Source organism: Typopeltis vanoorti, chromosome 9 (assembly GCF_054136105.1).
Source record: "Typopeltis vanoorti isolate ZY-2024b chromosome 9, IOZ_Tvanoo_1.0, whole genome shotgun sequence".
Classification (NCBI taxonomy): Eukaryota; Metazoa; Arthropoda; class Arachnida; order Uropygi; family Thelyphonidae; genus Typopeltis; species Typopeltis vanoorti.
Window position 1 is genome coordinate 129,412,400 of NC_143557.1, and position 144,179 is coordinate 129,556,578.

Consider the following 144,179-nt stretch of genomic DNA (forward strand, 5'->3'; position numbering starts at 1 on the left):
ACATAAAAGAGCTTGGAAACAAGAACCTTCGGAAAATCGATGACAAAATCTAAAGGAGAGATTGACTGATTGATTCAACTAGAGAGAAGCTTTGCAGTAAAGTTGTCTACAAATGCTAAGAGAAAATCATGAAATGTTATTTGTCTTATATTGAAGCATTAAAACGACAATGATCATAAAAATATATATTCATATCTCAGTTTTGTTAGCCACTCGGCTAACAGCACAGCGCGGACATGTTTGAAAAATGTTTGACAAAATTACCAAAATGTTTGGTAATTGTATAAGCAATAACTCCAGTATGGATGGATAGAATTTATTAATATATAAGTGATTAATATATTAGCGATTCTAAAATACATGATATATATTTTAGAATCACTAAAATGTGCCCAATCAAGTTGTGCTAATCGCGAAATTTGGTAAGCCTAATTAAATATCCATACCACATAAAATAAAGATAAAAATAGCCCAAGGCTCTATTATTTAGTTAGGAATGACGTCAATGTACTAGTGTGTGATTACAAAATGCATATTTTCATGATCGTCTGCAATCATTTTTTTGCTTGTTAAAGTAACGTCATTATTATCCTTTCTTGTTATTCTGAAGGCAAACAGAAAATGAAGACATTTGTAACGGAGGAAAGTTCGTTAAATTCAAGGTGTATTTGAAACACGGTTAACATTTCCTACGTGATTACACTGCCAATGAAATGAGTGAATGATTGGACGTATTTACTGAGCCTTCCAGTCGAAGACTGACTCGAAAAATTTCTTTTTATTGCAGTAGTTTATCACGAACCGGTTTGAACAAAATGATGCACTTCCGATATTTAAATCTAAGTATAAATGATATATATATATATATATATATAAAAGCAGATATCTCGACAGTATAACTTTATTCTAATGCTTTCGTTATAGTAAATATTTATCATGATTTTATTTATAATTATATTTATTAATTTTGTTCGTCTTAATATTCATTTAAACATTAAAAATAATCTGTTTTTATTTTACTGTCTCATTTCGTAACTGTGTAGTAAGACGATTCAGCTAGATGGCATTGAAATCACTTTCAGTAGGTTTATGCGCTTGCGCGAAAGGTACATGTTTGTAATTAGTCCCAATACCAAAAGAATGTGATTGACCAATGAGAGGCCTGTTGATTCTCCAATACCAAAACTATTTGCTAGTTTAGAGTTCGATTCATTGTTATGATGGCTTACATATTTCGTGTGTGCTACTGTCAGTGATATAAAAAAATGAATAGAGTAATCAGTAATTTTATTTACATTTTATTCCATTTATATAAGCAATAAAACTCATTTGGGAGCAGTAGGTTGAGTTGGATAATATTGAGAATAAGGGGGTGGAGGTGACAAAGTCATATTCGGATGAGTTTCATAGCCTGTCCCCCATGTTTGAGATGGTGGAAAGTTAGGGTTATGTCCTTGGGGATGTCCTTCTGAGAGAGTTAGCACAGGATGAGGTTGCGGATATGCCTGGCTGTACACTGCACTAGGTAATGTGGGCTGCGGTTGTTGTTGTTGGCTGATCACCGCTCCTGGCTGGGTACGGTTGGCGCAACATCCAAAGAAAACTCTGCCAATTATGAAACAGCAACCTGACACAATAAGAATGCTTACGATCGCTATCCCAGCAATGGCACCTGGAGACAACTTGGAACTACTCCGTCGTATATATGATGATGAGAAGTTGGCATCACTGTTTTCTTCTTCCTCGTCATCATCATCATTATCATCATCATCTGAAAATCAAAGAAACTACAGTGAATAAAACTTTTAACATTTATTTTTATATCTTTTTTAATAAAATACTGACCATCAACAGTATTTTTGAAGGAACTGTATTCTTAATTCTCTTTTTGTAGGAGAAAATTTTAGTCCAAAACATAGAAATCATCCTCATCCTCATTATTATTATTATTAGAACAAATTGATTTTTTTTGTACCCGTCCATTAAATCTTGGAAGGTTAGATGATAATAATAATAATAATTTTAAAACAATGTTTTATCATTATGATAATAATAATAATAATAATAATAATTACCAGAAATAACCAAGTTTTTGACTTTGGAGGTATCTCAGATAAAATATCGTGTGAGTTCAAGTTTCGGATCACTGGCCTTTACACCATTCTTTCTTAAAGTGTGTTGCGAAGCCCCCTAGTGAGCCATGTTGTTTTCTTGGCGGGTTACGAGAGAATTTAATTAGTAAATCAGTATTTTTTCTAAATCCTAGTTTGAAATTTTTCACTTTGGAACAGAATATATTGCAAATATTTAATTAAAAAGTTATTTTAATTAAAATTCTACACGGACTATAGCATGTGTTTATCAATTTACTACTTTTGGCTTCACGTACAGTCAGAGTATCTTGGACTCTATAATGTATCGATGAAGCAATTATTGCCATTCTCCTGAACTTATAAGTGCAAAATTGAGTTTACAATACATTTTTGTGTGAAAAGTATGTCTGCTTAATGTGAAGCCAGATATGAAGCTGAAACTATAGCGTAGAAACTGACATAGATTTACTGGTGTCTGAAAGGAAGTAGTGTCATCATACTTCGCATTAATATATTTAATATACACTACTCAAAACAAATAGAGGATATTTTAGTTTCTGTCGGATAATTATAAATTTCTGCAAATAATTATAACTATTGGGTACTTTATATATGAATAACTATTTCTTATTTATCGTCACGGTGTAATTGATGAGATATTAATAAATAATCGATATTTATTACAAATTTAACAAATTATACATTTCAGCGTGATATAATGTTAACAAGAATAGCCAAAATCGCTTTTATTAAATTTTAATAGCCATTATTAATCCATTAACAGCCAAAACAGTGGTGCATCTTGATTGCATGGGGCGGATAAGATGATCAAATAGTTCTTATGGGATATTTCCCCACTCTTCTGTGAGAGCAATTTCGAGCTCTTGAAGCAATCGTGGTGGCAGCAGTCGAGCAAAGACTCACCTACCTAAAGCATCCCTGGCATCTTCGATTGGATTACAATCCGGTGAACTAGCAATCCATTCGTTCAATTCCTTCTTCTTCCTCTTGTGCCAAATTTGCACAGTATAGACGAGCATTGTCATCCATAAAAATGAATTCTTGGACAATTGCAGCAGCATATGGACGAACTATAGGTTCCAAAATCCCATCGCGATACCTTTAGGCTGTTAAGGAACCATTTCTGATCAAAAAGAGATCAGTATGGCCACCTATACTTATTCCGGCCCCATACCATAAAAATCCAACCTTGATGTTGGGGTCTTTCATGAACAAACTGTGGATTACTTCTTGTTCCACTTTCACTCCATATCAAGAAACGTCGGTTATCTGGTTGCAGGCTGAACTTGGAACTCGTCACTAAAACGTACACGAGCACAATCCTCATTTGTCCTATTGCAGTGTTCCTGTGCCCAAATTCTTCGGGCTCTTTTGTGATTTGCAGTAAGTGGAATGCAAACTATTGGTCTTCGAGCATATAAACTTATGTCATGAAGACGATGTCGAACGTTTCCCGTCTCCAGAAAGCGATTCCAAAGTCGCGAGATACACGACACGCTTGAGCGACAACTTGATGCGTTTGTCCAGCTTCTAATCAACCAATGGCTCTCCAAGCCATGGATTCCGGGATATCATGTTGCTCTGCCATTTTTAACAAAATAATGGGAGGTAGGTGACACAAGTTTACAATTGAAGTGATAATTATGCACTGTGGAAGTGAGCGCAACAAGCCACGCTTTTATACCCCCTCCACATGTTAATACTACGACTAAGACACGTTTCGACAAGACTTAGCATGATTTTGTACGCAGTTGCGTGTTCTACACTGCTGTTATGTATATTAAGAATATTTTAAAATAAATGTGTTATGTTAGATTTGTAAATTATTTTTATAACTTTATAATTTACAATAAAACCAAAATACCCCGTAATTGTTTTGAGCAGTATACTTTGCACTTTTTTTTTTACAAGCTTAATTCCTTGAATGTTTGAGCTTAATTGTTTAGTATTAATTTTCTATAACATACGAAGAATCATCTGATATAATGACTTTAAGGACTCCTGTTTAAGGACTATTGAATCTAAACCAATTGCAACGATGATACTCATAGGATTATCTAATATATTTAATTTATGCTTATTTAAATAAGGTGTTAGAATAATTTTACAATATTTTTAAAAAATTTAAGTTTTTAAACTTAAAACATTTAGAAAGAATCGTTATTTATATATTCTTAAATAAAATTTATTTTCTTTTATAAACAGAGATTAAAACAATGACTAGTCAGAGTCATAATTTATTGTTTATATTTTTTACCATTTATCAAGCTGATCTGACTTCCCTGTGTTCTTAATTTGCTCGCAACCAAAAGGTTTCAATTCCCACCTTGGGGAAACAAAAAAAAAGTATATCTTACCATATTTTATGTTTATTTTTATGACTATATTACAATAAACAGTATAGAAACTATGGTAATGTGTGCTACAAAAACGTCCATATTTATGTAGAACATATTCAAAAGCAAAAGCCAAGTTTAAATAATAATTGATGCACTTAGAAGATCAAAATGGAAGTTTTGATAGTATATTCCCAAGTACTGACCAGGCTGATCGCTGCTTAACTTCGGTGATCATACGAGAACCGGTGGGTTCAGCGCAATCTGGCCTCTAGCTATTTGATTATGTTTGTTAAAATACTATATATATGCATATGACGAAGTATTACACCTTAATTTTTCTGTAATTGTATATGATATTTACATAAAATAAACGTAAATGAGCAAATTCTAAACAAGCAGTGTGATATAAATTCTCTGTCGCTGTTTATATACACACTATTTTCTCTTTCAGCAAATACGATTCAAGACTGCGCAGAAGCGAATGCGCAATGTGAATAGCTAGGCTAAAACAGAACTGTTCTTAAAATATCAACAATAGGATTTTAAAGGCAACTCCATTTGACTTCATAATAACATTCTAATCACACTTTTCTTTATCTACCTCTTAGTATTTGTATGTAGTGAATGTTCGGTGACTTGAAATGACAGACGGATTTTCCTATTTGTGATATATTTTGCCAAGTTTGCTAAATATTCCTGAGCTACCTTGTAAGGTAGCTTATAAATATTTAATAAGAGAAAAACACTTCTAAATGTATATCACACCATCCTTTCCGAGACAAAAATAGAGAGATTAACCTTTGCTGCGTTTTGCCCGAGTTTGTACTAGGACCACTTGCATTAGCTCACGCTAGTAATCGCCGATACTTTTATAGTTTACTATAATCGGCAAGAAACTCTCTGATTCCAATCTTTGAGTTTCTTATTCGGTTTTAAAACAATGTGGGATTTAATATCCCATTAATTTAAATAAGAGAGATTTTAATAATTCAAATTGGGAAAGATGCAAATACAAATACATATGCAGTTATTTCTCCCCCCCCCCCCACTAATCTTTTAAGAAGGTATTTAGTTTACGGAAATAACAAATTCTCTGGTATATTTTGCCAGAAATGTTTACTGTAACATTGATGTAAATTAAATTTTACGTCAATATAAATGTTTCTAATTACATTTTCAAAATAATATTCTCAGTTATGACATGTATATTGTAACAACATAATTAAATAGAATGGATCGGTGACAACCCCTGTTACCAATCCGTTATCAACCTACTTACGTCCCCTGTTTAAATACTGACATCGCAGTACTTTATCAAACACCTTCTCAAAATCAAGAAATATTAGAGTACAATCTACACCTATAAAATGTAATAGATTTACTAAAATCAATTATTTTTAGTAATTTGATTACATTTTATATATTTGGGTAGCAATTTGATTACAAATTACTACCCAAGGGATTCCTTATTTCACAATCCAGTCTTGTATTCTGATTTAACCAATTCCTTCAAAACCTTCATTATCACTTAATCTGAGAGCTTAGTAAAATTTTTCATAATTTTATTTCAAAATATATCTTAATGAAAGTTTCTGTAAATTACAACGCAGCAAATTTAACTCTCTCAAGGCGCAGATACCATAAGATAGAAACGGGATGGACTAAGGAAATGGTACAGTTTATTCATGAATATTGATATCATCTTCCCATTCTGTAATTATTTGGTGTAATTCTCTTTGCAGACGCATGTCAATGATGTGTGTGATAGAAAAGTGAAAGGCGAATCAGTGATTTGTACACTTTTAGGTAGCTCTTAGTCCGTTGTTGATTATCCCTAGTAAGTATAATATAATATTTCACCTTGGTCTAAGAGTTTTCGAACTCAGATGGATGCAGTCAGTTAAACAAATAGGCAGTTTTCCTTTTCGGTAACATGCCAGTTCACGCGTAAAACTAATCAATTCGTGAACACGATGTTCAATTGGATATTAGAGGTGAAAAAGTAAAGGATTGCTCATCATAAGCCTAGAGTAGTTAGTATGGGGATGCAAGAGAGCGTGATAGTATTAGGAGAAAAAAATACAGATAGATAGCATGAGAGAGAGAGAGAGAGAAAAGGCCTCAGCTCTTTTATATCGTCATATAGCCAAAGGCCATCAGTTTTCCTTTTTCACCAATCTCATATAGATGAACAACCAAAAGACCAATTGAAACTAAAGCGCAAAGATGACTAATACCCAGGTGGTTATCCCCGTCTGGGTTAACTACCTGGATTTTTGTAGTGTTTTTGAAAGGAGTCAAGGACGTCTTTAGTGGTAGACATGCCTTCTCCATCAACACAAATTTGAGTTATAGTCCTTTGTTTGCGAAATTTTGTAAATTGTCTATTGAAGAATGCAGCTGAAAGGCTGTCTGCTAAGTGCTGTTGTATTCTTATCTTAAAATTTATTTCTTCTACTTATTTCTGTCTTTCCAGTTCTATCTCTTTGTTAATGTTTCTAATGAAGTTGATACATTCTATACCATTGCGTTGTTTTGTTACAAACCAGCTTCTCTCTTTATACAGGTCTTATTCAATGTGTAATTTCATTATTACCATGAATTCAACACCTTAGGACTGGCTTAAAGGAGCGAAGCAAAGCAAAAATGCTTTTCATCTTCCCCGTTATCTGTAGAGGAGAGTGTAGGGATAAGGTGTTATTGAGCTATTAAAGCTCAGATCATGGCAGGAGGATAACAGCACTAGCCGAGCCTCAGTTAGAACTTCATTGGCTACAGCAGTGGTCGCCAAAGTGGTTGATATCGATCCCCCAGGGGTCGATATAACATTGTTAGGGGTCGATTCGGGTTCAGGGATCGATAGAAAAATATAAGACATCATTGTACAGGTAATATTTAATTTGGTTAACTTGGATTACTTCCATCCTGAATGACAACGCAATTAAGAGTGAATCGTGGGAACAGTGACATGAATAGAACCTGTAAGATGGAGCAAGGTCATGAAAATAGTTAGAGGCCAATCGAGTAGGCCAAAATGACGTATTTACCAATAAACGGATGTTGTGGTTCCTGCCCGGCCGGCACGGCGGGAGCGAGATTGCAACACGTGCATGGTTCTTATTTACTTAAAAGCATTCAATCCCAGTCTCATTTTTGCGCATCGACATACAAGTGAGCGTTAATGTTCTAAAATTCATCAACATACATATTATAATTCAATCGTTATTCATTCACGAACTAAACTTCTCTATGTTGAAGAGGTGAGCAGGACTGGTACTAATACCAGAGATATTAATACCAGTAGTTTATTAATATCACTAGTAATACCAGTGATAGTAATAGTAGTAATAGTAATATAATAATATATACTATATTATACATACAATAAACACTGTAACTATAAAATAAACAATCTAAAAAACTCACATAAGCGTCTTTTTTTGCTTATCCTATTATAATTATGTAATAGTAAAATAGAGGGGTCGATAATAAGTCAAGAAACTCTTGAAGGGGTCGACAGTCAAACAAGTTTGGCGACCCCTGGGCTACAGCATTGCAATCCATTACCCTCCTAGGGTTTCATCCATCAACCTTCCCAGAACCATTTCGAATTCAACACCTTATAAGGACTGGCTTAAAGGGGCGAAGCAAGAATGCTTTTCATCTTCCCAGTTGTCTGTAGAGGACAGTGTAAGGATGAGGTGTTACTGAGCTATAAAGTTCTGATCATGGCAAGAGGGTAACAGCATTAGCCGAGCCTCAGTTAGAACTTCACTGGCTACAGCATTGTCATCCATTACACTTCCTGGGTACCCATTTTAGTCGCCTCGTACGACATGCATTAGCTACATTGGTTCTATTCTTATCCCGGCAACCACACGGAGAATTCAACACCAAAGCAACGGTTGCATTTTTCATAAGTCAACTCCTGGTAGGCGTATTATAATAATTATCAAAAAGAATAGCTCTTCTGATTATTTAAATTAAGGGGGATATTAAATACCACATAGTTTTAAAATCGATGTGGGATTTAATATCCCCTTAATTTAAATAATGTTTTCATTGCCGAAATGAAGCTTATTAGCTCTTCATACTTAAGCTCTTCTGATTATTTTATCAAAATAAATTAAGCAAAGAGGGAATATTAAAAATACAATCTAATTTCATATCTAATTACATATAAAATCTTTGAAAATATGGAAAAACTTCAGTTTTTAAAGATTGATGTATATGTAAAAATTGAACGTTTCTCTGACAGGATTGCTTTGATATTAAGTAAGGATTTTTACCCTTACTTAATATCCCCTTACTTAATACCCTTACTTTTAGGACCCTTTGTTTCTGACTATCAGTCTATTTAAACCTTTATCAAAAAGCACTAATGAAAGTACAGACGTCTGTCAGAGTTCGTGTCTTTTAATTAGTGTAAGTTAAGGCAATTCCGAGGCGAGGATTATATTCTCATAAGCCCTCTGGTCAAATTTTCGAAACTTACAAAGTTTATACAAATATTTGTTGAATAAGATTAGATCTTTAATATCTCCTATTCTTATTTAATTCACATCGCCTAAATGAAATCGCATGACTTCTGCTTTGATAATTGTCGTCATATATTTCTCAGATTTCAAGTAATCTGTGATATGCTAAGACATCCAGCGATCTTGGTCAATGCAAGAGTCGTCTCGGATAAATTTGTTGAGAGAAATATAAGAAACCAAAGGACACTACGTAGCTCATTTGGTAGTGATTATAACCTTTGGTATGTTAAAGTTTTTACCTAAAGAATTCTGAAGTTTGTCGTCTTGCAAAACAGGCAGCCCATACAGGACTTAATGCTCTGGCTTCATACGCTTAGCTGGTAGTAATTTCAACCAATAGAAATAAAAAAATAAAAATAGAGTAAAAATATTAACATTCACTGGATGCAAAATTAAAACTTCGAAGCAGAAGTGCTACTTAAGAATGTAATCGATTGAGTTGATTGTCAGAGGCGCAACATGAATCCAATAACGCAATCGCAGGATGACTTTATAAGACATGGAAGAATCTATCGAACGGAGAACGGCCAAAGAGAGAAATGAAGAGTCTCCAAATGAAGGAAATGCTCGCGGCATTCAAGGTCATAAGAACCGAAGATGAGGCAGCAATTCTCGTATGGTCGCTGTTTATAGGGAGGAAGGAAATAAAAACTGAGAGCCTTATCCTGTAACCGAGATAGGAAGACCAAAATAACTCAACCATTTGTCCTGAACTTAAAAATGATGACGAAATATCATAAAACAGACAATTTGGAAAGCGAATACCATTATGAGCTCAAACCAAGCGGATAAAACATCGGCAGATAGTTCTACTCGACTTGTACCAAATTGTTTTGTTTTGGTACAGTGTAATATCTGTTCATCAATGAATGGCTTCTAATGAGAAGGGCGTCTATTGCACCACCACTCTACAGATCAGAGCAACAAAAGAAGCCACAGACTTCCACGTGGGTGGAACGTTAGGACCCCGGTCGAGGCCGCTTCCTCTACTGATCAGAGAGCCTTTTGATTGAAAAACGCATGGAAAAATTTAGGACCCGGATCGAGCCTGCTTCCTCTACTGGACGGGAAAACGATTGGGGGGGGGGAATGTGTCATGAGGATTGAGTTGGTGTCCGCAAAGTTGTGTTTTGCTATAGATATAGTGTAGTATCTGTTCCTGAACGAATGAAGTTCCTAGTTGGTCTTCGATGAGAAGACCAACATGCGTTGAATCGAAGAACACACCGTCATCCGAACGAAACTATTTTTGCATAAGAATGAATGACAAAAATGAGTTTTTCTAGACAGCAAACAGCCATTATTATAACCAAAAATTGTTATTTATTTTATGGTTTTGCCATTTTAACTTTGTTAATACCGAATGGCCATTTCTTGGTTCTACCTCTCAAATCTCCTAGCAATGCCATCCCTAATAGCCATATCAAGTGGCTATTCTGCTAGAATTTGCCGATAAGCAATGCATATTGAGGTGATATATTCTTTATGATGCAGTACATTCTTTTGAGAAACCGGGAAATTTCGTACGTATAACAAATTTGGGATGTTCACTTGTTTATGTTCTACTGCTTATTTATCTACTGCTCCCCCCATTCCCGGAGGGGGAGCAGTAGATTAATACTCTTCATACTGTCTTCCTTGGATATAACTGACTAAAATTGGTATTCACGCTCTCTGTGGAAGAACTTGGAAGTCTCATACACATTCAGTCGAAATATTATGACCACCATCCTAATCGTTCGTATACCCCTTCTCCTCCCGTCTAGCTGCAATTGCAACAATGTGACTTGGTAGGAACTCTATAAGAGCGTTGAATGTTGCAGGAGATATGCCTTAAACCATTGTTAGGATTGCTTCTTGTAGATCTGCAAGTATTTGCGGTACATGATTCCAATGCCGAATCTCTCGATATAAGCTTAGAGATGTTCTATGGGATTCAGAGAGAGCGAATTCGGCTACCATTATAACACCTGGAAGTCTCTGCTATCTCTTCCGGAAACCACGTTGAACTGCAGGTCAGCCCGGCGGAATATCCTGTGTCATCCTGGAAGATAGTTACTAAGAAGATGCGTACCTGATCAGCAACACTTTATTGCCTTCATGGTTTGGCCTACGAGTGTCAGGATTCCAAGAAAAGTATAAGAAAACATCCATCATATCATACCCCTATCTCCTCCTACTTGCTTTTGCTGGATTATGATATCTGAGTCATTCCTCTCGCTAGGTTTTCTCCGAACCCTCTTTCGACCATGCGCACGGCATAGCTGGAGACAAGATTCTTAATTCCTGCCAAAAGGGCACTTTTTTGCAGTCTTCAGCCGTGCGATGACGTCTCTTAGATGCAAACCATAGGCATATGATTATGCGTAAAAATGGATACCTTAACTCAGTGGTTCTTAACGTTTTCTTTGCCTGGCGTCCCCTTTCAACCATTTGTATAGCCTGGTGTTCCCTGCCCAATTTTACACTAGGTTAATGACTCAATAAGATAATTAAAATATATTATTAGGCAAACCTGAATTACTATAAACATATTTGAACTGATAGTTAATTTAAAATTAATGACTTACCCCCAAAAACGTAAACTTACTGTATTTAATAAGGCAATCATTAATGGCTACCCTGAGCCTGATGAGATCCTCCTATTTGTGCAATATCAGGAATCAATGTTCGACAAACGAAGTCTCAAGTCTCCTCTTTCATTTATTTGCAATCTATTTCGCTGCTTAGCTAACAACTGCAACACCACGCTGAATCCTTTCTCGACCAAATATGAAAAGCAACTGAAAAGCAGTAATTTTATTTCTTGCCAAGGCTGAGGATGCTTGAACTGCATGTTTGCCCAGAATCTTTCATACCCACGCTGTTGAAATTGTACTTGAGCTTCAAAATAATTTTTTAAGTCAATAAATTGTTTACACAAATTAGGATGCACAGAAATGGCATGAAAATGAAATGGATTTATGATCCAATCGAGTGTTTTAAGCTCATCAAAGTCTTTGAATTCCCTTTCAGTGTCAGAAGATGAGAACAATAACAATCGAAATCTGTATCTAATATTAAATCATCTATTATTTGAAACCGCAGAAATCTCGTCTTGCAACGCCCTGCTTGTAGAATGTTAATTTGCTGAACAATTCATTTATAATTCCCTTTGCTTTAATAAGACTCATGCTGCTTACCTGAAAATTTAATTTTAACCTCATTGAATTTGGTGAAAATATCGGAAAGATAGGCGATGTCAACATTTTCCTTTTTTAGAACATTGCACTGTTCTCATCACGTGAATTATGAAATTCCAAAACAGTATCGTAGAGATCATTAAAGTGTCGCAGACATTTCCATTTGAGAACCATCTAACTTCAGTGAGAAGCAAAAGACGCTCAAATTCTTCATGGCAAAATTCCCGAAAAATACTGGTATTCAATGACTGGGCTTTTATTTTATTAACTGCTTTAATAACATCATCCAAAGTCTTATGTAGTCTCCCGCTAAGATGTTTGGCAGCTAACTGCTGTCTTTGAAGAATGCAGTGAATTGTAAAGATATTTAAAACTGCTTCTTTTAAATGTGCTATAAATCTACGGTGACGATCAATCATAGCTACTGCTCCATCAGTTGCACACGCAATAATATTTGTAAGAGGAATGTTTTTTGCATTAAAAAAGTCTTTAACAACCTTAAAACTGCAGAACCTTTTGTGTCAATTTTCAGTTGTTCAGCAAACAAAAACTCTTCAATAATTTCTTCATTAAAGTTGTCTCATCAAATTGCAAGGAAAATTCTATGATTTTTAAATCATCACAAAGTTTTTTTCAATGTCCTTTGCCATTTCATCAATTCTTGTTGATACTGAACTATTGCTGAGAGGAACTGACGACGTCGTATTACTTTTTTCCTGGGGCAATCATCGCATCTAAAACTTCATTTATAGCCGGAAAGATGAGTTTCGCTAACAGTATGTGGTTTTCCACATTTGGCAATTAATTTTGAAAGTTTGTCATATAGGCGTTAGGAAAAGTATCAGATGAAGCGGATAAAAGTAGCGGATTCTACTAAAAATAGCCGAAATTAATTTTTTTCAATGTAGATAATTCAGACCAAGAAGTAGCCCAATTACTTAACTTACAATACAAAAATTCTAAAAAAATAAGTAGCCAATAAATTTCAACAGTATTGTCAAACATACAATATGAATAGGGATGCTAGATTAAATACGGAAGTTTTTGCTTTTATTATATTAGTAATATTATAATGCTTACCGCCCCCCAGCGCCCTCCCCAGGTAGAGGGCAACCGCCCAGGTAAAAACCACCACTGCCTTAACTGAATACCTATTTTAAAGGTCCATAACGAGCAGGACAGGTTGCATTGTGGTCAGGAAAATATTTCCATTGTTCGCGGTCAAACTTCATGGTCAGCCGTTCCAGAGTTTTTCGTTTGTTTGTCTGTTACCAATATCGATTCGTTAGTCTCAAGTGAATCTCACATCTCAAGTATTGTGAAGTAATTATTCTCGAAATTAATTTTCAAATTAATTTCAAGTTTATGCGAATTTCATTATCAGTACGAATGGTGTCAAATGTCTAACTTTAATTAAACTGTATTAACTTTTATTAGGATTATTTTCACATTTGTCAAGATTAAAATATTTTTATGAAATTTTTCTGAATAATTTATTTTGTTAATAGACTATACTAATAATGTGCTACCAATAATAATTGTTTTTAAATAATATTGATATGCTTATATAAAACTAATCATCTTTAAAAATAATTAGATGATAAAATAAGCAAGTTAACTATTTCAAAATTTTTAAGTAAAACTGTAAAATTTTATAAATTTCTATCTTTTTTTCTTTATACACCTCTAACAGTTAAAAATAGGTTTATTTAATAATATCGTCAGCAGAACCACAACTCCGTCGGGTTTCAGGAACATCTATCGAGGAATACCTTGGAGGGTAATGGATGGCAATGCTGTAGCCAATGAAGTTCTAACTGAGGCTTGGCTATTGCTGTTACCCCCCCTCCCATGATCAGAGCTTTAATAGCTCAATTTAATAGCTCAATAACACCTTATCCCTACACTGTCCTCTACAGATAACGGGGAAGATGAAAAGCATTCTTGCTTCGCCCCTTTAAGCCAGTCCTTATAAGAACAACTCTGTCATGAACGAATCAATCGACCGTGAGATGCGGTGATTCATTCATTCAATCTAATACCCTTGGAGGGTAATGGATGGCAATGCTGTAGCTAATGAAGTTCTAACTGAGGCTCGGATATTGCTTTTACCCTCCTGCCATGATCAGAGCCTTAATAGCTCAATAACACCTTACCCTTACATTGTCCTCTACAGATAACGGGGAATATGAAAAGAATTCTTGCTTCGCCCCTTTAAGCCAGTCCTTATAAGGATAAGGACAACTCAGTCGTGGTAGAGAAATTAAAAAAAAGTCCTTTTTAGGACTTCTAGGGTAATGAATGGCAATGCTGTAGCCAATTAAGTTTTAACTGAGGCTCGGCTATTGTCCGTTACCTAGCCATGACTGGAGCTTTTAGCACAATAAAACTCCATCTACACAGATTCTCTTCATTCAGATGACGGGATAAAGAGTCAAGGCTCAGTCAATCGCCCAGTTCTTATAAGAATAACTCCGTCGTGGGAGGGAATCGACCATGAGATGTGGTGATTAATCACCCTTGGAGGGTAATGCTGTAGCCAATGCAGTTCTAACTGAGGATAGCCTATTGCTGTTACCCTCTGCCATGATTAGAGCTTTAATAGCTCAATAACACCTTATTATACCTACACTGTTCTCTACAGATAACGGGGAAGAAGAAAAGCATTCTTGCTTCGCCCCTTTAAGCCAGTCCTTATAAGGATAAGGACAACTCCGTCGTGGGAGGGAATCGACGGTGAGATGCGGTGATTAATACCCTTGGAGGGAAATGGATGGCAATGTAGCCAATGAAGTTCTAATTGAGGCTCGGCTATTGCTGTTACACTCTTGCCATTATTAGAGCTTTAATAGCTCAATAACACCTTATCCCTACATTGTCCTCCACAGATAACGGGGAAGATGGAAAGCATTCTTGCTTCGCCTCTTTAAGCCAGTCCTTATAAGGACGACTCCAAACCTGATTCCGGAATCGACCGTGAGATGCGGTGATTAATACCTTTGGAGGGTAATGGATGGCAATGCTGTAGCCAATGAAGTTCTAACTGAGGCTTTGTTATTGCTGGTACCCTCCTGCCATGATCAGAGCTTTATTATATATCAATAACACCTTATCCCTACACTGTGCTCTACAGATAACGGGAAGATGAAAATCATTCTTGCTTCGTCCCTTTAAGTCAGTCCTTATAAGGACGACTCCAAACCTCAGTAAATAACCTAAACATCCTCCCTAAAGAACAATTTGGTTTTCGGCAACACCATAATACTACCCAGCAAATCCACAGAATTGTGGAATACATCACCACCAGCTATGACTGGCGCCATTGCACAGGAGCTGTTTTCCTAGACCTATCCAAAGCATTTGACAAAATCTGGCATCTCGGACTCCTACACAAACTTATTTCAGCCGGTATCTCACTAAAAATGGTTCATCTAATCCATTCATATCTTCAGACTACATCAATACAAATCAAAATGAACTGTTCTACGTCATCCCAGCGGCATATCTTTGCTGAGGTGTTCAGGGATTCCTACTGGCTCCATTGCTGTTTTCTATATACATGTCGGACATCCCACACAATCCAATGTCTTCCATCTTGGCCCTGTATGCGGACGACACAGTAATACTAACCATATCTCTCCGACTCCACTTCGTTACCAGAAAGGTTCAAGAAACCTTCTAAACCTCGAAATGGAGATTGGAAGTCAATCCCCAAAAAGCTCAGCCATTCTTTTCTCAAAAAGGCCAATGCCTCCTGTAGGAGATGTGTTACTATTCAATACTAAAATTCCCTGACAGACAGACAAATTACCTGGGTGTAATTCTCGACAAAAAGCTATCTTTCAACCAACACATCAAGTTTACGTGTGCAAAGGCATCTAAATCCATCGCTCAGATCTATCCGCTAATTAATAGAAATAGCAAGCTCAGCAACAGAATCAAATTGCAGCTATACCAGTTGACGATTCGTCCTATAATCACCTACGCCTTTACAGCCTGGAGCCACACCTCTAATACTAACATTATCAAAATACAGCGAGTGCAGAATAAGTGCTTGAGAATGATTCTGAACGCCCCGTGGTATGTTAGAAACAATCAACTTCATAGAGATACAAATATTCCGTATATTTTCTCTTTCCTACAATTCTTAGCATCTACGTTCTTCCTAAAGATGTCCATACACCCCAGCGATGCATAATCATCATGCCCAATCAGGGCGAGCAATCTGCTCATAAATTTTACCCTCACCGTAACCGCACTATGTAAAGCGCACATTCTTTCGGTGTATATGACAAGAGCCACTAAATAGGTCGGTTTTGACCTTTATTATGGGCTCCATCCTTGTCATCTCGCATGGGTCTGTAAAAATGTTGTTTTATATCGTTATTTCTATTTGTTATATTAATTAATCTTATTATATCTTATTGTGATCTTATCATAATTTTACTTCTATCCTGTGGCCACAAATAATAAGGCTCATGCGTGCAATACTTCAAGAACAAAGAAAGTGCCTGGTGTTCACTCTATTTTAAATTTTGGAAAATTTGATTGTAAGTCAGCTGCGCACCAAAATTCCAGGACAAGAGAAGTATCTCCCTCCAGAGAATAGAACACACAGTTCCTTCCTCTCCAACTTATCTGTATACAAATTTTATATATATTTCTTACTCTACAGTCGTGGCATTATCAACTTCAATACACATTGGTTCGATTTTATGAGTAGTGCATTGGACTTTGGGATCAGGCAAGTTATTTTGACCAGAAAACAATTTATTCATTACTAAACAACGAATATACAAATCTCAAATATTAATTTCAACTGATTCTAGAATTTACTTTATCAACAACTCAATATAAAGGTATATAGTCCTGTCCCTTAACCATTGAATTTAAGCAAGACCACGTGTCTAGATTTCCGCCCTTTTTTTAACTTTACATATATTCCGATCGTCATCACATAAAGCAGAGGTCTAGAAATTAGCTCTTACAACAACTCATGAAATTTCACTTATTCAAATGAGCTAGGCTTTTCTCCTACACAGAGTAAATCAATTCGATTATTAACTCAAGGGCTAAAGTCCTGTAACACTAAATCTAAATCAATTCCTTTAACTTAATTCACTGCCACAATCTAAATTTTTTCTTATTAGACAATGGAAAGTTCTTACTTTTCATGAAGTCGGATCCTCTTTGGCATACACTTGCGATCGAACAATTGAATTCCTATGTCTTGGAAGGTCGGCATCTGTTTCCTCCTAAAACGGCTTTTATTAGTTGCATCGTTCTCCTGGCCTTTGCTTCTCGAAGGCAGGTCTCTCGTCGGAACTCCAAGTGACCTCGTAACTTCACGCTGACCCAAGAACGGGAACTGCACACCCGATCGACTCGAACTTCAAGAAAGACCTTGATAACGATAACCATAACATAACATCACTTGCCAGAAGGGTGAAACAAGATTCTTTTTTATTCCCCGTTGTCTGATAGGGAGGACGAATTGAAGGAAGCTTTATGAGCTGTAAGCTCGCCCTGGGGTAGGAAGGAGTAGATGTAAGGGATATTTGTGTCTCTATGCAGTTGAACGGTTCTTACAAACCATGGTGCTTGTACGATCATGCGCAAACATTTCTTTTGCACTCTTCGTAACTTGAGGATGTTGGTGTTGGATGTGTGACTTCAAGCTGGTGATGCGTATGTCACTATTGGGCGGATCGTCAGCAGGTAGAGGAGTACTTTGATTCTTGTATTTAACTTGCTTTTTCTGTTTATTAGAGTTGTGCGATGGTTTTAGACGCTTTCGTGCATAAGGCTTTGATGTGTGGGTTGAAAGTTAATCTCTTGTCCAGTGTTACCCCCAAGATATTTTGTTTCTCTTTGCCAGGGGATTTTGGTGTTGAATAGGTAAAGGCCCCCCCTTGGGAGTTGCCAATCTTGTGGTGAAAAGTATCACTGTACTCTTTTTTGGATTCACCTGTAATCTCCATTTGGAGAACCATTGTTCTAGTTTTAGTAGATTTTCTTGCAGTTTTTAGTGACGAGATATGACTGTAGAGATTGGCCTAGTCCTGCTATGTCATCTGGATAGAGTGGTAAGATGGATATCATTGGGTTGTGCGGTATGTCTGCCATATATATATAGACAATAAGATCGGTGCCAGTAGGGAACCTTGGGGAACTTACGCTGAGATCCTTCGCTGATTTGAAACTGTTCCTTTTATTTTGACTTGTGTCTGTCCTGGAGGTAAGATTTAATTAGGTGGACGATTCTTGATGGTATGCCTGCTGAGATGAGTTTGTGTAGTAATCCTAAGTGCCATGTCTTATCAAAAGCTTTTGCTATGTCGAGAAAGACTGCTCTAGTGTGCTGGTGCCAATTGTAGCCGGTTGTGGTGTACTCAATTAGCCTATGAATTTGTTGAATAGTACTGTGATGTTGTTGAAAGCGAAATTGTTACTTTGGAAGGATATTCAAATCATTTACTGAGGCTCGGAGTTTGGGGAGGATGATTTTTTCGGCAATTTTGCCTAAATTTGAGAACAGGCTGATAGCTTTCAGGCAGGTGCGGATCTTTACCTGGTTTATGCAATGGGACCACATCTGCGACTTTCCAGTAGGAGGGGAAATAGTTTAATGTGAACATGGCGTTAATTATTGTGGTGAGATGTACGACTGCTCGTCGGGGCAGCAGTTTAATAATTCTATTTGTGATGCCATCAGGACCAGGGGCTTTTTTATTCTTTAGCTCTTTATGACTTCATAGAATTCCTCCTGGTGAGGTGGTTGCGGGTTTGTTGTTGCAGGTTTCGGGGAGTTTTAGTGCATATCTGACCTGGCGGTGGATTTTGTAGACATGCTTGATGTCCAAGTTATCGTATGCAGGGCTACACTGTTTTTCTAGGTTTTTTGCTATTTCTTCAGCTTTTTCTGCGTCCGTGTGTGCTAGGCCCCTGTCTGACTTCAGTGGGGGGGGATAATTGTTTTTGTTTCTGAGGCTTCTTAATAACTTCCAGATGGAGTGTTCGCCGGGTGATACAGAGGCTAATTTGGCTTCCCATGTTTCGTTCCTATGAGCTTTAAGTGCTTCTCTAACTTCATTGTTTAGTTTGGTGAGAATCCTTTTGTCTTGAGGTGCACAGGTATTATGGTACCTTTTCCTTGCTTTGTTTTTGTCCATAATTAAATCCATTATGTCTTCGGGAAGCCGATTAGGCTTAAAGGTGGTTTTAGTAGAAGTGACAACTTTTATGGCTGTGTTGATTTGCTGAGTCAGAGTTTTGACAACATTATCAATTCCTTTTATGGAGCTGATGTGAGGGACTGGTCCAATGTGTTCCGGTAGAGCTTCCGATAGATTTTTCCATGAGATGAAGGAGTGGGTGGGTGACGGCAGTTGTTCTTGCTTTCCCAGCTGGAGCAGAATTGGGTTGTGATCGGATGTCAGCTCGTTTAAAGAATCTAGTCTATACTGTAGCATAATATTTTGCAGGATAGCAATGTCGAGTATGTCAGCTGTACCGTACGTACTATGATGTGTTGGTTCGGTAGGGTCTGCCACAACTGCGTAGTTTAAACTGGAGTAGCTAAATTTGGGTGATATTATTCCTGAGTGGCCTTTGTTGAGCAGACTACGTCTGCATAGCTCTTCGTCTCCTGCCATTTGTGCTTTGCTCCGTTCAGGGCTTCTGGTTTCGGCAGTTGGTTCTCTATTGTGTTTTGTCGACCTCTGGTGGGTTGAGGAGTTGAGTCTACTGCTACTGGTTTTTGTAGACTAGTAGAGGAGGCAGGTCGTCTGTTTTTTGGGTGTTGCATACATCCTTTATAGTTTTCTGGTTGAGGGCCCTGCAGTTTGCACATTTAGCCGAGGTGGATTTTGGCTTGGTGCAGGTGTTTGTGGGGTGGCTCTCACCACATTTTCAGCACTTATATTCAGCTTTGCATAATTTCTAGGCATAACCATACTTCTGGCACCTGTGGCACTGTCCTGATGAGGTCCTTTTTCTTAGTGGTTCTTGGGCTGATTTTTAGCCCACAAATTGATGTTTGGTCGCATCTGTTTTTATATGAGTGGTGGATATCTACTAAGACGAATGGCATCAGACTTTTGTCTGCTCTGGTCATTCTGCTGACCTTGATGGGTGGTAGGTCTTGGTAGCAGAGATCGGCGGCTATGTCTTTTGTATGTATGTGTTCTGATACTCCACGGAGACTCACCTTCAGGGTCCACTCCGAGTCGAGGGTGAAGGTGTGGTATTGTACACCTTTATTGTCTAGCTCCTTTGTGAGTCTACGATAGTCCATTAGAGTGGCAGGCTGGATTTTGATGCCATCCTCTAAATTCTTTGCTGTTGTGTATGCTATCTGCGGTCATGGTGGCGCTTAGTTCTGTCCATCTGTTCTTTTCTCTTAAGATAATTGGGGGTACTTTCTCTTTAGTGGAGAAGGGGGAGTCAGAGTTGTGTCTGTCTTCCTCCATACCTTCATCCGTGGGTGGTTTTGTCATCTGTGTTTTACGTTTTTTCCACGTATGAGTCTCTCCTTGGTCATGGGGGGGGGGATTGGAGACCATCAAATCCAGTTTTTCCTCTGTGTTAGAGGTATCCTCACTTTCCTCATCGTCCCTCGTTGTAGAGAACAGGTTCTAGGAGCCTGGCCATTCCACTTCAATTTTTTGGAGTAATTTGTTGAGTAGGCTTAGCGCCAGTCCTTTGTCTAATGTTTCTATCAGGGCTTCCGTGATAGAAACACTAGACAAAAGTTTGAAATTAACTATTTCGTTCATTGTTAAGTCAAGTAGGTGTCAATGGGGAGGGGAGTGGTTCAGGACCTGCCTTGTCCCTTTCTTCCATCAAGACAGTTGAAATCTCCTTCGAGAGGCGGAAGACAACTGATGGGCACAGGGAAGGGAATAGGAGAGGGCTTGTGGAACGTGTGTGAAAACGCCAAAAGCTTACCTTTATCTGGGCGAGTACTGGTAGACACATAGGCTGTACGGTATTCCCACTCACTTCACCATCTCGATGGTGACAGTTCTTTTACTAAAGAAAAGCAGATTAATCCAAACTAGAGAAATCAGTTCGTAGCACACGAACAGATGGTGGCATCACACTCCATCACTCGAATTACCTAATCTCTTAATCACTCAGTCAATTTCATAAACACTCTGGTCCATCCTGGCCTCGACAAGCCCCAGCAAACTGCTATTTATACGGTTCCGATGACCTTCGTTTTTTTTATGTCATAGTCCCCTGGGTACTCTGATGTTCTGCACCCGTCACCCTCGTCGATCGCTGCACTTAGTCCGGAAACTCCCGTTAATGTCGACCTTCGCGTTTGCGGGGGCCTCAGGTCATGACTTAATCCTTTAATCTGTCTGGAACCTCTGCTAACTAGAGGTATACTTTGACACAATTTACCTCATATGTATTTTTCTTTGTTCTCATATTAAGCCCTTTGATTTTACAATATTCATTGGATAAAAAAACAAAAACATTATTCGAAATTTAATTTATATCAAATTTTCCATTAACACACAAGTATTTTTAGTTGGATATAGAATACTTGTAAAATCTGCATAAAAGGTATTTTATTATAAAATTCCCTTTATTCACCATTTTACAGGTCTTATGACCATTACATTATTATGGACTTTGTAAAGTAATCAAAATTAATAATAATAATATATTATGATGATGATGATGAATCAACAAGAGATATACATATGTATTTTGTTAACTGCAAAATTCTTTCACTGTACAGCAATCAAAATAAAAAAATAAATTAAATAAATATAAAAAAAACCTCACCATCTGCAGTAACAGCTCGTAAAGTTATGATTAACAGAAGAGCTGATAACAAGTAAAAACGAATATTTGTCATCCCGTTGAGTACCTTTAAAAAAAAAAAAAAGAAGAAGGAAGAAAATCAAAGAAAAGAAAATATGTTGGAATTTCATTCTTCTTAAATGAACAATTTGTGCGCATAAAACAAACAACAATAATTAAAAAAAAATTAAGGAGAACTGTGAATCTATATTAAAAAGATTTGATACAATATAATTCAATCGATTCTTTAAAATAATTAAATTTTCTTTATTTTCTATACTTTATTATAGTTTTGTATGATATCTTATTTATAAAATTAGATTCATATTGGAAAACAATATTATGTTTCCGACACCAAAACTTTCCTTTTATAATTTTTATATGTATAAGAGATAATGTGATAAGATGACGTCTGGGATTATATTATATGGAGATTGGGAGAATCAATCGACCGTGAGATGCGGTGATTGATTCATTCAATCCAATACCCTTGGAGGGTAATGGATGGCAATGCTGTGGCTAATGAATTTCTAACTGAGGCTCGACTATTGCTATTACCCTCCTGCCATGATCAGAGCTTTAATAGCTCAATAACACCTTATCCCTAAACTGTCCACTACAGATAACGGGGAAGATGAAAAGCATTCTTGCTTCTCCCCTTTAAGCCAGTCCTTATCCTTATAAGGACTATAAGGATGTTGTCTAAAATGGCAGATAATCGTCTCAATTCAAGAAAAACTACCACGGACCTTTATGCCGACGACACCACTATTCTAGCTAGATCACTCAGCCCTCGCCTAGCAATCACTAGACTCCAAGGAAATATCAATGAGCTGGCAAATTAGTTCACCAACTGGAGGATTCAAGTGAACACCCTCAAAAGCTCAGCCATGTTGTTTTCAAGAAGAAAGGTCTGCGACAAAGAAGACATCCTGCTCTCTGGTCATAAGATTCCATGGCAATCAGAGACCAAATATCTTGAGGTACTAATGGATAATAAACTTCTTTTTAACAAGCACATCAATCTCATTGGCTCCAAATCTTCCAAAGTAATAGCACAGCTCTACCTATTGATCAACCGCAAGAGCAAATTGAACCTACATAATAAATTGCTTCTTTACCGGATGGTAATACGTCCTGTCATTACCTACACCTCATCAGCCACACTTCAAGATCAAACATTTCGAAATTACAGAGAATTCAAAACAAATGCCTTAGGATGATCCTCGATGCACCGTGGTTCATCAGAAATTCACCGAGAAACTGGCATTCCATACATCTCCTCCCTTCTTCGTGATCTTGCAGAAAAATTCTTCGTGAAGTCAAGTTCACATTCAAACCCACTAATCGTGAGTTTGAATGTGAACAAGCTGTCAATTACAATGAGACTGATTACTACAAACACAAAAGACCGAAGGCTATTCTCTCAACTGATCATAGCTAACACTACTGCCCTCAGAGGGCGAGCTTAACTGCTCGCAAATCTCCCATTCCCAAACAACTCGCTCTCATCACAGATAAAGGGGAATATGAAAAGCACAAGTTCTTCACCCATCCTGTCAGAAATGTTAATGGTTAATGTTGTCTAAACAATAGGAGATGCGGTGATTAATACCCTTGGAGGGTAATGGATGGCAATGCTGTACCAATGAAGTTTAACTGAGATTCGGCTGTTGCTGTTACTCCCTGGGGCGCAGAGAGTCGAGAGTATGAGTTCGCTCTCTTAAGGGGGAAATTTGAGTCTCCGGAGAAAGTGTTATCCGGCACGTCCTTCTGAGGGGCTTTGTCGGTGAATGCTTTTCTTCGGAATATGAGCGGTTCTGCTCGGTGGTGGTGTGTGGGTGGAAGGCCATCACTGAGCGGAGCCAACGCTGAGATGGACGGTCTTTCGCCGACGATTGAGTGGCCTACGGGTCGTCCGAAATTTTAGAGACGGCTTAACCTTTACATATGGCAATGCTGTAGCCAATGAAGTTCTAACTGAGGCTCAGCTATTGTTGTTACCATCCTGCATGAACAGAGCTTTAATAGCTCAATAACACCTTATCTCTGCACTGTCTTCTTCAGATAACGGGAAAGATGAAAATAATTCTTGCTTCGCCCTTTAAGCCAGTCCTTATAAATAAGATGTCTAAAGTGTATGTGTTTAGTATTTTTTCCATAGAGATCTCATAATTTTAATGTAGCTTCATTTCATTGAGTTCAATTTCAGATTATTGTTCATCATATTTTAAGTGACTTCAAAGAGCAGTGGAAAGGAGTCATAACACATTTGAAAGCATCGTTCCACATATGATTACTAAACTAGTAATCCTTAGTGTAATTTGTACTCCGACGGGTTCCCATCTGGGTGTTGCTGACGTCGATTCATCGATGAGCCAAATTTTTAGACAATTTCATGGAGGAATAAGGTGACTAATAACCTCGTCGTAATATCCGTGAAACTAAATCAGCACAGAACTGAGACCGTTATAGATTCGATTCTCGTTAGAGATTAAATGCTGTCTTTCAGTCTTTTTTTACAGACGATTCCTAAATTATTCTTTTACGTTGAATATGCTTAAAATGATACATATATAATATTATGAAGAATAATGATAATATATAAATTCCTAAATTTAAAATGAATAATGTACGCATTTCTAAATGCTTTTTAAAGTTTTCCTGGGTACATAGAAAAGATATCATACTCTTTCACGAAACCTAAATATATTTTATTATGGATTAAACATTGTTTGATATTTGAAAACGTCTTCAGTTTTTATCTGTCAGTTGTATAAAACACTGAGGTTTCTTCAAAAGGTTTGCATCAGGAATTATTTCTTTCACTTTCCTCTCTGTTCTCAAAAATCGTTGGCAATAATAATATTGAGTTTGTTTAGAATATTATTTTCTCATTTAACAACAGATATATATATATATAACAGAATGATCATTGACTCGGTTAACATACATAGTTTTATGAAAAAATTGAATAACTAGAACCGAGATTTAAGTAAAAAGGTTTTAATATAAACACACTACAAGTTTCGGCCTGTAACAGCCTTCTTCATGTGACATTATAAAAGAAAAAACACTAAACATTGAGGGTTAAAATACTATGAACAACGTAGACAGTCTTTATACATAATTAGCATGAAAACGTTGTAGTTGTATTTAAAGCTGTTCTTTCGTTTGTTGCATTGTTGGGAGAGTGCGTGCTTGCTGCATCACGTGAACGCCAGTACATGATTACAGCTGAATGACTATCCGTGAGGTTGTAGCTTAAGTTGTTATTTAGATGAACAGGATTGAAGATGATTTCTCTCGATTCCACAATTTTTCTCTCTATTTCGTCACTGCAACGGAAGATGTTAGTAGATTTTTCCCAGCAGACTTTGTGACTTTGGTTATCATCATTAGGATTTGCCGAGAAATGGATACGACTTGATAATGCACTCGCTCGCTGTCTCTTGTAAGTAATGTCTCTCATGTGTTCTTCCATACGCATTTCGACAGATTTGTCTGTGTGTCCGAAATAAGGAATATCGCAGTCACATAATATTTTATATACACCAGGGTATTTGAGTTGATGATGACAAGGTTTTGGGTGGCTAATTAAGGAACGGATCTTTGGAAGTGGAGTGAACCTTGTCATCATCAACTCAAATACCCTGGTGTATATAAAATATTATGTGACTGCGATATTCCTTATTTCGGGCACACAGACAAATCTGTCGAAATGCGTATGGAAGAACACATGAGAGACATTACTTACAAGAGACAGCGAGCGAGTGCATTATCAAGTCGTATCCATTTCTCGGCAAATCCTAATGATGATAACCAAAGTCACAAAGTCTGCTGGGAAAAATCTACTAACATCTTCCGTTGCAGTGACGAAATAGAGAGAAAAATTGTGGAATCGAGAGAAATCATCTTCAATCCTGTTCATCTAAATAACAACTTAAGCTACAACCTCCCAGATAGTCATTCAGCTGTAATCATGTACTGGCGTTCACGTGATGCAGCAAGCATGCACTCTCCCAACAATACCACTAACGAAAGAAGAGCTTCAAATACAACTACAACGTTTTCATGCTAATTATGTATAAAGACTGTCTATGTTGTTCATATTCTTTTAACCCTCAATGTTTAGTGTTTTTTCTTTTATAATGTCATCTGAAGAAGGCTGTTACAGGCCGAAACTAGTAGTGTGTTTATATTAAAACCTTTTTACTTAAATCTCGGTTCTAGTCATTCAATATATATATATATATATATATATATATATATATATATATATATATATATATATTAAAAAGCTTTAATGACTGTTACCGAGAGATAAAAAGATGACAAGATATATTTAAAAATATACTACTAGTTTATTAGTTTCGTTGAATTGATCAACATCCTCAGGTATCACAATCAAAGAAATATATAAAGAATTACAGAGACTTGAAATTGTAATAACAGAACAAGTACAAAATGACCAAGATACCTGAAGAGGTTGATCAATTCAACGAAACCAGTGTACTAGCAGTATCTTTTCAAATATATCATGTCATCTTTTTATCTCTCGGTATCAGTCATTAAAGCTTTTTCATAATATTCCAACCGAGTAAAAATGAATTCCAAAAAAAAATACATATATATTAAAGATGCTAAACTATTTTAAACCTAGTTTTTACTCCATTTCCGAAGTAAGCAAACAGACAAATAAGTCAAGTTTGCGCCTGCACGTAATGCAAGTCGAAGTGACCCGTAAAGTAGTACAGGTCTAAGCAACTCGTGGTAAAGTTGGAATAAGCTCTGATCACTAATCTTAATATTTACCCTTAATGAAAAGCCCATCTCCTTGAGGAGATGTATGATTCTATGCATTAAAGGCAAGGGGCCACTACTCAGACCGGTTTCGACCTTTATTGAGGTCTCATCAGTGGGAGCCAGGCTAGGAAATACCAAGATTCCTGAGATGTTTATTTAATGTGGTCAAAGCACCTTATGGTAACTTGTTTTGGTAAAATACTTATAAGCTCTGTATTACTTAAAACTTAGTATTTTTCTTAGCCTGGCTCCCACTGATGAGACCTCAATAAAGGTCGAAACCAGTCTGGGTAGTGGCCCCTTGCCTTTAATGCGTAGCAGCATACATCTTCTTCAAGGAGATGGGCTTTGCATTAAGGGTAAATATTAAGAATAGTGATCAGAGCTTATTCCAACTTTACCACGAGTTGCTTAGACCTGTACACACACACACACACACACACACGTCAGATCATGTCCTTGTCAATATCGATTCATCAGTCTCAAGTGAATAATACATCGCACATCTTTAGTATAAGATATGCGATATCACCAGGTCTCACCGATACGAGTTCCACCTGGAGGCGTGAAATGATATATTGTGAAACAGTTATACTGGAAATTAATTTCAAGTTTATGAGAATTTTATTATCAGAACGAAAAGTGTCAAAATGTGTTCTTTTAGTTAAGTTTTATTAAGATCCTTTTCGCATTTGTCAAGATAAAAATATTTTGCAATTATTGTGAGTAATCTATATTGTTAATGGACTATATAATAATGTGCTAACCAATACCAATTGTTTTTAAATAATATTGATATGCTTGGAAAAAAACCTTATTATCTATAAACAAAAAATTTGAAAATGAAATAAGTAATTTATTTAGTTTTAAAATTTCAAATAAATCTGCAAAATTATATAAATTTCTATTTTTTTCTACATACACCTCTAATAGTTGAAAAGTAGTTTGACTTAATAATATCGTCGTCAAAACATGGTGGGGGAAATCAATCGACCGTGAGATAGAATTATTTTTGGCTGGTTAATCGACCGTGAGATGCGGTGATTGATTTTATATGAGATGCCCATACAGGGTGTTCGGGATGTTCGGGATAAATTTGACATATTTATAATTAATTATATTATTCCGTAAGTTACATGTATTAACACGCACTTCTCTTCATTTAAAAGTTTGGACTCTTCTTCATTCATATACAAGATGTCAGAAAGGATGGATAGCTGGAATCCACCTGAATCATGGAAGAGAATAACTTGTATCATGATGATTCGTGCCCGCCATCAAAATAAGGATATTACGACTGCTGCCCAATGCTCCCTAAATACAGTAAAAACAATCAGGCATGAACTAGAGACTTGCAATGGTGACTACGAGGATGTAGCAAGAAGAAAGATCCCTAGCAGACGATCTGATTGCGTTCGTACAGCAGAATTCCTCGCAAATCTGCAGGAACAGGTGTTGAAGAACCCTGGCATTGGAATTCGGGCTTTGTTCGTGGAGTTGCTAACTGTAGTCAAGCCCTGGATAACAAGGGTAGCCAATGGTAGGTCGTATGTATGGCAGCAGGATTCGGCCCCTTGCCACACCTCTGGGAAAAGTCAAAAATGGTTGTCTGAAAATTTCTACGACTTCACCAGTCCAAATGTTTGGCCTCCAAACTCCCCAGACCTTAACCCCATGGATTATTTTGTATGGGGCGCAGTTGAAAAAGACACCAATCGCACTTCCAGTAATACAAAAGCCCAGTTAATGGATAAAATTAAAACAGTTTTTGCGGCCCTTCCCAGGGAGACTGTAGCATCAGCTTGTTCGAGGTTCCGAAGCAGAATTGAAGCTGTGATCGATGCTAATGGTGGTTATTTTGAGTAAATCTTGTTGATAGTATTGTAATTAACTCTGCCTGTAATGTTTTTTTGTCAATTCATTAAATTTAATAGATACAAAGAAGATTTTCTTTTTCCTTACGAAACTGTCAAATTTATCCCGAACACCCTGTATAGGGTAACGGATGGCAATGCTGAACCAATGAAGTTTAACTGAGGTTCGGCTGTTGCTGTTATCCTGGGTTAATGAGTTCGCTCTCTTAAGGTTTTTGCCTTAAGGGAGCACTTTGAGTCTCCGGGGAAAGTGTTCTCCGGCAGGGCCCGCTGAGGGGCTTTGTCGGTGAATTATTTTCCTCGGAATATGAGCGGTTCTGCTCAGTGGTCGGGGAGCCGGTCACTGAGTAGAACCAACGCTGAGATTAGGACGGTCTTTCGCCCATTATGGAGTGGCCTAGAGATCGTCCGTATTTTTGAGATTTCACCTTTACTTACATAGTCGGTGATTAATACCCTTGGAGGGTAATGGATGGCAATGCTGTAGCCAATGAAGTTCTAACTGAGGCTTGGCTATTGCTGTTACTCTCCTGCCATGATCAGAGCTTTAATAATAGCTCAATAACACCTTATCCCTACACTGTCCTCTACAGATAACGGGGAATATGAAAAGCATTCTTGCTTTGCCCCTTTAAGCCAGTCCTTATAAGGATAAGAATGGAATTATTTTTAGTTGTTGCTAGGTGATCTTATTGTTCGAAATTCTCTTTGCTAGGTAATCATTATCTCTAAACAAGTAATTAACTAACGATCAGATCTGAAAATCATACTATTTATAATCAGTTACATGACACACTGTTAATTTCAAATGATTAATGCATGCAAGTAAATTTAGCTATTTTGACGAAGAGTGTTGTTATTTATTATTAAACGAAAAAATATGTCATTCATAAGCAAATGACGAAACCTAATTAGTAGAACAGCTCTAAGCATATCTTCCTTTATCCAATTAATTTCATATCTCAAAAAACAATAAATGTTACAGTTTTTTTCTCTTTTGAAATTAACGTATTCCATATGCGGGTAATTTCATTTTTAAGAGCATTATATGGCAAAGGCTGGATATCGCTCTTTTTCGATAAAATGGTTATCATATGATCTCATTTACACTTAAATATCCATAATCAGCTATTTAATTAAGGCGAAATATGAATATGCGGAATTCTGTGTGTGTATGGGGTGGTCTGACACGTTCTCAACCTAACAACAATGAAAAAATGAATTTATAATTTCAAAATGATTTTTATTCTTCAACATAATCTCTTATCCCATCCCTGTAGTGGTTCTCAGTAAGATCTGCAAAATACCCCTCTACAGCTGAAATCACCTCTTGATTCGAAGAAAAACGGCGACCAGCGAGAAAGAGATTTAGTTTTGGGAAGAGATAGAAGTCAGGGGGAGCCAAATCTGGGGAATAGGGTGAATGTTCCAACAATTCATAGTGCAGATCCCTTAATTTTCCCATAGCCAAAACACCTTTGTGGGCAGGTGCATTGTCCTGATGTAAGATGATTTTTTTCTTCTGCAAACCGGATCTTTCTAACGAATTTTTTCGCCTAGTCTGGTGAAAAGATGGGAATAATATTCCCCGGTTCTTGTTTCACCCTTTTCAAGATATTTAATAAACAAAATGCCTTTAGCATCCCCGATGCTATGGCCTTTCCTGCTGATGGAACCGACTTTGTCTTCTTTGATGCTGAACAGCCAGATTCTTTCCACTGTTTTGACTGCTGTTTTGATTCTGGTGTGTAATGGTAAATCCAAGTCTCATCCATAATAATGAATCAATGCACAAAATCAGTTTTGTTCTTGCTAAAATGCTCCGAGCACTGTTCAGAGATTTTCATGCGAGTGCGCTTTTGATGTGCTGTGAGCACGCGCGGCTCCCATCTTGCGCGAAACTTTTTCATTTACAATTCTTCATGCAAAAGATATCCTACAAGTTTTTTGAAATACATATAGTCTCAGCAATTTCACGCACTTTGACTCGCCGGTCATCCAATACCATATCGTTCACTTGATCAATGAATTTTGGTGTTAAATTAAATTAAGGGGATAAAAATCCCTTATTATTTTACAGCCAGTATGCGAAACTCTGAGATCGAAAACTACGATCTAAGAGTTTCATGCCGAAGAACTATCGGCAAATCCGAGTGTAAGTGAACACCTGGTAGTACAACACCAAGGCAACTCGAAGCAAACTCCCTCACTATCCTTGATATTTTCTCATAATGTAAAACACAACTCCTAGGAGATGTAATACTGCCTTACATTATGAGGAGAGGTCACTACCCAGACCGGTTTCAACATTTTTTGAGGCCTCATCAGTGAGTAGATAGACCTGGATGATATCAAAGCTTAAGTGAAAAGAACTTACATACCTTCACTACGAATGCGAGAAAGGTGTGCCCATATATTATAACTAAAATAAAAAGCCAAACGGCTACTTAAATTTTCCTAGGAGCTGTGTTTTACATTATGAGAAAATATCAAGGATAGTGAGGGAGCTTGCTCCACCTTTGCTTCGAGTTGCCTTGGTGTGGCACTACCAAGTGTTCACTTACGCTTGGATTCGCCGATAGTTCTTCGGCATGAAACTCTTAGATCGTAGTTTTCTATCTCAGAGTTTCGCATACTGGCTGTAAAATAATAAGGGATTTTTATCCCCTTAATTTAATTAACTTCGCCAGAAAAAATAGCCGTTTGGCTTTTAATCAGAATTTTGGTGTTGTTACACTTTTTGAACTTCCTTCACGTGGATCATCTTCAAGGCTGGTGCGGCTACGTTTAAACTCGGCAGCCCATTTCTTAATTGTCGAAAACGAAGGAGAAGAGTGCCCATAAACTTTTATGAACTTCGAATGAATTTCTTTTGGCATTAAACCTTCTTTTACAAAGAATTTTATAACCGCACAATACTCAATTTTAATTCATTTCAAGGGATAGACAACACTTTTGCTTCATACAGCTGTATAAAACAAACTACTCGATAGAATGATTTGCAATTTCATAGGGATGCTTAAGACAGGTGTAGGAACGTAAAAAAATAAATTTTGCCTGTAGTGTTGCCATCTATGGTCGAGGCCGAGAACATTTCAGACCACCCTCGTATATATATACATATATAATTAAATTATGTTTGCATGCTTGAATTTAAGTTAGGCCTTGAGTAAATATCATTTCACATTTACAAAAGAAAAGACAGTTAATAAACCTTTGTAATATATTCGTTCAAGTATATCAAATATTATTATTCTATCTAGCTAAATGTTTTCATACATTACAAAAGTAATTTTTAAATATCCCGTATTGCTTTACCTCTGACACTATTTTAGTGAGATAACTTATATCATGACGAAACATTCAGGTAATTAAGAAAGACAACGAGGGGAGGGGGATTCTTTTTGATTACATGTTTATAAAAGATATTGTAACTGATCCATGGGGGTGTCAGTTAATTAAAATGTTTAAAAATTCAGGGAGTCATCATGATAATTGTGCGACTACACAAGCTCAAGACACCTTATAATTAATATTAATGTCTCTATTCTAAATAGATAGTTAAGTCCTCGAAACTTGTTCCACGTAAACAAATTAATTGCATGGCACTTAGTTCCAATTTGTATGCTAAACTCCAGCAGCATATGACAGGTTTAATTAACCTTAATGCTAAATTAAAATGTATAATTTCAGTTTTTGAAGAAAAACTTACCTTAGGTGGGAGCCGATTGACCTGTATGAAGTACTGCGTTCTCTAGGGGTGCCTTTCGAATTATGAATAACACAAGATAAGAAGTCTACACAGCTTTAAAGCTGCGATAAGATCAGAGTGGTGCTTCTCTCGTTATCTTCGTAATAAAAGGTGCCAGATGTGCGTATGGAAAGATAAACTTACGGGTCTTGTTATAACACAGACACCATTGTGACAGACGTTAATTTTGTTTGCGCTTTATAAATATTATTAGTTCTGTTCAAGTTTCGCCGAATGTTTCTTGTAATAGTATCAAATACGAAAAGTGTAATTCATAATTTAAATTTCGTGTACAATAGTTTCTTTTCGGTGCTATGATCTTCCATCTGGCTGCTCAGTATTTAAATATTCACTCACAAGGTACTTAGTGAAGCAATGACATGACAGTAACGCCATCTGGATCATTCTACTATAAACTGGAATTTATGATTTAAATTGTGGATATGTTAGCATTATGGAGGGGAGGTGATCGAAAAGTTAGTAATCTACAAAGTGCAATGCAGTCATACCTCGCCTTAAATGAATCACCCTATCCTGAAATCACACATCCGGAAAAGCATTCCACTCACTGGGAATTATTTATTTTTTATTTTTTATTTTTTCCCGCACTCACTTACTTCGACAATTCCGAGAGATGGTCTATTTTGTTTTCTTATTTCCTTTTTTTTTTAAAAAAATGTCATGGATATTCTTCTTCTTTTTTTATATGTTGCTCCCATACATGTTTATAAGCTTGCAAGTGTTTATAAACATTTGCAAACTTATAAACGTGTATAAAGATGTAACCCGCGCACCATATATTTGTTATTAATTATAACAAATATATTGTTATAATCAATATAATCAATATATTATATTGTTATACATTTTTAAATTTCACTCATATTCATGCATTCACTTGAATATTGTTATCTGACAATATGCAAGGAGATTAGATTCGAATTTCAGATGTCCCCCCCCCCCCCACACACATATGCTGGGGTACGTGTGCTAGAAATCTTCCGAAGTAGCTGAAAGGCCATAATGTGACGATGTCGTTTGCTCTTCCTGTGGTTTGGAGGGAGCCAAGCAATCATGCAAACGACTGCTACTTCTGCATGGTACCTATTTCGGGAGGCATCAAGAGGAAAAGTAACTGGACAATGCTATTGTTCATTTATTTTAATCAGGATTAGCAGTAGCTGCTAAAACATTCCACAAGTTCAGGTGATTAAGGGCAAGGTGACCTCCCGGTTTGGTCAAAGGCATTTAATAGAATTTCCCACAGCAGGTTATACCAACACGAAGGGATGGATATGCAAAAGAGGCTTGTGTCATGAATTGGAGCGTGGCCATGTGGCAAGTATCAAAGAATGGTGTAATCTGTAGCTGAAACTAAGAGAATGAGAGGAATTAGTCGGGAATCAAACGATTCTGTCCTTAGAACAGTCCTGTTTAACTTGTATATTAATAACAACATTTGGGGGGGGGTTGAAGGGAAAATTTCAATTATATGCTGACGACACAAAGTTGGGTCTGGTGATAAGACACATTTCAGATATGGCATGTTTGCAGGTAAATTTTAAGAAATTAATTCAGTGGGCAGATGTTAGTGATTGCTAGTTTAATACTTTGGATTGTAACTATTGCAAACTAAGAATCGTATTAATAGGAATTTATTGCGAGTTGTTGATGAAGCTATAGACTTAGGATTACCGTAATAATTCAACGAGTTAAAGTTTAGAGACTACATTGCCAAGGTGATTCATATCAAATCATTGCGATGTTGAAAAGAACTAACTTACAGGAATAAGGAAGGTAACCATATTTGGGTTCCATAGAATTTTTTTTTGAAGATAGAAAAGGAAAAAGTGTGGCGAGTTTGTAAGGGAATCTTACGGTATAGCTACAGGGGTAATTTTGCAGCTTATTGCATAACTCTGAGTCACAGCCGGCAGCTTAGTAACGAAGCATATGAAGTCCAGGTTCTTTTCACAGTTTACGATGGAATCGAATAATCTACAAGGAATATTGTGAATTCCTTTTCAGTATGTGCTTTCAATGACAGTAAAGATACACTCATTTTTCTACGAACTGGGTGCAGGTGTCCGCTTATTCCCCATAGGAAGAACAAAAGCAAAAGAAAAATACCAGTAGGGAGATAGATAGAGAGAAAAACTACTAATTGCGGTGAGGGCTCTGGTTGGAAAATACTCCATCATAATTTATTTATAACATTTCATAAAACACAAACTACAAGATATATATTTAAAAGTAAATTATGCAGTGAAGTTTTATTTTCATGTACCACTAACAGGTGGAGCTGATTTTTTTTGGCTAGATGGGTGAAGCAAGAATGCTTTTCATATTCCCCGTTATCTGTAGAAGAAAAGGTACGGATGGGGTGTTATATGCTATGTTATATGAGCTCTGGTCATGGCGAGGCCTCGGTTAAAACTTCATTGGCTACGTCATTGCCGTCCATTACCCACCCTAGATACCCATTTTAGTCAACTCTTACAACATGCATGGGCTACAGAGGCGCTATTCTTATTTCCCGGCAAACACACAAGGTCTCCTTTACGATTTTATGCTACTTGATTATTAACATACATAAATTAATTTTTATACATGGTGTGGGAAAATTATTTAAATTTTAAATTTTATTACCATAATTATTTTTAAAATAGTAAAAACACATCTTCTTGTTTCTTTTATTAGCATATTCATTTTATTTATTTTGTTTAAATATATCTAAAGATGCCATTTCTTTTTAAAAATCTTGTGTGGCCAACTGAACTAGTAAGATCCACTGAATAAAAATTATACTCAGAGTGAATACAAGGAAGAGGAACTGCTACTACTGCTGTATAACTTGAATAATAAATATAATATATATATATGACTACGCATTCGCTGGTGTCATCTGGTGGTCAATCCAGAAATTTTTGATTACTTTATGAAATAAAGACACTGATTCATAATGAATCAGTTTCGTATCTCATCGTAAATGTTAGCAAAACAGGGAATACTAACGAAACACAGAGATAAGCTGTGGAGTATAAGAATTCGAGAGACAACATCGAAAAGAAATAGTGTTTATGGTTGGAAATCTGCTTTGTCTTTAAACGATGTTATAACCTCTCGACAGAATCGATAGTAAGTGGAATTTTGTTATTGAACCAGCTCTTTCTTTATTTTATCGTTACCTATTTTTCTCAATTTTGCTAACATTTAAGTAGTCGTAATTTAATGTAAAGAGAATTTTTTTTTCTTATAAACAATATTGTATTTATTATTTTCGAATTTAATTTATTAAATAATTGGTTAAAGAAATTTTTTCTTGAAGATAATTACATAGACTTTAATAAACCATTATTTTTTTTTCTACTTAATTTTATATATATATATATATATTTCCAATGGCTTCAGTTGAGGGAGGATTCATTCAATCCAATACCCTTGGAAGGTAATGGATAACAATGCTGTAGCCAATGAAGTTCTAACTGAGGCTTGGCTATTGCTGTTACCCTCCTGCCATGACATGATCAGAGCTTTCATTAATAGCTCAATAACACCTTATCCCTACACTGTCCTCTACAGATAACGGGAAAGATGAAAAGCATTCTTGCTTCGCCCCTTTAAGCCAGTCCTTATAAGGACTATAAGGCTTCATTTGAGGGATTTGAATGTTAGTCCTTTTTAGGACTTCCAAGGTAACAAATGGCAATGCTGTAGCCCATGAAGTTTTAACTGAGGCTCGGCTATTGCCGTTACCCAGCCATGACTAGAGCCTCTTAGCTCAATCAATGACACTCCATCCACACAGATTTACTTCATTCAGATGACGGGATAAAGAGTCAAGGACTCAGTCCATCGCCCAGTTCTTATAAGAACTATAAGCTTCATTTGATAGCGTTTCTGTGTGTAAAACACGAAAATAACGTTTTCGTGAAATTTTGCAAAAAGTGAATTACTTCATCTCTAGAGACAATGATATTATAAGTCCTTTTTAGGACTCCCCGGGTAACAAACGACAATGCTGTAGCCAATGAAGTCTTAACTGAGCCTCGGCTATTGCCGTTACCCAGCCATGACTAGAGCTTTTTAGCTCAATAACACTCCATCCACACAGATATTCTTCATTCAGATGACGGGATAAAGAGTCAAGGATTCAGTCCATCGCCCAGTTCTTATAAGAACTTCATCGCAAGAGCGAACAAGCTCTAATCTCACATCAGCTTTAACCTCGTCACTTGCAACAATGCTGCATGAATTCAGCAAAGCAAGCACCTCACCATCCACCAGAAAAAGATTCTACCTAGAAACCCAATCCATATTAAGAGCTCTCTATAATGTTTAAAAAATTTAAACCAAATTCTCTCATGATAACAGCATGGAATGCCAATGGCTTAACAAACAAAATTCTCGAGCTGCAAGAATTTGCAAAAAGATACAATCCAGACATAATCTTGATCGGTGAATCCCACCTCAGACCATCAAACAATCCAAAACTAAGAGGTTATATTTTATACAGGACAGACAGACTTAACTCTAGTGGAGGCGGAACAGCTATTTTTATCAAAAATTATTTAAGCCACAACTCGCTGACCAACCCCCAAACTCTAAACCTTGAGGTGACGGGTGTGGAGGTACACACTAATAACGTTGGCAAACTCAAAATCTACGCAGCGTACAATCCTCCCAGCATTCCACTATTGACAGCAGACTTAGACTCCATCCTCGGCTCCACGGATTCCATAATTATAGCTGGAGACCTGAACTCCAAACATACGGCCTGGTTCAGTTCGTCAATCAACGCCAAAGGCCGTACCCTATACAACTACACATTACTCAACTCATCAATAGTAGCTGGACCCACTGAGCCCACCTACTACAGCCCATCAGGAAGTTCTGATGTATTAGACATAGTTATCCTCAGAAACATCAAATATCAATACCAGCTGGAGACAGTAGAAGAGCTTAACTCAGATCATAATCCCATCCTACTCAGGTTAGGACTTCAAGACCAGCTTTCTCCTCATCATTCTTTCATACCATGGGACAAGCTCTCTAAAGTTCTTCCAATCCACATCGGTCCCCCCACCTATCATTCGTAAAAAAGAAGAAATAGATCAAGCTGTAAACAATTTAACTAGGCAAATCAACACAGCAATAGCATCAGTCACTCAAACCACTGTCATCCACGCTCCTAACTGGATCCCAGATAGGAGCGTGGACCTGATTAGGGCCAAAAACAAGGCCAGAAAGCGATATCACAACACCAGAGCCCCGCAGGACAAAGCAACCTTAAACACTTTGAACAGACAGGTTCGAGAAGCCTTCCAGGTCCACAGAAACTCCAAATGGGAAACCAAACTGAAGGAAATCAACCCAGAAGATAACTCCATCTGGAAGTTTGTAAAATCTCTTCGTACCAAAAGACAACCACTTCCCCCTTTAAAGACCAATCTTGGAGTTGCACACACAGATGAAGAAAAAGTAGAAGCCCTAATTGACAATCTGGAAAAATCAATGCAGCCCATCTTATGCAAACTTAAATATCAATCTTATTTACAAAGTTCATCGTAAAGTTAGAAATGCACTAAGTCAGCCTAAGGATGATTCAGAAACCATCACCCCCACATCTCCAACAGAAATAATAAATATCATTTCCCATCTGAAGAATAAAAAGGCCCCCGGCTCTGACGGCATTACCAATAGAATAATAAAGCTACTCCCACGGAAAGCCATAATTCATCTAGTTAATAATACCAATTCCATTTTAAGATTCCAGTACTTTCCCACAGATTGGAAAATCGCGGACATTATACCTGGTAATGAAAAAAAACCTGGTAATAACCCACAACTTCCCCAAAGCTACAGGCCCATCAGTCTTCTTTCCTGTCTTGGCAAAGTAATAGAAAAGCTCATCCTATCAAGATTACAATCAGCAGTGGACCAACAGAAAATAATCCCAAATGAGCAATTTGGGTTTCGCAAAGCTCACAACACGGTGCAACAAATTCACCGACTAACAGAACATATCACTCATGGCTTTAACTGGCACCTTCATACTGCCGCTATATTTTTGAATATTGCCAAGGCCTTTGATAAGGTCTGGCATCAAGGCCTTATCTTCAAACTAATTGAAAACAATATCCCAATTAAACTAGTGAAACTCATATATTCATATATCAATGAAAGATACATGCAAGTAAAACTCAACGGAATTATTTCTTCAAGGCGCAAAATCCTGGCAGGAGTACCTCATGGTTCTCGTCTGGCTCCAATACTTTTCACAGCTTACATGGCAGATATTCCTCTCAACCCAAAAACAACTACTACGGCTTTTTATGCCGACGACACCGCTATTCTAGCTAGATCACTCAGCCCTCACCTAGCAATCACTAGACTCCAAGGAAGTATCAATGAGCTAGCAAACTGGTTCACGAACTGGAGAATTCAAGTAAACCCCCTCAAAAGCTCAGCCATGATGTTTTCAAGAAGAAAGATCTGCAACAAAGAAGACATCCTGCTCTCTGGTCAAAAGATCCCATGGCATTCAGAGACCAAATATCTTGGGGTATTGATGGATGAGAAACTCCTTTTCAACAAACACATCAATCTCATTTGCTCCAAATCTTCCAAAGTCATAGCTCAGCTCTGTCCATTGATCAACCGTAAGAGCAAACTGAACCTACATAATAAATTGCTTCTTTACCGGATGGTAATACGTCCAGTCATTACCTATGCCTCACCAGCATGGAGTCACACTTCAAGATCAAACATTTCAAAATTACAGAGAATCCAAAACAAATGCCTTAGGATGATCCTGGATGCACCGTGGTTCATCAGAAATTCACAAATTCACCGAGAAACCGGCACTCCATACATCTCCTCCCTTCTTCGTGATCTTGCAGAAAAATTCTTCGTGAAGTCAAGTTCACATTCAAACCCACTAATCGTGCAAGCTGTCAATTACAACGAAACTGCTTACTACAAACACAAAAGACCGAAGGCTATTCTTCTCTCAACCGATCATAGTTAACACTACGGCCCTCAGAGGGCGAGCTTAATTGCTCACAAATCTCCCATTCCCAAATAACTCTCATTACAGATAAAGGGGAATATGAAAAGCACTTGTGCTTCACCCATCCTGTCAGTAATGTCAATGGTCAATCACTTTGTGTGTTGATATGTCTCATCAATCCTTCTATAATATGATGATTCATGAGACTTGTTATGGTTATTGCTATTTTTTCTGATTTTAAATTCTATTAAATTTTTCTCGTATTAAAATAAAATAGTAGGCAGCTTGGATGCAATATACTGTATATATATATAAAGGCAATTCCTCCTATAGACTTTCTATAATGATTAAAAATTACATTTCGGATTTATATTATATAGCGTAACTATCTTTCCATTTACAATGATATAATTTTTGAAATGTCAGGGTGCATGATGCACCTTGCCCATGTTTGTAGCGGGTATAAATTGAAAGAATATGATGCTCCCAAGTCGGTGCAACTGTGTCCGTGAAATGACTGCGAGAAGGGAACTGTATTTAAATTGATAAATTTGCAGTTGAAATTGAAGGAGGTACAAGAAAATGGTGTCTTGTGAAATCATGTGTAAGATAAGGGTGTGCACCGTCTCCACCCTTATTTATCATATATGTGAATCACATTGTGAAAAAAGTGGTATTAAATCTGATATTAGAAACGCAAATATCAAACTTCGCTCTTTGATTTATGCAAATGTTGAAATAATCAAATACTGTAACAAGTCTATACGATTCTCTTAATTGATTGAATAACAAATTTAGTATTAAAATAGCCGGCTTGGTTGGCCTAGCGGTTAGCGCATCCGCTCTCCAGCCGAAACGCTGCGTGTTCGAATACAGCCATGAGCATGGATGTTTGTGATCGTCTGTGGGAATACTAGTGTTGGTGGTGGACAGTAGATGGCGTTGGCGTAGATGATGCGGTTGGTGGATAAGATTGAGTGGTGGAGACGGAGAGCTGTAAAGTAGGTGCTCTCCCTCGATGACCCTTGGACTCCCTGGAGGTGTTAAATAATAATAATAAACAATAAAAAGAGAAAAAAACAGCATTGAAATAGCCAGGTGCTTGAAAAACATCATTTGCAACAGACAACAGAATAAGCAACGCTGGTATGGTAGGAAGTCAGTTGAATAAATTTGTATGGAATAAGAAAGAAATTAGCCAAAACACGAAACCAGCAGTATACAAGACAGTGTTCAAACCAGTTTTAAGTTATGCATCTGCCAGCTTAATTAGAAGTAAAACAGTTGATCAAAGACACACAGATATGAGAATTCCAAGTGAACCTCTGAAATCAATGACAAAATCATATTAAAACGAAGACTTTGGAAATGAATTAGAGATAATTTACATTCGAGACTGCTTGAGCAAGGCTAATCCGAGAGCAATAGTCACTTAACCTTAATGGAAGAGAGGAGATTAGCAAATCAGGCTTGCAAGAAAAACTATGAACTGACTAATGCAGGAAAATTGTTGATAAACAATAATCATGTAAACGTAATTATATGGTGCTGACATATTATCCCGAACATCTTTCGACAGAATATATATCAAGATGTGATGATGTCGATGAGGATAATAACATTCCTCGTGCATGCTCAGAACCTGCAAAATTTCTAATCAATACAAGGTGGGGAGAAGGTCTGGAAAGTTTTGAGAAATATCTAAAACAAAAATGATGTTAAAGCAACTGATATAACCAAAGAAATAACATACGAAGATATAAGAATTTAAGTTACCTTAAAAACTCTGCTACTAGAATGTTCTTTATTGTGGTTATATCAGTTGCTTTAATCATTTTTGTTCTAGGTGTTTACAGGAACTTTCCAGATACCCCTCGTAAGTAGGAGACTTGACGTTTGAGCTTCGAAGGTAATCTTTATTCGTATTTTTATTTCTAGTATTCTTAGTACTTGTCTCAAGAGAATGTATATTTCGGGGGCGAATGCTGGTCTTGAAATTCACGCTTGCTCTTTTTATCATTCAGAGAGTGAGAGGTGTGATTGAAGTCTGATTAGCGGAATAATGAATTACTGACTATTTAAAACTATACATTTAGAAATTTATGTACATTTAATCATACAAATACAACATTTATTTTACAAATGATATTCTATCTTTTTCAATTTAGCTACTTGAATACAAATTCTACCCTACGTTTCTTCTTTATGAACTGGTCAATAACATCGTCATAAAAAGTTGGTTGTAACTTAATTTTCCCAGACAACACGCACACTTGTAAAGGCTGGCTAGAACTACTTTCACTGCGTATGGCCTGTGTTTAAGACGACGTGAAGGGAGCGGAAATGGCTATGCGCGCGCATGAAATCACAGTGCTGCTGCGAGGACCTGGAAGCTCTTACAACCGAGCAAGCCAAGGTAGCTTTGACTAGACGAGCACGCATCGGCCTTCGATACACAACGCAAAACTCAATTTTTGCCGAGCGAGCTTAAGGCATCTTCTGTCTACAAAAATAAAAGCCTAAACGGAATGCTTATAAATGCATGCGTTTATTAACGAATAAATATTACTTCTTTCTCAAGTAATGAGCTTGCCCAGCAAGCATAGCAAGCATGGAGAATTCGCCCCTGGTATATATTTTTTGAAACTTTACACACAATAAAATATATTTATTATTAAATTTTATCTTACTTAGAGAACACTTCCACATCTCAGATTATGTATTATTCTTTATCTTTGACGGAGCAGCCCATCTCGCAGATTGTGTATTTTTTCTGCAATTCAAAACTATTTTAATACAACTATAGTTGACACAACCTCTTTGCTCTGTTCTTATTCCTTAGTAAAGTAACATGAATTCCACAGCAACCATTAGGTTGACGGAAGCAAGCAAAACATTAATACCCTCCCAAAACAGTTCGGTAATTAATCTTTTGGATCCCAGGTATATATTCTCTGGAATATGGTTTGTTTCGATTCTTGAGAAATATCTTCCAAACTCTAGGGAGTTTGGGAGACACATTTAAGTTACATTCTCTAGAAAAAGATCGCTCTGTAAGAGCCAAGTTCACATACCAGCCACTGAATCAGAAACTTTTATTTAAAACAGTGGTTTCCGTATAGACATGCGATTGCCAATAACGATCCTCTTCGATTCTCTGCGTGTTGTTCAGTGACCTATGGATCGGGAACAGCCTTCATTAAATGCTTCCATCAAATGCTGTACACGGGAAGTACAAGTCTTCTCAGACGACGGTGATCTCGTTCCTGACAGACCGTCTTAGGACCACGGTTACGCCTCTTAGACAAGCAAGTGGGTTATTTTTCTACTGATTAACATATCACCTTTTGAGAAACCAGTCAGCTGTGCTATTTTCAAAATCGTCGCTCCAGCCAGACGGGCGCCAATAATAAACCTTTTGTCGAACTCCCAAATATCCTTTTGTTTTTCCCATGGTGATCAACACTATTGATGATTATTGACCAGCATAGAACGCACGTGATCAAGTATTTTGCATATGCGATTCATAAGTGACGCTTACGTACAGCTTCATTTTTTGATTCATTGGCCTGCATTTGTACAAAGGATACTAACTGTATAGGCATAGGGCTAACTGTCTTATCCTAGCATTAAATTACAAACTACTGTTTGTAATTCGTAAAGATATGAAGAGAAATGCAACTCTCATTCCATCAAGAAAACAATAACAACACAACAACAACAGCATAGACTACGGGAATTAGTCTATGTTCTCTGAAGTCAAATTATGTTTTTAATTGATAACAAAGAAACCCCGTGTGTGTGTGTGTGTGTGTGTGTGTGTGTGTGTGTGTGTGTGTGTGTGTGTGTGTGTGTGTGTGTGTGTGTGTGTGTGTGTGTGTGTGTGTGTGTGTGTGTGCGTGCGTGCGTGCGTGTGTGCGTGCGTGCGTGCTGGAAATCAATGTAAAATGTCATGTATGTAATGCCTATAAATAGTCAGTGATAATAAAAATCATATTTAAATATCTCATTATTTATTTATTAGTTAAATACTTCATAGAGGGCGCTCTAAAAACAACATTACTACCAAGAACAGACAATATTGTGTACTGTTTAAAGAAAATGTCACACACGGAGGTGAATACAATCAGTAAACGACAAATGTAATATATGAATATGGGTGCCCGTGTAGCCTCATTTCTTCATTTTTTTTAGCTGCCTGATTATTTACTGCATACATAATTTTGTTTTTCCTAATTTAGACATTAAAATTGTCCAATATAAACGACTCTGTGAATTGCAATAATGATCCTAAGTATTATTTTATTACTTTCTTTAATCCATAGAAACTTGTATTTATTTATTTTTTTAATTCAACACAAAAAGAATAAATGATGACATTGCGTAAACCATCGGACATTATACGTTTTTTTAGGCATATAAAGACGTCCATACAGTTATTGTGAATAACTAGTATTAATGACGTCTTAATATTAAAATTCGGTCTTGCAAAACTCCTAAGTTGGTTCTATAGAGCTTAAGATACCATCTCCAACAATCATACAATGTCTCTTGTATTCTGTAATACATTGGACTACTGCTGTTAAAGGATGAACACTCTCCCTAACTCGAGCTATATAATTTAAGAATAAATACTTATTTGTTTTGTATATTCGAAGAGAATTCATAGTCAAAAATATACTGAAATTATAAGTAAATGTTTTATATTATATGTGATTTTTTTTCATTGTACAGGTCTTCCTTGATCTTTCTTCCTTGTATTTCTTTTTGTTATTGTAGATAAAAAAAAGACAGTTGATAAGCCAGACAGTTCTTTACCTGGCTAAGATTTGACGAAGAGAACTTTGCTGCTCGATATGTTTTTCTAAAATATTAGATACATTTTCATTGGGGTTCAGATCCGAGCATTGTGGTGGTCAGAGAAGGTGGTGGAAGTCGCTGTCGTGCTCTCTGAGCCACTGCCGAACAATTCTTGCGTGATTGACAGTAGAATTGTTCGTGCACGAAACAACCGCCACCTGTTGGATAAAAAGTGAACATTGCAGGACGGACTTGAACGGCAGCAACGTTCAGATATTCCTTGGATGACATCCAAACTTCCAGTAATGTTAGAGGAACTGTTCCGTACCAACAGAACATACCTCCACATCATGACACCACCTCCAGAATATTGAGTTGTGTTTACACGGCAAGCAGCTGGGTTCATTGCTTCATGGCACTCCTGCCGAACTATCTGCCTACGGTCGGTACAAAACTCGATGTTTCTTGACTCGTCGGACCAGATGATTTTTTCAGTATCCAGTAACGGTGTCCCTAACACCGTTGTAGACACAGTGTGACTACAAGTACACAGTGTGTAAGAACCTACAAGGTTTTTTAATAGATTTAAAGATTTATTGAGCCTTCGTAGCTCAGTCGGTATAGACTAAGCCCTTTGGTTAGGAAATACCTGGGTTCGATTCCCGTCTATGACGTGAGGAACCTTTATCTGGTCTCTTTCGAATAAAGGTGAGTTAACCGGTCTCATACGGGGGATTGAGGATTTTTCCCCGGGAAACTCGGGTTTTTCGTCCCTAAGAACAGGCAAACCGGCACCGTGAACACACACACACACACACACACACGGATTACAGTCAAATACGGCAATATGTGGAAGAGATGGGACTCACCACATGTTGTTACGTCCGTAGTTAACCATGAGTCACATCATGGTAGTCAACCTCCTAGATAGGAGACGACACATGAATGGACGGAAAGATTTATTTATCATAATATAGCATATTTAACCGGGAAGCGAAGTGAACAGATTTTATACATAAGTAGCCAGGTCGTAAAAGTAACTTATGCGGAGACTCTCTTTATCTACATTAAAAGGATAAGTTAAGAATACAGTTTTCTATCAAATTTAATTTTATTTCTAAATAATTAGGAAGTTTTGTATATTTCGAATTTACAGTAATTTTATAATTATTAATTAATACACCTTTTTCATTTATGCATAGCAAATATATGAATGATCCCAAATTCTTGGCTCTTTTTATAATATAATAAGGACAAGACAGTCCTTATTCTTATAAGGACTCTCTTGTTATCATATATCATAAGAGCCAAGAGAGTCCTTATAAGTATAAGGATTCTCTTGGCTCTTATGACACATGATATTTTATTCTTTTGATCCCTCCCACACACACCCACACACACATATATATATATATATATATATATATCTTCTCAGCATAGAGTATTTATTTCATCACCAAATAATATCATTAAATATCTTTGACGATATTTTTTACACGTGGAGCTATTTCTGTATTTTTCTGATAACATAGTATTTTTATCATATCCCCTAAAATAATGCTCGAAACAAGCTGCTAGCATATTTTTAAACTTTCAGCATTTTTTCCATATAAAAGACATCGTCCCTTACAACTGTCCCATGGAGGCGTACGCTCACTGAAATATCGAAACAATATATTTATAAAAATGCCTTTACGATCAAATCTGGTTGCCAATGGTAACCAGAGTTTTATATTGTCAAAACTTGGCGTCTTTGAGATTGATGTATAGAAAACCATAAGCTCTGTACAGATTGAAGATATAAGTGGATATTTTAGCTCAAAGAGGTGGTCAAGTGTGAAAGCTGTAATCAGTACTCATCACCCATATAGAATTAATTTTATATTTTAATTCTTTGTAATAAATTCCATTAAAATATTTCTTTTTCCTTTCAAACACATATATAACCCTTTTACAACATTTATTCACAAATTGCCTGGGACGGCAGGGTTGACAAACTGTCCCTCTTCTTCTGTATACGGAGGGGGCGGTATTTTCTCACAGAAGTCGTCATACGTTGAGGGGTCTATTGAAAGTCCTGAATGACTAGGCTCCGGACCATACGGAACGGGTGTTCTTAGCGGGCGTGATATCATCGGATCAAAAGACTCTTTGAATCTCGCTGGTTCCAGTTGAGGTCTTGGAGTAGTAGGGCCTGCGCCGTATGACGGGACTGTTCCAGGAGACGGCGGCATCCTTTCATCGTGAAATCGTTCATATGCTGACCGTCTTGGGTGGGGTGGTGGTGGTGGTGGCGATACTGGACTGCTGGGAGTATCAGGTTCTGGCCTACCGATGGTGACACGAACGTGTGGTGTGTATCTTCTAAGCGTGTCTCGAACATATCCATCGGGTTTTGTCGCCAACCACCTAGAGAACGTTTGGTATCCGAACAGAAGAAGGCCTCCACCTATCGCGCTCCCAATTATGATGGCAAATATTTCTCCCGCCGTCACACATCTGTCACAGCACTGACCTAAAGTTAAAAAAAGAGAGAAAAAGTTGATTTTTTTTATGGTTGTATTTTTCATCTCTTAGTCAATTTATATACAAAAAAAAAAAAAAAAATCGGTTAGCAAATATTTCTACTCCTTAACTGATATTGCAACAACAATAAAAATAATTTACGAAAAAGTTCGTAAATTATTGGTATTTTTTAAATATTATTGATGCTTGTCCGTAATAAAAGTTAAAATAAAAATAAAAGTTAAAAAGGCGACACGTACCTCGAGTTAACATTTCGTTTACTTGCCGCGCGTTGCAAGTTGAATGCGCCCCCCTCCCCCCAAAGGAACTGAAGTTAGTCCTATAACTAAGCAACCCATTAAATCCGTTGGAGCTGCGACCAAACAGTGTTTAAAATCGACAGACTTATTCTATAATAATTGACAAACATCTGTTCGATTATTCCTTTGAATAATAGAACAGATGTCATTTTGTTTTCATCATCATGATCAGTCTGTTCAATATTAGGCCTAACGGCCTGTTACTGTCTCAAGCCATCTGTTGACTGAGCTTTCCTGGCAGTCTTCTTCCTTTACGGATGTATAGAAGAACCAGTCCTATCCTTTTTTTATAAGCAATCCTCTTCTTTAGTTTCTGCTTTTATTATTCTCAACCAATTTGGAGGAGATGTTCTCATTTCTACCTCAAGTGGCAGATCGAGCTTAAGGTGTGCGCATGCGCATAAAAAGGTCATAAAGCGCCCTCTAACCTATTTTCGATAACGTGCATGTCCAGCATTGCAACGTATTCAAATCTTCTCCCTGTAAAAAGTGAGGAATAGACACATATATATCGGAAGCTAGATATCTAATTTCTATGTAAGTATGAATTGTAATTTTGCACACTAATGGCTGTTCTAAGAAACATTTTTTTCATTTTCAAATCAGAAAAAATAATCTTTGTTGACGTACGTTTCCGGTCTCATTGGCAGATTATAAGGTGGTTTTTCCCTCTCACAAAAATAAACTGTCAGCTAATATACGCAGTTGACGCAACAGCCGACCTTGCAGATAAGATTAAGCTCCCTATCATAGCATTAGTTTGGTTTCAATGAAACCAGTTATTTTTCCGTAACAAGCCATTGAGCTTTACAGGCAAGGGGAAATTGAGATGAGATATCATTTTCTTAAATGATATTATTATTATTATTATGTTGGCTTGATGTGTTTCAACTAAAAATTATTGCTTTGAAGGAATATATATATATATATATATATATATATATATTAATAGAGCATAGAATGGACTGGTTAGCCATGAAAAAGCAGTACACTTCTATCCTTAAACGTTTTTTTCGTATTTATTTATTTTGTTTTTAATTATTATTATTTTTTAAATTGGGCAATTATTTAACTTTTAGAAGAGGATCCTCATAAACTATAATCATGTGCTTCCATCTAGTGAGTAAATTTGTTAAACCGTTATACGCATTTGGTCAAATTTAGTTCTATTTTGTGATTGTTTTCATTTTCAATTTCGTAAGTTTTTTGAATTCTTTCGTGAACTTGAGTTTTCGCGACTTCCATATACACATTTCTTATAATAACCACCTCGCTCATGATTTAAAAATATCATCACCGAAAGTATTTTCTATATTTTAAGGTGAAAATAAATATTTTATTTTCACCTTAAAATACTAATATAAATAAAGAGTTTCTGTAAAATTATAAAGAGCATACTAAAAATCCTCAAAATCTAGAATTTATGTAAAATGGTACAAATGTTATTAATTGCTTACTGTATTATAACTTATATTCTATTAGTGGTAGGAAATTTTTAGAATTTTCTAATGGTAAAACTGCTATACTTCGAAAACTATTTTAATTTTTAATATATGTTTATGGGATAATTTGATTGCTTTAAAATAGGTAAAATAAAATAATAGATGCTATATATTAATATATGAACTTATTTTTTATACTTTTCGAAAGTAATAATTACAAACTTTACATATATATATATATATATATATATATATATATATATATATATATATATATATATATATATATTCAGTGAGTATAAAGTAATTATATATTAAAATAATATTAATAATTATAAAAATATTTTTTTAAAAATAAATAATATATGAAACATAACAATATTTTTCTTTTTAATAAATAGCAACAGATATTTATTTACACACCATTTATATTATTAAATAATGTTTAATAATAAATTGTGTAGTCACATATGTCACTGAATCTGATTCTGGAAGAACAACCTAAAGTCCTTTTCAGGACTTCCAGGGTAACAAATGGCAATGCTGTAGCCAATGAAGTTTTAACTGAGGCTTGCCGTTACCCAGCCATGACTATAGCTTTTTAGCACAATAACACCCATCCATACAGGTTTTCTTCATTCAGATGATGGGATAAAGAGTCCATCGCCCAGTTCTTTTAAGAATGTCACTGAATCTGGAACATATTAAGAATTAAGAAGTCTCAGAAACAAAAACAAATCTCTTCCTCCACTCAAGTCAGACATGGGACTAATACACACGGACGCAGAAAAAGCTGAAGAAAGAAATAGCAAAGAACCTAGAAAACCAGTGTAGTCCTACATACGACAACTTGGATGTCAAGCATGTATATATAAAATCCACCTCCATGTAAGACATGCACTGAACGTCACCGATACGTGCAACAACATACCTCCAAACACCTCACTAGCGGAAATCTATGAAGTTCTAAAGAAGCTAAAGAATAAAAACGCCCTGGCTAGATGGCATATCAAATAGAATAATTAAACTGTTGCCCCGAAGAGCTGTTGTACATCTCACCACCATAATCAACGCCATGTTCCGATTTAACTATTTCCCCAGCTATTGGAAAATCGCAGATGTGGTCCCAGTGCATAAACCAGGTAAAGATCCACACCTGCCTGAAAGCTATCGACCCATCAGCTTAATCTCAAACTTAGGAAAAATTGCCGAAAAAAATCATCCTCTCTAAACTCCAAGCCTCAGTAAATGAGTTAAATATCTGGAAGAATTTGGCTTTAGACAACATCACAGTACTACTCAACAAATTCATAGGATAATTGAGTACATCACCACCGGCTACAATTGGCACCAGCACACTGGAGCAGTCTTCCTTGACATAGCGAAAGCTTTTGACAAAATATGGCACTTGGGATTACTACACAAACTCATTTCAGCAGGTATACCATCAAGAATCGTCCACCTAATTAAATCTTACCTCCAGGACAGACACATACAAGTCCAAATAAATGGTACAGTTTCAAGTCAGCGAAGGATCTCAGCTTGAGTTCCCCAAGGTTCCCTACTGGCACCGATCTTATTCTCGATATATATGGCAGACATCCTGCACAACCCAATGTCATCCATCTTAGCGCTCTATGCAGATGACACGGCAGTACTTGCCAGATCTCTACAACCACATCTCGTCACTTAAAAACTGCAAGAAAACCTACTAAAATTAGAATATTGGTTCTCCAAATGGAGATTACAAGTGAATCTCCAAAAGAGTATAGCGATACTTTTCAGCAGAAGATTGGCAACTCCCAAGGGGGATATTTATCTATTCAACGCCAAAATCCACTGGCAAACAGAAACAAAATATCTTAGGGTAACACTTGACAAGAGATTAACTTTCAACCCACACATTAAAGCCTTATGCGCGAAAGCATCTCTAACCATTGCACAACTTTACCCTCTAATAAATAGAGAAAGCAAACTAAATACCAGAATCAAAGTACTTCTCTACCTGCAGACGATCCGCCCCATAGTGACATATGCATCTCCAGCCTGGAGCCACACATCCAGCACCAACATCCTCAGGGTACAGAGGGTGCAAAACAAGTGTTTGCGCATGTTCTTGGATGCACCGTGGTTTGTAAAGAACGTCCAATTGCATAGATGTACAGACATCCCTTACATCTACTCCTTCCTACTAACTACAGCGGAAAAATTCTTCTCAAAGATATCTACACATCCCAACGATCTAGTTAAACAGGCAGCAAACTATGACGAAATTGAACTCTTCAAATACAAGAGACCAAAAGCTGAACATGAATACTTGCAACAATGACTAATCTCCGTGCCCCCCCCCCCCCCAAGGGCGAGCTCACAGCTCATAAATCTTTCTTTCAATTTATCCTCCCTATCAGACAACGGGGAACAAAAGCATCTTGCTTCACCCTTCTGGCCAATGATGTTACGTCACTGAGAGTAATCCTTGAGGCGGTGATTAATACCCTTGGAGGGTAATGGATGGCAATGCTGTAGCCAATGAAGTTCTAACTGAGGCTCGGCTATTGCTGTTACCCTCCTGCCATGATCAGAGCTTTAATAGTAAAGTGATATAGTCCTTATAAGAACTTTGTCACTGAGATAACTAGGCATGTTATCTGTAGATAGAGATAGATAGAGAAAGATGGATATGCCTTATTTCATCTGGGATTGTTTGAATTTTCGAGATGTAAAGGATTTTTAGAAAACTTATTGGAATATTTTAAATAACTGATCCTTGCGCATAAGGGATGTTGCGAAGGAAGTTTTCGATAACACCGTACGCATGATCTCGGAGGCTATTGTTATGATGAAAACTGCTACTATGATGAGCTATTACTCTCATTATGCTTCGAAAGCTTAGTCATTATTTCTAGACATCTGTAAGAAAAAGTCAAAATAATTTGGCACTATTATCGCTCCTCATCATTTTCCTTTAAACCACAATTTTTTTCATTAAAATTCCCTCCCACTCCCTCAAAAATTACATAATAAAAAGGAATAATACTTTCTCCGTAGGAATCAGAAGTGTAAATTCTGGGGTTTCCAATATAAAATTTAAAAAATATATTACATTTTTTGAGAAAAAAAACTACACATATATATATATATATATATATGGTTTTTTTCTTCTTTTATATAAAAACACATGAAGAAGGCTGTAAAAAGCCGAAACTAGTCGTGTGATACTGTTAAACCTTTTCCCTTTTCTCTTGGTTTATGTCATTTAATTATTAAAAAAAAAAAAATATATATATATATATAGATATATATAGGCTCTTGGGTAGGGCTCTAATTAGTAGAATATAACCAGCCTTTTACTTAAGACTGAGGAAGAAAATCAAGCTTTAATGAATATTATATATATAAACTACTAAACTACTCTGGGATTTCAAAATCCAGACTAACAAAAGCTTGGAATGTAATACACTCGATATTTTAGTGATTGAAAAAAGTGAAAACAAGGGTGTTACGTTTATCGAAATATCAGTACCAGGAGATAGTCGGATTGACGAAAAAGAAAATGAAAAAATTACAAAATATCGCGATTTTCAAATCGAAGTTGAACGAATCTGGCAAAAGAAAACGAAAGTTGTTCTCATAATAATAGGTGCTTTAGGCGCCATCCCTAAAACATTGAAAAAACATCTAGAAGCACTCGAGTTAGATGGATTAAAAATTGGTAAATTTTTAATAAGCGGTGACCAAACTTGATTTAAAATCAAACCTTGTTTTTTTTTTTTTGCACTGCGTAGGAATTTTAATCATATTTGCTGCCTATTTGAATTTTCTTGTGAAACAATTCTTATCTATACAGGACATGTTTGTTTTATTCCAAAGTACATCGTGACTGGTACAGGTTGTGTTAAATGCCAATCTCGATGTATGTTCTCTCTTATTTTGTAATTTGTTCGCTGATGCGGATTTCTTCCGATCTCCCCGTCTGGCCAACATAGCAGATGCCACAGCAACAGTGAATATTATAAACTCCTGTTTTTTTCATTGGGCGATGTGGAGGTTTCGGAGGATGAAGAGATTTTGATATTTTTTCAAGGGGCAGGAGAGTCATTTTTATGTTGTATTTGCAGAGAAGTTTGGCTAATTTATCAGTTAAATTCTTGATATAAGGAAGGGTGACTGCGTTCTTGAAATCTTGGTTATTTAAATTTCTTGTAGGTACTGTATTGAGAATTTTCTTAATTAACTTAGTATATTGAAATGATTCAGTTTTAGGATCTGTATTAAGTATTGCATTTCTTCTTTTCGCTTTTCTTCTGTACTGGGGATGCTGTATGCTTTATCCCTTAAGGTTTTTATTAGGCCAATTTTTTGCTTGGGGTGGTGATGTGAAGTAGCGTGTAGAAATCTTCCCGTGTTTAATAAATTTAGTTTAATTCTTTATCTAATTGTAAGCAAACAAAGTTTGCGCCTGAAGTATCTTCAGGATTGAGGTAACTCGTGGTAAAGGTGGACCAAGCTCTTATCATTATTTGTCTTAGTATCTCCCATATTGCAAAGCACATCTCCTTGCGGACATGTATAATGCTATGCATTAAGGGAAGGACCAGCATTACAGAATTATACAGCATTATACATGTCTGCAAGGAGATGTGCTTTGCATTATGAGAGATAATAAGACAAGTAGTGATGAGAGCTTGGTCTTTACCACGAGTTGCCTCAGTCCTGAAGATATTTTCAGGCGCAAACGTTGTTTGCTTACACTTGGTTTTCTATAGATGGAGAACGATAATCTGTTTTTTTCTTTCATTTATTTCTATAAGAATATCTAGGAAAGGAAGTTTTTTTATTTTCTTCTAGTTCCAGAGTGAATTTTATGTTAGGATGTAAGTTATTAAGATAGTCTTGAAATTAAAACTTTTGAAAAAATATCAGAAATCGTATTTTAATTACCGTCCAATAAATCAATGTTTAAGTTTGGAAGAAATGAGAGGATCATGACAGATGACATACTGGATTGAACTTGGAAAGGGTGTTGTTTAGCAGTACAGTGTGGAAACTGATCATCTATGAGACAAAAAAACCTGGAGCGAGAGAGAGAGAGAGAGAGAGAGAGAGAGAGAGAGAAAGCCGGTAAGAGAGCCCTGTTTCCGGCAATTTTTTTATGATGATCTTGAAAATGTTTGAGAGCAGTGCAAGGTTTATGGTTGAGTATGATGATTGGAGAGTGATATCATCAAGAAAACTGTAGATGGAGTTTGAGGTCAATGAGAGAAGATCATTAACTTATGTGAATAATTGGATGGTGAAGTAACAATCTCGAGACGCACTTGCATTAATCGGAATCCACCATCAAACTCAGACAACAACCCGAGAGAAAACTATCAATCCAAGTGCAAAGAGAGGAAGGCAGACCAACAGATGGTAGTTTGCTGAGAAACGTGAAGTACAACCCAGGTTTCTCCATAACCTTTGCATGGCATGTGTCCAGAGGTGGGCGACATAAACGAGGAACGTCCGCTCACTGCTTGTTAGCAATAAACAAATTGATGACTGAATTTATGTTTAATTACTTTCGATTTAACATGATCGCTAGGGACTGCACGAGTTTTTATTTTATTTTTATTCCCATTTCTGAATTATAACGGTGAGATTTCTGAATTAATTCAGAGGACCTGGCATCTTTAGCGGTGGTCATCATTCAGTTGGAAGAGATGCGGCCTCAAATGTGTGGTATTCTGTTCCAGGTCTTAGATGGAGTATTACAGATACATCACAGGCGATTAACTCCAGAGTGTTTAAATGAACGTTTCTTCTCCATAAAATGTTTTAAAATGGAACTGGAGATCAAGTGATTCCCATGACAACAAACTATATTTCCCTTCCCATACGACATTACAATCTTTACTCTAGTCTGTTAATCCTAAATACTTCCGTTAAAATATCTGGAATTTATCGACTACGGCGTGATTCTAACACCCCCTCTACGCATAGAAGGAAAACTTATTGAATAATATATCAAAAAGCATCAGATTCAACAGAAACTTCTGGAGAGAGCTTATCTGAATATAACTTTCAGCCTTAACAGTACGTTGAGACATATATTCGCCTTTTATTAGTGCTTTAGGTGGTTTGATAAATTTTACAAACAGTTGGCTCTCATCAGAGACCAGGTAGAACTGATAAGTGGGTGTAAACCCTCTGCTAGTCCCACTCCAGAAAATTATTAATTCTATTTTTAATATAATTAAAAGGCTAGTAGTATACCAGATGAAGGTTTTGACCAGATGAAGATCAAGATAAGATAAACAATCGTGACGTGATTGTTTATTCTTCTGTGACGTCATTGAGTGTGTGACATCATGAGTTTGGAATGTTTGGAATTTCCCTGGGGGCATGTGTGTCAGTGACGTCAGTTCGTGTGTTTTGGTTCGCGTATGGAATTATGGGTGATGGTAAAGATAAGGATTCGTGTCATGATTGGTGGGGCACTTCTGACCAGATCAAGATCAAGATAAGATAAGAAATCGTGTCGTGGGTGTGTGTGTGTGTTGTTATCGGATGTAGATAAGTGACTTCATTTGTTATTTGTAAATAAGTGACGTTATTGTTTTCAATGGAAAAGGAAGATTATTAGTGAATAAGGATCCGTAGCGTGATTGGTGGGACACTATGAACAAAATAGAGGTAGGGTGAATGGGGGGAAGCGACATCCATGTTTTGTGGATGTGTGTTGTTATGAGCAGTAGATAAGTAAATGGATGGGTTACGAATGGCATTATGGGTGATAAATAATATAAGATAATGTTTGGAATGTTTCGAATTTCGATGCCCCCCCCTTTCTGTCAGGGACATCACGTGGTGTGTTTGGTTTGCGTATGAATTGTGGGTATTTTAGAGATAAGGAATCATGACGTTATGTGTTTGGAAATTTCAGAGGAACATATGTCACTGTGATATCACATGGTGTTTTGGTTTGCCTATGGAATTGTGGATGATGTTTTTGAGATAAAATATCTTAGAATTTTCCCAGGATGACAAACATCCGTCATTGTCATCAGGTTTTGTCTTTGGCTGTCTATAGATGGTTGAACAAATTTTCCAAAACATTTTGAGGTATTTCTTTCCTGTTAAAGAGTGGGAATTATTAGAGTAGAGTAGAGTCAAACTGGCAGAAGCGTTTCAAGTTTTTCAAAGTAATTTGATTATATGCTGGTGTCCCTCAAACACACATTTTTTTTCTCATATACATAATTCATCCGAATATTTTGATTTGTCTACATTTAAGATCTTAAACTTCATTACTTTTCTAATTAATGTTATCTTTTTTACAAAATGTTTGGCTATTGCTATTTTTTTCTTTACAGTCAAGAGAAAAACTAAATAACATTTAAAAAATAAATTAAAATAAACGGACAGTTAAATGGATTACAACACCTTTTTGTATGTAGTCTAGAAATTCTAATGATAATGTAAATTACTTACAGTGTTTCCAGAGTGGCTCTTCTAAATGCAAATATTCCAAAATAGTTTGAAGTTTATATCCACAACACAACACACACTCACACATGATTTGAAAGAACAATATTTCTGTAAATAACCAGAAAATCTAGTTGACTACATCCTTTAGATTTCCATCCATTTGGTTTTGTTCCTTAATTCCTTCGCACGGTTCTCATTCTATGTTTTTCCCAAGCTATCCGTCCCCAATGACATCACCCTGTTGAGCCTACTAGCGACTTCCGGTTTTTGGAATTCTGGTAGATTTGTTATTAAAACTCGTAATTTTGTTTTCTCTATTTTACTTTAAAAATCAGTTAACTACATTTTTCATGCCAGAATAACTGAGCAATAAATAAATAACTGTGCGTGAATCCCCTCACCCGCATACACAGTGCTTATATTTTCATTAGTCTTTCTTGAAGATTACTCATTAATTTCCGGTCTTAGTTTTCTGTCCTCTTTCAGTTCCCATGGTGATTAAGTGATTTTAGCATTCACGTGATTTGAACTATGGTTTTTAATGTCTTTTTCTGACTAAGATCCGACAGTGACCGACAAATTCGCACACGTGTGACATCCTCTGATTAGGTTTGGAATTCTCTCTTAGCATTTTCTTTTTCCACCACAAATAAATAGTTATTTCTTATTATTCCAAATGAATATTAGCTCTGTAATATAGGTTGTTCATTTCTATTACACTACAACACACACACGTTTTTCTTTTCTTTATTTTTAAACCAATACATATAATTCTAATCAATAAATAAAGTGTGTGAATTTCTTCACTGTAGATTTTTCAAATGTGTTATCTTAAACTGTGTCCATTTGCTTGCAAGAGTTGACAGTTTCTTGAAATATGGGAGGGCTTCCATGAACAAATAAGACTTTTAATTGAATAAGTGGATTTTCAAAAAAAGAAAAAAAAAAGAAAACGAAAAAGAAAGTCGCTGTGTAAAATAACAAAACACAAAGATATTGTCTGAAAAGGCAGTCGACTATTTTTCCTTATAATTACTGTACGTTTCGGGTTCTGTCCAAAATGACATCATAGGTGTAAAGTGTAAACGCCGTTTTGTTGACAGTATGGGTTACTTCCTGTTTGGAATTCAGGGTACTGCTAGAGTATGGAATTCTGGTAGATTTGTTATTAAGACTCGTAATTTTTTTTCTCCATTTTACTTTAAAAATTAGTTAACTACATTTTTCTAGCCAGAATAACTGAGCAATAAATAAACAACTGATTGTCCTTCTCTGACTATTAATTTTACCTTCGATTGCTTGTCCTCTTAATCTATTTCTGTAACTGAAATTTATTTTATTTATTTATTTTTCTTTAGCATTAGCAAGTTAAGCAACGGATATTGAGACAAACGAGGTTTTGAACTCACTATTAACGTTTTTCTTTAGAATCCAAAGACATAATTACTTTATTAACTATCTCATTTTTTTTTTCTAAACCAAACTTTTTTTTTTTTTAAGAGTTTGGGAAATCGTGATTGATTTAACTATCTACTTTCTCTCTATAACATAACCAAATTCTAACAGTCGTTCTTTCAATAAGACCGTTTTTTTTTTTTTCTAGTCTGGTGGAGGTATCTACAGATATAGTAACAAATTGTCACTTTTCAGGCGAAATCTTCTCCATTAAAATTTTAGCTATTAATTTAATACTCGATTCGTTTTGCTTGCAAGAGTTGACACAGTTTATTGAAATATTTGAAGGCTTGCATGAACAAATAAGACTTTTAATTCACTGAGTGTATTAAAAAAAGTAAGGATACCAAGTAATTGTATATATATATATATATATATATATATATATATATATATATATATATTACCACGAGTTGCCCTGGTAGTGTAACACCAGGGCAACTCGTGGTAAAGGTGAGTAAAACTCTGATCACTATTCTTAGTATTTCCCATAATGTAAAACACATCTCACTGAGAGATGTATACTGTTATACATTATGGGTGTATGTGTTTGAGGGGGTTCACTACCCAGACCGATTTCAACCTTTTTTTGAGGTCTCCTCAATGAGTAACTAGAGCCTGAAATACCAAGGTTTTTAGTAATACAACTTTATCAACTTTACCTATACAAGTTGCTACAATGCGCTTTTACTTTGAATACGAAATTCTGTATGAGATAAAGATGTGAAAAGTTTTTTACCTTGGGAATAATATATATTAAGGATACCAAGTAATGGCTCTTTATTACTAAAAACCTTGGTAATTCAGGGTCTAGCTACTCACTGAGGAACCCTCAAACAAGGTTGAAACCGGTCTGGGTAGTGACCCGCCCCACCCATGATGTATAACAATATAAATCTCTTAGTCAAATGTGTTTTACATTATGGGATATACTAAGAATAGTGATCAGAGCTTTACCCACCTTTATAAAGAGTTGCTCTGATGTTGCACCACCTTTAGACTTGAACTACGTTCAGGCTCAAACTTAACTGTTTTGCTTACTTAGGAGAAGGAGTAAAAAAAGCAAGTTTATAAAATTACTTGGTATCCTTAATAATATATATTATTCCCAAGGTAAAAACCTTCCTCCCCACATATATATGTATGACGATTTATTGATTTGGTTGAAATACAGGGTGTTCGGGATAAATTTGACAGTTTCGTAAGGAAAAAGAAAATCTTCTTTGTATCTATTAAATTTAATGAATTGACAAAAAATCATTACAGGCAGAGTTAATTACAATACTATCAACAAGATTTACTCAAAATAACCACCATTAGCATCGATCACAGCTTCAATTCTGCTTCGGAACCTCGAACAAGCTGATGCTACAGTCTCCCTGGGAAGGGCCGCAAAAACTGTTTTAATTTTATCCATTAACTGGGCTTTTGTATTACTGGAAGTGCGATTGGTGTCTTTTTCAACTGCGCCCCATACAAAATAATCCATGGGGTTAAGGTCTGGGGAGTTTGGAGGCCAAACATTTGGACTGGTGAAGTCGTAGAAATTTTCAGACAACCATTTTTGACTTTTCCCAGAGGTGTGGCAAGGGGCCGAATCCTGCTGCCATACATACGGTCTACCATTGGCTACCCTTGTTATCCAGGGCTTGACTACAGTTAGCAACTCCACGAACAAAGCCCGAATTCCAATGCCAGGGTTCTTCAACACCTGTTCCTGCAGATTTGCGAGGAATTCTGCTGTACGAACGCAATCAGATCGTCTGCTAGGGATCTTTCTTCTTGCTACATCCTCGTAGTCACCATTGCAAGTCTCTAGTTCATGCCTGATTGTTTTTACTGTATTCAGGGAGCATTGGGCAGCAGTCGTAATATCCTTATTTTGATGGCGGGCACGAATCATCATGATACAAGTTATTCTCTTCCATGATTCAGGTGGGTTCCAGCTATCCATCCTTTCTGACATCTTGTATATGAATGAAGAAGGGTCCAAACTTTTAAATGAAGAGAAGTGTGTGTTAATACATGTAACTTACGGAAAAATATAATTAATTATAAATATGTCAAATTTATCCCGAACACCCTGTACATATTGTAAAATGAGTTGAATGACTTAAACCGAGAGTTAGGTAAAAAAAAAAGGGGGGGGGTTTAATAGTAACACACGACTGGTTTCAGCTTATAACAGCCTTAATTAGGTGACATTATAAAAGAAAAAACACTAAACACTGAAGGTTAAAAAAAAACATAGAGAGTCTTTATTAGCATGAAAACGTTGCAGTCGTATTTAAAGCTGCTCTTTCGTTTGTTGGATGGTTGGGAGAGTGCGTGCTTGTAGCATTACATGAACGCCAGTACATGGTTACAGCTGAATGACTATCTGGGAGATTGTAGCTCAAGTTATTATTTAGATGTTCAGGGTTGAGGATGATTTCCTTAGATTCTACGATTTTTCTCTCCAATTCATAATGGCAACGAAAGATGTTAGTAGATCTGTCCCAGCGGACTGTATGACTTGGGCTTTCATCATTAGGATCAGCCAAGAAAAGGATATGGCTTGATCAGAATTCAAGGAGAACTCGCCTACTAGACCGGAACTCAAGGGGTTGGGTGCCATAGGCACCAGGGGGGAGAAGAACCCCCTTTTGAGTCTTCAAAATTCTATGCTCCCCAGGAACTCGGGGGGGGGGTTGGCGGCCATAGGCGTCAGGTGGGCAGAGTCCCCTAATGTATGTGTATATATATATATATATATATATATATATGGTCTTACTTAAAATTGCATAACACATCAACGACACCCTTTTGTTCATTTCAATTTACTTCATAAAATATTATTTACAATTGTATTTACTGAATCTAACATACAGAAAATAAATAAAGTGAAAAATACAATCTTATTTTTTGGTCCTTGATCTGCTTATTGTTAAATTTGCGCTGTTGTTCAAAGGTTCTTCCCATGGTTGAGGAATTGCCATCATGTGGTTTCGACAATGTGACTATCATCTGAAAGTTTCTTCATTTTTGATCGTTGGGAATTTATTACTGTAGTAAAATTAAAGGTCACATTTTTGTTTTTTTGAAACCAATACATAAATTTTTGAGCATTATTAAAAGCACAGAATCTTTCGTTATGCTTCCAAAAGCATTTAAAAGTACACGTTATGTTTTCACGTTTTGGGCATCCAATTTCAGTTAAATCAAGAACAGGTCTCCCTATTTACCTCGTTAATGTTTTTAATTTTTCTCTTACTTTGGCGAGTAATATTTGATATTTGCATGTTGATTCTGTCATCCAATTTCTTAGTTTGTCCAAAGCTAGTGAACCAATTTCCCACTTCAGCTGATGGTTATATTTTATTAACCAAGAATTCTGTTTTTTAACTCTTTCAGGTAATTCTTTCCAACTACAAGGTGATTTTGTCAATCCATATCTTAAAATAATTCCATCAGTAATACAAATTTCTTTAGGAAATAAATTTGAAGTCTTATTCAAAAGAAATTGACAAATAATTATACCAATGATATAGTTCGCCCACCGATTAGAGGTCCCTCGACACTTCTGCGCATGTCAGAAAAAGGAGACTCGATAATAGGGTAATCAATCTGTCTTCTGGGATGAGTTTGTTTATTATTACAGGTCGGAAAATTTATCTTTTCTTTTACGAACATTGTAGTTTTTAAAGTGTAACTATTTTGCTTGTATAACAGTTGGAAAAATGTACGTAGAGTATTAGCAAAATTAAAAAAGGTATAGCATAAAACAAACATTTAAATTTAACTAAGTTTATTTTTAAGAAAGTTTTCTATAAAATAAAAATAATTATATAGAAAAACAGAAATTATTTCAAACCAACTTAGATATTCAAGGATTTCTTAGAAGGACAACTTAGAAATTCACATGGAGAGAAGAGGCAAGGAATAAGAAAAGTCTCATTGACAATATTATTGTTGATAGTGATGTTTTCTCCCTGGTGCAGGACACCAGAATGTACAGAGGATTTGAAATTGGAAGCGATCACTATTTAGTCTTGAGCAGGATAAAATTGAATTTCATATTGAAAAGAATAACATGTAAGAAAGTTTTAAAGCGAATAAAAGTTGAGCAGCTCTTAGATGTGAACTGTAGACTAAAATACACAAAGATTATTGGGAAAAAAATGAAATAATTTGTGAACAGGAACCAAACTTAAGAGATTCAGTGGCAAGCCTTGAAGAAAGCCTTGATTGATTCAACCAGAGAGGCTTGTGGTGAGGTTGTCTGCAAGGATAGAAAAATCAGAACTCCATGGTGGACACAGGAAGTTAAAGAGGCAGTGAAGGAAAAGAAGAAAGCATATCAAAAGTTACTGGCAAATAAGTCATCTTGTGCTCTTAGAGAATACAGAGACAAATGTAAGAAAGCTAAACACTGTGTGAAACTAGCTAAACAAAAGTCATGGGAGGACTTTGGCAAGAACATAGAAAATAAATATCAAGAAGGTGACAATATATTCTGGAGGTTGTTGAAGAAACTTAGGAATGGAGGAAAGAGTGCTGTAAAAGGAGTTAGAGATGATAAAGGTGACATGAAAACAGGAGAAAAAGATATCCTTGAAGTATGGAGTAATTACTTCGAAAAATTGCTAAATGAAACAAGCAGTGATAGTAAAGCGGTAAAAACACTCAACAGGCATACAGTCAGGAATACATATCCATACTTAAACTAGAAAAAGCCATCAAAGGCTTGAAATGTGGAAAGACAGCAGGACTAGATGATATTCGACCAGAAATGCTGAAGTATGGTGGTATAAGAGTCTTACAGTGGCCGCACTGCATAGTTCAGAAAGCCTGGACAGAGGGACCAATTCCCGATGGTTGGAGTAGAGCTCTCATAGTATCCATATATAAAAAGGGAAATAAAACTGAATGTGAGAATTGCAGAGATATTTCCTTAGTGAGGGTTCCTGGCATGATATAAGCAAGTATACTTGAGAAACGATTGAGAAGAATTGTGGAAGAGAAGTTTGGTGAAGAACAAGCTGGATTCAGGCCAAACAGAGGTTGTCAGGGTCAGATCTTCACTTTACAACAAATAGTTGAGAAAGCATGGGAATATAACAAAGATCTGTATTTAAGTTTTGTCGATTTGGAAAAGGTATATGACAAGGTGCCAAGAGAGAGAGAAGCTATTCAATACGCTACAGTTATATGGTGTCAATGGGGCATTACATCGAACAATACGTAGTCTTTATTTGAGTTGTAAGTGAGCAGTTAGAATTGAAGGAAGTACAGGGAGATAGTTTAACGTAAAACCTGTTGTCAGACAAGGATGCACATTATCCCGTCTGTTATTCTATTATCTATATGGATCACATTCTGAATGAAAGTGGTATTAAACCTGACATCAAAATTGGAGATATTAATGTTAGCTCTTTGTTTTATGCAGACGATGTTATACTTCTAAATAAATCCGCTACAAGTCTGCAATATTTCCTGACTAAATTGAATAACTGTTGTAATAGATATGGTATCAAGGTCAGCATTAAAAAGACAAAGACGATAAAAATAGGCAGAAGCATTGAATATGTCAATGGCATTGTGAATGGAGGACCTGTGGAACAAATAAAATATTTCAGCTACTTAGGCACGATATTTAGTGAAGATGGTAAATTAAATATGGAAATAGACAACATAATCAACAAAGCTGGTATGGAAGGAAGTCAATTGAATAAATTCATATGGAATAAGAGAGAAATTAGTCGGAACACTAAATTAGCTGTATACAAGACAGTGTTCAAACCAGTTTTAACTTATGGATCTGAGAGCTGGGTCAGAAGTAAAACACTTGACCAAAGACTAGAGACCGCAGATATGAGAGTCCTGAAAAAGATTAGAGGCGTGAACAGATGGCATCAATGGCAATATCATATTAAAAACGAGGATATTAGGAAAGAACTTGACATTGTCAGCATCCAGGAATGCGTTAGCAGAGCTAATCTCGGGTGGTATGGTCACTTAAACAGAAGAGGAGAGGAAAGATTAGCAAACCAAGTATTCTCTGCAGGTTGGCAAGAAAACGACCCAGAGGAAGACCAAGATAGAGGAGGATTGATATCGTACAAAGTGCCTTAGACGATAGAAATATAAGATCTGATAATGTTGGAGTCTTGACAAGTAACAGACTGATTTGGAAGAAAAATTGTAGATAGGAAGTTAGTAATGATGTGAATGTTTCATGTAGTACTATCATATATTGTACACCCCTTGAGGGTACATGGCAGGAATTTGATGATGATGATGATGAAAATTAAAGAGGGGGGTACATGGATATCTGGAGTTTAAGAAACAATGATCTATCCAAATATTTAGTCTGAAACAAAGTGTATATTACGCTGTTCGTTTTCTTAAATTCTGCTTCAAATTTGGATAGACGAAACAGCCTGATATGCACTTACATTTTTTTCAGCGTCATTTCAATTTTGAATGTGAAACATTGAATGTATTAAGTATTCTGTGTTTAAGTGACTTTGGACAATTTTTGACTTTATTTTTAATTGTGTACTTATTTTTGCATTTTGATAATCAAATAAAATTTTAAAGATAATAGTTTATAAATTATAAACATATTAATCAGAGGCACATTTTGCTAAAATGACAAAATCGCTCGTGGCAGCATACTTTACATAATTGCCCTCATTAATTATAGTTTACCTTTAATTATCAAATTTTCAAATGATTGTATAAATTAATTATTTATAATAAAAGTCCGTAGAAGGCAACTGTTTTAAATCGATTTTTTTTAAAATAAGATTTAATTGTTTTAAAACTCTTAAAAAATAATAAACTAACACAAAATCAATAATTAATAGAAAAAGAATAATTTATCAATACGAAATTTATTGTCATTTAGATGAGTAATTTGAAAGAGAAAAAGTTATCGGGAGCTACTTTTCTCAAAAGGAAAAGAGAAAAGGAAGAGCAAGTAAAGAAAGCAACAAGCGGTATAAGGAGATTTGGAATTTGTGTGAGCAAGGTGTGCTCACCTTGCTCACACAAAGGCAGTCAGGAGTAGGTTTTTTGCATGGAGAGTGGTGAGTGATTGGAGTGCATTGCCCGAGAGTGTGGTAAGCACAGAGACAGTAAATATATTTAAGGCGCGGTAAGATAAGCTATGTGTATAATAGTGGACCTCCCACGATGAGTCTTTGACTCCATGAAGGTTTTTATAATAATAATAATTATTATTATTATTATAAATCGTTCACATATCCGCAAAATTTTCTTACATGCTAGTTCGCTATTCCTTTATAATTTTGTATTATATTATTAGCTTGCGGAATGAATTTCGTTCTTATTTATGAAGGTACTTGTCCAATTCAATAATTGACATATTAGTAAAACGAGGTCCTCCTGTTGAATCAAAAGAGACTTTTTTTCCACGCGATGAACATAACAGGAGTTTTCATGTATCGCATTATAATAGGATTTTGAGTAACAGAGAAACCATAAAAAGATCTTGGTTAATTTACTCAAGTTCAAAAAATGTAGTATATTGTTTCTGCTGCAAATTATTTTCTAATATTCGAACTATGAACTTAATTTCGGAAGGAAATAACGATTGGAAACATACGTCCCAAGTTCTTCAGCGCCACGAAAAATCTCAAGAACATTTTAATAATTTTGAACAATGGATTGATTTGGAAAAGCGTTTAAAAATGAAACTACAATTGATCAACAACAGCTAAAATTACTCAAAAAAGAACAAGAACACTGGATTCATGCTTTAAAATGCATAATATTGGTTATTAAATTTCTTGCAAAAGAAAACATAGCGTTCAGAGGAAGTTTAGATACTCTCTATACAAATAATAATAATGGAAAATGGTTGAAACTGATTGAATTATTCGCCGAATTTGACAGCGTATTAAAAAAAAACATGTAGAATGCATAAAAAACAATGAAATTCACGTTCATTATTTAGGGAAATGTATACAAAATGAAATCATTAATATATTGAGTAATGAAAATAAAAAAAATTGTATCTAAAATAATGAATGCTAAGTATTTTTCAATAATTGTTGATTGCACCACTCATATTTCGTGGCAGGAGCAAATGTCAGTAATTGTAAGATATGTTTCTATAAAAGAAACAAATGAAGAAACCCAAGATATTATACAAATGGAGGAAAGATTTCTAGATTTTATTAATATTAATAATACAACAGGAAGTGGTATGGCTGAAGTAATTTTAAAATTATTAGAAGAAAAAAAACTTAAATATTCAAAATATCCGTGGTCAGGGATATGACAGTGGATCAAATATGAAGGGGTGAATGCAGGGGTACAAGCACTTTTAAGGAACAAAAATCCCAGAGCATTTTTTGTTCCGTGTTGTACGCATTCCTTGGACTTGGTATTGAGCGATGCAGCAAGCTGCAATGTAGATACGGTTTTATTTTTTGACATTTATTCAATCTCTAATTTCTTTTCTTCATCAAGTCATCGATGGGAAGTTCTAAACCACATCTAAAATTTTACTTTAAAACCTTTATGCACGACGAGATGGGAAAGTCGCGTTAAAGCTGTAAAAGCAATACGAAATCAAGTAAAAGAAATACATGAAGCTTTAATTTTCATCACAGAAGATGACAGCTTAATTGGGCAACAAGGCATTAAAACAAAATTGGAAGCTAGTTCGTTAGCAAAAAAAAAAAAAATTCTTTCAAGTTTATATTTGGTACATTTGTTTGGTATGACATTCTAAGTGAAGTCAATGCATCTGGCAAACAATTGCAAAATATCTCTTGCAATATTATGGAAGCCTTGAAATCCTTAGATGTCACGAAAAATTCTTGACGTCATGCAGAAGCAAAAATAATTTTTTGAAAATTAAGCACCAAGCCCATAACTTTGCTCTAAATATTGGGTTAAATGCTGATTTCCCAACTAATGGCAGCACACGAACTCGACATGTAAAAACTCAATTCGATTATGAATGTCCTGATGAATCAATTACTATTGAGTGACAGTTTAAAATTATTTTTTTAATGTAATTCTTGATTCAGAAATAACATCGATTACTGAGAGATTTGAACAGAATAAATATGAATCCATTTTTTGGTTTCTCTTTAACATTGGTAACTTAAAGTTGATAATGATACAGTAAAAAAAAAGCTTGTTTCGACTTAGAAATTGTTCTGTCTGATGGTGATCAAAAAGATATTTCAGCAATAGATTTATTAAATGAATTAAAGATATTCTCTTGGAGGATATCAAATAATTATTCTCCCAAAGAAGTATTAAATTATATTTGTGCAAATAGCTGCATAGTCTTTTCCCTAATGTACGCATTACTACGAATTCTTTTAACAATCCCAACTACAGTTGCAAGTGCAGAACGCAGTTTTTCTAATTAAGACTTATTAAAAATTATTTGAGGTCCGCAATATCCCAAGAGAGATTAGCTGGCTTAGCCACTTTATCTATTTAAACTGACATAGCCGAGACACTAGATCTAGAAGAAATAGTCAAGTCTTTTGCCGAAATTAAGGCTAGAAAGGTTTGTTATTTTTTAAATAATTAAAACTGTTAATTCTTAATTTAGATTTTTTTCATATTTGTTTTGGCATATTTAATGTGATTTATGTAATATTTAGAAATTGTGTTAAAATTATGTACTCATTATATAATAAACAAATTTTTTTTTTAATTTATTCACTATATATATATATATATATATATACACATACATATACACATATATACATATACAATTTTGACTGAAGGGTGGGGAAAAAATTTTTTGTCTGCACTCAAAAATTTGCTCGGGCCACGCAGACCTTACATAACCCTATCCTGACTGTTCCTTCAAAAATGAACCTTTCATGCAGATGACTCACAGACATATTTTTGCATGCTGCTGGATATACGGTTGATGTGTTTTTATCTTATTTTGTGTGGGGGAAGGTAAAATTTATATTTGTGCTATCTGGAGAGTACAAACCTTTTTCCTATACCAAACTTTAAGAGTTTAAGTCACGTTTTTGAGTTAAATTATCTGCTGTTTCTCTGTATAACCACCAAATTCTAATAGTTCGGATTTTCGATTATGTGAACGAATTGTTTTCAGATAACTCAAACAGTATCAATAGGTAGCATTAGACAATTTCTAAAATAATCAATTACATGGATATCAGTTTTCACCACATTTTGTTCCCGTTCCTGGCATTAATTTCACAGTAGTGATTTTGTTACAAAAATTAAACAGAATTGCATTAAGGTATAAAGTTATGGATTTAAATATCAAATTCTAATCAGAATAACTGAGTAAAAAATTCACTATGGAAAACACAAAAACAAAAGCACACATACTTGTTCATTTAAGTTTACTAATGCATATTTTATTTTGCTGAAATACTATTTACAAGTATATTCACTGAGAAAAAATTTAAAATGTAATTAGCTAAAAATACTTCACAATATTTAGTTTATACTCTTAACATTTTCCAAAGAGTTCAATGAATAAAAGTTTCATTACTCACTGTTTCTTGGTTATATTACATCAAAATAGCTGGTAATGCAAAAGAGTTTTTAGATGAGTTACCATAGTTAGTACTGCTCCATACATTTGATATTGCTTCAGTCTGGAAATGACACCATGCATCATTAAGCTTTCTGTGTATTCTTTTGTCACCAGATATACACAAGCAGGTTTTGTAAAATGTTCGTAAATATCCGAAAATAAAGAATCTTTATCGAATTGAATAAAATCTTGAAGGTCTAATTTTACCATTGATGAATTTAGATGATTAGCAATAATTTTCCCCATAATACGGATTGCTGGTAATTCAGTTTCCAAAAATAGTAAATGATTATCAATGTTGTACATTTTTGGTGAAAATCTCTCAGCTTCTTCACAACTAGTAGAGAAAACTTTACATCCACCAGCTCTTGTATCATCGAGCATTAATTCCCCATGTTGGCATTTCAGAATATAACAATCACCGAGATCCATTTCATAGTCAACTCTTCTTTGCAAATAGCCAAGGATATCAGACCACTTCCTGCAAAACGTTTCCCAAGTGGTCCTGGATAAATACATCACAATGTACGTGTCTTCTAAAATAATAATCGGTTTCCATCCTTTTAGAGCTAGGTGAAGAGTTTTGCCTCATGCTATTTTCCTGAAGAAAGAAAATTTCAAAGACTTTTGTAGTTCACTCATTATTTTACTTTACTGGACATAAAACACCACAACACAATACGATAGCTGCACTGGATGAACGAATTGCAGTAACTGAAAAGACACTCAACTGACCGTTCTTTCAAAAAGGAAACTTTCACAGAGATGACTTGCAGACATGTTTTCGCATGTATGCTGGTAGATTTGATGTTGATGTAAGTTTATCTTACTTTATGACATCATGGGGCAAACTTTATCTCTTTGGCTAGAATTCATCCAAGGGGAGATGAGCGAACGCGCAATTTGCGGTTATATTTTAGTGATGTCACCTCAAACTGATAACCAATGAGATGAGCGAGCTAGCCATTTGTGGATGTTCAAAATTGTTGGGAATGGAAAAAAAAGCATTACATGGTAGAAGTGAAAGGGTGGTAGAGAGGTTGACAGTGGTCTTCCCTGCAAGGCTCCCCCACCCTACACTTCCCCCCACCAAACCTCTCCACTCATCCATGGGGAGATGAGCAAGCTTGCCGGTTGCCAATATCTTTTGGTGATGTCACCTTCAACTGATAACTTTGGGGGAAAAGAAACACAGGTGGTAGAGGTGAAAGGGTAGTGAGAGGGTGACAGTGGTCTTCCCTGCAATGTTTCCCACCCCCCTCTCCTTGAGAAGATGTCTGCTCAGCCTACTGGAGATGAGCGAGCTCCTTATTTGAGGATATCTTTTAGTGATTTCACCTTCAACTGATACTGATAACTGCAGAGCAAAAAAAAAAACGCATTTTTTTTTCAGCAGTTATCAGTATAAAATGTGTAAATTAAAATGAACAAAAGGGTGTCATTGATGTATTATGCAATTTTAAGTAAGACCATATATATATATATATATATATATATGGTCTTACTTAAATTATTATTATTTTTTCTTGTGAAATTTCTTCCAACAAACTAACCAGAGACATTTCTTTCTTTCTTTTTCTTTTTTTAAATCCACTCAGTGAATTAAAAGTCTTATTTGTCATGCAAGTATTAAAAGTCATGCAAGTCCTCAAATATTTCAAGAAACTGTGTCAACTCCTGCAAGCAAATGGAATCGGGTTTTAAATTAACAGCCAGAATTTTTAGTGCAGAAGATTTCACCTGAAAAGTGACACTTTGTTACTATATCTGTAGACACCTCCACCAGACTAGAAAAAACAGTCTTACTGAAAGAACGACTGTTAGAATTTGGTTATTTTATAGAGAGAAAGTAGATAGTTAAACCAATCACGTTTCCGAAACACTTAAAAAATAATGAAAAAAAAGTTCGGTTTAGAAAAAAAAAACAGATGTGATAGCTTATAATGTAATTGTATCTTTGGATTCTAAAAGAAAACGCTAACAGAAAGTTCAAAACCTTTTTTGCCTCAATATCCATTACTTAACTTGCTAATACTAAAGAAAAAAAATAAATCAAATAAATTTCAGTTACAGAAATAGATTAAGAGTACAAGCAATCGAAGGTAAAATTAATAGTCAGAGAAGGACAATCTAGTTGTTTATTTGTTGCTCAGTTATTCTGGCTAGAAAAATGTAGTTAACTGATTTTTAAAGTAAAATGAAGAAAACAAATTACGAGTCTTAATAACAAAAAAAAAGAAAAAAAGTGTGTGTGTTGTAGTGTAATATAAATTAACAACCTATATTACAGAGCTAATATTCATTTGAAATAAAAAGAAATAACTATTTATTTGTGGTGGCAAAAAGAAAACGCTAACGGAGAATTCCAAACCTAATCAGAGGATGTCACACGTGTGCGAATTTGTCGATCACTGTCGGATATTAGTCAGGAAAAGACATTAAAAACATAGTTCAGATTAAGTGAATGCTAAAATCACTTAGTCACTGTGGGAGGAACTGAAAGAGGACAGAAAACTAAGACCGGAAATTAATGACTAATCTTCAAGAAAGACTAATGAAAATATAAGCACTGTGTATGCGGGTGAGGGGATTCACGCACAGTCATTTATTTATTGCTCAGTTATTCTGGCATAAAAAATGTAGTTAACTGATTTTTAAAGTAAAATAGAGAGAAAAAAATTACGAGTTTTAATAACAAATCTACCAGAATTCCAAAAACCGGAAGTCGCTAGTTGGCTCAACAGGGTGATGTCATTGGGGACAGATAGCTTGGGAAAAACAAAGCACGAGAACCGTGCGAAGGAATTAAGGAACAGAACCAAATGCATGGAAATCTAAAGGATGTAGTCAACTAGATTTTTTGGTTATTTACAGAAATATGTAGTTAACTGATTTTTAAAGTAAAATAGAGAGAAAAAATTACGAGTTTTAATAACAAATCTACCAGAATTCCAAAAACCGGAAGTCGCTAGTTGGCACAACAGGGTGATGTCATTGGGGACAGATAGCTTGGGAAGAACAAAGCATGAGAACCGTGCGAAGGAATTAAGGAACAGAACCAAATGCATGGAAATCTAAAGGATGTAGCTCAACAGGGTGATGTCATTGGGGACAGATAGCTTGGGAAGAACAAAGCATGAGAACCGTGCGAAGGAAGTAAGGAACAGAACCAAATGCATGGAAATCTAAAGGATGTAGTCAACTAGATTTTTTGGTTATTTACAGAAATATTGTTCTTTCAAATGATGTGTGAGTGTGTGTTGTGGATATAAAATTCAACTATTTTGGAATAACTCTGGAAAGACTGCAAGTAATTTACATTATCATTAGAATTTCTAGACTACATACAAAAGTTGTTGTAATCCATTTAACTGTCCATTTATTTTAATTTATTTTTTAAATGCCATTTAGTTTTTCTCTTGACTGTAAAGAAAAAAATAGCAATAGCCAAACATTTTGTAAAATAGATAACGTTTAGAAAAGTAATAAAGTTTAAGATCTTAAATGTAGACAAATAAAAATATTCGGATGAGTTATGTATTTGAGAAAAGAAAAGCATGTTTTTGAGGGACACCAGCATATAATTAAATTACTCTGAAAAACTCGAAACGCTTCTGCCAGTTTGACTCTACTCTGCTCTAAGAATTCCCATAGCAATTAACAGGAAAGAAATACCGCAAACTATATTGGAAAATTAGTACTGCCATCTATAGAAATCCAAAGACAAAACCTGATGACAATGACAGATGTTTGTCATCCTGGGAAAATTCCAAGATATCTTATTTCAAAAACATCGCCCACAATTCCATAGGCAAACCAAAACACCATGTGATATCACAGTGACATATGTTCCCCCGAAATTTCCAAGCTCATAACCTCACGATTCCTTATCTATAAGACACCCACAATACTTAACGCAAACCAAACACACCACATAATGTCCTTGACAGAAGTGGGTCCCCAGCGAAATTCCAACCATTATCTTATCATTATCCATCACCCATAATGTCATACGCAAACCATTTACTTATCTACAACTCATAACAACACAGACATCGCTTCCCCTCTTCACCCTAGCCCCATTTTGTTCATAGTGTCCCACCAATCATGCCACGAATCCTTATCCACTAATAATCTTCCTTTTCCATTGAAAACAATAACGTCACTTATTTATAACTAACAAATGACGTCATGAATCCTTATCTCTACCATCACCCATAATTCCATACGCGAACCAAAACACAAGAACTGACGTCACTGACACATATGTCCCCTGGGAAATTCCTAACATTCCAAACTCATGACGTGATACACACAAATACGTCACGATTCCTTATTTGATCTTGATCTGCACAAAAGCGCCTGGTATACTACTAGGGTTATCTTTTTGATTCGCTACAAATCGATACTTCAATTGCTAAACATTGCAAAATTCCAAATACTTATAAGGTCATAAACCCTATGTATATGCTATGCAGGACGCAGGACATATATTTCGCAGAGGGTGAAGCTTGATGCTTTTCATATTCCCTGTTGTCTGTTTCGGGAGTAGTGATGGGAGAGATTTGTGAGCTATTTTAGCTCGCCCTGAGTGGGCAGAAGTGGTTATTCATCGTTGGGTGTTAGGATGGCTTTTGGTCTTTTATGTTTCCAGTAGTCATTACCGTCATAGTTTCCGGCTTGTTGTATCAGTTGGTTTGGATGGATAGATGTCTTCATAAAGAATTTTTCTGCTAGGGAGCGTAGTAGTGGAGAGATGTAGGGGATATTTATGTCCCGGTGGATCTGGGCATTCCTGATGAACCACGGGGCATCCTGAATCATTCGCAGGCATTTGTTCTGTAGTCTTTGTAGCTTGAGGATGTTTGTCTTGGAGGTATGACTCCAGGCTGGGGAGGCGTATATGACTGTGGGACGGATCACTGTCTCATACAGTAGTATTTTATTTGTTGAGCTTAGTTTGCTGTGTCTGTTGATTAAGGGGTATAGCTGGGCGATAACGTTTGAAGCTTTGGTGCATATGCTCTTGATGTGGCTGTTGAAGCATAATCGCTATCGAGAAGTATTCCTAGGAATTTTGCATGTATACGCTATGCTATTGCTTATTTCAATTATAAAATTATCATCTTTACTTTTTTATGGTGTTTAAAATTTATATATAATGTTTTTTGAAAATTATAACTTTTGCAAATATAATTAATTTTGCAAACAAAATAAATAAGCTAATTTTATTAATGAAATTTTAAATTCATTTTGTATTATTAACATATATTTAAAGAAACATCTTATTTTCAAAAATCTGATATCATCCTTAATAATATTGCTAATAGTAACTGTACTTACCTGCAGCCGTGTCAGTGAATAAAAATATATAAAAAATGAATGCGAGTGACAGCTGCTTGTAGATACTCTTGCACATCTTTTTTTTATACAACACTAAAAAAAGAATGGAAAGAATATGTAACATGTGCAGAGAAATCAAGTATTAATTCAGATTAGATTTCTTAGAATTTCATCTACTTTTAAATATTTGGGGTTCAAAGGGGGATGGATATTACGCAAAAAATATAAAAAACAAAAAATATAATAAACCCAAAAGATTATCTATTAATAATAGGAGATTTTAATGCCAGGTTAGAGAACATTCCACTCGGTAATAAAGATTGCCATAAATTCACTTGGGAAACAAGAAACCTAAAACGTGTAATAGATTATATACTAGCTAATAGAAAACAGCTAATACGATACTAGATAGCCGGGTATTTAGAAGTGCAGAAATTGAATTTGATCATTATCTTTTACAAGAAAAATTAAGGATATTCCCAATATGATTTAAAATTAACCAAATCAGTGCTAAGAGAAATCTCCAGAAATCTTTGAGTTCAACTCTTGGATGACAAAAGTATCAACTACCTTTATTCGGAAAGAATAAATGGAAAACTAAAGCAAATAAAAGAAAACGATGATGGAGAGATATAACGGAATGCTTTTAAAATGTATTAATAAATACACCAACAGAATTGCCTCGGAAAACAAAAAGTAAATGGAAGAGGAGAAAGCGAATAAGAAACTGGGATGGAAACTTTGAAGCTATAATCAAAGATTGTGAGTAGGTTATTTATGTATAGGAGCAAGAGAATAGGTGATAAGACCAAGCCTCGAGTTACTCCAGCATTGGTGGTGAAGCTTAAAGAGAGGAAGCCATCTTTACTTGCAGAGAATGATCAGAGAGAAAGCTGCTACCCAGTTACAAAGGGTGGCAGGGAGACCAAATGATGTCAATTTGTTGAGCAGGCCATGATGCCACACATGGTTGAAGGCTTTGAAAATGTCAAGGACGACAGCGCAAGTTTCTTTAAATCTTTCCATGGCACATGTGGATCTTGAATGGCAGAATCCGTACTAGTGGTCACTGATTAATTAGTAGAGGAACTGGCTATTGATAATTTTCTTCATTATTTTGGAGAGGACTCAGACAATGGTAATTGGTTGCTAGTTTGAAAGTTGACTTCTATCATTTCAGGTATAGGATGGATATGAGATTGCTTCCACACATTGGGATAAATACCAGGTATATATATATATATATATATATATATATATATATATATATATATATATATATATATATATATATATATATATATATATATATATATATATATATATATATATATATATATATATATAATTGTAGAGATGATGCAGAATGGGCGTTAATTCTGGAGCACAATGTTAGAGAAGGTAGGAAATATGCTATCTGGACCAGAAGACGTTTCAGTATCCAAATCACTAGAAGCAGAAATTAATTATAAATAAAAGCAGGTGGAAAAGAAGAATAACGAAACATGGGATAACTTCAGCGCAAAATTGGAAAGAGATTTTACAGTGAAGAGACGAAATACAGACAAACTTCTAAGGGATATGAATAAGGAGGTAAAAGAAAGTGAAACTTGAAATAATCACAGAGAACACTTGACTGGATTTCTTCCAAAACCTATGTAAGATAGTAACAAATCTAAAATTGACACAATGCTTACTACTGACTACACAGCGAAAGCAGTAATATTACAATCGATCCAACAAGCAATACAGCAAAGCAAATCAGGAAAATCCCCTGGAGAAGATGGAATGAACACGGAACTTATAAAATATGCAGGCATGCTATTCAACAAACGACTTTTAAAAATTATTTAACAAAATATGGCAGCAAGGAAATATCCCAGAAAGTTGGAATAAGGCGATTATCATCCCAATATATAAAAAGAGGGGGGGGTCGGCAGAGTAATAAGTCTTATAAATACTGGTTATAAGTTATATGCACGAATATTAACTTCAAATTATATGTAGAAGATAAACTTTGAGAAGAAGAAAATGACTTTCGAAACGACGATCATGTATTGATCAAGCTTTTAAATTAAAAATCTTAATGAAAAAATATTACGAATACAATGCAGAAACGCAGATAGCATTTGTAGACTATCAGAAAACCTTTGACACAGTCTTAAGGAACAAACTGTGGACCATACTTAAGAATCAAAACATTCCCAATCAGCTACTTGCTGCAAGAACAATAACCAACATGTATTGGTTGTTGTGATACATGCAAGAATCAATAAAAAAGTTACAGAATGGAAATCAATAAACAGCGGGGCCCGTCAAGGATGCCTAATACTACCACTGTTATTCAACATTTATATAGATGAATTAGTAAACAAATGGAAGGAAAATATAAAACCAGCATTCAAACTGGATCGCGGAACTATACTTAATACATTTTGCAGATGACCAAATATTCATAGCGAGAAATGAAGATGAACTCCAAAATTCCATATACGCCTTAAACATAAGTGCAAAAAATTTGGAATGCATATATTAACAGACAAAATAAAATCATGGCTATTGAAGGACCATTTCCAGTCAGAAGTAAAATCATGATTGAAAATAAAATTTTAGAACAAATTAATTGCTTCAAATACCTTGGAGATGCTGCATCATATACAAAACAAGCTGACATTGGTATCAAAATTTATAAAGTTTTGGCAAGACCTTCTATACTGTAAGGAAGTGAATTTTGGACCATTAAAACTGCAGAAGACAAAATAATAGAAACTGGAGAAATGAAATTCCTGCTAATGGCTATGCCCTCTGGGACAAAAGAAGCATCACAGAAATACGTAAAGAACTAAAAATAGGATCAGTATTAGACGAAGTGTATGAATGCCGAAAGAAGTGATTGAACATTTTGAAAGAATGCACAGTTCAATATACCCAAAAAATTCTCCTCGTATTTTTTGGGTAGTCTTGTATCACTACTACATCATCCAATTGGAGGATAAAAAGTCAGAAACGACCAAGGAAAAGATGGAAAGAAACTGGAATAGGCCACTACTGGGCCTAAATCTCTGAAAGGATGATGATGATTGTTTTGAATGCGTTTCTTACAGATAAGAGTTATAGTCACACGATTTTTAAGGATACATCTTTTTCTGCTGTTTTGTGTTCCTTTCGACGACGTTCCCTTGAGATTCTATAAACGCAGAGCCTTTGTAGATGTTATCACAATCTTGTATTCAGTTCTTAAAATCAAAATCTTCGCAGGTGATCGCCAGACAGCACCGTTGCCTTTAGTTTAAAAAGTTCCATAGCCAAATGTATATTAAGAAGATTCAAATGGATAGAATGTACATTTAGTTAACTCGCTTTCAGTTGAGATGCACTTACAAAGGCTCATCACGTCCTAAATGAAATTTCAACCGAAATATTTGAAGGAAAGGGTACTGACTAACTATTCAGTGTTGCAAAACATGTTTAGAAAACTGAAATAGTAGGTGTAAATCAACAATGAGATCTCATAGTTGTATTAGACAAAAATTGACTCTTGGTATGAGAACAAACAAAAGAAATTAAGTATTCCAATTCAGTTATCACAGTAATTAACATTGTACCCTCTGCCTTTAATAACAAAACTTCATGACCTTATCATAACCTTATCTTTTTTGATATCGTGACCTTACGATATCAAAAAGGTCAGGGAAAAACAAACAGACATAGTTGAATAGGATTTAACCTTATCATCATCATCATCGGTGGTCCTAACGGGAATTCGATCGTTTCACGACATTCCAAGCATCCTTGGATTTCATAACCGTAACTCCAAAGGTGGTTATTTGCGGGTGCTTCACTGGACGCGTTGAAAGACGAAAATCATACATTTTCGGAAGGGAAAACCCTCAACTCCCTTTTTTAAGACCCGCAAACCTACTGCTACTTCAAAAGCCCTGATAAAGATTCTTCGCCTACTAGACGGTATTTGAGCCAAGGTCTTTCCGACCAAAGGGCTTCGTCTGAGCTACGGAGACTCTTAATTTACCCTTAAATATACACATTAAGCCTGATATTATACACACAAAAAAAAACGTTTACAAATAACTTCACTTTACTGTTAACTGTGATGAGATGTGAATCTTAATGGGATGGATGAGTTGCTTTGTGATGGTTATTTGCGTCCACCTGTGATCTGTTAAAAATGTCTGTGTCAAGAGGAACCACTCTTCCTATTTTGGTTGATTGCCGAATGCTCAAAATCTATTTTAGCAAACATACTCAAGGAGAGGGAAAGAAATCCTCAGTGGCTTTCCACTTAAAGGAATGTATTTGTTGTAATCAGAAGTTTTTTTGCGTATTCAAGAAGTGATGAATTGCTTTTCAAGAATTTCGACACGATAAATGAAAAGAGTTAAGGTTATTTGTTGTCCAATTAAAAGGAAATTAAACAGATCCAAATCAGTAAAAATACCTACCTTCTCTTTGATACTGGTCAGAGGGAAAATACTTCTAGGATTGAATAAACAATTCTTGTTATTAAGAATATAAAAGTTTAGCTGAGAACAGTTTAAACCATTACAGTTTTTCTCTTACCTTGTTTACTAGTCTCTTCCATCTGTTGTTACTTCATATAGTGATATTCTTGATTCCTTAGTAGTAAGTGAGCATTTTCAGTAACTTATGGCTTTCTTTAAAAAATAAATGCGAATTATATGACGGAGGTGTGAATATTTTTTCCCCTACAGTTCAGTTTGCCATTCTGTTAAGCAATCAGACCAGAATAACAAACATCGCACACTAATCTTGAATTGCATTTTTAGCTGGATTGTCAGTTGGAGCGGTTTGAATTGCATCGCCCATAATTCAAACTGCTCTAACTGACAATCCAGCCTCCTAGTAGCACAGGAATACATGTGCAGTAAGTTGGTGGTATAATTGCTTAGAAACAACATCCTTTCCTGCAAAAATATTGTTCAGAACATGATGCCATCGTCACAATAGAGAATATTAGTCCTAAGTGATTATCACTGTTTGTTTCCGCACCATTGATTTAAAGACATATACGTCAAAGAAAGGGTGAAGAAAAAAAATAATATCAGAATAAGATTCCAGAGGATAACAGATGGCAATGTTGTAGCCAATGAAGTTTTAACTGAGGCTCAAGTATTGCCATTACCCCGCCATGACTTGATTTTTAACTGAAGGGTGAAGAAAAAAAATAATATCAGAATAAGATTCCAGAGGATAACAGATGGCAATGTTGTAGCCAATGAAGTTTTAACTGAGGCTCAAGTATTGCCATTACCCCGCCATGACCAGAGCTTATAGCTCAATAATACCCCATTCATACATTTTCTTCTACAGATAACGGGGAATATGAAAAGCATTCATAAAGAAATATTATAATATATTTCTAATTATAATATAATATAAAAACAATATCAGAAAAAAAGTATTTTTTTAAATATTTAGAGACTCTGGTGGGGGCTCACTTCTCAGTTTGTTCGGAAAAGTCAAGAAACATTAAATTAAAACATTGTATATTTTTTGCTTTCTTACATTTCAATATAGAATAAATTGCCTTTCAATTTTTAATGTAGGTTAGTAGTATAATATTCTATAAAAAATATTTTTCTTAGGCCAATTTTAAATCGTCAACACTCGCTACTACTTTACATCAATGCACATGTTTTAGATTTATAATTCTTATCTCTTTGAAAACACCTTTCGTAAGTCCAAAGTTCAATCTTAGTGAAGCAGTTCTTTAAATTAGTTAATTCATAACAAATATGTACAAATAAATCAATTAATAAAGGATCCTTGCTTACCTTGATTTTTAACTGTAGTTTGAACAAGTAAACCCAGTCAAGGGAAAAATCACCAATGATTTAAAAGAACACAAAATCCAATGTGCGTTGGTAATCTGTAAGTGCATTTCTCTGTTATGACGGTGCAAAGGTTTTAACAAACAGACCGATAAGCGGATATGTTAAAATAGCCCAGATAATATTTTTATTTTAAGATAAAGTTCTCTGTTTCACAACAAGTGGGAATTCCCTCTTAATGCTTGCAGTTGACTTGCATATTGTGATATTATTTTATACGAGATCGAGTTCAACAGAAATCAACAACATTCATCTGTAAGGTAAATAACAATTCTTATATCGTGATTCTGATATCAACTTTTTCTATTTCCGGAAATTGGAGGAGCCACCAACTTCCGGTAATCTACTTAGAGCTTTCAAATGAGTGACAAAATATTATAGAAGACATGCGCACTGATACGAACTGAATTTTATTTGTATTGTTGTCAAGCGTTTAACTTTAAATATCGTACGATTAGAATATAACTATTATTATGATTTTAAATTTCTATATACTCAAATAATTCTAAACAATTCTAATGCAACATTTAATATAACATTGGAATAGAGGACTGGGGAAATTTACTGGATTTTTAAATATGATAAAAGAGCCCTTTTTAAATCTCTAAAACTTCGAACTATAAGATTAAAACATCCATATCTTTCTTGACATACGGTTTGTTCAGTTTGTAAGTTTTTTGATGCTTGAATTCGTCATATGACTCTAAGCTAGTGAACGTTATGACGATATGATAGCAGTGTATTGTTTTCTGGAATAATTCTATAGTGCGTCGACTAAGTAGCAACAGAGTTGTCCTATTGGTTTTGGAACAAACAAAATCAAAACCAACATTGCCATGTATAAAGAAGTCTTTTGTCTAGCAAAGAATTTAGTCACGATTATAACAGAATAGTGGTGATAATTAACACCACTATTCTGTGGTGTTAATTATCTGGAAAAGCTTGCTTTCTGCGGTGCGTTTTCCAGATGGAAAACGCACCGCAGAAATGGCCACAAGCCATCTGGAAAAGCTTGCTTTCTGCGGTGCGTTTTCCTCATTGAAGTTGATTCCACTTTCTCAAAGTTCAGTGCTGACACCGCTACCCGAAGCTCCTTAGACTAGACTCGGATCGAGATCAGTTCAGTAGTACAATCTCGTCGGCGATAAAAGGCCATAATAATTGAAAGTTAACGCCGATCAGTTTACGGATAACACCTTTATGCAAAATTTGTCCTCTTCTTCAGGAAAATTAACACGACTGTGTGGACATCATCTACTCTTCCATCTCTTGAAGTCTCTTTGGACTTATCCAGTCCGATATTTTATTCACACAGGAGAGTAAGCTGATTGGACAATAGCTGAAGGGAACTCTTCCTTTCCCTGGTTTTGAGTTAAAATCATGTCGCGTATTTTCCAACCAGATGTGAAGTAACGGATTGTCAACACTGATGCGGACACCGCGTGCATCATAAGTGCATTGTGTGCATAAGTGCATCTGTTTGTTGCTTCGTACAGAAAACTCGCAGATATAGTTTTCCGATGACAGTTGTCTGCAAATGTGTAGTTGGGATTAGACTGTTTTTTTATACCGTGTATTGGTGGAAGGTAATTTCCGTTCGCACGAAGAACTTCGGACATTTTCCACAGTGACTTTTATTCAATGCACAGGGGAGTGTAGCTTCATTTCCCATCTCCGGCTTCGACAATTTTTATAACGCAAACCAGACCAGAGTTGAAGCCTTGCTGAAAGCTTGGCAGTCTGGAGGGGGGGGGGGGTCATTCTGTAGCATTGGGGCTTGCTTTGTTTGACACTGATTTCATCCAAGAGCTTGTCAGAAGTCACTCTTGTCTTAACAGAAGTAGTATTCGCTCGTGCTATTGTTATTTTCTTTTTGCAAGCTCGCTGCTCTTGTATTTCGAGTTTGTAGTTGGTATTGGACCTACCAAGTGAAGAAAAGCAGAAGATACTGTGTAAATGTGCCCAGTTGATGATGAGTAGGCATTCTGGGATGGTGACATGTTCTGACTGAAATAAGTAAGATTAGGTTTAGGTCCGAGCTTCCATCTATCTCCTTTAATCTCTCATTAACTTTTTAAGTTTCAAATTCACTTGATTTTAATTTTTTTTTTTGCAAATTTTGAGGTAGTTTTCTCCTAAAAGAAAGGCTTAAATCAAGGCGATTTTGAGTATATATTCCACTATATATATGAATGAAGCATACAAAAAATCTGTCTTATAAAATAGAGTATTTAAAACAGATGGCCGTTAGCTTAAAACGAAAATATTAGTTACTCGGAAAAATGCAAATATCAAACCAAAACACCTTGAAAGTTGAAATGTCACTACAATCAGAAATTAGACAATATGGAAATACGCTATGATTAATTATAAAACCTCTGCAAAATTGTAAAAACTCAGCGACTGCGACCAATATACATGGCTTCTATAATTAATAGGATACCGGAGATAATCTAAAAAATATTATCGCATCTAAAGGATAAGGTAACCAACTTTCCTTAACATAAAATTATGCAGACAACAGTGCACAGCATCTCCGCTGTTATTCTTCACATTCCAATAGAAAATTATATTAAACTCAACTCTTTACTTGATGCAGATGATGTGACATTCTTAATCAGTTCAGTACACGTTTAAACGATTCTTTAGATGAACTCAATAACTGCTGTAACAATTATGGCATGAAAATAATCAACAAAAAGGATCAAAATTGTGAAAAAGGCAGGGATTTCACCTGCATTGAAACACGTACAATATTTCATCTATTTAGGTAGAGGTTTCAGTAAAGATGCCAAATTTAATACAGAAATGGACAACGGAATTAGAAAAGCTGGTATAGTGGGGAGTCAACTGAATAGATCCATTGGAATTATTCAGAACGCTAAACAAGCAGGATACAAGATGTGTTCAAACCAATATTAAGTTGTGGATCTGAGAGTAAGGTTAGAAGTAAAACACTTGATCAAAGACAGCAGAACACAGACAGGAAAGTTTTGGGAAAAATTAGGGGAGTGTACCGATGCCGTGAATGGCATAATCGCATTAAGATGAAGCTATTAAGAGGGCAGGTGATACTGTTAGCATGTATTTTTGAGTAGAGCTAATCTAAATGAAAAAGAATGGAAGAGAAAAGATTACTAATCAAGTTTGATACCTAGATGGCGGAAAGAAAATCCAGTGCTTGATGGAGATCGATGGATTGATGCAATTAAAAGCGCATTAGAAGACCGAAATATAGATGTTTTAAAAATAACATATTCGGGTCCTAGCAGATATCAGACTAATTTGCCAATTGTTGACAGAAAGTTAGTAATAATGTAACTTTTTCATAAACTATTATTGTGGTATCCTGTACATCGCTCGATGGTTTAATATTTAATTTGGTGAGTTTACTGGAACGTTCTTCGTTTGTGTCTAATAATTGAGCAATTATTCTATTTGGAAGATATTTTGGGAGTTCATGTTACTCATCATCGGTCTTTATAGCACGAGAGAATAGTGAAAGAGATATTTCAGACTGCTTGTTATATCCCATCATAAACTTAGAAACATGTAGCTAATTTAAATGATTAAATTTGATAATAAAAATGGTGTTTAGTGTTTTATTTAATTATCTTAAGAATTCTTCTTAATTTATGATATTGTAAAATTTCCTTAAGATTCGTGGAATATTTTCTATCTTTCATAGCAAATAAATCTTTGCACTACATGTAATTCTCATGAGTGGGAAGATACTAGTTCTGATTTTTGAAATAATGGCTGCAGTTGATTTTTGTGTCTTCTCGGCTTAATTAGTCATATGACAGTGTTATATATAATTGGTGGGCATCATTTTACCACAATTACTGATACCACTCTTCCGGAAGACTCTTCACTAACTGAACCCTGCCATTTAGACACATTGCTCACTCCAAAATGCCAACCACTCTTTAAAGTGAAGTTGGAATTGGTCTGGTCCTTTTATAACAAGTTGTGACTGTTCCCAGAGGTGCTCTACATGATTCCTTATCAGGGTTTTGTATTAACTAACATAACTTTTACAAGTCCATTTCCTCAAACTGTGATGGAATATTTTTATATTATGACGATTCCTCAACGTGATGCTGAAGTGGGTCTGGAAAAGGAACAGTACAGGCACTGAAGAATTATTCAGAAAAAAAAAGTGACTGTTTTTATAACTTTCGGATGCTACGAAAGGAGGTGATGCCCAAACCAGAGAAACATTTCCCTATTTAGGCAACGCCTTGCTAGCAGAGTGGTTCAGATATAGCAGAGTTGGTAAGATATATTCACCCTAAAATCAATCCTTAAATCCTTAGAAGGACTAGCTAGCTGGGCGAAGCAAGAATGCTCTTCATATTCCCCGTTATCTGAAGAGGACAGTGAAGGATAGGGTGTTATTGAGCTATATAAAGCTCTGATCGTGGCAGGAAGGTAACAACAATAGCCGAGCCTCAGTTAGAACTTCATTGGCTACAGCATTGCCATCCATTAACCTCCCTGGATACCCATTTCAGTCGCCTCGTACGACATGCATGAGCTACATCGGGGCTATTCGTATCCCGGCAACCACACGGTTAAGTGTAGTTGCCGGGGTTAAAATCCATCCCGGTTAAGTGCGCTAATTGTGGCCGTCCTCACCTCGCTAATTATAGAGGGTGTATACATCACCCCAAAAAACAGATGGAACGATCCAAATAATCAACCTACCTCGTCTAGTGCGAGAGTTCCTGAAATTGAAGTTCCTCAGTCCTCCAAGAGTGAGAACATGACAACAGGTGCTCGCCCACCATTAACTCAGCCCCTTAAGAAAATGAATCTTCAACATCAAGCGACAACATATGCTGATGTGGCCCGTTCCAAACAGATAGTACAAAACCAGAACCTGGCTAATCCACATTCAAATCTATCAGCTATTATCACCTCTTCTCTTGCAAATATACTGAAGGATTTCAGCAACTCAAAGCCATCACTAAGTGTTACGAAAAGATTCTTACAGCAAACCCAATCCACATTATCTACACTCTCTGATGCATAGGAAAAAATCGCTCCAGATTCGCTTAGGATTATCGCTTGGAACGCCAACGGTATCAAAAACAAAGTGTTGGAAATCCAGGAATTTAGTAATAGATATAACCCATATATATGTCTAATCAATGAAGCTCACTGGAGGCCTGCTGACAACCTAAAAATCAGAGGGTATCAGATTTACAGAAACGACAGACTTGGGTATAGAGGTGGAGGTACAGCCACCCTTATCAAAAACTATATCAACCATCATTCAATAACCAACCCTACAACCACCAACCCTCGAAATCACAGGCATTAATGTCCTCATAAACTCAATTGGAAACCTAAATATTTTTTCCGCTTACAATCCTTCATTAAAGACATTGTTGACCTCAGATCTGGATGCACCTTGGAGTAAAAGGACCGGTCATCATTGCTGGAGACTTCAATGCAAAACATCTTGCCTGGAACAGTAAATCTACCAATAAAAATGGCCGCATCCTTTCCAACTACATAGGATCAAACTATGCTGTTGTCGCTGGACTTACCGAACCAACTCATCTCAGTACGTTTGGCACTGCTGACATCCTGGATATAGCTATCCTTCGAGACATTAAACTTCAGTACAGCCTTAAATCACTAAACGAGCTGCCATCAGATCACAACCTAATTCTACTACAACTAGGAGAACAAGAATACCTGTGTCCTCCCTCTCACTCATGCATATCGTGGGACAGATTGTCTAAAGCACTTAGTGATCAAATTGGACCCGTCCCTCACATATGCACAGAAGAAGATGTGGATTCTGCGGTGACTAGTCTCACCCAACAGATTAAGTCCGCTATAACGGTTGCAACCTTCCAGAAACCTGTTCCCAAGCCTGATGGTTTGCCTGAGGACATTATGGACCTGATCAGAGAGAAGAGCAGAGCTAGGAAGAGATTTCGTAACACTCGCGCTACTCAGGACAAAACAGTTCTTAATATATTGAACGGGGCAGTGAGCGATGCACTTAAAACTCATAGAAACCAAGTTTGGGATAAAACGTTATCCTCTATCTCACCTATTGATCACTCTATCTGGGGAGTAGAGTGATCAATAGGTGAGAAACTATACTGAGAAACATCAGAAATAAAAAGAGATCACCCCCCATAATCTCTAACCAGGGCCTAGTTCACATAGATGTAGATAAGGCAGAAGCCATTCTAGATTCTTTAGTATGGCACTGCAAACCTTCTTATAACAACTTAGATTTCAATCACTTATACAAAATCCACAGACAGATCAGACACGTACTAAATCTCCAAGATACCAGTGCTGACCATATTGCGCCCACATCACCTGTTGAATTATATGATATTATTAAAAAAAAACTAAAGAACAATAAAGCTCCTGGACCAGACGGCATCTCAAACAGGGTGATCAAGCTGTTGCCTCGAAAAGCTGTAGTGCACCTGACCAGTATAATAAATACAATCTTACGATTTAACTATTTTCCTTCCACCTGGAAACTGGCCGATGTAATTCCTATACAAAAGCCAGGCAAAGACCCACACCTACCGCAAAATTATCGTCCAATCAGTCTCATCTCAAATCTGGGTAAGGTTGTGGAGAGGGTCATCCTGTCACGACTCCAAACCTCAGTAAATGACCTAAACATCCTCCCTAAAGAACAGTTTGGTTTTCGGCAACACCATAGTACTACCCAGCAAAACCACAGAATTGTAGAATACATCACCACCAGCTATAACTGGCGCCAGTGCACAGGAGTTGTTTTCCTAGACCTGTCCAAAGAATTTGACGTAATCTGGCATTTTGGACTCCTACACAAACTTATCTCGGCCGGTACCTCACCAAAATTGGTTCATCTAATCCATTCATATCTTCGGATTAGATCCGTGCAAGTCAAACTCAACAGTTCTACCTCGTCCCAGCGCCATATCGTTGCTGGAGTGCTGCAGGGTTCTCTACTGGCTCCATTGCTGTTTTCTATATACATGTCGGACATCCCGCACAATCCGATGTCTTCCATTTTGACCCTGTATGCGGACGATACAGCAATACTAACCAGATCTCTCCGACCCCATTTCATTACCATAAATCTTCAAGAAAACATTCTAAAGCTGGAGGGTTGGTTCTCCAAATGGAGATTGGAAGTCAACCCCCAAAAAAGCTCAGCTGTTCTTTTCTCAAAAAGGCCAATGTCTCCTGCAGGAGATGTGTTACTATTCAATACTAAAATTCCCTGACAGACAGAGACAAATTACCTGGGTGTAATTCTCGACAAAAAGCTATCTTTCAACCAACACACAAAGTTTACGCGCGCAAAGGCAACTAAAGCCATAGCTCAGATCTATCCGCTAATTAATAGAAATAGCAAGCTCAGCAACAGAATCAAATTGCAGCTATACCAGATGACGATTCGTCCTATAATCACCTATGCCTCTCCGGCCTGGAGCCACACATCTAATGCTAACATTATCAAAATACAGCGAGTGCAGAACAAGTGCTTGAGAATGATTCTGAACGCCCCGTGGTATGTTAGAAACAATGAACTTCATAGAGATACAAATATTCCCTACATTTTCTCTTTCCTACAATTCTTAGCATCTAAGTTCTTCCTAAAGACGTCTATACACCCCAATTGGTTCAGCAAGCTGCACCATACGAGGCAACGGATATATTCTATTCAAATATAGAAGACCAAAAGCTATATTAACCTCCTATAGCGATGCATAATCTCCATGCCCAATCAGGGCGAGCAAACTGCTCATAAATTTTACCATCACTGTAACCACAACAGATAGCGGGGAATATGAAAAGCATCTTGCTTCACCCCTAAAGACATAAATGTCAATTGTCAGGTTTTAAAATGTGTAGCATCAAATGCATTGATTGCTGTCTACCAATGTTAAAATTCAAAATTCTTTACATGTCGGTAAAGTAAGAAACCAAAGAACTTAACTACGACGAAGGACTTAAAGTGTGTAACTTCACTAGTAAATTTTTTTACATTGGACCTATCCTCCCACTCACATGCACACGAGAGGTAAAACCAATAACGTGTCAGTGCACATGAAGAAAAAAGTATATATACGATATTGAACAACTGGAGCTTGGATTGAAGGAATAGATGACAAATAAATTGGACGAGCGTCTCAAATTTCGTAGTCCCCCTTCGGAAAACCTGCAGTTTTATTTTATTTTATTTTTTATTATAATGTTGAGCCGCTACACGAGAGGTTAGTTGATCAACCTATAGTACATTAGTAACGTATATGGGTAGTGGGTTGAGAAAGGAGAAACTTGTTTACATTTGGTTTAAAGATCTGTATTTTGTATTCCTTGGAAAGTACATCAGGGGAAGACTGTTCCTCAGCACAGCAGTAGCAGGGAGATGTGGAGATATAAAATAAACTTGTTCTTATGAGACAGGTCAGTTGAGAAGCCCTTCATCAATAGACATTATAAGCAATGCCAGTGTTGCTTCTGATATACATTTTGATGTACAATTTATTTCATATATAATTTAATCATTAACTGAGATTAATTAAGACATTTACTTTTATAAATATTCCTAAATCGGAGTTAAAAGTTAATTTTCTAGGTGAATGATTGAAGATAAAATCAACAGATGGCAGCACGTGAAAATTCGCAGTTCATTTCAACATTGGGATAAGAACGATGGAATTTTGAAAGAGCAACTAAAAAAAAATTACAAAGCGTTGATCGGATTCATAATCTGATATCTATTTAATTTTTTTAATCATAAATATTGACGAAATTTACACTTTTTCTGGGATATTGAAGTATTTTTTCACTATTCCGAGTTAAACTCGCATTGCTGTCTCATCGTATTCAAATTCAGTAACCGTAAAAATATTTGTACATCAGGAACAAATATTGTGTACATTCTATATATATATATATATATATATATATATATATATATATATATATTTGGCTAGATGGGTGAAGCAAGATTACTTTTCATATTTCCCTTTATCTATAGAAGAAAATTATGGATGGGGTGTTATTGAGCTATAAGCTCTGGTCTTGACGGGGTCACAGCAATAGCCGAACCTCAGTTAAAACTTCATTGGATACAGCATTGCCATCTATTACCCTCTCATGATCAGTCTACCCATCATATAGTTCGGGTAAACTTTATTATAACTATTTTATATAAGTTTTTTACGGCGTACAATGTAATTATATATTCTCTACTTTTAGAACTTTTAATTAAATTTTTATTTATTAATTATATATATCTTTAAGTTTAATTTAATTAATTTTATTTTTAATTGGTTGTGATTTTTAAGAATAATTACTTTGATTAAACGTATTTCTTGACGTTTCACCTTCATATGAAGGTCATCATCTGGAATACGCACGCACACACACACACACACACACACACACACACACACACACACACACACACACACACACACACACACACACACACACACACACACACACACACACACACACACACACACATATACAAACAGTAAGCGAAAGTGACAATGATTTGATCAATCGTTATTCTAGTGGCCTGACCTCTAGTGGAAAATAAACTACATCAAAGTTATATTTAATTCATAATATCATCAGAGAATAAATTCATATAGATAGTTTAATACAGCAAAGTGGTGACCTAATCCATAATTTAACAATTGTATTATGTTAGAGTTAGGATCCTGGATTACTCACAGTTCTATTTGTAATTTATTTATAATTATAATGACCTAATTTTTATTAAATCATTACATTAAATTATGATGATCTGATTTATAATTAGACCATCGTTATTGTTAAGATTAGGGTGATTGATAAGAATTTCACAGGCCTCCTTAAATTTACGTTCCTAGCACGTTTTGGTGTGATGTAAACAAAGGGTGCCCTTCCAGACAATTGTATGTACAGTATTCAGGGCATGATCAGAAAGGCCGGGTTTACCATAGTTGTTAATTTTAATATGCCGCTTATGTTCCTTTTTCTGATAGAATTGTGAGTCCTGTTTCACTTATATATGTTTTACAAATTACAGGTGCAATGAATGGAGTATACTCCAGGTTGGGCCGGTGGAAGAAGTGGATCCTTGGATGAGTTGAGTAAGTTCTTTAATTTAGCAGGAGGTTTAAAGATGGCAATAAGGTTATATTTCTGTAGTATTATTCTGTTTATTTTATCTGATATCCCTTTAATGTATGAAATGGCTACAGTTTGATTGTAATCTAGATTATTTTTGTTTTAAGTGGAGTCTTGTGAAGAATTTGCTGATAGTATTTTGGTTGTAGCCATTTTTCTGGAAAGTACTGCTGATAACTTTTAATTCATCTTTAAGTGCTTGTTCATTGGAGCAAATCTTCCAATCCATGTTTAGTGTGTTAATGACACCTAGTTGTTTGTGTTGGGTGGTAGGAGTTTATGTGTATATATTGGCCAGTATGTGTAGGCTTAAGGTAAACAGTGAAGGAGAGACTGCCAGAAGGAAGACGTGGGACAAGTGGAAGTGTGTTGTGAACGTACTTCCTTTTCTAGAAACTTCGGGAAATTAAAGTGATTTTTTCTGTCACAGTTGTAAGGTTAGAAAAAATCATCCTGATTGTGATGAATAAATCATCACAATCAGGTGATGAAATAATCATCAAGTTACCATAAAAATATTTTAAAATATTGGGGAGTTTGGATTCGATCGCTTTCAAATACTGAATTTAAAAAGCAATCACGCTATTGAAATTGCTTTGCCAGCACAGTCAGTGAGGTGAATATTATTTGGATGCATGAAGAGTGTAACATTTCTTGGATGGAATGACCTAGTGGAAGCTGCGCCCTATGGAATGAAATAATAATAATCTTAACAATCTTAATAATAATAATAAAAATAATAATAATAATTTTTTTTTTAAACATTTTATTATGTTTCAGTATAAATTACATACAATAATAATATTTACAATATTTACAATAAGGTTTATACAGAATTTTTGAATTTAGAATATAATAATAATAATAATAATAATAATAATAATAATAATAATAATAATAATAATAATAATTTTATTTTATTTTTTATTTATTTATTTTTTTTTTATAAACGACTTATTTGTTTTTACAATGAAAATGATAAGGTTTACTATCACACAGAGTATCTGCACACACACAATGAAAAACATATTATCTTTTCTGTGCAGTACGAAAATTCGATATACAAAATGCAGAGTACATTTTATAAATATGAATATACATTTTTTTAAACTAGCTAAATATGGATTGGCACCAATGTGCACACAATTCACGATACAATGCAGTAATGCAGCATACACACACAATTCAATAATAATAATATTAATTTTTTTTTCTTTTACATTTTATTATATCTCAGTATAAGTTACATACAAAAATAATATTTACAGTATTTACAATAAGGATTATACAGAATTTTTTTTTTTTTTTTATGTCTCAGATGAATTGCATACATAGTTGCTGTAGTAATTATATGTATATAATATTTATAACGCATTACAAGTGTGTATAACAGATACTTGCAAGTTAGTAATTTTCTTCCTCGAAGCTTAGCAGAGCTTATCTGAGGAAGATAATAGATGACAGAGGGTGGTGGTTTCATGGTTGTGTTCCTATACTGGTCACAAGCCAGGTGTTGATTTTACTGTTTGTTGGTATGTGCTTGAAAGACTTCGTCTGCTATTACAGTTCAACTTTTTTTTTTTTTTGTGCAAATAGGGTTGGATTTAGACATGGTGTGTTTGTTTCTTTGTGTTCTTGTAGTGGTAGGTTTTTGAGAGGGGGGGTTGTCGTAGGTTTGTGTGTGTGTGTATGTGTGGTGGGGGAGAGAGAAACAGGAATTGCTCTAATTTTCATTCTCGCTGTAATATTTATATAGTGCCTGTTTCAGCTCTCTGTATGTTCCTAGGTTTCTGTTGTCGAACGGCAGTTTGTTTATCATGTCAGGTACGTAGAAGTTTCGGGTGGCTTTGCCGTAGTGATTGTTGTACTTATATGTTATGTAGTTTGTTGACTGTGGTCTTGTTATTTGATATGTTGTTCTGGTTACTCTATATGTTGGGCTGTAGTAGTGTTTTAACATGACTGTGTAGTGGCGTAAGTGTTTCACCTTAAATATTTTGTGTTTTGTCCATGCTTCCTGCATAAGAGTGGGTTGTTCCCAGAATATCAGTTTTATCATTTTATCTTGCAACCATTGTAATAATAATAATAATAATAATAATAATAATAATAATAATAATAATAATAAAGTTCATTCCCTTATGCACCCACATCATGTCACTTCGTTATGGAGGATAAATAAAGTAGTTTATGTACTGAAATTCAAAGAGAAAGGGACGGAGGCAATAGTGGACAATGCCTTTCGAGTAGTAGTAGTAGGACACAAGAGATTAAAACCAACTTCGAATAAGTTCGATGAAGGGCGCCTTCGAAATGCATGCAGCAACAATACCAATAAATCCGCTTTTTATTTTAACTGAGTTTCACTTGGGGTAAAAAAATGAAGGATGCTCACAAATATACACGGATATTCAACTGGACTCCTTCTCTCTCTCTCTCTCTCTCTCTCTTGCCGTTGATTGATGCACTAAAGCAATAAAATCAAATTATATAATTGTAGTGTAAAGAAGATGGAAAGGAGCTCATACGCTATCGTGGACTTTGGTGGGAATGACTTGAGTTCGAATCTAGTATAAGAAGGTCAACATCCTTTGTAAGCGATTTTTAACAGGAAGTAAATTCTTATACGGAAGCAGTGGGAGTTTCTTTCATGGAAACTCGGGTCAAAACAAGCAAATTCATGACAGAACAAGAAGCAACGTTAACAGATAAAATGTATTCTAGCGAAATTAAAAAAACCGTCTTACCTTCGTTTCAGAAGCCATGGATATTTCAGTAGGTCCTAAGGCTTACCATCCCCTCCCCCTAAAAATCAGAACATGGCTTATCTTAATGTACATGAGAATATTTGAAAATAAAGAAAAATTCATTGAAAGGCTCAAAGATATCGAGGTGTTCTGACAGTTGAGGATGTTAACAACGAATGTACTAAGAAGTAAATAATTTTCCTCTTAATAACAACATCAGCTGCAAAGTAGATGGAATTTCATTTCTTACAACAAATCTGAAGTAAGTTCAAAATGTGCATGTAGTCTATATTAACTCTCAAACATTGTAAAAACCAGCAAGGTGCTGTGTTATTAATGCGCATGTGCAGTAGCCGTGAGAACTCGTCCACCTTCATATCTAACATTGAAATCTGCACCGAGTTATATATTACAAAAATAAATAAATAATGAAATATAAACGAGGAAGAAGGGTCCAAACTTCCTATCATTGATAGACAGAAACACGCAAAAATTCATTTAACAATTTATATAATAATATTATTGATATTATTATTAGATAATAGTTCTGTGAATATGGAATGGAACTTAATCATTATGATAGGAAACTTTAAAAAAAAATCTAAAATGCAAGCTTTAAATACCTCGAAATAGACGAATTTAGGATAAAGATTCGTATAAATGTTTTTCCAAATAATTCCAGAACTACGCTGTTTGTGAAAGTAAAAATTATCAACGATATTCTAAACTAAACGAGATTTAGAAAAATGTCTAAACCAGAAAATATGTAACACAAGAACAAAGTAAAATATGATCTTCAAAACATGCGCATGAAAGCATTAAAAGAGTTATGCGAAATATACAGTTTTGATGACTATAATAAATTAAACTAAAAAAGAAGAACTTTTCTAAAAATCTAAAAAAATCGCGTTAAAAGAACTGGCTTAAAGGGGCGAAGCAAGAATACTTTTCGTCTTCCCCGTTATCTGAAAAGGACAGTAAAAGATAAGGTGTTATTGAGCTATATAAAGCTCTGATCATGGCAGGAGGATAACAGCAATAGCCGAGCCTCAATTAAGACTTCATTGCCATTCATTACCCTCACTGGGTATCCATTTTAGTCGCCTCGTACGACATGCATGAGCTACAATGGGGCTATTCTTATCACGGCCACCACACGGGAGTTCTAAAAAAAATCTCAGTCATGTAGACCTCTTTGAACTTCTTTGGGAGATGGACCGTGTTCGTGATTCTTTATCCTTTCATCTGATTTTGGCATGTGTGTGAGAGGATTATTGTGGGTAATTTACCCGCTCATTGTGAGCATTGTAAGCTGTATTAGCTGTCTCTTACGATGGAGGAATTTTTTTATTTTTATTTTTGAAACGATCTGAGGGTTTGTAGTCTGCTGCCTGGGGAATTAGATGATTTGGGTGATTGTCTGTGACTGCGAAGAATTTTTCTGTTATTTCTGTCATGTAGGTCTTGATATCTGGAAGGCTAGCTTCTTGGTGTAACTGGAGGTTTTCCATGAATCAAGGGGCATTAAATGCCATTCTGAGGCATTTGTTCTGGATCGTCTGTAATCTGTTGATGTTACCTTGAGCTGTGTGTGCCCAGGTTGGTGGGGCGTAAGTTAGCTGGGGTCTTATGACTGATTTATAGAGGAGAATTTTGCTGTATTTATTTAGGAAGCTGTTCCTATTCAAAAGTGGATATAGCTGTGCTATTGTCTGACTTGCTTTTAGTGGATATACTATTTATGTGTGTCTTGAAGTTTAGGCGTTTATAAAGATGAACTCCTAGATATTTGGTAGAGTTGTGCGAGGAATGATTTTACTAACCATTTGTATGCTTGTGTTCGGTTCTGCTTTACGTCTGGTGAAAAGTACCGAGATTTTTCCTGGATTGATGGCAATGCTCAATTTGGTGTACCACTCCTCCAATTCATTGACTGCTCTCTGTAGCTTGTTTACGGCCATATGTGGACGGAGCGATCTGGCTATGATAATTGTGTCATCGGAATAGAGAGCGGTGATGGATGGAGACAACTTGGGGAGATCCGCCATGTATTTGGAGAAGACTAGGGGAGATAGCAGAGAACCTTGTGGGACTCCTGCCATGACTCTCCTTTCTGTGGATCTGATTCCACTCAGTTTTATTTTGAGTTTTCTGTTACTGAGATATGAATTGATAAGTAGAACTAGTGCTATTGGGATTCCTACTTGGTGTAGCTTAAAAATTGGACCATGATGCCAAATTCTATCAAATGCTTGTAGACCTCTTTATAGTCCTTATAAGGACTGGCTTAAAGGGGCGAAGCAAGAATGCTTTTCATTTTCCCAGTTATCTGTAGAGGACAGTGTAGCGATAAGGTGTTATTGAGCTATTAAAGCTCTGATCATGGCAGGAGGGTAACAACAATACCCCGAGCCTCAGTTAGAACTTCATTGGCTACAGCATTGCGATCCATTACCCTCCAAGGGTATTAATCATCCTCTTGTAGTCCTCTCAGTCATGTAGACATTTCTTTTACAAGTTATTCATAATAAAAGATATGGTGTATAAGGTTTTTCTTTAAGATTTTAAAATATTTGAAAAATATTTTGTAATTTCTCCAAATTATAATATAATATTATATTTATACTTTATATTAAAAAAATAAATATTTTTATTAAAAGTATTGCCCATATCTAATATTAATAATTAGCTATTTCAATATTCCGTATACAGCGACAGAAGATACTGAATGTAAAACGTGAACAGGCTGATGACTGACTTGTAGCGACATCTATCGATATCATATTGTTGTGTAGATTTTGTGTATACAGTGGAGCATTATACTTATTAGTATTTATGTATTTTCACTTTAATCGAGGAATGGATTCACTGTAATGAAATGTGATTATTAAAATATTTTCATATAAAATTTTGTGGTGTTTTTAACAGAAATAAACAATATAGACAGTAAGTTTGAGAATTATAAAATTTCAAACGTTTTTTCCAAAGTTGAGGACTAAAAGATAATTCATCTGAACGACAGGTTCTCATTAATTCATAACATGTTTTAGTTTAGTCCAAATAGTTTGTTAATTTTTTATAGTACTTATATATATTATGTATACTGCTCAAAACAATTAACGGATATTTTGGTTTTCTTGCAAATTATAAAGTTATAAAAATAATTTACAAATGTTATTATATATTGTAATAATTATATATTTCGTAATTAAATATTAATTATATTTAATAATGCCATTTAAGTTCATGTAGTGGTATAGAATGGCTAACTAGTCAGCCTGGGTAGGCGAGTGGATAGCGTATACTTTCTCTTCGACCAATAGTTTGTAGATTCAAATTGTACCAAGGCATGAGTGTTTGTGAAAGTTACTCTGGACGAGTTTGTATAAGCTCATTCAGTTTAGAAGGCGTCTTTCTCTTTTTCTTTTTTTTGTTTGTGGAGAACTCATCCACAAAAGGTTGGTCAACGTACAGTACGCTAGTATTGTGGATAGGCAAGAGGGAACTTAATAATATTTGACTTAAACAGCTGTGGATTGTACTCTTTGGGAAATACATGTGGCAGAAGACTGTTCCAGAGGGCAGCAGTGGAAGGGAAGAACGAAGAAGAGAAATTTGTTCAGCTGGTTTGGAGTTAAACTGTAAGAGCATGCTGATTGGTAACTGCACCCGTTTGGAGGGGTTTGACTGAGTGGGGGAATCATTGATGCCACTTCTGATGAACTACGGTCATGATAAAAGTATTTATAGAAGAGAAAAAGCAGCGGAAACTGGACGCCAGTGCGAAAGTGCCCGGGATATATTCAAATTGTCCTTTTCTGTATAAAATCCAATGTTTTTATGGAGCTTTTAGGGGCACCACACCCCACATGGGCGTGCAACATTCAGTTGTTGGGCAAATTTGTAATTTGACATTTGACAAAGGGACTGTTTGGAGTTAAAGTAACGCTTCGAGCGAAAGAGAAAAACTTAAAATATGTGCTTCGGTTTTCATCTAACAAATCTAAAACTGAACTTGAACATATTCTTACACTTTATAAAGATTTTCCCCCATAAATGTTCATCTTTGGGTGAGCTGAACTGCTGTATAAAATGAGAAGAATTTGCAATCTACCAGTAGAGCAACAGATATGCAGTAGGATTTTTCAAACCATTATCGATGACATTATCATTTGTTTTGCAAATTTTACCGCCTTTCAAGGACTCAGGTCATTTAGAATTTCCTAATCACCTGTGGCTGGCTTTTGATCATGCCCTCTGTGTATTGGAGTAACGCTGTTGGAGAGTAAAAATATCCTTAGACTGTTTGAACCCTGTTGACCCTTCTTGGTCCTCTGCTTCAATTGCATTCGCGGTCATGCACTTTCATCGGCTACAAGTTCAGCAGATTCATCCACATGTTCGAAAGCAACTACGTGGATTTCGGACCAAGTTTTACTGCACACCTTATGGATGGCAGTTCCATGACATTTCTTAAACCTGTGAAGCCATTTTCCCTTATAGTCACACCAATTTGCATTATTTTATTTCTTTATTTAGTAACTTAGCTGGTTGCATTATGTGCACGTAATATGCTATCTAACAAGTGTAACCCAAAGTTGTCGATCCATAATAACACGACAATTCTCACTACTCTTCCCACTTTTTTCGTTTTTCAAACTCATATGTCTCTTCGAATCGCTGTCTGCAAAGAATTTCAGTATTTTGTCTTTATACTTCTTAGTATCATACGTATCAAAGAGTTTCTTCCCCGAAGACCTACAGTGTAGTTGTTTCAATACTTCTAAGCAGGGATCACTTCACAGTGATTGCGATGTCAAGCGTAAATATACAAGTCCGTAGTTTTGAAACAAAACTCAAAGACACTCAGTATTCGTTCCTTTAGGCGGTGTACCTGTGTTATGAGAAATAATATATAATATAATATCACCTGCAAGATCACCTGCAAGACTTCTTACAAAATCATCGTTCAAATTTTAGTGTTGGGGACCACACAGATGCCTATTTTTTTTTTTTTTTGTTTAAACATTGACAGATGCTTTACACATACAAAATTTATTGATAAAATTAAAAGGTAATTTGAAAAGGGCCAAAGAATAAAGTAACTTTTCTGTCAAATATTTTATAACACAAAAATTTTAACCTTAAAATTAAGATTGCATATCTATTTCATACACAATTTCAAAGTTCTTCCAACTTATTAATCTGAGATTTAAAATTCGTAGGAACCCTAAAGTATATCTACTTGTAAAAGAGGGTTATTAGCTGTTTATCAGAGCGAAGGTAATAGTAAACTATTTTGATTACGCATAAACCAAGAAAACATGCAGCCAGAAAACGACTCCGAATAAAAATTCTCTGCTTTATTGAGAATTGATAGAAAAGAGAAGAGATAAAAAGTGTATTCTTTTCCACACCACCTTAGAGGCAGAGTACCAAGCGCACTTTTTTAACGTGGTATCCCCAGTAGGCCTAATCCACGATGATAAATTTAAAAAAATTGTCGGTTTGTTTTATGATAAAAGAGCTGAATATCATTTTTAATATAAAAAATGATATCATTAATATAAAGACTGAATTAACAATGGAGCAAAGACTGATTCCTGGGGTAGGTACACCACTGGTTATCTTAGATCTTGTACACTCATATTGCTCCAGGAACAAATGTCGAACACTCACGAAATGTTGTGTTTCGTTGATCACATTTTCTTCGACCACACAGAAGAAACCGAACAATTTTTGGCTCTTTATGATTGAGTTTTATGAGAATGACATTCCGAAAAATGCAAGAATAACGCCTCGAATTCCTTAAAATATTTTCAATTGCCCGAAGGTGTGAAATATGAAAAAGAAATAATTTCTTGATTAACAGGGAAGGTTAATCAAGAAATTATTGTTGTTGTTATTGGTTTGAATCGACAAGAAATGGTGTCTGTTGAGTGCAGTTTGCGAAAGAAAGAAGGGAAAAGGACGAGTTTTTCAAAGGTAAATCTGACCACATGTGTATAAGACCAACTTCACTGGAAGGGAAAAAAGTGCTGCTCCTTCAATGCTATGCGATATTGGCCACGTTACGTTTGGATTTTCTAAGATCCTAATTCATCAATATTGCTGCACGTGATTAATTATGCAAGCTTTTCTATGAGTTTCATAGAAGATGAAAGCGTAATATTAGTTTAAATCTTGCTGCGATGATATCCATTTTTAATCCAACTCCTGTTGTTAAAATTAAGGTTTGAAAAAAGAAAAAAAATCTGTATTATTTGGCTTCCTTTGCTATTACCGACCTGTGAGAAAGTTTCTGGCTGAAATTTAGCATCAAAATGTGTTTTATTTAAATGTTGCAAAAATAGTATTTTAGGACTCTTTAAGACGACCATTTATCCCGTCTTAAGGAGTAGCTTCAATACAGTGCATCGTAAAATATATCATACATTTTTCTTAATAAAATTTTCACTATCATTCATATGAAATCGTTTATTTATTCTTTTTTTAATGTCTTGTGCTCCTACAGGCTATAATACGTGGTGATCACGTAACATCTGTTAACTAATTTAATGAGAATATTATGCTTTAGGTATGCCAAAAAAAATCGGAAATTAGTGTAGGATTTGATTATTATTTGAATTGCTGAAATCAATTATATAGATTCAAAGAAGATCTAAATTTGTCAAAGATAGACTCTCAGACGACAGGTCAAGTTAGAAGCTTTTGTCTTGATTGAATGAAAAAGAATTAAACCATTCCCTTAGAGAAAATGTCTGAAATTCTGATTGGTCCTTATCCTTATACTTTTCATCTTTCTCGTTATCTGTAGAGGACAGTGTAGGGATAAGGTGTTATTGAGCTATTAAAGCTCTGATCATGGCAAGAGGGTAACAGCAATAGCCAAGCCTCAGTTAGAACTTCATTGGCTACAGCATTGCCATCCATTGTCCTCCAAGGGTATTAATCACCTCATCTCACGGTCACTGAGCTACACCAGCTCATTTCCTTCCAATTCTGATTGTCCTTATCATAGGACAATCACCAATGAATTGGTGAAATGTCCTTATCCTTATAAGGACTGGCTTAAAGGGGCGAAGCAAGAATGCTTTTCATCTTCCCCGTTATCTGTAGAGGACAGTGTAGGGATAAGGTGTTATTGAGCAATTAAAGCTCTGATCATGGCAGGAGGGTAACAGCAATAGCCGAGCCTCAGTTAGAACTTCATTGGCTACAGCATTGCCATCCATTACCCTCCAAGAGTCGTATTTATATAAACACTGTCTCACATTTTTAAGAGGTGTATTTTGAATAATATCGTTTTTTACTTAAATATATAATAAAATGAATTATTTTTATAATATTATTTATTTTTATTTAATTTATATTAACTTTATTTAAATGAAGAGTAAATTATGTTACTGTAAAAATAAATTGCTGTATAAGTATATGGAAACTAGATAATCGTATATCTCGCTCTGTATGCAGAGTAATTATTAAAGGTATACGTAGATCTAGAAAAATTTTTGTGTACTAAAACGTAAAGAGAAATTGAAGAAAAATAGTATAGAAAAGGCACGGTATAAAATTGTTTGCTTTCGCAAAGGCATGTTTTCCATTTTTCCTTTTTGGTAGATACAGTTTGCATAAGACTTTCCTTCTTACTATCACCAAGTAATTTCTGTAAATCTGTAAAGACTTGTGCGATTATTAGGATAAAAACTCAAATTTCCTGAACCAATCATACAACACTCTGAAATCTGCTTTTCAAGCTGACATGCCTGACAGCATAACGGAAAAAGAGCTCAGCCTCCTGAGGCAGAAGATCCGTTGCCTATCTTTTTGATAAAAACCAACAGTGCATGGTAGAGACTTACAATTGCAAAATCTAAAGAATTCTAATACAACAGACCAACCACAGCACTTCACTCGATGGTCCCGTATCATCCCACCAAACATTGTTTCACTGGGTCCTACCATATCGCCAAGAGCCACCAAACTCAACGCCGATATTCAGTGGAGAATGCGGCATAACTCCCTACCCACTCCAGCTGTATTATAAAAATTCTGTCTGTTTTGTTACCGAGCAGGAACAGGCCTTCACATCCACTTAGAATGTTCCGTTAACATCCAATTAATCAATCCTGGAAACAGCAGTCTTAATCTGCGATTGTCTGAATACAGAAGAAGAAGAAGAAGAAGAAGAACATATTAATCTTGTGCACACAGAGTCAAACATCATTCGATCTGCAACTACCTTTTCATTACTGGTAATATTCAGCTTCTATCTTTGACACAGAAGACATCGCGAGAGTTTCACTGAGAGAGGCAGCTGACCATCTCCTTGCAGCCTTCAAACAAAAGGAAAGAAGTCGTAGCCTACATGACCATCATCATCACTACAAACAGAACAACGCCCTAGACCAGGGGTGCTCAACCCGTCGATCGCGGAGCGAATTTTGGTCGATCTCTTGTGTATTCCTCCTTACTTACAAATTTAATTAAAACTGAAAACATAATATTTTATTTATCATTATTTTGTATTATTTTTAATTCGCTTTAAGTGTATTGCTATTGTTTATTTATTTTTCGTTAAAATTGTCAAATCAGTAATTTTCTTATAAGTCCGGGTAAATGAATTAATTTGGATCAGTGGAAGTCAAACAGCGAGCCGAGTGAGTACGATTATAAGCAAAGTGTAAAAAAATTGATTGTAGCTTAAATATTAAATATTCCAAAGCACATTACATCGCTTTTTTACTTAGGTTAAGTCCCATGTGAATATTGTAAAAAAATAAAGTTTGTTTGTCTTTTGTTTGTATTAGATGTTTTTGTAAATAACTCTTTTGAAGCTAACTCTATATACTGCTTTAATAAGAATATGGTAGAGTGCTAAAAACAAAGGCAATGTTTTTGTCGCCGAAGCTGTACATGGCGGCATTAGAAAGATTGTTATTGAAACTTGTATGTATGAGAAAGACCTGCAAGCTCAAGTGTAAACATCTCCGAAGTCAGTCAGAAAGTGTTCAAACAACTTTCCGATGGCCGGCGACTTACAATCAAAAGAAAGCGAAGGAGAACAAAAGGCGTGCCGAACTTGAAACTTAAGATGAAAGACTCATACCGATTCTTTGGGGGTTGTCAAGCTTCATGCGAGGTCTCAGAGGAGGCCTAATAAAAAGGGACTGATGCAAGCAGAAGGGGTCCCGGTTCCAGAATTGCTGTCAGAGAGGAGGCCGCCCGGTCCAGAGTAGCCGTCAGAGAGACTGTCCGGATCCACGTTGCTGGAGAGAGGAGTTTCCCACTTCCAGAAAGGAGCGTCTCGGTTCGAGACGTCGCTAGAGAGAGAGACTACTTTTAGGCCGCAGAGAAGGTTTCAAATTGCCGAAAGGAAGAGTTCCAATTGCTGGAGAAAAGTTTCCAGGGGCCAGGTTAATGTCAGTCATTCACCAGTGTGTTGTGTTTTCATTACAATTTGATGAATCAAACGACTTCACTGATATTGCTCAGTTAATGGTATTTATTCGCATGGTATTTCAAGATTATTCAACTAAAGAAGAGCTTTTTAAAATTATACCATTATTGGGAAGGACCAGGGGAGAAGACATTTTTTCGGCATTGGATGAATTTTTGAAGCAACACAAACTTCCGCTTTTTAAACTTGTGTCTATTACTACTGATGATGCTCCTGCAATGATAGGTAATAAATCAGGCTTCATTTCATTATGTAAAAACGATGACAAATATCCAGATTTTTTAACGTACCCCTGTATTATTCACTGTGTAGTAAAAGATTAAACACAAAAGTTGTTTTGGATATTTCATTTAAAATTGTAAATTCTGTTCGAGGAAAAGCCCTGCAACGGCGGTTATTTAAATTACAGTCAGATGATGATAGGGAACTTCTGTTGTACAATAATTATTGCGGGCTCAGCAGAAGTCAATTTTTAGAAAGATTTCTTGTATTAATTAACGATATAATTAGTAGGGTTTCAGAACTTTCTTTATATAAACGTTCATGTTTATATAAAGATCTATGTAAAAGTTTAGACTTTTACCAATGGATCCTATGGTTTGGTTTTTCAATTCCGTGTTGAGAGAGGCCAGATTTTTGCGGTTTAAAAAGACGAATGCGGTCTTGATGTTCCGAGATGCGTTTCTGAACAGACCTACCTGTCTATCCAAAGTAAGACAATTTGCATGAGCATGGCATCTCATAAATGCCAGGCAACATCAAAGGTGAGAACTTGTCCTTAGGAGAAGGTAACAATTTGTAAATTGGTTGATAGGTTTGTAAGTAGTGGCAAAATTGTATTTCTTCATAATTTTAGAAAGACGTTCGGAGATGCCTTTGACGTAAGGTATGGGAATCCTATGGGCTTTTTCTTGTCTGGTTTGATGTGTGGGAAAGTGACTGATGATTTTTTGAGTTGTTTTAGAATTATATCGATTTAGGATGGCTGTATTTTTGATTACTTTTAATTCTTGGTTTAGAGATTCTTCAGAGGAGCAGAATTTGTGTGCTCTGGAAACTAGTGATTTAATAATGCCAGATTTCTGAGATGGATGATGAGCGGAAGAATTGTGAATGTAGCGACCTGAGAATGTAGGCTTGCGAAAGACAGACGTGGCGATGGAACCGTCTTCTTTTCTTTGAATGTGTAAATCCAAAAAGGAAATACCCTGTGGAGATTCCTTTTCTAACGTAAAGTTGATGCGACCATGAAGAAGATTAATTTTATCTAGAAACAGTTATAATTCATGTTCGGGATGATCCCAGACTACAAATACGTCGTAGACATATCTTAACCAAATTTTTGGTTTGGGTTCAAAAGAATTACACATTTTACAAAATTTTATACATTTCTTTATAAACATGAACGTTATATAAAGAAAGTTCTGAATCCCTACTACACAGACCAAATTTAAACCGCAATGACGTTCTTACTATTCCTAAAGTATGGGAAATTGTCATACAAAATTGTGTAAAATAATTATTATTAGGTTTTTTTTTTTGTTTTTTACTTCTGTAACACTTCACGCACGTTTAATAAGATTCTATTGTAATCATGCGCCCTAACTGTATGTTATTCCTATTATTGTTTTAAACTACTGTACTGATGATGTCCTAAGATACTTAGGATGAAATATTTACAATTGAATAATTTTCACTGTGGTTATTACGTGTGTTTCTTTTAATTAAGGTAGAGATAAAAATTTACTTGACATGTTAAGTTCAATAAAAACTTTCCAACAATACTTACTTTTATTAAAGAAAAATATAAATGACCGCGAATTTAGACATCTCTCATATTTATTAAAATTTTTTGAACAAAATCAAGAAATGCTTCGCTATGATTTAAAAGAATTTATTCGTGAAATAGAATTAGTTGAGGAAGAAATGAATTCAAGATATAAAGATTTTAATAAAACTGAAATGACTGTATCTTTTATCAATTGATATAAACCAAGCTGAAGTAGAACTTGAGATAATAAACATTCAGAATAGTTTTACATTTAAAATCAGTAAACAATGAAGTCATTTCGAAGTATGCACATGAAAAATTCCCAATATTAACTGATATTGCGCGAAACATTCTGTCGTGTTTCGGATCGACATACTTGTCAGAATCCGCTTTTTCAAATATGAACGTCATAAAAAATTTAATTAAGAAACCAAATTACATCATTTGGATGATTGTCTGCGATTGGCCACTTCTTCATATCAACTTGACTATGAAAATATTGCGAGGTCCAAACAATGCCAAATTTCACATTAACTTTTTTTTTTTTTTAATCAACCAGCATGTCCTGTAACTTGTGAGTTTGTAATTAATCTGTTGTTTTTTTTTAACTTTGGTTTTCCAAAATAGAGAAATAAATATTTTATTCCGATATTTTTTTTTGTTGTATTAAAATAATTAAAAGTGATAAATAAAATTTTCACTTTTAATAAATAAATAAATAAATAGATAAATAAATAAACACACAAATAAAGTTTTTAGTTGTGTATTTTTTTAGTTGTTTATTTGTGTGTAATCAGATTGGGGGAACGTGATCTATATTAGAGAGTAAATCGCCGAATAACTTTTTATAGAAAAGTAGCTCGCTTAGTAAAAAAAGGTTGAACGCCACTGCCCTTGACCTTTTCCACCAAGACCGGAAACCACGGAATCAACTCCTGGTTGAGCAGGGCGACTGCATCACAATCCACTTTCAAACACAGAAGTGACTTCATTCCCTCTCCCTTCCAAAGAAAGGGGGAAGAAATATTTTTGTGCTTAACAGTGTGAATAATGATCATCTGTTACTTTCATGTAAATATGTAATGTTGTCTTTTAGCCACTGTTATTTGTGTGTAAGAAGTAGTATCATGCTATAATAACTGTTATTGGTATGAAAAGTGTAATATCGACTTATAACAACTGCTATTCTTATGGAACTTGTAATATTTACTCTCTCTCTCTCTCTCTCTCTCTCTATATATATATATATATATATATATATATATATATAGAGAGAGAGAGAGAGAGAGAGAGAGAGAGAGAGAGAGAGAGAGAGAGAGAGAAAGGCATCATGACATGCTTACAGACGCAGCATGATTTGATGAAATCACCAAACCACGACTATTCAAATCTTAGGAGTAACTGGTTAAATCTTCTTCGCCACTTAGAATAAGTCCTAAGTCCTTATAAGGACTGGCTTAAAGGGGCGAAGCAAGAATGCTTTTCATCTTCCCCATTATCTGTAGAGGACACTGTAGGGATAAGGTGTTATTGAGCTATTAAAGCTCTGATTATGGCAGGAGGGTAACAGCAATAGCCGAGCCTCAGTCAGAACTTCATTGGCTACCGCATTGCCATCCATTACCCTCCAAGGGTATTAATCACCGCATCTCACGGTCGATTTTCATCCTCGCTCAGAATAGTTCTAAAAAGAACTGGGCGATGGACTGAGTCCTTGACTCTTTATCCCGTCATCTGAATGAAGAAAATCTGTGTGGATGGGGTGTAATTGAGCTAAAAGCTCTAGTCATGGCTGGATAACGGCAATAACCCAGCTTCAGTTAAAACTTCATTGGCTACAGCATTGCCATATGCTACCCTTGGAAGTCCTAAAAAGGACTGGGATGTTATATTGATTCCAATAAGTCCTTATAAGGACTGGCTTAAAGGGGCGAAGGAAGAATGGGCCTAACTTTCCACTGATCATTGCACGCTTGTGAAAAGTATGCCCAGTAGGATTGCTGCAGTCAACGCAGCGAAAGGACGTCCTACATACATCTTATTATGGTGGGCGCCATGACTGTTTGTTCCCCACAGTATGGTTTTCCGTTGAAGTTTTTACAAGCAGTGTATGTTTATTCGTCATGAATATAGGGTTAACAACCGTGAAATACAGATTAGTTTAGTTGAGTGCATCACAAGATAAGTATATGAACCGGCGAGTAAGTTAGTTGAATTAAGATGTACAGATGAGCTATCCTGAAAGTCGTTGCCTATCAGTGATGTTCAACGTAATAAAAGAAACGTATCAAGCTTTTCAAATCCTATTCAGTGTGGATTCCTCTTTATTTCCTTTCACCATATTTGCTGAATATTAATTATTCGTTTTAAGATGAAGTCGGTTCATATCTGAGTAAAACGTCCAAGCGACCACCTAGAAATTACTCATTACAGGCATTGGTTTACATGTCATTGTTTTGGTTTCTTCGCATGCACTCAGACCTCTTAAGTGCTTTTTAGTTTTAGAGACAAAATCATTTATCTGCGATTGGATGCATGTTACGATAGCTGAAGAACGTCATTCACTCGTCATTATAGACATTTTTTCCGGCCAACTAAATGAATAGCCGAGAGTTCGAATTCAGGGATGGACAGGGATCTTGGTAAAGGTGTTTAGGAGGTAGATGATTTTTATTACATGATGTGATACTAGTCTTCTTATTTGGAGGCTGGAAATTGATTGAAAAACAGTAGTATCGTAGTCTTGTGTTTGGATTGAATTGGTCTCTGTATTTTATTTTCAAAATATTTAAATACAACTCTTTAAAGAGAAAAACATTATGGACTACATTTTCAAATAAAAGCAGAAATGACTCATTTATTTGTCAAAATTCAAGTAATAAAACATTATAGTAATACATTCATTAGATGATTTTAAAAACGTGTGCGTTATGAAGTCAGAAGCTATTTCTAAAAAGACACTCATTTTTTCTTCCATCTTCATCTGTACATCATTGACAGAATCTTTCAGGTTACTGCAATGATTTTTATCAAGTTGACATCTTTATTAAAATTCATTTATTTAAATTAAAACTAAAATTCTTTTGAGCATTTGATTAGCTAAAGCTCCACTCAAGTCGTTCCATCCCTCTCCTCATCATGGTGTACAGAAGTTTGTTTCTGGTGCTGTTTCTTTTCCAAACATCTTGCTTTCAATCTCATTCAGATATTTGTACCATCTTAGGTATAAAATCCGAAACGATTTTTAGTCTTCTTCGAGAAGGATATGACCTCTCGAACACATTCACATATCGCACTCAAATTTTTTCCCGATTAATTATAAGTTGATTCTGCAGTGGTGCAGTTAGTACTAAGATCTTCTTCTACGTTCAACTAGAGCGGGATCTATTTATTTCTATCTATATTATTATCTATTTATATATTCGCCATTTATTTCAAGTCAGCTTGCGTTAATGACAAATACTTTGTTGAGAGTGATTGTGCGTTTGGTTTTTGCGATTTCGTTTTCATCAAAAACGACAGACTTCAAAGAGCAACATTGGCATTAAGTCAAACTAAAAAAATATTTTCAGAAACCTTGAGATGTTGAAACTTTCTTTCGAACTATTTAAAATCAAGAAAGTTTCGTTTGTTTTCACAATTCAAAATTGCTGTGGTGTTCGTTAATGATATTGAAAGTTAGGGCTTCTATTGACAACCAAAATGAAAAAACATAAGTCACACTTGAGGTGTGACTATGAATATGCAAACAAAACGAAACGTTCAAAGAGTGGAATACCAAAGTTAGTTTTATGTTTTGTCATCACTACAATGCTCCTGCTCATTTTCTTGTTTGTTAATTATCTGAAAAAACTACAAACTAATAGTTTCATTTACTTATTATTTAATAGATTTTTTTAGTTTTTTAAAAAGAAACTCAATTTATCATTGAAAGACAGAATATTTTCAAAATAAAAAGTTGAGGCAATCATCGTCGATTTCATAACGTGGGGTTTTATAAATATACAAATATTTTTATATTTTTAAATCGGTGAATGGTGAGGACAGTGAGTTCACCGTATTAAAATTTCAAAGGCACTGCATGGAATAGAAGGCAAATGCCGTTATATTGCAAAGATAAAACACCATGTGGACATTTTTTGATCACATGTGATATAAATTTGAATCGTCCATTTTCGTTAGCAGCGTTTACCGCTTATATGTAAATACATATAATTATTAACCCAAATAATCTTTCACTGGAAATTCACTTCCGCCCACTGGAAAATGGTTTCATATTAGTAGAGAGTCCGTGGAGTCACGGAATATTCAATCCATTTTTGGGATTGGTAGGTGAAGAAGGAAGTTAAATTATAGAGCGGTGCGACTTTTCATTTGTGGGCATATAAGGATCAATTGAGTGTCCAGGGAGATTATTTGGGTTTTTTCCTTCACTAAAGGCACCGGGAGGGTTATTTGGGTGTTCTTGATTAAAAGCGCCAGGATAGTTATTTGGGTTTCCTTGATTAAAAGTGCCAGGAAGGTTAATTGGGTTTCCTTGATTAAAAACGCCGGTAGGTACAGCTTGTGATAAGGCAATGTTGTTCGTATTCGTTACTAAAGTTGGATATACTGTAGGCCCCTGACTTAGAACAAAACCCGGTCGTTGGTAGGGGATACAACAGCAACTCCGGCAACAGAGGAGAACACACATGACGATGCATACTCCCAACACGATGATACCCCCTACGATCATGCCAATGATAGCTCCAATCGTAATTGCCGCTGCGTCATCACTGTGGTTCTGCAACCATTCGGTTCGCGAATCTTGGTAACCTGCAAAAGAAACATTTTTTGATGACATACATCAGACAGCTACTATATAAATTCAATAATATAATATATTACTAATAATACAATATATTACTAATAATATAATAAATTAATTACTATGCTGTCTTTTTAAAGAGGTAGAGGAAGATGGTTTGAGATTAAATAAAGTGTGTAACAAGGATGCACATCATCCCCTCTGTCAATCGTTATCTGTATGAATCAGATTATGAAGAAAAGTTGTATTAAATAAACCTCATATCAAAATTGGAGATGCTAATCTCAGCTCTTTGCTTCATGCGGAAGATGTTATACTTCTAAATAAATCCGCTACAAGTCTGCAAGATTCCCTGACTAAATTAAATAACTGTTGTAATAGATATGGTATGAAGGTCAGCAATAAAAAGACCAAGACAGTGAAAATTGGCAGAATCATTGAAAATGTAAACTGCATTGTGAATGGAGAACCTGTGGAACAAGTAAAACATTTCACCTACTTATGCACGATTTTTAGTGCAGATGGTAAATTAAATATGGAAATAGACAACAGAATCAACAAAGCTGGTATGGTAGGAAGTCAATTGAATAAATTCATATGGAATAAGAGAGAAATTAGTCGGAACACTAAATTAGCTGTATACAAGACAGTGTTCAAACCAGTTTTAACTTATGGATCTGAGAGCTGGGTCAGAAGTAAAACTCTTGACCATAGACAAGAGACCGCAGATATGAGAGCCCTGAGAAAGATTAGTGAAGTGAACGGATGGCATCAATGGAAATATATTAAAAACGAGATATTAGGAAAGAACTTGACATTGTAAGCATCCTGGAATATGTTAGTGGAGCTAATCTAAGGTGGTATGGTCACTTAAATAGAATGGGTGAAGAAAGGTTAGCAAAGCATGAATTTGATGCTGAGATGATAGAAAAAGATCCAGAGGAAGACCAAGAGGTCGGTGGATTGATACAGTAAAAAGTAACTTAGAAGAGAAAAATATGAGATCTGATATTGCTGGATTTCTGGGGATAACATTAATTTGGAGGAAAATTATTAATCAGAATTTAGTAATCGGGTAACTTTTATGTAGTATTATCATAATATCTGTTCACTCTTCTCCTGAGGGTTTATGTCAGGAATTTGGGTTAGTTGGGTTTGTCTTTTTATGACGATGATGTAGTTTTATTTACCCATAGGAGGAGACATTACATTTTTACACCTAACTTTTGGAAATCGACGTGTGACGTGTCTTCATATTCGCCATTACGGCATTCGCGTCATGTTCTGCTTGCCGAGTAGAAGATGCGAGGCGACGAGAATGTGGCAAACCATTGATCTCATTGTCTCTGTCCGTGTTCCCATACGGTGTGTGGTTTATTTTTGGTGTCATAGAAACCAGGTTACCAAGCAACGAAACTAAGTAGGATCTCATTTCCGGACAAATAATGCATTCACTAATAAAGAACATCCTAGAGTTAGGGATTTATTCGTTTAGTCTGTTATTACAACTTTTACTGATTACATGCGATATCAAGGAAGGATTGGTTTATATTCCATAATATTCTCCATATAATATTATTATATGGACAACATAACTTTAAAATAACTAAAATACATCATAATTATTCGTGTATATGTATATATGTGTATATATACAAATATATTTTTAAAAAATGTTTATGTTATTATTATTTCTGAAAATATTATAATAATTTTAAATGAAAAATTGTGTGCATATTTGCAAAATAGTTGAAACACCTATTAGTTATTAGAATGAAAATGAATTATATAATAATGAAGTTAATTTTAGCGTAATAATGTTGAACATATTATTTTAAGTCTTGTATTTAATATTAATAAATATACGTGTAGATATATTTCTGCTTAGTAGATTAAGGTCTAAGAGGAATTTCCCATTTGAACAATATGAGTATAATCTACTGTTAAGAGAAAATCCTCATTTTCTTGGGATTGTTGGGAAGTTACACCGGTTCATTGGAGGCTATTTGGTGTGAGATAGTGGTCCATGGAACGAAATATGTAATCAGTGGCTGCTGTGATTCAGGGAATATAAGGCAGAATGTAAATGGTTTGCGCTGGCAAATTAGCATGATAAGTGAAGGTCGAGTAATTAATATGGGGGATTTTCACTGTGAAGACATAGATTGGGAGAAGGAGTAGTCTCAAGGAAGGAAGGAAATGGAGTTGATACAGTTGTTAAGAGATAATTACCTGAGACAGCGTGTAATGGAAGGGACAGGAGGTTCGAGAGTGTAAGACCTGCTCATAGCATCGGCCTCCACTTGGGGAAGCGATCATGTATTCTTGAACTTGGAGATTGTTAGAAGTGATGAATTTTCTGTTTTATAACGTTGTATACATGAAATTACAAGGCTTGTGATTATGACAATCTGTGAAGCGAGCTTTTAGCAGTGCGATGCAATTTGAATTTGAAGACGGAGAGATGTTGATGGTGCGTTGGAGATTGTCAAATGGTGTTTTAGGAAGGCAGTATCAGACTGCGAGAAATCAAGTAAGAGTAAGATGGATTATTAAGCAGGAGTTGCAGATAAAGAAAATGTTGTGGAGGAAGTATAAAGAAACAGGTGATCGGTCCAAAGCTAATTATGAGAGGAAGCTAGCTAATGAGTCCAAAAAGAAATCCTAAGGAGTTCTTTCGCTATATGACAAGTAAAAGAAGAAATACCTGTCGAAGGATGACTTTAAAAAGTATTGTTGGTAAGGAAGTAACAGAAGCAAATCAGATATGTAGCTGAGCTACTTAGTGATTATTTTGCGAAAGTGTATCATCTTGGGTGTGATATTGCAGTGCCGAATGTTTCATCGACTGATGAGAGTCTAGAGATAGAAGAAATAGAAACAGAACCTTAATGCTCGATGGCAAATGGGCCCATGTGTTACGAGAATGTGCAAGGGAAAACGCACTATCTTTGACCAAACTGTTTAGTTTAAGTCTCATTTCTGGTAAAGTTTCAGTTGAGTAGAGAGAGGAGAAAATAATTCCACTGCATAAGGAAGGCTCCAAAACAGAAGTAGCAAATTATAGACCAATCAGTATATCAGGAGTAGTAGTTAAGATTTTTGAAAAATTGATAAAAATCAGGACTGGTGGACGGAAATATGATAAGGGACAACATGGTTTTTGTGAAGGGTGGGTCTTGCCTTAGTAACTCACTTACTTTCTATAATAAAGTAACAGTGGAGTTGGATAAAGGAAATCCTTACTCGGTGATATTGATGGACTTTGCAAAGGCATTTGACAGGATTCCACACGGAACTCTGTTGCATAAATTGGAGCAAATGAGAATAAATCCAAAGCTCGTGATTTAGATTAGAGGGTGGCTGATGGATAGATATCAAAGAGCTGTTTATGGAGCAGCTGAGTCCAGGAGAAGACAGGTGACTTGTGATGTGCCTCAGGGCTAGGTAGTACTTGCCCCTCTGTTATTTAATTTGTACATTAATTATAAAAAATTCTGCTAACGCCTTTTTATTCCCGTGTAGGGAGTAGGCGAGGCCCTTTCTTCCGTATCTAACTTTTGGTGACTGAGTTGGCAGTTCAATCTCCACTGGTAGCCAATCAGAGATAGCTGGTCCAAGGCTATCAGTAATTAAGCAGCCCACAGTGAAAACAAGGCTCAACAAGTGCCGGCATCTCGTGACGCCTAACCCTAACATAATATATTTTTTAATGGCTGAAATGGTGTCGGTTCTACGGCCAATTTTCTTGAGTTTACGGGACGAAAAACTCAAGTTTCCTGGAAAAAATCCGCTTGCCCGTGCAAGAGATCGACTAACTCGGAAACCGGTCGAAAAAAAGGCTTAGTGAAACTTCCTCGGGAGGTTTAGCGCTGAGGAGTGCAAACATCACTTCCTATGAGCTACACAAGCTGTTGGAAATAATTTGAAAAGAAATATCCACACGTTTGCTGATAATGCAAAACCGTGAAGAGCGATTGTCAATTGAAACGATGTAGATATCTTGCAGGGTGACTTAAATAGGCTGGCCGTGTGGCCGTAAATGGCTGTCAGTTTAACGTGGCTAATGTAAAATGATGCACTTCGGCAGGATGAGATCACATGCTGTATATAATATTGATGGAACTGAAATGCATAAAGTTGATGAGGTAAGGGACTTGCGACAGACAACTTAGGTTTAGAGGACATACTGCAAAAGTGGCCAAAACATCACATCAAATTACATAGATGTTGATGAGCACACTGACAAGCAGGGATAGCGAGGTTATTGTTCAACTTTATAAGGCATTAATAAGGACACATCTGGACTGCTGACCACAGATCTTGTCACATGGATTTCTTAGTGATGAAGAAATGGCCAGAGATGAATGGTAAAGATTATTGTAATGTTTTTTATGAGAAAATATTAAAGGTCTGTGGGCTCCAAAACTAACTGTTAGGCGTAAGAGAGGTAATATGATAGAATTATATAAATTATTAAAATGGTTTTATAAGATTCACACTGATGACTGTTTTCTGTACTACAGGTAGGGAGAGAAACAATTTCCAGGATCATCCCTGGAAATTGTGTAAGAGTGTTGTTAGGTCTAGATCTTTTGCTTGCAAGGTGGTGAATGTGTGGAAGGCGTTGCCAGAGGTGGTTGTGAATGCTTCGCCTGTGAATTAATTTAAGGAGAAGTAGGACAGGTATTGTGTGAATAATGGTTAGTGTGTCAATGTAGGATTTCTCACGATGAATCTTCTGACTCCATGTGGACACCGTAATTTTAAAAAAAAAATTATTGATTTCTAAAATATTTACACATATACAATGATCATCTTCAGTGACATTCCAACTTATAAATTTTAAATGGTTAATTTTCTACATTGAATTTCAATTAAAAATTTTAATAGTACTTTTTGCATCTATATTATGTATTTACAACATATGTTCTTCTATTATTAACAATGAAGATTGTACGGAATTTGCTGTATAATGAATGACTAATATAATAATGTTAATAATAATAATAATAGTAGTAATTTTTTTTGACAGCGACAAGGTTTATTATCATACAGAGTATTTACGTATATATATATGAGACATATTTTTTGTACATAACAAGGATTCAGTACAATATGCAGATTTTTTAAAATTTTTTTTTTATTGATAGCTAAAATATTTATACATACAATAAACATCTTGAGTGACATTGCACCTTATAATTTCACAGAGTTCAGCACTAAGTACTGCAATTCATACATTGGATTTCAATTAAAAATTTTAATAATACTTTTTTGCCTTTATATTATGTATTAACAACACATGCTCTTCTAATATTAACAATGAAGATTATACAGAATTTTTTGTATAATTTTTAATTTTTTAATTTAATTTTTATTTTTATTTATTTATTTTTTTTTAAGTTTGAGAAAGAGTGATTATACATACAAATTTCTGCATTTGCTTATAAGGATTACTTGTAGATGAGTGAGACAAGTTAATCCCACCTACTACGAAGCTTGGGTTAGCTTTTATGAAGAGAGTGGGATTTAGCCTTCACTATTTGTGTTGTTGCTACTGTTTATGTATGGGATGTAAGCACTGGATGCTATTGATTTGTGATGTCTATATTAGTGTTAATGGTATATTAACTTTGTTGGTATATTTTCCAAAGTTCGTGTTTTAATGTTCTGTAGTTATGTATGTGTTTTAAATTTCTTGGTAGGTTGTGTGGGTATCTGTTGTGATCTCACAAAAGAACCGTATGAATTGTTGAAGGGTGTAGGGATATAGAGAGTTGTTGTTGTAGGTCGTGTTATACGATATGTGTCTCTGTTGTTTCTATAGGTGATGTTGAAGTAATTCCTTGTTAATGTCATGTAGTGTTTCAGGTTTTAGTTGCTCAGAATTCTGTGTATCGCCATGTGCTTGTCGGATATTGGTTGTTGCGTGTAAGGTGTCCAGATCACTGTTGACACGATTTTCCTGTCTAATGTTTCTAATTTTATTAAGAGGCTGTTTGATGTGTTTGCATAGACTGTTATTGCGTATCTGAGTAGGGATTCGCAGATACCGTGATATAGGATGTTTTTTTTATGTTGGATGGAATAATGTCTTTAACTTGGAAGAGGTTTGCTGAGATGATCCGGAGTTTGGAGTGTAGGTATTCTATATGTTTTGTCCATTTAAGGTGGGAATCTATAGAGAGACCGAGGTATTTTGCATGTGTTACAGGGTTGATTTCGGAACATTGGCAGGTATTTTTGTTACACTGTCACACATACCGCTGCATTAAGTGACGGTATATCGATAGTGATGCGGGGCGTATGATTCTTGGGTTGTGTATTATCAACATCTGTGTTTTGGTGCCGTTGATTAGAAATGCGTTTTGGTGGAAGTATGTTGTGATTTCGTTTAGGTCTTGTTGTGCTTTGCAAAGAGCCGTGTTAATGTCTATGTGGATTGCTAGTAGTGCAGTGTCATCTGAGTATTGAAATATTTGACGTCTTATGGATAAGTTATGAACATCGTTAATGTATATGTTGAATAAAGTGGGTGATAGTATGGCACCTTGAGGTACACCTTGTTTTACTTGTATACTCCGACTGTGACTTGTACCTATTTTTGTTACTTGTGTTCTGTTTGAGAGGTAGTTCTCGAACCATATATGCAGTGTTCCTCTTATACCTATTGAGTATAGTTTGGTGAGTAGTATGTCATGTTCAAGTGTGTCAAATGCTTTGGTTAGGTCCAGCAGTATAAGGACGGCGTACTTGTTTTTGTCGAGAGCTTTGTTTATTGTGTCGGCGATGTGTTCTAATAAAGTAATGGTGCTTTTTGTTTTCTAGCCGTATTGGTTTTGTGAGATGATGTTGTACTTCTGTAAATAGTTCTGTAGTCTGTGTGTGTGTTATTTGTCTAGAATTTTTGAGATGACTGGTAGGGTAGCTATTGGTCTGTGGTTCTGAGTATCGTTGCCATGTTGTTTGAATATTGGCGTAATTACTGCAGTTTTTAGTTGTTGTGGAATAATGCCAGTGTCGAATATTATGTTCACAAGTTTCAAAAGTATTGGATTTATTTGTTCAAAGTGTGTTATAAGGTCTGTGTGTCTTATTTTGTCTATTCCTGGAGTGGTCTTTGATTTTAGTTGTAGGAGTGCTTCTATCAGTTCCTGTTTTGTTACGCGTGGAAAATACATCGTTTGTTGTTGACTTTGTGTTGGTAGTTTTTTGTTGATCGTTGGTAGTTTGTCTTTTTTGATTTGTGTGATATTGTTCCTGAAAGCATGGTTGAATGAGTCTGCTAGTTCCTCTTGGTTTGTCTCCTGACCGAAGCTTTTTTGCAATAAAATCTTATGCTGAAGTTTTCTTTTTTCGGGTTACTAATTCGTTGAGTGCAGCCCATGTTTGCTTAATATTGTCGTTATATTCCATGAATTTTTGGAAGTAGTAGCGTCTTTTTGCCCTACGAATTTTTGTTGTTAGTTTATTTTTTGTGTTTTTGTATAAGGTTTGTAAATGTGTGTTACTGGGTGACTTTTTAAGTTTTTTCCATAGATTTTCTTTTTCAGTAATAGTATTTAGTATGTCGTCATTTATCCATGAATTGTTGTCTGTTTGTCGCCTCGATTGTGTAGGCTTTGTTGCTTTTTTTGTATATTTCTGTGAACTTTAGTTGAAAATTCTCGTATAATGTTACAGGATCATTTATTGTAAGTAGGGAATAATAATAATAATAATAATAATAATAATAATAATAATAATAATAATAATAATAATAATAATTGTCGAGAGCTTTGTTTATTGTGTCGGCGATGTGTTCTAATAAAGTGATGGTGCTTTTTGTTTTCTGAAAGCCGTATTGGTTTTATGAGATGATGCTGTACTTCTGTAAATAGTTCTGTAGTCTGGTGTGTATTATTTTTCTAGAATTTGTTCTAAAAAAATGGACTGTAGAAGAAAACAGGGAAATTATGGAATGTTTTTACAGATAAACACCAGAAAAACGAGGTTTCAGAAAACGTATACATTTAATTTGGAAACAAAAATTCCTAGAATCTGCAATAACAGAACAAAGACTTATGGACCAAAAGAATTTCATTTTCCGTAACAAAATATTTACTGAACTTGAGCTGCAAGAGTTACGTAATAAACCAACAACTCCAGTAACAGAAAATCAATGATGCTGGGTTGCAAACCGAAAGAGCAAAATCCGAGGATGAAACAATCTGCACCAGTGAAAATCCGGTTAGAACGAAAGGTCAATAGGCTTCCAGCTGATCTAAGCAACTTAAAGAGTTTTAAAGAAGGACGGTTGAAAAATAATAACATCAAAAAACCCAAACTGATTAACACATAATTTGGCCAACAAAACAATTACTGAAGTTACCGAAGATCTAAAACAAAGAATTACAGCGACTGCACAGAAAATTAAAAGATATGAAGCAAGAATAAACCAATATGTATAAAATATGCAGTTTCGACAGAACCAACGCAGTTCTTCCAGTCTCTCCAGAGAAATACAAATGAAAACCATCATTCACCAGGAAAAGAAAATACACTTAAATTTTGGAAGTCAATCTGGGATAATCCTATTAAACACAATAAAGATGCCTCACGGATTAAGGAAATAGAATCAGAAATGAAACAAAAACAAACGCAAACTCTCATTATCACTAAAGAAATGTCAGTGCTCAAGCTAGAAAATTAAAAAAATGAAGTGCACCTGGCAAAGACGAACTACATGGATTTTGGTTAAAACATCTAACCAGTCTACATGATCGAATGGCAGAACAATTTAATTATTTGTTGCAGATAGTCTCAGTGGAAGACTGGATGATATCTGGGCGCACTTTTCTCTTCATGAAAAATAAGGATAAGGATGCAGACCCAAGTAACTATCGTCCAATAACCTGCCTACCAACTATGCTTAAGCTGTTCACTGCAATCATAGCAAATTCCATATACCACTACTTATCAGATAATCAGATTTATCCGATTGAACAAAAAGGCAATTTTCAAAAATCTACAGGAACAAAAGACCAGATCCTTATTAATAAAATGATTCTCAGAAACTCAAAAAGACGAAAAACTAATTTAAACATGGCATGGATAGATTACAATAAAGCATTCGATTCCCTCCCATACTCTTGAATCCTAAAATCACTAAAAATATTTGGAATTAGCAAAAACATATTTTCGTTTCTGGCTACTGCTATGAAATCATGGAAAACAACTTTAATAGAGAATAATGAAGGATTTGGAGATATCAGCATTAAACGTGGAATTTCCCAAAGTGATTCCTGTTCACCATTGCTCTTCAACATTTCTTTGATACCTTTGTCTATGATTCTGAAGAAAACAAAACTTGGATATGAAATTCCTAAATGTAATATTAAAATTTCCCATCTGTTGTATATGGATGACTTGAAGCTATATGGAAAATCGGTCCAGCAAATAGACTTTTATTGAACACAGTTCGTATTTTCAGTCAGGACATCAAAATGGAATTTGGTTTAGATAAATGCGCAATTTTATCTATTAAACGAGAAAAAATTAATGACACTAGCAATTTTAATTTTGATCAAGAGAAATATATAAAAGTAATTTCAGCTGACGAGCACTATAAATACTTAAGAATATCAGAAGCCAATGATATTTTCCACTCGAAAGTTAAACAACAGCCAGCAGAAGAATACATCAAAAGAGTTAGAAATATTCTGAAAACAAAACTAAACGGATTAAACACAATTAGAGCAATGAATTCTTGGGCTATACAGTGATCCAATCACTGTATAGCCCAAGAAACACAGCTTGCATAATAAATTGGACAAAAGAAGATCTGGAACTATGCATCATGCATTACATCCACGAAGTGATGTTGACCGGTTGTACCTACCGAGGAGAATAGGTGGACGGGGTCTGCTGCAAGTGAGACAGACTGTGGAAGAAGAAGAAATTGGTTTAAGAAATTACATCGACAATAGCTCTGAGCCAATGCTTCAAGCAATTACACAAGAGGGCCTTCTAAAAGCAACAGGAAAGAAATCCGATTACGAAAAGGAAGAACAACAAAATAACCGATATGTGCGCTGGAAAAATAAACCCTTGCATGGTCAATTTCTTCGAGATACTAAGGACAAAATTGATGTGAACAAGACGTGGCAATGGCTACAACATGGATACATTAAAAAAGAAACAGAAGGATTTATTCTAGCAGCTCAAGAACAGGCATTACAAACTAATGCAATCAAAGCAAACATTTTCAACATCAATAATAACAGTAAATGCAGATTATGCGATCAGAAAGAGGAGACTGTAGAACATCTAATCAGTGCCTGCAGCAAAATAGCTCAAACTGACAATAAATACCGCCATGATCAAAGTGGCCAAAATAATTCATTGGCATGTATGCAAAACATATGGCTTTCCTACTTCTAAAAACTGGTGGCAACATAAAATAGAGACAGTATTGGTAAACGAAACAGCAAAAATTCTTTGGGACTTTACAATACAAACTGATCGGCATTTGGAACACAATAGACCTGACATCACAATTATCGAACATCGACAGGTTTGGAGTACCCAGTGATAACAACATCAACAACAAAGAACTGGAAACAAATTACTAAATATCGAGATCTGGCAATCGAAGTTGGCCGAACTGTGGCTTAAACACACACAAAAAAAGTCATCCCAATTCTTATCGGTACACTAAGTGCAACTTCAAAGAAGCTATCCAACTATTTAGAGCAATTAAAAATCAATGAAGTGACCCCACATGACCTACAAAAAGCAGCATTACTTGGAACAGTCCATACCTTACGGCGCTACCTGACGGATTATTCTTAGATTCTTGCGTAGAATCTGAATTGTTCTGAATCACCAGTCAAATTTTTATTTATATGATATCTTGTTTTGACCGTGTATCAATTATGTGAATAATAATAATAATAATAATAATAATAATAATAATAATAATAATAATAATAATAATAATAATAATAATAATAATAATATAAAACCAGATTTTACGCAGTGGTTAAAACTGTTGCTTTCATTCTGTTTCTTAATTTAGAATTTATGTTATTCATGTTACTGAATATTCGTTCGACTTGATCATTTAAGTCTTGCAAAATTAATATCGAAATTGCAAATTCTGAAAATTTTTTAAATGGCTTTTATCCCAATGCATACTTATACTGCAGGACCTCACTTCTCTCCACAAAGGTATAGTATTGGTCTGACATTTCCTGTCACTTCAGTTAATTTCATACCAGTATTTAGAATCTGATATGATGCCTTGGACTCCTATGTATTCCAGTAAACTAAAAATTGACTTTTTAATTGAATAGAATTTTTTTTTTTTTTAACTTTCAGTCAATCCTACTTAATTCTTCAATTTTTCTTTCAAATCTCTGTCCAAATAAGACTGCCCGTTTAGACCTTCCCCAATCAGGGTAAACGGGATCGACTTTATTACCTGGAAGCATCGGTCTACCAGAAATTTTCTAAGGATTTTCTAAGAGTGAGTTCATGTAAACGTTTCACTTGATCGGTAGCAATTGATTCGAAAAGTTTATTAACTTTCTGAACTTCCTAATATTTGGATGCAAAAAGAGTCGGAAGACAAATGATTTTGATCTTTGTACATTTTGTATAAAATCGCAGAATTATGGTATCGTTCACATCTTATCATTATAGCCAGGGGCGGCTCGTGCATAGGCACCACGGAACTGCAGCACCTCCAATTTTTCTCTATATGAAATATATTTATTAATTTATTTATATTTGCTTGTGATATTTAATTTTATCATCAAAAATCCTAAATAATAAAAAATAATAAAAACCCATCTTGTAGCACTTAGGAGGGCGAAGGACGCTAGCAGCACTGTGTTTACCACAGTGTCATATTGCTACGCGCACAAGCATACGCACGTCATAGTGAGATGCGAGCTATTAGCGTAATAGCTCTGTCCGTCGCGCAGTTCCACTGTTGTTTATATGCATTTTGTGCCAGTAGTAGAGTGTTCGTAGTGCTTATCGTGTCACTCCGTCTCCTTAAATATTTGGACATTACAAATAAAGACATAACATTTGTTATAGTAATTTTTAAGTAATTTTGAATTATACCAAACTGTATAATTTTATCGATAATAAACAATATGTTTTTCATGTTTAATTTTTTTTTTTAATTTTATCATAATTTTGATATTTTATCAAAAACGTATACACTGTACTTACAGTGTGTATGTATATTTCGAAAGTTGGAGCACCACCACGATTTCACGCCATGAGACGCCATTGATTATACCATAATGAATTTTTTAACATTTTAACATAAATTATATTTTAACGAAAATAATTTCTACCACAATTTATTGGTATTTTCATTTAAAATATAAAATTCATTCCAAATTACTTATCTGATAATTTGTGTACATTTATTATCCCTCCAAAAAGGTAAAATTAGTTAAACGAAACGTATATTTTAAGCTATAAGTGCCATGTGCGCTATTTTTATGAACAGACTCATATCCGCTAGACTAGCAACGCTAAACTGGCAAACCCGATATAATAAGTAATGAGATATGAAAACTGAATTAAAATTGTAACGGGATTAGTAATTCCTTTGTAGTAATCTTTTATTAGCGCCTGTTAATGATGTTCTCAGAAATTAAAATCCATTCCGTATTTACTCCTGTAACCGAGGGGTCGTATTCTTCAGCATTGTGGTTGTGCCAACTACTGTTGGAACAACCGCACTCTCCCCAAGAAATGTTTGTTAAATAGCAAAACTATTACCATGTATTGCCTGACTAATAATACAAATGAAACATTTAAAAGACATTAAAATGAAAAGCCAAACGGCTAGTTTTCTGGCAACTTAATAGAAATTAAGCGGATAAAAATCCTATGTTGTTATATAGCCAGTAAGTGAAACTCAAGACGAGAACTACGATCTATATGAGTTTCAATGCCGAAAAACTATCGGCGAAGGGAATTCGAAGCAAAGGTGGAGCAAGCTCCCTCACTATTCTTGATATTCTCTCATAATGTAAAACACAGCACCTAGGAGATGTAATACTGTCATTACATTATGAGGGGAGGTCACTACCCAGACCGGTTTCAACCTTTTTTGAGGTCTCATCAGTAGGTAGACCTGGAAGATATCAAAGCTTAGTGAAAAGAACTTACATACCTTCACTATACGAATGCCATAAAGGTGTGCTTGTATTTTGTAATAAAAATGAAAAGCCAAACGGCTAGTTTGGCTTTTCATTTTAATGAAAAGTTTGATGAGACCTCAAAAAAGGTTGAAACCGGTCTGGGTAGTGACCTCCCCTCATAATGTAATGACAGTATTACATCTCCTAGGAGCTGTGTTTTACATTATGAGAGAATATCAAGAATAGCGAGGGAGCTTGCTCCACCTTTGCTTCGAATTGCCTTCGCCGATATTTTTTCGGCATTGAAACTCATAGATCGTAGTTATCGATCTTGAGTTTCACTTACTGGCTATATAACAACATAGGATTTTTATCCGCTTAATTTCTATTAGGTTGCCAGAAAACTAGCCAATTGGCTTTCATTTTAATTACAAAATACAAGCACACCTTTACGGCATTCGTATAGTGAAAGTATGTAAGTTCTTTTCACTGGATATGATAGTACTACATGAAAAATTTACATCATTACTAACTTCCTATCTACAATTTTCCTCCAAATCAGTCTGTTACTTGTCAAGACTCCAACATTATCAGATCTTATATTTCTATCGTCTAAGGCACTTTGTACCGTATCAATCCACCTATATCTTGGTCTTCCTCTGGATCGTTTTGCTGCCAACCTGGCAGAGAACACTTGTTTTGCTAATCTTTCTTCGCCCATTCTGTTTAAGTGACCATACCACCTGAGATTAGCTCTGCTAACACATTCCTGGATGTTGACAATGTCAAGTTCTTCCCTAATATCCTCATTTTTAATATGAAAGGTTCGATTGAATCAATCGACCGTGAGATGCGGTGATTGATTCATTCAATCCAATACCCTTGGAGGGTAACGGATGGCAATGCTGTAGCCAATGAAGTTCTAACTGAGGCTCCGCTATTGCTGTTACCCTCCTGCCATGATCAGAGCTTTAATTGCTCAATAACACCTTATCTCTACACTGTCCTCTACAGATAACGGGGAAGATGAAAAGCATTCTTGCTTCGCCCCTTTAAGCCAGTCCTTATAAGGATAAGGACTTTGATATCTTCGCCTTTTTAGGACTTCCGGGTAACAAATGGCAATGCTGTAGCCAATGAAGTTTTAACTGAGGCTTGGCTATTGCCGTTACCCAGGCATGACTAGAGCTTTTTAGCTCAACAACACTCCATCCACACAGATTTACTTCATTCAGATGACGGGATAAAGAGTCAAGGACTCAGTCCATCGCCCAGTTCTTTTAAGAACTTTAAGAAATTTGATATCTTCCAGGTCTACGTACTCACTGATGAGACCTCAAAAAAGGTTGAAACCGGTCTGGGTAGTGACCTCCCCTCATAATGTAATGACAGTATTACATCTCCTAGGAGCTGTGTTTTACATTATGAGAGAATAAATATCAAGAATAGTGAGGGAGCTTGCTCCACCTTTGCTTCGAATTGCCTTCGCCGATAGTTTTTCGGCATTGAAACTCATATAGATCGTAGTTCTCGATCTTGAGTTTCACTTACTGGCTATATAACAACATAGGATTTTTATCCGCTTAATTTAAAAGACATGTTAATGGTGATAAATCCGAAGTATATTACGGATATATTAAATACCCAACAAATATTTGTAAACTATCTCTCATTAAACCTGATATGCTCCTTAAAATTGATGTCTGGATCCATTAATACATCACTCTCGACATTTCCAGGGCTCTTCTAGAGTCTGTCATCATCATTCAGGATTGCTCAATGAACTTCATTGCAATGGCCGGTCGTGTAGTCACTTGAAACTGCATTGCAAACTTCCTCTCTAACCATTCATTAAATCCTACGGCTGATGATTTTTCCATCTCAAATTCTTTTTTTTTCCCCTCCTAGACAAAATCATTCACCACTCTCCGACATCAAATCCTATCTACCATAGTTTATCGAAGACAGTGCCTTCCAGTTGTATTTTTTCATTCAAAAATCTTGCAGTAGTCAAATGTTTGTGTTTTGGAGCTCACCCATGAATTCGTCTTTCCAGTGTTCTATCCAATTATCTGTTGGCTTTTATTTTACAATTTGTTTTGATTTGTGATTCACAAATTTTGTTTAGTATTATTATTCCTTCAATTTTTTTTATTATTTTCATTTCAGTGGGTTCATTAATTTGTCTTACTTTTTATACTTGCTGTACGTGTTTCTGCCGCATATGTTAAACCTAACTACACAAAGAAATCTGAACTATTTTCTAAATTACCTCTTTGAATACATTACAGGTATTCTCACGATTTACGCCTGTAGATTGTCTGTTGATAAGGCACTGCTTACAAATATCTTGTACGAGGTTTAAATTATATTCTTATTTTAATTTAAAAAAAAACAATAATCAATATAAAATTAAAATCCTAAAATTTGTACTGAACCAGTTTGTTATAAGGTCTAAAACGTCTTTTGTTTTGGAGTGATATAAAAATGAAAAAAAAAAAAAAATTATAACTTGAATGAGAGTATTATTATTATTTTTTTTCGAATGAAGTTATATAATGTAATTCTAATTTCACAGACAGCTGTAGAAACAGCTGTCATTAAAAAATAAATTAAAACAAGTTAGTTTAATGAGTACTGACCATAAACACTGCGAATGAAGAAAAACCACGTGTACAGAATGGCTCCAAAACATACATGTCCGCTAATTTTGTTATACATTTGAATGGTAGATTATTCTTCACAGTGGCACTAAAAATAGAATAATATGCAACATTAAACAATAAAATGAAGAAGGTTTGTCTGGAGAATGCATTTTGCCGTTTTTATTTTAACATTTGACTATTTTGAGATGCGCGAGTTGTTCGTTGACGTCATACTTGGCATCCGAAACACAATTTAATGAAGGCAATGCATAGAATATTATAATGTTCTAAAAACCTACAGTCATAAAACCTATCTATCATAATATAAGAATATTAACTAACTACATAACTTGTAATTAAAATAATTCTTTAATTATTTTAAATCCTATTTTTTGACAATATAAGACACCCTTTCTTTTCATACATTATTCGACTATATGTAAAAATGCTTCTACTTGAATCTAACTACAGCCTATGAATAATAAATACCCTTGGAGGGTAATGGATGGCCATGCTGTAGCCAATGAAGTTCTAACTGAGGCTCGGCTATTGCTGTTACCGTCCTGCCATGATCAGAGCTTTAATTAATAGCTTAATAACACCTTATCCCTACACTGTCCTCTACAGATAACGGGGAAGATGAAAAGCATTCTTGCTTCGCCCCTTTAAGCCAGTCCTTATAAGGAATCTAACTACAGCAGAAAAATTATTCTCAAAGATCTCTACACACCCAAACGATCTAGTTAAACAAGCAGCAAACTATGAAGAGACTGACCACCCTGAAATACAAAAGGCCAAAAGCCATCCTAAATACTTGCAACAATGACTAATCTCCGTGCCCCCCCAGGGCGAGCACTCAGCTCATAAATCTTTCCTTCAATTCATCCTCCCTATCAGACAACGGGGAATAAAAGCATCTTGCTTCACCCTTCTGGCCAATGATGTTATGTTATGAATCTACTTTAGGAGAATAATCGACCGTGAGATGCGGTGATTAATGATTAATACCCTTGGAGGGTAATGGATGGCAATGCTGTAGCCAATGAAGTTCTAACTGAGGCTCGGCTATTGCTGTTACCCTCCTGCCATAATCAGAGCTTTAATAGCTCAATAACACCTTATCCCTACACTGTCCTCTACAGATAACGGGGAAGATGAAAAGCATTCTTGCTTCGCCCCTTTAAGCCAGTCCTTATAAGGACTATATAATAAGCAATAAAAAATGTTTAATAAATAATATTTTTAGTGGCAAAAAAATATATTTTATTTAATATTTAATATTATGTAATATATTTTAGTAACAAAAAATTAGATAATCCAGTATATTTTATGTTATAGCAGTATTCATTTATTATTTTCTTTTTTTATTTTCTTATAATAATTTATATATATAATACATTGTACGCATAAATATTACTTCACTACAAGAATTCAGAAGGCAAAATTAGCGGTTTTCTGCGATTATTAAAACCTTCTGAAATGCACATCAGGAGCTGAGGAATAGGTTGGATACGCCGAGTTAATACACATGGTGCTCATACTGAACTTTTTTTTAAACACTTCAAACTGTCATATGTAACATTTGTTACTGCTGTCTCTTAATTAGTTCCCCAAATATTCCCATTTAAAATGTGGATATTCTTCTGTGTAAAGTCTCTATCTGAAAAGTACTTCCCAATTTCATGTTCCCAAGAAATTAAAGTTTTGAATTGCTAAATGATATCATTTAATAATTACCAATTCAATGACATCGCCCACTTTTACCGTATCAATTACATCCCAACACAGCACAGTTTGAGAGTTTCTAACATAACCTATTCTTTAGTTATAAGCTTCCAGTGTCCAGTGCCTGGCCGACTTGCAGGTGGTTGATTTTAACATAACTGTTGTTCATTCTTTTGCTTAATTAAGCATGAACTCTACCAACGTAAAACACATTTCTCTCATTTCTGCATCTCGAAACCACACTTTTATAGCGGATTGTATTATAAGCTTTCCTTTGTATCACAATTTCATCTTTCGTCTCTTTTTCACTATGGCTCACAAATTTTCTATTGTGTTAATGGCCACTGAAGCAATTGGATACTGTGATTTTTGAGGAACTCTTTCATTTTTTTTGGAGTGTGGAATGCGGCAAGAACCTGTTGGAAAACGAGTTCTTTGTCTATCTGGATCTTTTCTCCAATATGTTTATGGATTGGTCAAATTTCATCATACTGTAAACAGGCACAAGTGATCCTGGACTACCATGTGTAAAACAACCCCAAAAACATCTTTTTAGCTGGGTGTTCAAGAACTTGTTAAAGGTGATCAGGAGTCTTCTAAGCTGCTGATTTGCGAACATAGGAGACTTGCTGTCCTTGGGTAATCTTGCTCTCATCTGAGAATATGACCTACTTTCACTTTTCAACAGTCCAATCTTTGTAGACTTTTGCCGGTTCTCTCTTTATGCACAGCCTTCGTCAATAGTTGTTTCTTTTTGGGTCTGTGGGGAGTCCTTCCTGCTTCCAACAATCTTCAAGGACTATCATGCCAGAAACATTAATCCCACTAGTTACCAAGTCTCTATTTAAGTCTACAGCAGACGATCTTGCATTCATTTTGCTTTCCTTAACCAGTAAACGATCTTGAGTAAGTGTAGTGTCCTTTTTCTCCCACATTTTCTGTCAAGAGAAAAGATACATGTCTCCTTAAACCTCTTTACAATCTTATTAACAGTACCCAAACCAAACAGCGCACACATACGCACACACATTAGCAATATGTCTTTGAGTCATGGATGTGTACTGAAAAAGACTACATATTTTTGCACACTTTCTTGGAGATGTATACATTTCATAGCTACACATTTTATATTACACAAAATGAATAGCACACTACAATTGTCAACTTAAATTGTTAGATCACACTGTTAAAAACGCAGAATCCTGAATAAACATCATTGAGACAGTTAAAGCACGCGGTATGCATTCAAAATAATGAACTTTAACCTAAATCGAAACCCAAACCAAAATTATTGTGAACTGAAACAAAAACCAAACCACAACTAAAAAATTGACGAAAATTCAGCTTGTTCGGATTAATTTCTTCGCTGCTGTATTATAATATTGTTCTATCCTTTGTACAAGAAAGTGACCACTTACCTGTTCTTTTATTTCTGTTATAAACATTTAACTTCACAGTACCAAACAGGACGTCACAGTTCAAATGTGCATCCATTTGTATATGCGGTACAATACGAGGAAAAAGAATGCACAGTATTCTGGATTTATATGCGCGCTCTAGAGCACTATAATGTTGTAAAACATTGCTTATCAACAATCACCATAGCGACTCTGATCGAACCCACTTTGGCGACACTGCTCTACTTTCAGCATAATCGATTATTATTATTATTATGAAATAGCATGCTGTTGCTTTCTGAGTAAAACGCGTAGAGAAACTCCCTCTTGTATTTTCTAAATAAACGTTTTCTGTTGCACTTCGATTATCTTCTAAATTCGAATCCCCCCCCCCCATGTTGATATTATTCCTTAATATCCGCCTGCTAATTGCTGATATAGTGCTTGTCGTTGATAACTGTATTCTGTTAGTTTGACAAAAAAAACCTTCGAAAATATTGATTCAGAAAAGGGACACTCGGTATATAGATGGTTAAATGTATTTAATAATAAATAATAAATTAATTAATATTTAATGTATTATTCCTGCTCTTGTTAAGAATCTATTTTTATAAAATGTGACTAGTTACCGAACAAAATGTGGCTTTCAGTCATGTTATCTGAAAGTAATTCCTATCTACAGCGACATCTGGTGCAAATTGGTGTAAACTGAAGGTACTCAATATTAAACAAGAAAATATTCTTATAACCAAAGATAAACAATTATAAACTTGGACTTTGCATCATATTTTATATATTCTTTTTGTTATAATAATTTGCAATCGGTTTTAAATGGATTGAAATGGATTTAAACGTTCCAGACAATAATAATAATTGTATCTTCGTAATAATCCGATTAAACTGTGTTGAAAGTTTCGCCTCCTTCACAAATTGTCATATCGTAAAGCGAAGTGGTAATCCACTTTTTTTTTAAAATTAATAATGTTTTAAAATATATTATTTCTATAAAATTACATAAAATACTTTATTTAATAATGAAATCATAAATTGGCAGTCAATATTTTTTGAAATTATGTTGAACTTTTATAATATAGAATGATACACTAAATTAAATAAACAATGAAACATAAATTAATTAAGCGTTACGAAATTGAATGGAGATCGACCGTGAGATGCGGTGACAATTGCAATGAGTAGTTGTAATCGATCATTGGTAGTAAGTGTGTAGCGAGCAAATTAATCCGAACAAGCCGAATTTTCATTGTTTTTAGTTTTGTAGCAGTTCACAGTAAATTTGGTTTCGGTCTACTATCTACTATTTTTAGTTTGGTTATAGTTCAGTATTTTGTTTGAGTACTGTGTTTTAACTGTCTCTAAGATGCTTATTAATAGTGTTCTGTGTTTCTAATAATGCAAGCAAGTTGACATTCATAATGTTTTATTCATTTTGTGCAGCGATAAAATGCATGCATTTCCAAGAAAGCGTTCAAAAATCTGTACGCTTTCTCAAGCAGACATCCAGGACTCAACTGCCAATGGGTGTGGTGTTGGCTTGCGTACTGTTAATGCGATTGAAAAGAGGTTCAGGAAGACAGGTACCTTTCCTCCTGATAGAAAAGGAAAACGTGGGCGACAAAGGTCTTAAGGAAAAGCAAAATGAAACCAAGATTGCAAGAAGTCAGGAAGCTTGATCTATTCCTATTTTATTCCTATTCCTATATAATAAAGAGTAGAAAGGCTAAAATTGGCAAGATATTAAAATGGAGGATATTATGGATCCGGTCATATATTTTATAGCCCTGTGTGTGTGTGTGTGTGTGTGTGTGTGTGTGTGTGTGTGTGTGTGTGTGTGTGAGCTGATATCTTTACGCGAGAACAATTGGCCCGTGCACACCAGCAAGCTCTTTGTAGTCCCTCTGTTAAAAACTAATTAATTAAACCCATTCCACAATGCTTTCCACCGGAGTTTTTTTCATTGGACGTCATTATAAAAGCACTTGCTAAATACAACATGGTTAAAGAGATACAAAGAGGTAGCTTCGATGGCATCAAGTGGAATAAAGAAACTTTAAAGAAAATTGGTATTTTTGAGATATTTAACATGTTTGAGATTTTTAAGATTTTTTCCACTTTTGACGAACGTGGTTTAAAAGTTTTTTCTTTATATATTCCAAGAAAATCATTTAAAGAAGAAAATAAACCAATTATTGAAGAGCTGAAGTCACACTTTCGAGTTTCACTTACTTATATATTTAAGTTTAATCAATTTAAATGACTTAAACTACCGTGTTTCCCCGAAAATAAGACCGGATCTTATATTAATTTTTGCTCTAAGATATTAGGGTTTATTTTCAGGAGATGTCTTGTTTTTTCTTACTTTTTGCACTCATCTTGTCTGGGGGTCAAAATATTATTCCCTTTAAATCTACCATTAAATCAAGTGTTAATTGGAGACTTACGAGACAGGAGTGGCAACAAAAATGATGACAGTTAAGAATGATGGGCTACACAAAAGCGACGAAAAATTGCAGGCACCAAAATTCAGAAAACGTTTCTTTATTTACTGCATTAAGTACGTCCGTTACAACACACGACGTATTGAATTATGAAAATTCATATTAGACATAACCACGTCCGTTCGTTATCAAGTTTGCACGTTATTCGCGCTTTACGCCAGCTTGGGTATTTACAAATACTTAATTATGATTTATATTATAATTTATTTTAAGTATTAATGTCAATAATATTATTTATTTATATTTAATTATATATTAATATTATTATTTTATAATTCAATACGTCCGTCGTGTGTTGCAACGGACGTACTAAATGTTTCCGTCTGGCTGACGATTTTAATTGGGGCTTATTCTTGGGGGTAGGGCTTATATTACGAGCATCCTGAAAATTCATGCTAGGGCAAAATTCATGTAAATTATTATAAAAATAACCCAGATCTAGTTAGTAAGATACGGGGGGAGCATGGGAAACTCCGAGGTTTACCAGCGCCACCATCTCTTTACATGGCGTATGGAGTGCAGATAGTTAGAAGGACTTAAAACAGCTTGGGCGTACGCAGAAGGATATAAAAGTTCTTTCCTTGAGGGCCCTACAGGGTACACTGGTAGCATGGTGTTGCTCCCAGAGAATGACTACAATGATAACTAGAACAGGCATAGGGTGAAACACTTTTAAAGGCTTAGGCCTATATGAAGTCTAGACGTGATGTAAGGGTAGTACTGCCCATAACCAGTACAAAGATTAATAAAAAAAAAAAATTAAAACAAAAATAACAAGTGGTGTACCACAAGGATCAGTGCTTGGTCCATTGTTATTCAATCTTTACATTAATGATATTGGGAAGGATTTGACAAGCGACATACAATTATTTGCTGATGATGCAAAGATAGGCAGGGTAATTATGAATGTTGCTGACATGCAGTACTTGCAGAATGATTTGAATAAGCTGGAATTGTGGACATGGGAAAATGGGTGTCAGTTCAATGTCAGTAAATGTAAGGTCATGCATTTCGCAGTGGTTAGATATCCGGTGTAGTATTATATTGGTGGGATTAAGCTATCAGAAACTGATTTGGCTAGGGATCTTAGAGTGATAGTAGATAGCAAGGTGAAGTTCAGAGACCATGTAGCAAAGATTGCAAGTAAAACTCAAAATATAATTGCAATGTTGCAACAAACGTTCACATGTAAAGATAAGGATGTCATTTTGCATTTTTACGATGCCTTGATAAGATCTCACTTGGACTATTGTGCGCAGGTCTGGTTTCCTGGTTTCCGTTGTGATTCTGATATAGTGTAGGGAGTGCAAAGGCGAGTGTTAAAATGATATCAGGATTGTGGAATACTGATTATGAAGACAGGTTGAGAATTTGTAGGCTGCAGACACTAGCAAATAGGAGAAAGAGGGGTGACGTGATTGAGACTTACAAACTTCTGAAAGGGTCATACAGGAAGTTGATGGAATTTTTCATTTTACGGAGGGTGGGGATAGGACAAGTGAGCATTCTTGGAAACTGAGAATGAATACCGCTTAAGAAGGGGGGGGGGGAAAGGGAAAGGGTTAGATTTTTTTCTTTCATAGGGTGGTGCGTGATTGGAATGGATTGGATGTTGTGAGTGGAAGTAGTGTGAATGAATTCAAGAATAAGTATGACAGGTTGTGGTGATGTAGTATGCGGCCTCCCTCGATGAGTCCACGACTCCCTGGATATCTCTTAATAATAATAATAATAATAATAATAATAATAATAATAATAATAATAATAATAATAATAATAATAATAATAATAATAATAATAATAATAATAACATCTGCTGCTTTATTGATTACTTCCATACCTTCACCCCACCCCGACGAAGCTGCCATATCATAGATGTTTGCGAAACTTGCCTTTTTCATTAATCTGTAGTGTACTGTGCAATAACTAATAAAAACTCCCTAATGCTTAATTTGTTTATTAATAAACATTCTTTATTTTTCTTCTTCACACAATTTTCTATTTTGAAAAGAGTTCATTGGCTTGTTAAACGTATTTCTTAGGTTTTGTCGCAGGATGAGACTAAGATTTGTCTGCTTCATGAATTCGCTTATTTTCGTTTGCTTTCACAACGCACACGTATAAAACGAGGACAAGTAAGCATCACAAGAATTTCGATTGTTTTTTTTTTCCCGAACCGCAACGTCTTGGTTGCAAAGCAGACACGCTAACCATTCGAGAAAACAGACAATTCAACATAACATCTTGTTTTTTGTTGTTGCAATAGGGTTTGTAGATAGGGGGGGGGGGCAGGTTGTTACAGTTTGGAAGTTTCTTCGGATTTCCCAAAAAATTATTGCAATCAGAATACATAATTATTTCTGCTTGTAATTGCGATCTTTGTTCTGTGGACTGGAATCAAAGAGTATTCTAATGACAGAAGATTTAGAAATACGCCAACTATTTCATTGCTGATTTCTTGTGACTCACAACGAAAATACATTAAAAGCGAAATTATTCTACTTGTATACGAGACAAACATTTATCAAAATTCTGTCCGTGTAACTAAACGAAATGAAACATTTTTTGTGTTATTATTCTGTTGTAATTTTATTTGATGGCTGTATTTTATCAGGTAATGTCCTTTTCTGTTTATTAATATACAACAGCCAATAATAATATTGTATTCGTTTTGATATATATTAAAACACTTTTAAATGAACTTTTCAAAATTCATATGCATTGCAAGTAAACTGCATTGAATTAATAGTTATATTATAGTAACTTAACTTTACATTCACTAACTATATGTCGTAAACCGAAAGTCACTTTACTGGATGAGTGTCGCATTAGTTAACTCATTAAGAGTTAACAAAAAAAAATTGTAACAGTTTTTATTAGAATGAGAGAGAGAAAGAGAAAGAGAGAGAGAGAGAGAGAGAGAGAGAGAATGAGATAAATATAGAGACAGGAGCCAAGAAGATCCTTATCTTCTAATCTACAAATGATCCCTTAGAAATGATAATTACCTTAATTTTATTTTAAAAAGTTTATCCACTCGTTTAGCAATCAGAAAGGAACGACGACAATCCTGTATCGGATTACGAAGAATCAGCGTATTTTTATCTATGACTTTTTTTTTTTTTTGTCAATCTTTGATTAGAATTCTTGCCTTTGTTCAAGTCCTTTTTATTCTATTGGATACATACATTACTAAAACACAGAATATATACACTGCTTGTCGAGAAGTTAACGGACACCTCATGGGAAAGGTGTATCGTGCCATATAACGAGGCAGACGTGTGATCGTCTCGGATTTCAATATCCCACGAACATTGAAATCCGAGAGATGTATCTGAACCTTCTGGAGAATGCAATGCTTCCTACTTTGTGGCGTTTCTATAGAACTGACCTCTTTCAGCAAGACGATGCATCGTGTCATAAGGCTGATGCTGCAACTGCGTTATTTGTGGACATGAACGCTACCACACTCGACTGGCCTCCACAGAGTCCTGATCTCAACCCTATTAAATATCTGTGGGATGAAGTGCAGCATCGGGAGAAGTCAAGGGACATCCGCCACACAACAGGCTAGGACCTCATTATATGCCTGCAGAAAGAATGGTCCAAAATTTCCATTGATCGCTATGGTACACTTATGGAAAGTATGCTCGGTAGTATATTATCGCAGTATTTGCAGAGAAAGAAGGTCTTACATCTTATTAGTATTTGAAATAAGAAAAATTAAAATTATTTAAGTTAATCTGAAAATAATGACATATTATTTAAAATATAAATATTTTATAGAGCCTGTGTAGCTCAGTGGATGTGGCGTTTGCATACCACGGCGCTTGGCCACACGAAGGAAGACTTGATTTCAAGGAAATTTTTCTAAGCCTTTTTTCGACCGGTTCCCGAGTTAGTCGATCTCTGGCACGGGCAAGCGGGTTTTTCGTCCCGTAAACTCAAGAAAATCGACCGTAGAACCCACATTATTTTTCAGACATTAAACATATTGTGTTAGAGTTAGGGACCACGAGATGGCGGCACATTTGAGCCGTCTCTCTTCACTGTGAACCGCTTAATTAGTGATAGCCTTGGGCCATCTATCTCTGATTGGTACCAGTAGAGATTGAATTGCCCACTCAGACTCCAAAAGTTAGATAGGGCTAAATGGCCTCGCCTACTCCCGTATACGGGAATAAAAAGGCGTTAGCTGATTTTTTTTAAAATATGTTATATTGATTAAATAATTATAGGTCATATTTCAATTCTGGTAGAGTAATAGTTTATTTCTTGCATTTAGTTTGTTATGTCAGTCAATCATAGGGTATAGTTGAATACTTTCGTACGGGTTAGTTCGTAGTTCTTTGACCAAGTATCACATTCCACATATCACAGCCAGGGAATATAAACACAGCAAGGAGTCCCTAAAGGAGCAATATTATCACCCACACTGTTCAACATATACATAAGTGGCATTCAAAACTCGGCCATATGAAGTCACGTATATCAATATGCAGATGACACAACACTACTGACAGTCCACACAGACATAAACACTTCTCTCTCCAAAGCACAACATCACCTAAACAAAATAAACCGCCAATCTCCACCACAATTTAATTATAGTAAACACCGCTAAAACGCAAATGTTATTCACAAAGAACCCAAGAATTATGCACCCTCCACACTAACGTATTATTTTTAACTTAGGGAGAGAGTGAGAGTAGCTGGAATGTGACATCCACATCGATGATCACTGATCTTACTTTCTTCATCATCACGAATGCTACCTATTGTTATTGATGTTCGTATTAAGAAACGATATTATATGATTTTGCAATGGAAGTACTTTCATATATGGACACCTACACTTTAAAATTTTATGGGAAAATAAATAAAAAAAAATCAGCTAATGCCTTTTTTGTTCCCGCAGAGGGAGTAGGCGTAAACCTACTCCCTATGCGGGCCTTTTAAACGTATAATACATAAAATTAGTTTCCGTTCACACACGCCATATGGACGTGTTTTATTGCTTCGTCTAAATATAAAGAGCAATGGTTAAAATAAAATAAAATGCAAGTGAAATATTTTGAGGTTTCCATTTTGTGTGGATATGTAAACCAGCTATCGCTTATTGGACAGTCTTTTTTTATATCATGGGATGTACTTACTACGTACTGTCCACAGTGTATTTTAAAAGCATTTTTTTATATTTGCATATAAAAATGTAACGCAAGGACGACTAAGACGTTTTCAATCAGCAGTTCTTTTCATTCATGATTTGAAGACGTTGAAGAGCATAAATTGTATCTGATAAGTTGGTTGAACAGTTGAGAATTATTATACTTTGCACTATAGTTACCTTACTTTGCAGCTACAAAATTTAGCGCACAAAATCATATGATTAACATATGCAATTAAAGAACACAAAATACTATGGATAGAGGATTCAGTGGTGTGCATGGTGGATTATATTTTGTAGAGTAAGATGAGTCCTAGGATTCCTTGAAGGTGTCATGTCGCCTAATAATAATAATAATAATATATATATATATATATATATATTTCCTCAGATAAATTACATACGTTGTATGAACACAATTATGCATAACAAATACTTTCTCGTACATAAAGTTTTTCTTAAAATAATAATAAGAACAATAACTGTTTACAACGTATATTATTATAATATTCATAATGATGATTATTACAGATGTTTCTTTGCCATTTTACACTCTATATATACAATATCAATGGATATAATTACTCTATATTGCATACTTTTGTTACAGTTATTACATACATTTGATCACATATGATACATTACTTACATTTGTTTACATACGATACTTACATTACATACATTGGTTTACATGCGATATGTACATTACATGCATTTGGTTACATATGATTCATCTTGGATGAGAACTAATTTCTCTGCTTTCATCCTCGAAGCTTATATGTAAGCTTATCTGAGGATGACACCAGTTGGTTATTATTTATTGTTGTTGTTTTTTTTTGCTGTGTTGAGAAGCTACGAAATTTATGATTGAGAAATTCGCGTGCACGCCCCCCCCCCCACAATAACTTGGAATGTATTGATACGTCGCTGAACTGGAAGCCTGAACGAATATATTGTGTTTCATTAAGTTTGTATGGTATTTTGGGTGCGTGTTTCTCGTTCATAGTATATGTCCTTAGAGCTTTTTTCAGGCTATTGTAGTTTGTAAGGTTTCTGTATTCAAAAGGTAATTTGTTTATCATGTCTGGGATGTAGAAGTTTCGCGTGGCCTTTCCGTAGTGATTATTGTATTTATATGTGATATAATTAATTGTCTGAGGTCTTGTTATACGGTATGTATTTCTAACTGTCCTGCAGTTGGCATCGAAATAATGTTTTAGCAAAGCTGCATAGTGACATAAATGTTTTGCTGTCAGCATTTTGTGTTCTGACATTGCAACGTATATAGGTCGTGATTTTCTCTTTGTTCCCAAAAGATCAGTTTTATCATTTTGTACTGTAGCGACATTAATCTATTTAATTTGTAGGGTGCACAGAAAGCATACGTTGTTATAGCGTATCTTAGTATATTTTGGCATAGTGCTTTGTATATTAGTGTTTTTAGGCGTATGGGAACTATGTCTTTTAACCTGTAGAGTTTGCCACTTATTGTTCGGAGTTTGTTATGTAGATGGTTTATGTGGCTATTCCAGTTCATATCTGCATCGAGGTAAATTCCAAGCTATTGTATTGTTTCAACCTGAGTGATTGTAGTGGTTTTGCTGTTCTGTGTGTTTTTTATGTTGGAAAGTGGATGTCGGATGGTTATATATTTGTTATCAACTGGTCGAGTCAGTGGGTTTCTGAATATCATTAATTTTGTCTTTTCTGAGTTTAGGTGTATGGAGTTTTTCGTGAGCCAGTCTATGATCAGATTTATACCATGTTGCATATTTGTTTGGGCTATACTTGCGTTATTATGGATGGATATTATTGCTGTATCGTCTGCGTATTGGAATATCGTGCATGTAAATAATAATAATAATAATAATAATTTTTTTTATATATATTTTTTTTATCAACACGATTTATTACTGTTTAAAATCATTCCATACATTGAATATTACGTTCACAAAATTTAATACAAGAAATTTTCCACTGCTTCAAAAGTCCAAATTCTTAAAAAAAAAAAAAAAAAAAAAAGAGTCTTTAAAGGCACAACCAACTTCAAATAAAATTTTGAAAACAAGAACACCACAGTTTAAGATTTTCTACCTTTCTTTGCCGGTTTCTTCCCTTTTTTTTCGCTGGCTTTTTTTTTTGGAACTTTCTTGTTATCCTTTTTAGGTTTCTTCTTTGCTGCAGTCTTCTTAACCGCAATCTTCTTTGCCATTGTCACCTTTTTAGCTGCAGTCTTCTTTGTCACTGTAACCTTCTTTTTTGCAGTTTTCTTTTCATCCGAATCTATTTTTCCTTTCTTGGCTACTGTAGACTTTTTTCACTGAGATGTTTGCCTGCTTGCTTTCTGCTTCCTTTTTAGGTGCACGCTTTGTTTTTGCCTTCTTTGGTACAGGATTGGCTTCGATCTTGTAACCTTCCTTCGTATAAGAAATTTTTCCTTGTGTTTTTGCGGTCCTCAGGAACTTCTGGATCTCAGCAGTTCTGCTATCGGCATCAATGTTGTATTTCGATGCCATAAATCCTTTGATTTTTTTGAGTTTGGAACCTCCGCCATCGCTTAATGTTGTTATAGCTGTGATCACCATAGTTTGGATATTAGGTGGGATTCTAGTTGATGGAGAACCACAACTACTCGAGGAAGTAGAACTGATCCTAGGAGAGTTACAGGAGTGTGAAGGAGGAGGACTAAGAGCTCTAACTTCGGCCATGACTGAAAAAAATAAACCGTTTTACAAAAATGCTAATCTTGCCTCTCAGGTATTCGACTTTTGTGCTCTAACTAACCGTTTAGTTTCAAACAATCGAATAGTTCATCACTCATAAAATTCGATTTTGTTCACGTGGTATCGCGTAGCCTGTTGAGTGCTGTGTGCATTTATTATTGTTACTTCCAGTACCTCGTGAAGTCAAAAACGGTTTATGATAGTTTACTGAAAAGCGAAATTTTACTTTAACGAATGTTGGCTAAAATATATAATGAATAAAATTCTCTGTTTTTTTTTTTTTTTTTTTTTCAGTGATGTTATATCCTCTCCTACCTCTTGGATAATTTGGCTTTATAGATTCCTAATTAAAGCTATGATAGGACAGTTAATCCTATCCGCAATATATATATATATATATATATTTTTATTTTCATGTTCATTTTATTTCACAAATTATATTTACAGTTTTTTGTTAGCTGCAGGGAATACTCAATAGATTCATTTCACTTTTTCATACCCTCAATTTTTCATATTTCATCTTTTTTAAATTGACAATAATTTTTTTTTTTAAACATTTTATTGTCTCAGATAAATTACATACATAGATACAACAATAGTTTTATATACACGTATATATATATACATAATATTTATAATACATTACAATTGTGAATAACAAATACTGGCGAGTTATTAATATTTTTAAATTATAATAATTTTTTTTTTAAATAAATAATATTTTTGTTCGCTGCTAAAATATTTACACATACATATATACAATAGTTATCTTGAGTGTAATAGTAATAATTTTTTTTTTTTAAGAAAAAAAAAAACAATTTATTATGTCTCAGTATAAGCTACTTACAATAATAATATTTACAGTAATTACTATAAGGATTATACAGAATTTTTGATTTTAGAATATATAATAATAATAATAATAATAATAATAATAATAATAATAATAATAATTTATTTTTTTTATTCATTTATTTATTATTATCATTATTTTTTTATTTATTTATTTATTATTTTTTTTTATGTCTCAGATGAATTGCATACATAGTTGCTGTAGTAATTATATATATATATAATATTTATAACGCATTACAAGTGTGTATAACAGATTCTTGCAAGTTGGTAATTTTCTTCCTCGAAGCTTAGCAGAGCTTATCTGAGGAAGATAATAGATGATAGAAGGTGGTGGTTTCATGGTTGTTTGATTTTTTGTTTGATTGTGAGATATTTAGTTTCTATAGGCAGGGTTTGAGGGTTTTTGGATATCAGTAGCTTTGTTTTTCCAGGATTTATATATATGCCGTTTTCGGTTAACCAGTTAGTGATTTGATTGATGTCGTGTTGCATATTTTTGTAAGCGATATTTGCATCGTTGTGAATGGATACTATGGCAGTGTCGTCTGCATACTGGAAGATTTTACTTTTTAGGGGGAGTTGGCTTATGTCGTGTGTGTATATGTTAAATAGAATGGGAGATAGGACAGCTCCTTGCGGTACTCCACAGGTTACATGTACCTCTTTGCTGTGTGCTGATCCTATACGTGTGATGTGCTTTCTGTATATAATAATAATAATAATAATAATAATAATAATAATGATAATAATAATAATAGTCTGTCTTAGTTATTAGCTTAAAAAGTTACATCTACAATAGCTCTGAGCAAATGCTTCAAGGAGTTAAACAAGAGTGTTGTTAAAGCAACAGGAAACAAATGCGATTACTAAAAGGAACAGCAAAATAACCGATATGTGCGCTGGAAAAATAAACCATTGCATGGCCAATTTCTTCGAAATACTGAGGAAACAATTGCCGTGCACAAGACGTTGCATTGGCTACGATATCGATATATATAAAAAAAAGAAACAGAAGGATTTATTCTAGCAGCTCTAGAAAAGGCATTACAAACTAACGAAACGAAAGCAAAAATTTTCAACATCAATAAAAACAGCCAATGCAGATTGTGAGATCAGAAAGATGAGACTGTAGAACATCTAATCAGTGCATTCAGCAAAATAGCTCAAACTGACTATAAAAACCGCCATGATCAAGTGGCCAAAATAGTTCATTGGCATATATGCAAAACATATGGCTTTCCTACTTCTGATAACTGGTGGCTGCATAAAACAGACAGTATTGGAAAGCGAAACAGCAAAAATTCTCTAGGACTTTCGAATAAAAACTGATCAGCATTAGGAACACAATAGACCTGACATCGTAATTATCCAACATCGGCAGGTTTGGATTATTGATATCGCAGTACCCAGTGATAACAACATTAACAACTAAGAACTGGAAAAATTACTAAATATCGAGATCTGGCAATCGAAGTTGGCAAGGCTGTGGGTTTAACACACCAAAGTCATTCCAATAGCAATCCGTGCAATTTCAAAGAAGCTGTCCAACTATTTACAGCAATTAAACATCAACGGAGTGATCCCATATGACCTACAAAAACAGAATTACAGTACTTGGAAAAGTCCATATTTTACGACGTTACCTGACATACTACTTTAGATTCTTGGAAAGAATCTGAATTTGTCTGTATCAGCAGTCAAATTGTTTAAATGATATCTTGTTTTGACTGTGTACCACTTAGGTGAATAAATAATAATAACAATAATAATAATAATAATAATAATAATAACTAAGACAGACTATTCATATTTGGTCTTTATATACTGTAATAAACACAAAAACGTATTCTGATTATAAGACCATCGATTTAATACACATATGTACAAGAACAGATTTACATCTCCAACGTGCTCTTTCTGTCTACTTTCCAGGCTTCTTGAAGTTTGGCCTATGTAGGAAAGTCAACAAGTGCATGGTATTCTATAAACACCTGGATATTTGAAAAATGGAACGCTGTCTTTAGGGGATCTTAAAAACTCTCTAATGGTTGCAGTCGGTCTAAACACAACTCTGATGTTGCAAGGCTTCAAAATTCTAGCTATTTTAGTGGAGACTGAACCAGCATAGGGGATGACTACGAATGAAACGTACCGAGTTGCTATCCTTTGTTGTTGGAGGTTATTATAAAGAAATTTGTTGATAATGTTCAGAGGATAACCATTTTGAGATAGCGATTTCGATATTTGAGAAAGTTCTGTACGTACATCTTCTTCGTCTATGACTATGTTTTGGGCTCTATTTCGTAACATATGGATGATGCTGTAGTTTTGTGCATGATCATGATTGGAAGTAAAATGCAGATATCGTCCAGTATCTGTTGGTTTTCTATATATAGTCAGTTTAATATTATCATTCTCTTGTCTTTTGACCAGTATATCTAAAAAAGGAAGTGTTGATTGTTTTCCAATTCTAAAGTGAATTTGATTTTGTTGTGAAACGAGTTGATTTTATTTAAGAACACATGCAAGCTCTCTACGTTTTCTTTCCCAGTGATAAAAACATCATCTACGCATCTTCACCAGTGTGATGGTTTTGGAACAATGTTGGCTAGAATTCCATTTTCCAATTTCTCCATGAACAAGTCCGCACATGGTGGCGATAGGGGACTGCCCATGGCTAGACTTTCAAATTGTTGATAAACGATGTTGTTGACTTTAAAGAAATTGAAATTCAGGCAATGTTGGAAAAGTTGTGTAATATCCCTAGGAAAAGAGATCTTTTAAAATGTCTATGACCTCCTCAACTGAAACGTTCGTAAATAAGGAGACCACATCCAGACTGGCCATTATGTCTGTTCTTGATAGCTTAACGTTCTTGAGTTTCTCAACAAAGTGTTGAGAGTTCCTTAAATAAGACTGATTGTCTGATTTTTCCTTTTAGTAGGTTGGCGAGGTGTTTGGCTAGTAGATATGTGGGGGAGAATCTGCCATCAACTATAGGACGAAATGGAACTTCTTCATGCACTTTGGGTGCACCATAAAGGAGAGGTGTTATTGGATGTGGTGATTTTAGTTTTCTCTTTAACTCTTCAGGCCAACTGTTCACATTACGAATTAGAAGCTTAAATCAGACAAAATATAGTCACAGACGAAGAGGATGTATGTACAGAACTTTCTCAAATATCGAAATCGCTATCTCAAAATGGTTATCCTCTCAACATTATCAACCAATTGCTTTATAAAAATAACCTCCAACAACAAAGGAGAGCAACTCAGTACGTTTCATTCGTAGTCATTCCCTATGTTAGTTCAGCCTCCACTAAAATTGCTAGAATTTTGAGGCCTTACAACATCAGAGTTGTGTTTAGACCGACTGCAATCATTAGAGAGTTTTTAAGATCCCCTAAAGACAGCGTTCCATTTTTCAAATATGCAGGTGTTTATAGAATACCATGCACTTGTGCACTTTCCTACAGAGGCCAAACTTCAAGAAGCCTGAAAATTAGACAGAAAGAGCACGTTGGAGATGTAAATCACAACAGGACGGATAATTCAGGTTTGGCACATCACTTCTCAATCTAACCACGCAAGAGATTGGGAAAACAGCTCAATGCCATATATAGAGGATGATTACAGATGTCGAATTTTTAAAGAGACAGCAATGGTCCTACGAACAGGAAATAACCTGAACAAAATAAAATCAAGGATCAATATTGAAAGATACATGGAAAAATCTGATTAATTCATTAAGTATAAAGCGGAACTACAGTACGCTAAAAACTATGTAACGCGTATTCACAATAATGACTGAAACATCTCGCTACATGCATACATTGTCACGCGAGCTGTCAAATTTGGTTGCCTAACCGTTGTTAACAGTTACTGTATTCTTTCGTTTTTTCGCATTTATTATTTTCTTAACCTTTTTTAGTCTTGACAAAGCTAGACAGTATGCCAGTGAAACTAGTCAGCGTTCTTGTACATATGTGTATTAAACCGATGGTCTTATAATCAGAATAAGTTTTTGTGTTTAATAACTTTGATAAAACGAAACAGTTACTTTGAAACAAAAGTATCTTTATGGTTAAACTTTTGTATGTTATCCAAGCATACTTCGAAGACCAATATATTACACTATTATTTCAGAAAATACTTTTTCCCCCCTGCTTATTTCTTAAATAAATATTTTATCTCATTTAATAGAACCATAGTTGCATTCGCCAAGTATTGTGCTATTTCTGTGTTTAAAGATTATTTTGTTGCTATGTCCATATTGATATTTAAAAACTGCATGAGGTGACCAGTTTACGCGTTTATTGGACACTCCATCATCTATGGAATCTGAGGTTTCATCAGAGGCAGTGTTCCAGGCTGTATGAAAAAAGTAGGCAGACACCAAGGAATTTTATATTCTAGAGCGTGTGCGTGTGCAATTTCGCACGATAATAGACCAAGAAGTGCTAATAAGTGACGTTGGTCCTATTCTAGGCAGCAGCACCATCCTTCTAGGATATTTACCACAAATGATATATTAAAAAAACGGTTTAACACATATAAAGGAAATTATAATATATTTACAACTCTTATATATTTCACTCACACGGGGAGAGGGAAAAAGAATTAGTTAAACATTCAAAATATTAATATAAAAATGAATCAAACAGCAAAACAGCTTGAGCCATACGTCATATTCCTTCTCCTCCTCCTCCTCATCATCATTATGACATATTTTGGCTATTATTTCCCAGAACTTGGAGAGAGGCATGCAGTCCGTTGAATTAAGATTAGGATGATGACATAGTGTTTCGCACCTTTCAAGGAATACACAATTGAATTAAAAATTTACTGCAGTGCAACAACTTTATCTGACTCCAATGACCTCTATGTTTAGTGTCGATGACATAAGAAGCAAGGCCTGAATCCTTTGATTCTAGAAATCTTATGTAATCTCGATGTTCTTCGATTGTAATCCTAATAGAATGGCCAGTTTTTCCAAAGTCGACATAAACAGGGTACTTGACAGACATCAAGTGAAGACATTGAAGGAAATTTATCTTTAATTGATTGTCAGAAAGAATATAAGTTTAGGTAATGTGTAGATTTTATTTGCTGAGAATCATTGCTATTTGTTCCGAAGTCCTTTTAAGGTGGGATATGGAAATAACCTGCTTTAAACGGACCTCACAATAACATTACATACACTTGATCGGGGAAGTTGCAGCATCGCAGAAATTTCGGGAACTGAGTTTTAACAAAAGCAACATCACAGATAAACATCTCATAGGTTGCTGGTGTGACGAGGGAGAGGACACTGTCCTGGTACATGATCGCCAGTACTTAGGGAGCGATATTTGAATGCTACAGGCTTCGTAGGTTTATTCAAATTCCTGATAGTGTAATTTCGGATAATGAAAACAAGAATAGTATTTCAAACAAAAAAATTTATTCTACTTTAGTTCAATCTTAATAGAAATAGTGCCGAAAATTATATATATATCTGTGAGTTCCTTGTTAAAGTACTATGAGCTAATCAAAAAATAGACAATTGACACGAATTTAGGCCTCCACTGCTGGAAATCACTTTTTCTGGTGCTTCTTAGACAACCTCTGAAAATTCAGAAATATTTTAATACACGTATTTGGTTTTAAAGTTAATCTAAACATAGAAATAGTCAAAAAAATTTAAAATTTCGAAGGTTCTTTAAATCGCTAATATCTGACTGTATTAGTGATATTCGAATGCCTTAATATATCGAAAACCTTTAAGGGAGCATATTAATACAAATAAAGGTTAATATATTAAGATTATATATTTTGGGAATCAATTCTTTGAGAAACTTAACA

General features: G+C 35.3%; 2 protein-coding genes and 1 long non-coding RNA gene across 5 annotated transcripts; 1 reads left to right on the forward strand and 2 right to left on the reverse strand.

Annotated features, from left to right (window-relative positions):
- Positions 1 to 1,270: 1,270 nt before the first annotated feature.
- Positions 1,271 to 32,572, reverse strand: LOC150103539 (uncharacterized). Of its 2 annotated transcripts, XM_090398316.1 has the most exons (4): positions 32,385 to 32,572; positions 21,975 to 22,059; positions 17,342 to 17,576; positions 1,271 to 1,771 (listed from the first exon to the last, which is right to left on the reverse strand). In XM_090398316.1, exons 3-4 carry the CDS (start codon positions 17,346 to 17,348, stop codon positions 1,326 to 1,328), a joined length of 453 nt encoding a protein of 150 aa, XP_090254442.1. In that variant the 5' UTR covers positions 17,349 to 17,576; positions 21,975 to 22,059; positions 32,385 to 32,572; the 3' UTR covers positions 1,271 to 1,325. The 2 variants fall into 2 exon arrangements, with proteins under 2 accessions (XP_090254442.1, XP_090254441.1); XM_090398315.1 differs by lacking the exon at positions 17,342 to 17,576 and having other exon boundaries at positions 32,385 to 32,565.
- A 13,531-nt stretch (positions 32,573 to 46,103) lies between these two features.
- LOC150103540 (uncharacterized) lies at positions 46,104 to 79,273 on the reverse strand. Of its 2 annotated transcripts, none has more exons than XM_090397565.1 (3): positions 79,148 to 79,273; positions 73,335 to 73,427; positions 46,104 to 46,750 (listed from the first exon to the last, which is right to left on the reverse strand). In XM_090397565.1, the coding sequence occupies exons 2-3, from the start codon at positions 73,408 to 73,410 to the stop codon at positions 46,200 to 46,202; spliced, it is 627 nt and encodes a 208-aa protein (XP_090253691.1). In that variant the 5' UTR covers positions 73,411 to 73,427; positions 79,148 to 79,273; the 3' UTR covers positions 46,104 to 46,199. The 2 variants fall into 2 exon arrangements, with proteins under 2 accessions (XP_090253691.1, XP_090253692.1); XM_090397566.1 differs by lacking the exon at positions 79,148 to 79,273 and adding an exon at positions 78,505 to 78,514 and having other exon boundaries at positions 73,335 to 73,426.
- A 94-nt stretch (positions 79,274 to 79,367) lies between these two features.
- LOC150103541 (uncharacterized) lies at positions 79,368 to 94,972 on the forward strand. The gene is made up of 3 exons (XR_016548780.1): positions 79,368 to 79,464; positions 89,268 to 89,331; positions 94,828 to 94,972. It is a non-coding gene; the product is annotated as an uncharacterized LOC150103541 (long non-coding RNA).
- The last annotated feature ends 49,207 nt before the right edge of the window (positions 94,973 to 144,179 follow it).

Bases quoted from the DNA above. Each gene is read 5' to 3' on its own strand.
- LOC150103539 (XM_090398315.1), bottom strand. From the start codon at position 22,047: ATGACAAATATTCGTTTTTACTTGTTATCAGCTCTTCTGTTAATCATA. The intron at 1,772-21,974 runs GTGAGGTTTTTT...TTTGATTTTCAG, and splicing joins ACGAGCTGTTACTGCAGATG to ATGATGATGATAATGATGAT.
- LOC150103540 (XM_090397565.1), bottom strand. From the start codon at position 73,410: ATGTGCAAGAGTATCTACAAGCAGCTGTCACTCGCATTCATTTTTTAT. The intron at 46,751-73,334 runs GTAAGTACAGTT...TTTTAACTTTAG, and splicing joins ATTCACTGACACGGCTGCAG to GTCAGTGCTGTGACAGATGT.